The 119783-nt window shown below is 44.6% G+C and overlaps 3 protein-coding genes and 1 long non-coding RNA gene across 12 annotated transcripts; 2 read left to right on the top strand and 2 right to left on the bottom strand.

The window, feature by feature from the left end:
- Nucleotides 1–11820: 11820 nt before the first annotated feature.
- Nucleotides 11821–27434, top strand: POLR1E (RNA polymerase I subunit E). Its single transcript, XM_042913878.1, has 12 exons — nucleotides 11821–12004; nucleotides 12562–12665; nucleotides 13875–13951; nucleotides 15880–15965; nucleotides 18327–18385; nucleotides 19169–19313; nucleotides 21138–21245; nucleotides 21843–21939; nucleotides 23851–23984; nucleotides 24875–24956; nucleotides 25627–25758; nucleotides 27084–27434. The coding sequence occupies exons 1-12, from the start codon at nucleotides 11929–11931 to the stop codon at nucleotides 27241–27243; spliced, it is 1260 nt and encodes a 419-aa protein (XP_042769812.1). The 5' UTR covers nucleotides 11821–11928; the 3' UTR covers nucleotides 27244–27434.
- Nucleotides 27435–45183: 17749 nt separating this feature from the next.
- FBXO10 (F-box protein 10) lies at nucleotides 45184–98086 on the bottom strand. The gene is made up of 11 exons (XM_042913586.1): nucleotides 98056–98086; nucleotides 69894–70484; nucleotides 66050–66883; nucleotides 60819–60968; nucleotides 58384–58520; nucleotides 53986–54056; nucleotides 52094–52246; nucleotides 50927–51196; nucleotides 48986–49299; nucleotides 47673–47854; nucleotides 45184–45684 (listed from the first exon to the last, which is right to left on the bottom strand). Exons 2-11 carry the CDS (start codon nucleotides 70476–70478, stop codon nucleotides 45510–45512), a joined length of 2871 nt encoding a protein of 956 aa, XP_042769520.1. The 5' UTR covers nucleotides 70479–70484; nucleotides 98056–98086; the 3' UTR covers nucleotides 45184–45509.
- LOC122205312 lies at nucleotides 47779–52115 on the top strand. The gene is made up of 3 exons (XR_006195994.1): nucleotides 47779–47915; nucleotides 49104–49193; nucleotides 51850–52115. It is a non-coding gene; the product is annotated as an uncharacterized LOC122205312 (long non-coding RNA).
- A 6265-nt stretch (nucleotides 98087–104351) lies between the features above and the next one.
- On the bottom strand, nucleotides 104352–114469 carry TOMM5 (translocase of outer mitochondrial membrane 5). Of its 9 annotated transcripts, none has more exons than XM_042913801.1 (4): nucleotides 114271–114469; nucleotides 110327–110447; nucleotides 109864–109996; nucleotides 104352–104774 (listed from the first exon to the last, which is right to left on the bottom strand). In XM_042913801.1, the coding sequence occupies exons 1-2, from the start codon at nucleotides 114389–114391 to the stop codon at nucleotides 110413–110415; spliced, it is 156 nt and encodes a 51-aa protein (XP_042769735.1). In that variant the 5' UTR covers nucleotides 114392–114469; the 3' UTR covers nucleotides 104352–104774; nucleotides 109864–109996; nucleotides 110327–110412. The 9 variants fall into 9 exon arrangements, with proteins under 9 accessions (XP_042769735.1, XP_042769736.1, XP_042769732.1 ...); XM_042913802.1 differs by having other exon boundaries at nucleotides 109864–110009; XM_042913798.1 differs by having other exon boundaries at nucleotides 110269–110447.
- Between the last annotated feature and the right edge of the window lie 5314 nt (nucleotides 114470–119783).

Here is a 119783-nt window from a genome sequence, read left to right on the forward strand (position 1 = left end):
TGATAAGCTTTATTATTTTAATAGCACTTATGAAAACCAGGAGTTTTAGTTATGGTTTTTAAATCATTGACAACATTCTTCCTAAATTAAGATGTAAATTTCCCAATAAAAGTATCAATAAGATTCCTTTTGAAACTAGACATTTGATTCTAAGACTCGCAAGGGAAGATAATATTGCAGGATTAGCCAGGAAAACTCTGGAAAACAATTACAAGGCAGCCATAGCCCTAACAATTACTAATGTATTTAATAATGCTTTATTGTGTAAGAAAAAAATTTGGAGAGAGGATTTGGGGAAGATGGCAGAGAAGGGAGCACCAAGAATCTGTCTCCTCACCCAGACAATAATTGCACTGGCAGAATCTGACTGGTGCAACTGTTTTGGAACTAAGGTCTATTGAAGGCTTGCAACCTCTAGAGGAAGGCTTGGATCGTAAATTGCAGTAAATTTTGGTCAGTTTTAGGTCTTAGCACAGTAGAAGCTACCCATCCCTCACTCCTCAGCCACGTGGCAGGCAGCTGTGCACTGGTTCCTGGAGCCCCTTCTACCAGCTTATGGGGGCCAGGATGGGCAAAAATGGACTCTGTCCTCCAAATATATTTGGGATTGCTGACTGCTGCTTTTGATTACATAGGTGCAGATGAAGAGACAGGCACCTGTTGTTGCCCCATAACCACCCCCTTCCCCCATTGTTGCAAGTCTTTTCTCCTCCAGCAGAAGCAACTTACTGAGGATTTGAAGCAAAAACTGACAGAATTGGAGGGAGAAACAGTTTTACCATAGTAGTTGGAGACTACAATATCCCATTCTCAATAATGGAGAGAACAACCAGACAGAAGTCAAGAAATAGAGGAATTAACACAATGAACCAACCAGATCTAATAGACATGTCCAGAACACCGTACTCAACAAAAACAGCACACATTCTTCTCAAGTGCACTTGGGACATTTTCCAGTGTAGACTGTATGTTAGACCAGATAAGTCTCAGTAAATTTTAAAAGATACATATTATAGAAAGTATCTTCTCTGACCACAATGAGATGATGTTAGAAATCAATAACAAGTAAAACTGGAAAATTTTAAATTTTGTGGAAATTAAACAATGTACGCTTAAGTAACCAATGGATCAAATTAGAAATTGCAAAGGAAATTAGAAAATACTTAAACGTGAATGAAAATGAAAACAGATCAAAACCTTTGGGACACAGCAAAAACAGTGCTAAGAGGAAAATTTATAGCTAAAAATGTTTACATTAAAAAACAAGGGGCACCTGGGTGGCTCAGTCGGTTAAGCATCCGACTTCGGCTCAGGTCATGATCTCACAGTTTGTGGGTTCGAGCCCCATGTCAGGCTCTGTGCTGACAGCTCAGAGCTGTCTCCCCCTCTCTCTGCTCCTCCCCTGCTCATGCTCTGTCTCTCTGCCTCTCAAAAAATAAACGTTAAAAAAACCAAAGATTTCAAATTAACAAACTAATTTTAGAACTTAATAACTAGAAAGAATAAATTCAAAACTGCTGAAGGAAAAAACTAATAAAAGGGTAGAACAGAGATAAATGAAACGGAGAATAGAAAACAATAGGGAAATTAACAAAACCAAAAATTGGTTCTTTGAAAAGATCAACAAAATTGACAAACTTTCAGCTACGTGAATTAATAAAGAAGTTAAGACTAAAATTACTGAAATCAGAAATGAAAATGACATCACATTACTAATTCTGCAGAAATAATAAGGATTATAAGAGACTACTGTGAACAATTCTATGCCAACAAATTACGTAGCCTAGATGAAATAGACAAATTCCTGCAGATACAAAACCTACACTAAATCACAAAGAAACACTAAATCACAAAGAAATAGAAAAATCTGAAGAGACCTTTAACTAACAAGAAGATTAAATCAGTAATCAGAAATCTGCCAAATAAAATCCCGGACCTGATGACTTCACTGGTGAATTCTACCAAACATTTAAAGATTTAAATCTTTCTCAATCTTGTCCAAAAAATTGGAGAAGAGGAAATACTTCCTAACTTCCTAACAATTCCTACACTTCATTCTTCATTCTTTTCTTTCTGTATCATTTTGCTGATACCAAAGATAGACAAAGGAACTATAGGAAAAGAAAACTACAGATCCATATCCCTTATGAAGATTGATGAAAATATTCTTTTTTTAAAAATTTTTTTTTTTTTTCAACATTTTTTTATTTATTTTTGGGACAGAGAGAGACAGAGCATGAACGGGGGAGGGGCAGAGAGAGAGGGAGACACAGAATCGGAAACAGGCTCCAGGCTCCGAGCCATCAGCCCAGAGCCTGACGCGGGGCTCGAACTCACGGACCGCGAGATCGTGACCTGGCTGAAGTCGGACGCTTAACCGACTGCGCCACCCAGGCGCCCCTGATGAAAATATTCTTAACAAAATACTAGCAAGGGGCACCTGAGTGGCTTAGTCGGTTAAGTGTTCGACTTTGGCTCAGGTCATGATCTCACGGTTCATGACTTCAAGCTGGGCTCTGTGCTGACAGTGTAGAGCCTGCTTTGGATCCTTGTCTCTCTCTCTCTCTCTCTCTCTCTCTCTCTCTGCCCTTCCCTTGTGTGCCCATGCATTCTCTCTCTCTCTCTCTCTCTCTCTCTCTCTCTCTCTCTCAAAAATAAATAAACATTTAATAAGAAAAAGACTTAAAATACTAGCAAACTGCATTCAGCAGCATATCAAAAGGATTATATACCATGACAAGTAGGATTTATTCCTGGAAGCAAGTATAGTTCAATATACAAAAATTAATCTATATAATACACCACTTTGAAAGGAAGGGAAAAAACCCACCTGGTCATTTCAACTGATGCAGACAAAATATTTGACAAAATTCAACACCCTTTCAAAAACACCAAAAAAACTAGGAATAGAAGGAAACTACCTCAACATAATGAAAACCCACAGCAAACACACTCAATAGTGAAAGACTTACTCTTTCCTCTTAAGATCAGGAATAAGATAAGGATACCCACTTTCACAACTTCTATTCTTATTTTTGTTTAATTTTGAAAATTTTTAATTTTTGAGAGGGAGACAGAGCAGGAGGAGGGGGAGGGGCAGAGAGAAGGGAGACACAGAATCTGAAGCGGGCTCCAGGCTCTGAGCTGCAAGCATAAAGCTGGATGTGGGGCTCAAACCCACAAACTGCAGGATCATGACCTGAGCCAAAACTGGCTGCTCAATCAACTGAGCCACCAGGTGCCCCTCACAACTTCTTTCCAACATAATAGTAGAGTTTCCAGCTAGAGCAATTAGGAAAGAAAGAAAGAAAAGGCATCCAAATTGGAAAGGAAGAGGTATTATCTCTCCATTCCCACATGATAGGATCTTATATGCAAAAAATCCTAAGTATTCCACACAAACAAAAAAACCTGTTAGAGCTAATAAATGAATTCAGCAAAGTACCAGGTACAAAGTCAGCATGCAAAAATCAGTTGCATTTTTGTACATTAACAATGAACAATCTCCAAAGGAAATTATGAAAACAATTCCATTTACAATAACATCTAAAGATTAAATACTTTCAAATTAACCAAGGAATGGAACGACTTGTACAATGAAAATGACAAAACATTACTAAAAGAAATTAAAGAAGACATAAATAGAAACCCATTCCATGTTCATGGATTGGAAGACAATATTGATAAGATGTCAACACCACCCACAGCAATGCACAGATTCGATGAAATCACTATCAGAATTCCTAATGATATTGTTTTGCAGAAATAGAAAAACCCATCCTAAAAATAATATGGAATCTCAAGGGACCCCACACAGCCAAACTATCTTGTAAAAGAAGAACAAAGATGGAGAACTCATGTTTCCCGATTTTAAAACTTACTATAAAGCCACAGTAATCAAAACAGTGTGGTACTAGCATAAAGACAAATGTGTAGACCAACGGAATGGAATAGAAAGCCCAGAAAAACCCCATACATATATGGTCAAATGATTTCTAACAAGAATCTCAAGAGCATTCAATTGGGAAAGGACAGTCTTTTCAATAAATGGTGCTTGGAAAACTGAATATCCATATGCCAAATAATGATTTGGGCCCTTACTTAACACCATATACAAAAATTAACTCAAAATTGATCAAAGACCTAAATGTAACACCTAAAACTACAAAACTATTAATAGAAAACATAGGAATAGGACAAAATCTTCATGACATTGGATTTGGCAACAATAAAAGGAAAAATAGACAAACTGGACTTGGAGAAAATTAAGAAATGTTCATCAGACACAATATCAACAGAATAAACAGGCAGCCCACAGAATAGGAGAAAATATTTGCAAATCAGATATCTGATAAAGGACGAATATCCAGAATATAAAGAACTAAAACTCAACAACCAGGGTGCCTGGGTGGTTCAGTTGGTTAAGCATCCAGCTTCAGCTCAGGTAATGATCTCACAGTTCATGTGTTTGAGACCCATGTCTGGCTCTGTGCTGACAGCTCAGAGCCTGGAGCCTGCTTCAGATTCTGTGTCTCCCTCTCTCTCTGCCTCCCCCAGTTCATTCTCTCTCTCTCTCTCTCTCTCTCTCTCTCTCTCAAAAATAAATAAACACTAAAAACTTTTAGAAAATAATCTATAAAAGAAGAAAACATGGAACATGTCTATAAAAAAAAACCTGTTATAAAGACACAAATAGGTTAAGAATAAAAAGGATAGAAAAAACTAAATCCTGCAAACACCTCTCATAAGAAAGCTGGAGTGACTATGGGAATGCAAGCTGGTACAGTCACTCTGGAAAACAGTATGGAGGTTCCTCAAAAAACTAAAAATAGAACTACCCTACGACCCAGCAATTGCACTACTAGGCATCTACCCACGGGATACAGGTGTGCTGTTTTGAAGGGACACATGCACCCCCATGTTTATAGCAGCACTATCGACAATAGCCAAAGTATGGAAAGAGCCCAAATGTCCATCAATGGATGAATGGATAAAGAAGATGTGAGATATATATATATATATACACACACACACACACACACACACACACACACACACACACACAATGGAGTGTTACTCAGCAATCAAAAACAATGAAATCTTGCCATTTGCAACTACGTGGATGGAACTGGAGGCTATTATGCTAAGTGAAATTAGTCAGAGAAAGACAAAAATCATATGAGTTCACTCATATGAAGACTTTAAGAGACAAAACAGATGAACATAAGGGAAGGGAAGCAAAAATAATATAAAAACAGGGAGGGGGTCAAAACAGAAGAGACTCATAAATATGGAGAACAAACTGAGGGTTACAGGAGGGGTTGTGGGAGGGGGGATGGGCTAAATGGGTAAGGGGCACTAAGGAATCTACTCCTGAAATCGTTGCACTATATGCTAACTAATTTGGATGTAAATTTTAAAAAATAAAATTAAAAAAAAAAGAAAGGTGGAGTGACTATATTAATGTCAGCTGAAGTGGACTTCGGGACAAGATATCAAATAAAGAAGGACAATTTGAACGATAAAAGGGTTAACACATCAAGAAGTAACAAGACTGAATGAATATGATCCTAGTAACAAAGCTTCATAACGAAGGCAATATGACAGAACTAAAAAGAGAAGTTCCAAAGACTTTTAACAGTATCCACCCTTGAGTTGATTTTCTTTCCATTTTTGTGTTCCTCCTAGGAAGTTAAGTCCTAAGGGTAAGGATCATATATTTTCACTGTTCTCTCCCAAAGTGCCTTGGGAGTATTAGAAGACAGAATGAAGATTTTAAAAGATCTGAAAAATGTTTGGAGCAAAATTTGACCGTGTGTATTAAGAATCTTTTAGGGGGGAGTCTGAGTGGCTCAGTCAGTTCAGTTTCCAACTTCGGCTCAGGTCATGACCTCACAGTTTATGAAGTAGAGCCCCGCGTTGAGGCCTGTGCTGACAGCTCAGAGCCTGGAGCCTGCTTCGGATTCTGTGCCTCCCTAGCTCTCTTCTCCTCCCCTACTCATGCTCTGCCTCTCTCTCAAAAATAAATAAACATTAAAAAAAATTTTTAAGTTTTTTCCAGTGCTCATGCTTTTGGATCAATTAATTCAAATCCTATGACTCCATCCAAAGGAAGTCATCCAAAAAGCAGATAATTTTATGCTTTAAAGGTTCAACACCTGAAATTAACATAACATTTTATGTCAACTATACTTCAATTAAGACAATTTAAAAAGAAAAAAAATTTTTAAATAAAAATTTAAACCCCATGGGAATTGAAAATAATGTTTATTCTTTGTTCATTACATGCAAAGCCATAATAAAGCTTCTTTACCATAGTAAAAAAAAAAGTTCACTGAAATGAAATGGGAATTGTGTAAATGTTCAACTAGAGGTAAACTCTGTGACAGCGTTCAATGGATTATCATATGTTTTTGAGAAAATACATCCAAGATAATGTTATAAAAATTTTTAAAGGAGGATACAGAATTGAATACAATACCAATCATATATGTATACATATACACAGAGAAAAATCTAGAAAGAAATAAATCAGAATGTTAATAATGCTTGCCTTTATGTGGGGAAGGGATGGTGAGTTACTATAATTGCATTCTTCGTATTCCCACCCCCAATATTGTACATCACATATGTATTAGTTTAATAATTTAAAAAATATATGTTGAGAAAATTTGAAATAACTGAACAGACTGATTTTAACACGATTAAATTTAACAAGACTTCATACAAAGCTCTGAATTGCTGTTATTTAAAAATTGCAGGTTTGGGGGCGCCTGGGTAGTTCAGTCGGTTGAGCATCCAACTCTTGATTTTGGCTTAGGTCATGATCCCGGGATTCTGGGATCGAGCTCCGTGTCAGGCTCTGCACTGAGCGTGGAGCCTGCTTGAGATTCTCTCTCTTTCTTCCTCTACCTGTCTCCCCAACTTTCATGCATGCTCTCTCTCTCTCTCTCTCTAAAATAAAATAAAATACTAAATAATTGCAGGTATGATGGGACTTAGCAGAAGCAAAGTCAAGAATTTTTGGTTTATTTTTAACTCCAAATAAGCTTACTGAACAGTTTAAGATGCTTAGAGTTTTTTTCTTTTAATGCTTATTTATTTTCAAGACAGTGAGAGAGAGAGAGTGTGAGTGGGAGAGGGCAAAGAGAGAGGGAGACATAGAATCTGAAGCAGGCTCCAGGCTCTAAGCTGCCAGCACAGAGGCTAACGTGGGGCTCGAACTCATGGAGTGTGAGATCATGACCTGAGCTGAAGTCGGACACCTAACTGACTGAGCTACCCGGGCTCCCCGAAGATGCTTAGAATAAATGCACATATTGGTTTCATTAGGAGAGGCATGGCATGTATCCTAAGGGAAGTGATGGACCCTTTGTGTGCTACCCAGCCCAGAACTGGACTATTCATCCATGTGGAGTCCCACAGTGTATGAGGGATCCGGATGTATTGGCATGTGTCCAGCAGTGGCTACTGGAAGATTTCGTGTGTGACATAGCTGAGGGGCTGGAGGGAATTGCTGAGAAAAAAAAAGCAGATAAATGGAAAGCTTGGTCAGAGTATTCAAGCGTCTGAAGGAAGGGCTCAGGGCAGAGAAGTTTGTCGTGTTCTGTGTGGCCCGAGAGCAGAAATAGAATAACGGGGGGAGCTACAGAAGTTAGATTCAGCTTCATGTGAGGAAAAACCTGTCCTAGGTGAATTCTGCCTCGTAAGGAATGAGTGATCCACATCTACAGAATACAAAGTCTGCATCAGGGATATAATGGAAGGGAAAGGAAGTACAGAATGGTGAACAGGAGAGTGAGACTTACAGAAAAAGAGAGAAAGGAAGGAAAAAGAGAGGCAGAGGTGGAAGGAAGGAAGAGAAAAGGTGAGGCAGAAGAGACCATTTGGGGAGTAGGTGGTGAGTTGCCGCAAGCATTCTTTCAGGTCTTCATTAGCCATATCCCAGACCGCCAGCAGATGGAGATGTTACTCAAGGAAAAGAGGACTCTAACTCCCTCCAACACCACCCCCTAACCCTATCCTTTCCTTATTCTCTAAATATGCATTCCCTCTCCTGAAAAATGATGCGAAGAGAGAATTCCAGAAGTCTCTGAATTTCCAAACTAAGCTTGTAGACAAGCATTTTATGGTAAATGTAGCCTGGGATTCTAATTTAGAAGAGGTCTTTGTAGCTTTTTGCATTTTGGTCACTGCCTGAGTAGGGCTCCCTCCATCTTGCCTGATCCAAGTTATGTACATATATATTTGTACATATATGGTGCACACGTGTTTTGAATCATTGTTAAATAATTAAACAACATAGGGGTATACTACAGCCCCCTTCCAATCACCCTTCCATTGGCACTTTGTGTCCCAAAATAGAACTCTGTCGCTTTGAATTCTTAACTGTGGTAATTCTGGGAGTCTTTGCTCTCAAACCATGTGTGCTTTCTTCATTCTTCCAGCTAGAAAGCAGTCAATTCAGAGGACTTTCACAGACTTGGTCTCACTAGTAGAGATGTACCTAAAAGGGAAACAGTTTTTTTCAACAGCGCTTCCCAACTTTGAAGTGCACACTAATTACCCAGGGATCTTGTTAAAGTGCAGATTCTGATTCAGAAGATTTTTTTTAAAGAGATTTTTTTTAACATTTATTTATTATTGAGAGACAGAGAGACACAGAGCGCGAGCAGGGGAGGGGCAGAGAGAGGGGGAGACACAGACTCCGAAGCAGGCTCCAGGCTCTGAGCTGTCAGCACAGAGCCCGATGCGGGACTCGAACTCACGAACTGTGAGATCATGACCTGAGCCAAAGTCAGTCGTTCAACCAACTGAGCCACCCAGGTGCCCCTGATTCAGATCTGGTAGGGCTAGAGATTCTACACTGCTAATGAGGTCCCAGATAACATTGATGCTACTGGCCCAAGGACCACACTTTGAGTAGCAAGGCTATACATAGGTCCTTTTATCAGGAGGGGTCAGGACACCTCTCAAGAAATACAATTGATGATCCTGGGTGGCTCAATCGGTTAAGTCCGACTTCGGCACAGGTCATGATCTCACAGTTCGTGGGTTCAAACCCCACATTGGGCTCTGTGCTGACAGCTTGTAGCCTGGAGCCTGCTTCAGATTCTGTGTCTGCCTCTCTCTCTGCCCCCTCTCTGACTCATGCTCTGTTTTTGTCTCTCTCTCTCTCTCAAAAATAAACAAACATTTAAAAAATACAATTAACTCTTTGTAGCCATGCTGTCTTCTTTGTCACCCCTTAACTTTGACTTAACTGTTCATATTTTCATTCAACTGATCAACATTTACAGAGAATCTGTAAAAATCACCAGTTAATTTTAAGCAACATTAGCAATCATCGTTGAGCTCCAGTACCAAGGTCCCTAGGGTTAGTGATGGTTTGGATTCATTTCTTGCTATGTCACTCATTCATTCAACAGTTATTGAGGGTCTACTGTGCCAGGCACTGCTCCAGGAGCTGGAAACACAGTGGTAAACATAAATCTGTTTATTGTTTAACCCCCAACTTGTTTATTGTTAGCCTCAAATAAGTCTGTCTCCAGTAGGGGAGAGAGGCAAATAATTAGGCATTTAAGCTCCTTTCTCTTCCTTTTTCCTTTTCTTTTCCTAAATGACTCAATCCAAAAGCCAGTGGGGTCACGCAAGGTAGCTTTCCACCCAGAAGGAAGGGGAGCTTGCAGTGAGAAGGTTATCCATGTGAAAGTGTGGCCTGGTACAAACTGAGCCCAAGCAGGGCAAGAAGGGCATCTGGGCAGAGGGACAACCTGGTGAGGGTTGTCAGAGCCTGAGCAGAGAAAGGAGGGCGCCTATAATGGTTAATTTCATGTGTCAACTTGACTGGCTTCTAGGTGCCCAGATTAAACATTATTTCTGTGTGTGTTTATGAGGGTATTTCTGGATGAGATTAACACTTTAATTAGTGGATTCAGTAAAGTAGCTTGCACTCCCCAATATGCATGAGCATCATCTAATCCCTTGAGGGTCTGAATAGATCAAAAGGTGGAGGAAGGAGTTTGCCCATTTTTTTTTTCTTGCCTCCTCTGTAAGCAGGGACATCTCATCTTTGGCCATTGGACTTGGAGTTACAACATTGTCTTCCCTAGTCTCAGGCATTCAGACTTACACCATCAGCTTTCCTGCCAGCTTACAGATGGCAAATTGTGGAACTTCTCAGCTTTCATAATTGTGTGAGCCAATTACTCATAATAATAAACCTCTCTCTCTCTCTCTCTCTCTAAATATATAGATAGATACAGATCTCCTACTGATTCTGTTTTTCTGGAGAACCCTGAACTAATACAGTATCCACATAGGGACTAAGGCTTGGTTTAAGGTGTTGGAACCTGAATGGGGTAATAGGCCTCCATGTCAGGTGACGGTAGTGGTGGTAGTGATAGGAGATATACTACAGGAGGTGCTGATCAAATAATTAATATATTAAGGCTAGTGGGAACCAGGTTTCTCACTGCCAGGGAAGGAAGTTACAAATATGGGAGGAAGGAAAATCAGAATAAACCCTGAGGTGCTGAATTGGAATTAGAGGTCAGTATGATCTGATGGCTTTCAATATATATGGATTTGGAAATTCTAAATTTTAGAAATAAATCACTTTTAGTTGTAAAAGTGTGTTTATTTACATCTATTCCCTAATTCAGTTCATTGAGGCCTGGGAGCAGTGACATCCCCAAAGCAGTCCATACCTGCTACATAGATCTTGGTTTCTAAATACCATTCCCTACCAAAAGAAACCAGAACTCTTTGGAGAAATGAGTGATTCCAGGGCTGGGGCAGGGAAACTACAAGATAAGCTGAAATATTTTGTGCCAGAAAGTAAGGACATGTTAAAAAAAAAATGATGTGGACGTGTTACTAGAACACAGAAACTGGCCTAATGGGGTTCCCATTGGCCCAATCTGATATAATTTGAACCTGAAAATAAATGATAGTAGCAGATTCTAATCTAATGAATAAGATAGGAATCTACAAGTCCAGACTGATGCAAATAAATAAATGAATAAATTGGTAGTGTGATGCACAGGATTTTTACTTAGTTTCTAAATACCTGCCCACAAAATAAGGGGCAGGCACAAAGTGAAATAATAAAAGGAAAAGAATACCTTTATAGCAGAGAAACCTGTAAGCGGTTTAAGTGGTCAAAGTAACTATAACCAGTAATGAGACAAATCGAAATTGTGTGCCACTTAATAGAATACAGTGAGAAGAACAGCATCGTATCTGTAATATTCCTGCCAAAGATGCATAACCTGTAACTAATCACTTGGAAACATTAGACAAATCCAGATTGAGGGGCATTCCACAAAATAACTGGCCTGTAATCTTTAAAATTTAAAGTTTATAGTCAGAGTGAGGGACTGTTCTGGGTTGAAGGAAACTAAAGGGCTATGGCAACTAAATGCAACCTGTGTTTTCCGACAGGTTCTTTCTGCTGCAAAAACTATTGGGACGATTAGTGACCTCGTTTGTGGAATCTTGAAAGAAAGCAACTTGGATAACAGACGAGACGACCTGACTTCTTGCCCTTCAAAAATGCCCTTGTTTGGGTCCACGCTTACAGGAGCTTCTTTGGCCCTTCGGCTCTGGCAATTCCTAGTCCCACACAAGCCTCAACGCGCAGGCAGAGCGCTAGTTCAGCAAAGAGGACTGGTGCCTGTAGTGGGCAGAAGTCCCGCCTCTCCGGGGCGGGGCGAAGAGTGGGCGGGAACGGCGCCTCCGCATTCCGGGAAGAGCGAGTAGGGGGCGGTGCCGGGGGGGAGGAGCCACGCCGGCTCCGCACGCGCGGGGCGGGGCGGGTGAGGCCGCGCCTCTTCCGTCCTGTGGCCCTGCTGTCGCATGTGGAGTGGCAAACACGGCCCGGGGGTGTTCGTGTAAACGCCTAACCTTGGCGACCGGACTGGCGAGATGGCGGCGGAGGTGTTGTCGAGTGCGAGGTGGCTGTACTGTGGGGAGCCCGACGACAGCCATAGAGCAGTACTGGGTAAAGACTGCGGCGCCGGAGCGGAGTTCCCCGTAGCTCTCTCCCCTTCCGTCTGGGTGCCTGTACAGTCCTCCCGCCCCTGTCGGGCCCCTTTCCCCGCTGGACCGAGACCCCCTTTAGTCTCCTCCACTAATTGGGACTTGGCCTGGGCTCCTCTGCCATCCCACCATCTTTCTGTCACCACTTCCTCTGGATGAGGATATCCCAGCCACCCTCTTCTCCAAAGCTGTACCTGTCGTCTCCTCCCCACTCACCTGCCCCATCTCCTCTCTATTGGGCAGAAATTCCCCTTTCTCTCTAGCTCTGGCCCAGGTCTCCTCAGCTCTGTTCCCCTAGTTATTCCCTTCTACCACAGCCCTTCCCCAGCACTGCCCTCACTTCTCCATCTCTTCCCAACTGGACCAGGACCTCCTTCAGCCCCCCTTTAGGTCAGGACCTGGGCTTCCTTACCATCCCCGTTCCTTCAGTCGCTCCCTCCCAAGGACAGTCCAGGTCCTCCCCAGCATACACTGTGGGTCCTTCTACTTCCATCTCATTCTCGGGCTGCAATCTTACAGTCCAGTTCTCCAATGGGCAGCTGCAGAATCCAGGCAACATGCGCTTTACCTTGTACAAGAGCAATGACTCCACAAACCCCAGGAAGAGAGGTCAGCGGATCCTGGTAAGTGCTACAGTGGCCACTTGGCTCCACTCTGCAGGCCTCTGGAGGCGCTTGAGTGCGGGTGGATGTGGGTCAAAGCAGGAGGAGAAAGGGGTGGTGGTGGATAGCAAACGGGCCTTTGAAGAACTCCTGTGAGTCCCAGCAGGTCAGGGGTGTGGGGACAGGCTCCATTCAGTTATGTACTTTTGGTGAAGTGATGGCCTTTCATTGATTTATTCATTTGACAAGCATTGGTTGAACACCCACATGGCCCTATGCTGTAAGCTGCAAGGGAAACAGCTAGGTAGGACCTGGCCCCGCTCTGAGGGAGCTCATACTCTAGAGCACGGTTTTTCAACCTTGGCACCATTGACATTTGGATCCAGATAATTCTTTGTTGTTGGCCCATCCTGTGCATTGCAGGACATTCAACGGCTTCCCTGGTCTCTAACCACTAGATACCAGTAGCACCTTGTAGTTGTGACAGTCAGAATATCAAACATTCCCAGATATCCCCGGAAGAGGATTTCCCTCGGTTGAGAACCACTGATGTAGAGAGATGAGAACTGGTTTTGAGTTCAGTAACTTCTACAAGCAGACGAGCTCAGAGCCTGGCAGAGGGAGAGTGAGCTCAGTCAGAGAAGTCTCTGCTTGCCAGAAGGCCTTCCCCGGGAGAAAGTGCATTGGAGCTGAGCTCTGAAGGATAGAGGAGGGTTTGACAGCTGAGGTTTAGTATTCCAAGTGGAGAGGATGGCAAGGACAAACAGGGAAGCAGGAAAGCTTGACTGTGATTGAGGAATGAATCAGCTGTTTCCATAGTCCTGTGAATATATAAGGAATAGTCCTGGGAGAAATGGGCCAAGAAGCTCAGGAAGGGCTTGGACTTTGGGCCCAGAGGTTGCTGGCAGAACCACTTTGTAGCATGTTTCTAAGCGCTGGGACCCCAGGACCTCTCTCCCGAGTCCTATGGTGCAATTCCCCTGAGAACTTTTCAGACCACATAGAAGCCAGCACTGTCTGGGGCTTCCCTTTCAAAAGTCCTCTTGCCTTTCTCCTAGGGACACCCAGATTCACTTGGACGGTGGGACTAGATCATCTCCCAGAGGCTCTCTGCTTCTAATCCACTGGTTCTGGATTCTAAAGCTTTTACAAATGTGGGAAAGGGAGACAAGATGCTTAATACCTTTCAATATTGGTTGTAGTGATGGTTTTTTTCCCTTTACATTTTAGGCAGCTGAAACAGACAGACTTTCCTATGTGGGAAATAATTTTGGGACTGGAGCCCTCAAATGCAACACTCTGTGCAGGTAGGGATAGGGGAAGGGACAGCGGGAGGAGGAGGATAGTGGTGGTGAGCCTGGCACTACTATGTTTGCTCTTTATTTTAGGGACAGTGGGGGAAATCTGGAGAGGTTTACCATGTCCCTTGTTCCCAGATCCAGAGGTCCTCACAGCAGCATGTGGACATGCCTGAGAAGGGAAAACAAGTTACATTTGTTGGATTTCCTAACAAATCTCATTCATTTACAATTTTTTAGAGGTGCCTGGCTGGCTCAGTCAGTGGAGTGTGTGACTCTTGATCTCGGGGTTGTGATTTTGAGCCCCACATTGAATATAGAGATTACTTTAAAATAAAATCTTAGGGGTGCTTGGGTGGCTCACTTGGTTAAGTGTCCAACTCTTAATTTTGGCTCAGGTCATGATCTTGAGGTTCGGGGGATCGAGCCTCACATCGGGCTCTGGGCTGACAGTGCAGAACCTGCCTGGGATTCTCTCTCTCCCTCTCTCTGCCCCTCCCTAACCGCCCCCCCCCCAACCCTGGCCAGACTAAATAAATAAACATTTTTTAAAAATAAAATAAAATCTTAAAAATAATAATTAAAAAAATTGAGATATAATACAACATATTAGTTTTTTTTTTTTTTTTTTTTAATTTTTTTTTTAACGTTTATTTATTTTTGAGACAGAGAGAGACAGAGCATGAACAGGGGAGGGGCAGAGAGAGAGGGAGACACAGAATCTGAAACAGGCTCCAGGCTCTGAGCTGTCAGCACAGAGCCCGACGCGGGGCTCGAACTCACGGACCGCGAGATCGTGACCTGAGCCGAAGTCGGCCGCCTAACCGACTGAGCCACCCAGGCGCCCCCAACATATTAGTTTTGGTATATAGCATAATGATTAGATATTTGTATATATTGCACAGTGGTCACCACAGTAAGTATAGTCATTCATTACCACACATAGTTAGAATTTTTTTCTTATGATCAGAACTTTTAAGATTTATTCTCAACAACTTTTAAATATACAATATAGTATTATTAGCTACAGTCACCATGCTGTACATTACATTCCCAGGGCTTATTTATTTTGTAACTGAAAGTACCTTTTGACCACCTCATTAATTTGCAGTATCCTTTATAATTGTCTTGTTTCCAAAAGGCAGCCGTCTCCACTTATTTGGAATATGTGATCAATAGGCCAAAGCTTGCCAGAAATTTTTCCTGGAACTAACTCCAAGAAAAGCATTTGGTAGTGTCAAAGACTCCAGGGTTTCTATCCAGCTCTACTACTGATCAACTGACTTTGGACAGCTCTGTCCTTCACTGACCCCCGCTCTCTCCCCGGGTGCAATGAAGATTGTTCACCCGAACAGACTGTAACCGTCAGGCGCTGGCATAACACAGGCAGTGTTCCTCTGATAGTGTCCAACCGTGAAGCACAAAAAAGGCCTTTTCAAAGCCCCCATCAAACCACCCTGCTAGAGGTCAGATTAATGTGTATGTACTTAAAACCATTAACACCACATCATGCCCTTACAAAGATTCTCTAGTTCAGATTGGTCTTCTCCCCATAATTACCAAGGTTTTACTTGTCTTTGCCTCCATAAAATTTATGTGTGCAGCAAATTCTAGTGTAATTCTAGATTCTTATATCTCCAAATAGTTTCCCACTACAGCAATGAGCACAAGTGTGATTGGCTACCAGAATCACCTGGTAGCATTTTTTTTTTCTTCCAGAACCACCTCTTGAATTCCCTCCTTCCTTCGCTCCTTTCCCTCTCATGCTAAGAATTGCTGCTCTTGGGGATCATGGTTACTCAGCAACAAGTGATGTGTTCCTCAAGTGCACTGGGGCAGAAAGATCCTTGAGTACTTTTAAGCAGGAAAAAGGAAGTTGTATAAACAATACCTTTTGCATAATCCATTACCATTGGTATTACTCCTTCTTTATTCAGGCACTTTGTGGGAGTCCTGAACAAGACCTCCGGCCAGATGGAGGTGTATGATGCTGAATTGTTCAACATGCAGCCACTGTTTTCAGGTAGGTCCCAGTCATGAAGGCTCACAAAAACACTGTATATTTTAGGTTTGCTGGACGAGTTAGTTGTCGATTTGTAAAACGTAGTTTGTACTTATTTTTAAAAGGGTGCCTTTCTGCAAATATTTATTGATGACCTACTATGTTCCAGGCACAAGTTAGGGGCTGGGGGTGTAGCAAAACAGACACAGATCCTGTCCCTTCAGTGTTTACAGATTTGAGATCAGAAAATAATTTTAGTTAAAGTCAGTTGAGCAATGATCGGAGCAGAATATTGGAGGGCATGTCCAATATTTTTTTTCATTCAAAGGCCTTTTTTAAAACTCTTAACTGTTCTGGTTGGAGTAGAGCTTTTAGGGTCTCTAGCAGGTGATGGGAGTTACTTATGGGTTGGACAGTAACTTTTCTTGTTTGTTTGTTTATTTATTTATTTATTTATTTATTTATTTATTTATTTATTTATTTATTATTTTGAGAGAGAGAGAGAACAAGGGAGAGGTAGAGAGAGAATCCCAAGTGGGCTCTGTGACAAACTCTGATATCATGACCTGAGCTGAAATCAGGAGTCACATGCTTAACCGACTGAGCCACCCAGGTAGCCCCTCTATGCTTTCTAATTTAGGCGGAGATCTATTTTTACCCTAATCCAGAGGGAGAACTTGTACTGTTTCTCTGCTTTGGCATCTCAGAATGCTCCAGACTGGAGTGGGATCCTCCAGAAGGTTGGAGGGTCAGACTCAAGGGGTTCCTGTTCTCTAAATCTTAAATACTGCAAACCATGGTGAGGAGGGTAGAGATGAGGAAGGATTGCTAGGGTCTTGGTGGATCTGCCAGATACTTTCAGAGACAGTGGTTCCAACTTCATTCCCGCAGAGCAGCGATGCCAGTCCTTTTGAGAATCTGAGGGACCTGGACCTACCTCCTGGAAACATACACAGTATACAAGAATATGTATGAGATTTTGCATACAGTTGTAAAGGGCATTTGAGTCCTGAAACCCATCTGTGAATTTCAGGGATCCATAGTCTATAGGTTAAGAATTCCTTGCTTTGGGGGCACCTAGGTGGCTCAGTAGGTTAAGTGTCCAACTTTGGCTCAGGTCATGATCTCACAGTTCATGAGATTGAGCCCTGTATCGGGCTCTGTGCTGACAGTGCAGAACCTGCTTGAGATTCTCTTTCTCTCTCTCAAAAATAAACAAACAAACTTAAAAAAAAAAAAAAAAAAGAATTCCTTGCTTTGCAAACATATGTAACTGCATTTAGATTATCCTCCAAATGCTCTACCGACTTCCCAAGAGGCAAAGGAAATTGTTCATTAATTTGCTGATTAAACAAATTTTTGTTTTTACATGTAAAAAAATGTGTAAATAATGGTTTATTTGGGACAGTGCATATATGTATGTATGTATGTATATATATATATATACACATACATATATATACGTATATATATATATACATATATATGTATATATATATATACGTATATATATGTATATATACGACAGTATATACACGACAGTGTATATATATATATATATATACACACATAATATATATTATATATACAAATATATACACATACACACACACGTATGTATGTGTATACACATACATGCACACACATGCAACATTTATTAAGTGCCTGTGTGCTAGGCACTGTTCTAAGCACTTTCAGTGCACTACATCATTTACTTCACACAACCCTCTGGTTGTTTTATCAATGACAAAACTGGCACAGAAGTGAACCAACTTGGCAGGGACACAATGCTGCTATCTATGTCTATATAAAGTACCATATCATGTCGTGTATGTATATATGATCTGGGATTGAGACTCGGGCAAGGTCACTCTAGAGCTTATGCTCCTGTGTCCACTAGATTATACTGCCCCTTATATATAAATACTTTATGGGAGATTTGAGAGCTTTATGTAAGTAATACATACCTCACATTTATGCTTACCTACTTTTAGGTCTTTTATAAGGAGGGCAAAACTATTTACTGGAAAGAACCAAGGACTTAGTTTCTAATCCCATCTTGGCCACTGCCTGGTCAACAGACTTGGGGCAAATTATTTCATCTGGAGGCTTCATTTTTCCTTATTTGTAAAATGAACAGTTGGACCAGATGACCCCCTCATTTGACTTCTTAATTTATCCTCCAAATCCTCTGACTGTACTAAAGCCACAGACTAATTGTTTTCAGGATCCATTATATTAAACTCTGGGAAATCCTGAAGTAAAGAAATCTGTTTTTCTGAGATTGGCTGTTAAAATAAATATTAAACACTATTATAATCTGTGGGCCTTACAGCTCACTTTTTTTTCCTCTCTGTTTTTGTTTGTTTTGTGTTTTGATAGATGAATCAGTCGAGAGTGGCTCGACACGAGATAATGAGGCCAAAACTTTTAGAGAAAAGGTAAGTGTGACAGAACTGAGATGTGGGACCCGAAATGCGTTCCTTTTAGGCCTTGCGTTTTCCCATCAGTATAATGAGCTGGCCCAACATAGGGCTGCTCCCAGCTCATTCAGTCTGTGGTTCTCTGGCAAGGCCACCTGCAGAGGCCTCCATGGCCTCACAGAGCCATCCTTCCATGTGGGACAGGTATACGCTGCTCTGTGCCAGTGTGCGGAACTGGTTCTCTGGGCTGATATAGGTGTAGCATAATACTTGGTTTTGGATTTAATCCAAGTTTCAGAAAATACTGGTTGTAGCCTGGAAACTTTCTCATTAAAACAAAAGTAAACTTCAAGATTTTCAAGGTAGGCGGTTTCTGCAAAGCTCATCTCACCCCAGGATGGCAATTGATTGAATCTTCAGTACTGCCTGGAGCAGTGTTGAGAGCGGGTATGAGGCTGTCTTCAGACTCAGAGGGAAAGAATGAGTGATTAGCAACATCTGCTATGGGTACAGGGCTGGAAAACAGTAAGCTGTATGCCACAGATTTACCAATCCTAATTCTGGTCTTTTTACTTTACAAATGGAGACACTGTTGATTTGTAAATACCCCCTGACAGTTTATAAAGCAAGTACTTCAGATGTGTTAATACAAGAAGCCTGGGAGATAGATACATATGGTTCAGCCCAATTTGCAAGTGAGGTAATAATCATGGCTCAGAAAGGCCGAGGGTTTCCCCATAGTCACACAGGAATAGTAGTGCCCAACCTGTCCCTAGACAGACCACATTTGTCCCTGCACAGATGGATTCTTGCATTGAAGCCTTTGGAACCACCAAACAGAAGCGGGCTTTGAATTCCAGAAGAATGAACAGAGTTGGCAATGAATCTCTGAATTGTGCAGTAGCTAAAGCCGCAGAGAATATTATTGATGCAAAGGGTGTGACTGGTAAGCAGCTGGGACCTGGGTAAGAGTCTGCTCATAGAGACCACTTTCTCTTCTCTTGAGATCTTTTACCTGCCCCACAGATGGAAATAATGGGCATTCAGGCTGGATTCCTTCTTCTCACTGAGTGCTTTCCTGGGAACAGACTCTGGAAGTAGTAAGAAACATCTGCCCTTGGGGAGTTCCCAGTCAAGTAGAGGAGACAGGCACGGGAATGGATGTGTGTATGCGTGTCCTTGGTGCCAGGGTTCCAGCTGGCAGGGTGCTCTGGGCACAGGGAGGTCTTGGGGAAAAAGACCAAGGTGATGTTGGTGCTGATTAACCCTCTGGAGACAGGGCTTCACTTTGGTGCCAGTGGACCTTTTTCTGTTCCTAAATTCGTCAGCAGCTTGAGTATTTAATTGTATTATTTAAAAATGTATTTATTGCTCAAATGCATTATAAGAACGTAAGAGAAGGTTTACATAAGAGCGGTTTTTCTATTAGAGTGGGATTTTAGTAATTTTGAGAAAATCTTCCCAAACCCTCTGATCATATAAATATTTTCCTATGTTTTCTTGCAGTACTTTCATAATTTTACTTTTTACATTTAAAGCTTAAGACTTATTTTGGCATATGGTAGAGACCTAATTTTATATTTTCTAAATGATTAACCAGCTGTCCCCAACTCCATCCTTTTCTTGTAGAAGATGATTTAGAAAGTCCTCCTTCTCACTTTAGCACATTCTGTCTGTGTTCTGTTCCATTGTCCATTCTGTTCCCGTGGCAGCATGAGGCTGTTTTGATTTCAGTAGCCTCATCATCCGGTTTATTTTCTGATAGGGCAAGTTCCTCCTACTCCTTCCTTTTATTTTTTGCAAACATTAGAGTAACATGCTTTCTCCCCAGGTGATCTTAATTATTTTGTCAAATTCCCTCAAAACGCAATTGAGATTAATATGGAGAGAATCATCATCTTTATAATATTATGTTTTCTTATCCAGGAACATAAAAATATGTCTCTCCATTTATTTGAAAGCATTAGCAAATTAAAAAAATATTTTTTTAATGTTTATTTTTGAGAGAGAGAAAAAGAGGCAGAGAGAAAGAGACACAAAATCTGAAGCACGCTCCAGGCTTTGAGCTGTCAGCACAGAGCCTGACGCAGGGCTCGAACTCACGAACCGTGACATCATGAGCTGAGCCGAAGTCGGACACTTAACCGACTGAGCACTCAGGTGCCCCACATGAGGACATTTTTTAATGTTTTTGTTGCATTTACATGAATAAATTTTTTAATGTTTTTGTTGAGTCTACTGTCAGCTATCAAAGGACGTCTAAAAAGAAAAATAATTCACCCGTTTCTCATCATTTTTCCAGACCAACTATTATAATTTTCCCATATTCCTATCTGTCCACATCTATATGCATACTTAATTCTTAATGGTTATCCTTGTAGGCTAGTTCACAGTTTTATATTCTGGTTTTTTGTTTTTACTCACAATATGTGGGGAAGTTTTCTGGAGCCATTAAAGACTCTTTTGAATATCCCTCACTTTTAGCTTCTCTTGTATTGTAAATATTTATCGGTACACCTGCCTTTCCCAGCTATATTACAAGTCGCTTGAGGGGGACCACACCGTGTGCACCTTCTCCAGTGCCTGGTTAGGTTTGTGTCATGATAGCTGGAGCTGTCAGCCTGATGGGGAGGTCAGGCCACATTGGCAGAAGCATTCCAATGAGGAGTTTTCCGGACCAGTTACGATCTTGAGGACATAAATTATAGTGTATTGGGGAACCTGCAGCCAAATGGATGATACCGACACCATCTCTTCCTTTATTAAAAAGCTCTGGTCAGTGATGCCATCCGTGATGAACTGCAAGATGACTCCCTGTACCTTCCTCCCTGCCACGCTGATGCAGCCAAGCCTGAAGACGTGTATAAATTTGAAGACCGTATCCTTGTTGCAGTAGAAACGCTGCTTTATTTCCCAGGTTGGGATGTGTATACATGAGTGGGCAGACAGGCTCTCTGGTGTGTTGGTGGTCCCGTGATGCTCACGGAAGCTACATCCAGACCTTTGCGCTCGCTCCAGCGCTGTCGCTGGGTAGTCAGCTAGGCTTCCTCACTAGCTGTGGGACTGGCCCTCCGCCTCTGAGATTCAAACCCATTCCTCAGCAAAGTGCTGAGGTCACTCTCTGTCAGTAGTCAGGATAAGACTTCTAAGTCAACTAGTGCCTTAAGTCTAAGACAGACTGATTTGTAAAAGGTAGGGTTGGAGCATAGAATTTCCCTACTTGTGCGTCTAGTCAGAGGGAAAATGCCTGCAGTAGTTTTGTGATAAGCCGGGGAGGCAGAAAAGCCCAGGCAGGGAATGGGCTCTGGGCTGGGAGTCTGAAGGACCGAGACCCTGCGCTCAGCCCCAGTGTATTATGTGATCTATCCCCATCTGGGCCTCAGCTGTCCCATCTCTAAAACGAGGCCCCTCTGAGATGAGCTAGCCAGTTGGATGTTGCCATTTTGGTCAGATTGTGTTCTTGACCTGTGACTAGTTCTCTCCCCTGCTGAGTATGAAGCTCTTCAAAGCCCATCTGAAGCTTTCAGGAATGTCTCATCAGAGGAGATCCTGAAGATGATCGAAGAGAACAGGTACCCCTCAACCCCCTGGGTGGATGGAGTGTCTGGGGCAGTGATGTCAGAACATGACAGTAGTCAGGTGAAGCGGACTTTTAGGGATGTCAGTCAGTGAGGGTGTATGTCTTTTCAGCATTTCAACGTGAACGAGCCAGTGTTTTCTTGAAAATGTTTGGGTCTTCAGGCTTCTTGTCCCAAGGCTGTGGGTGGCATTCAAGGGAGAGAGAGGTGGCCTCTGAGTACCTGGAGCCTGTGGCTGGGCAGAGGGTGGTGGGGCCTTGTGGTCTGGGGCTTGGAACTAGAGCTGGCCCATGTCCCCAGTGTTATGCTGATAGTGATTGTCACCAGTGGGGTGGGGCCCAAGTGCGAGCCTGCGAGTAGGTGCCAGTGGAAGTGATGGTGTGCTGAGTGAGCATTTTAACTTAAATTTATGTATTTAAATACTGTATATTTTAAAGGGTGCCTGGATGGCTCAGTCGGTTAAGTGGCCAACACTTAATCTCGGCTCAAGTCATGATCTCACAGTTCGTGAGTTCAAGCCCCAAATCAGGAGTGCAGAGCCTGCTTCGGATTCTCTCTCTCTCTCTCTGCCCCTCCCCAACTCATGCCACATATGCTCGCCCGCTCTCTCTCTCTCTCTCTCAAAATAAATAAACTTAAAAAAAAAAAAGTACTGTATATTTTAAATAATTCAGATTATCTCTCCACCCTCCTTGGGCCTTTAAAAGCAGCTTTTTTTTTTTTGATGATAGTGGAATTTTTTTGCTCTTGAGTTTTTCCTTTTAATAATTTTATCTTGAGAAAATAAAAAATTACAAACCCTAGGTTGGTTCTCCGATTTTTTTAAGGGGAGGGAAGGGCAGAGAGAGAGAATGAGACTCCCAAGCAGGCTCTACACTTTCAGTGCAGAGCCTGATGCAGGGTTTGAACTCATGAACCATGAGATATGACCTGAGCTGAAATCAAGAGTCAGAGGCTTAAACGATTGAGCCACCCAGTGCCCCAAGTTCCTTGAGTTTTGAAAGTGCTTTTTTTCTTTTTTTCCCCTCCAAAGATTCATTTCCAGAAAAGTTTATTACTGGTTCTTGGTTGTCTTAATGTAGTTGTGGTTCAGCAGCAGGTGCAGGAATGAGCTCTGGGCTGAGTTTGAAGAAATAAGTCCCTGAGCTCTGCCCAAGGTATGGTGTGATCTGTGTGATCTTCCCTCCGCTGAGCCTCAGTTTTCCTATCTGTAAAACGAGGCCACTTTCTTAAAGAGCTTCGTTATCTGAGTCCAGGATCCTCATAGTGGTAGAATAGTACATAAAAATAATAGCTAACATAGATGGAGCTCTTACATGTGCCAAGTACTGTTCTAGACACTTTACTTGCATTGTCTCATTTAATGCACAGAAAGCCCCTACCCTGAGGCTACTATCATTGCCTTAAATTTTTAGGTGGAGATGATGTACAGAGATGTATAGAAGATGTACAGAAACTTTCCCAGGCCACTGAATGGCAGACAGGGGGTTCAAAACCAGGCATTTTAACTCAAGAGCCTGTGCTCCAGACCACTACATCAGGATGGGGCAGACCACGGCCTGTGTGCCAAGTCTGGCCTGCTGTCTGTGAATAAAGTTTTATTGGAACACAGCCATGGTCATTCATTTATGTATTATTAATGCCTGCTTTTGCAGTGGCAGCTTTGAGTAGATGGAACAGAGACCATATGGCCCACAAACCACAAATATTTACTGTCTAGTCCTTTACTGCCTTGGCACTAAACCATGCTCACTGTGTTATAAGGAACGTTGATAGGACGGCCCTTCCTTGACTGTTGAGTGTGTATCAGCTGTGAAGGATGCCTGCTGTTTTCATTGACAGCATGAATGGCTCCTGACAGAGCCGGTCTCATGCATCCCTCCATTGTCTCCTCCCCCGTTTTAGCCACTGCTCCTTTGTCATAGAAGCGTTGAAGTCTTTGCCATCAGATGAGGAGAGCCGAGACCGCCAGGCCCGATGCATATGGTTTCTGGACACGCTCATCAAATTTCGAGCACAAAAAGTGATTAAGCGGAAAAGTAAGTCCATGATAGACATTTTATTCTAGTTATTTCTAGCCTGTTACTTGTCTGTTAGACTAGCTGTAATGAGAGAAGAAAATGGATATGATTGTCTCGATCTTTATTTGTGACAGTGTAAAAGTGAGGTTCCTGTAGTCATGCCGGCAGACTGAAAGGACCGGCCCAGCTCTCTCCTCTTCTGAAAATGGGGATAGGCTGGCTTGTACCTTTGTTCAGAGCTGGCATCCACTACTTCTCGTCTGCATGGGGCAAAGTATAGTATCCAGTCAAATTATGAAAATTTTAAGGGACTGTTGGGCAAACGTGAGCTCTCTGGGGAGAAAAACTGGCTTTGTTCATATGACGGCTTATGGCAGGTTTATGTGTGTCTGCGTATTTCTGACTGACAAGGAAGAGAGCCCATTCCCGCTGGTAACACGTGTCACATGTCTAGGGCCATGCTGGATGCCCCACATCCACCCAGCGCTGGAAACCCACCTGTGGCTTTAGGCACAAGGTGATGCCGTCTTGTTACTGTGATTGAGCTCCCAAGAGTCTGTAACTGTTTTCAGGATTTGCCTGCTTCTTATTTTCACATTTCAGTCTCTCCTCCTTTCCCTCTCCTTGGGCTTTCTCCACTATCTATTTTGCTTTGTAACATCTTATGAATTCTAGATCTTTAGGCCTCATTGGAGTCTGGTTTTCCTCCCTGTCTCTGCCCCATCACAAACGTCTCTCGGGCGTGTGCAGTTTTCATTGGGAAGTGGCTTTTCTGTTTCATGGGCCCTGCTTCTGTTACCACATGGCTCCATTCATTGCAGTGGCCCAACTGCTGGCCAGCATCTCCTCATGGAGATGCTGTGGTGTGCAGGTTTGGAAACATGCTCAAACTCAGCTTTGTGTTGTAGGTGCCCTGGGACCTGGGGTCCCCCACATCATCAGTGCCAAACTGCTGAAGCACTTCACCTGCTTGACCTACAACAACGGCAGGTCAGGGGGATTGGCTTCTGGGGCTCCTGCCTTGGAGAAAGCGGGCTGGGGAGGGCAGTGAGAGTGGGGACGAGCGCATGGGTTGGATCCCATGTCCACGGACACTGCTGAGGAGAGCACTCACTGCCCTTTGCAAGGGTCTTCCTCAAATTGGTTGAGGAAACACTATGTATTACATGCTCTGTCCCCCTTGGAGAAGTTCACATTAGAGGCTCTGGGAAGTCCTGCAGCTGGAGACTTCTTTCACTTCATACACTTCTCCAAGGAGCCTTTCCTAATATCTCATAGAACCAATGTTCTATGGAAAGGCAGTGTTGCAGAAAAGGGCAGGCCAGTGCCCTTTGCGTTTGGGATGACTGTTTTCCCAGCCTCCCGGCTGAGCAGTGGGGACACGCTCAGAGGGTCCGTGTCCTTGAGAAGCCCTAACTGTGCCTGGGGAAAGTGTAGCTGTGGCCCACTCGGAGGGAACACTGGGATTGCCTCATTGCCCCACTGTGCGTGAAGGCATGGATACCTTGACTGGACAAGGAATGTTGCTCAGATTTCTTCTCCCCAAGGTGGGAAGACAATGAGTGTGCATGAGAACAGGCTTGGATGTTTTTATTCCACTTCTAGAATAATCATCTTAGAGTTTAACGCTGTCTCTCCTTCACTGCCACTGATTTTGTAGCCTACGGAACTTAATTTCGGATTCGATGAAGGCGAAGGTCACCGCGTATGTAATCATACTGGCTTTGCACATAAGCGACTTCCAGATTGACCTGACACTGTTACAGAGGGACTTGAAGCTCAGCGAGAGAAGGTGAGCGCAACAGAGTAATAAGCTCCCTGTAGGGTGCTTAGTATTTCTGGTACTACTGGAAAGCAGGAAGCACCATCAAGGGACCTGGGGACATTTGATACGGGCCAGAGGACAGTTGTCAGCGAATGAGTGATTAAATGGATGCACAACCAAGACATTACCAAGTGCCTTGTCTATTCTACGCACAGTATTAAATCTGTCACGATCTCAGTGATTTTCCTAAAAACCAATGGGAGAATCTTCAGTTCAAAGAAGTCAGTGACTCCCAGCGTCACACGACCAAGACGGGGGGAATAGTTGGGCTTTGAGCCTGAGCCTTCCCATAGCATTCTGTCCCTGTATAACCCAGCAGTCTCTGAATTGCTGTCACTGGGGAGAGGGGGTCTGTATGGTCCTGAGGGGTGGAGCCCAGGGGTGGAAGTTGTAAGAGAACCCAATTTCAGCCTAGCAAAAAGAACGTCCTCAGAGTTGGATGGAAGGGGCTGCCAGACATGGTGGGGCCACCGTTTGTCAGGGATATCACACTGGGGCTTCTATGACCCCACAGCCTTACTGAGGAACAGGGACAGGCTCGGAGGGTCCTGGGAGAGTTGGCAGAGTTGTGATCTTGGGCCTTTTCCAGCCTTGCTAGGAAGGATTCGGACAAAGCAGGCAGAACTTTCCAGGATCCTGAACTGTGGGATATGCTGGCCTTTGGGTGATTTAAGAGCGTCTGGTATCCAAGGCCCCCGATGGTGTTCCAAGAGAGCCAGCGAGAATACCCTTGTCTGGGCTCTTCTAGCAGTCCCTGGAGGGATTATCCTGAGGGCCGTCCACAAAAGGCATTCTAATAGGCATTGAGGTGGAAAATAAAAGAGAAACAAGATGCTCGGAGCCTGTAAAGTTCTAGCAAAATTCTAGCAAGTGCTCAATCCTGGTTATCAGAAGTAAACAAAGTTATTAATTGTGTCTAGATAACCTGGTTTTCCATCACCTATATGGATACTTGCTAATAGCAACACATTAAAATGAAATTGTCTTGGGGCGCCTGGCTGGCTCAGTGGAGTGTGCAGCTCTTGATCTCAGAGTTGTAAGTTTGAGCCCCACGTTGGGTGTAGGGGTTACTTAAAAATAAAAATCTTTTACAAATAAATAAGATACATTACATTACATTACCTTGTCTTTTTGATGGCTCTGGAGCAGATCTTGTCTGCTTCTCTGCTCTGCTCCTGGTGGCCGTTGGGGATTCTGTCTTCACGGGCCGGAGTGTGAATGCTGCTCCCCCTGCCAAGGGCAGACCTGCTGAGGACACTCCCTCCCTTTTGTTCTGTGTGTTTGCTCCTTAGGATGATGGAGATAGCGAGGGCCATGAGGCTGAAGATCTCTAAAAGAAGGGTGTCTCTGGCAGCTGGCGGGGAGGAGGATCACAAGCTGGGCACTCTGTCCATCCCGCTGCCTCCAGCCCAGACCTCGGACCACCAGTCAAAGCGGAGGAGGATCACCTAGAGAGTGCTTTCCAGATGGAGCATTTTGGCCACACGGAGCCACTACTTGTGTTCATTTCCATTTTTATTTTTAAAATGAGAAGGAAAAAGAAGCCTTGCTTTGGCGTGGTACGAAGCCAGAAGCAGCATCTCAAGTCATGCTTGTGTTTGGTGGAAAGATAAAGTAATTGCCATGTTGGACTTCACCTCTCACCTCTGGTGTCGCTGTGATTATAAATGGCAGGCGGTTCCTGTGGGAGGGTGGGGCCTGGGGAAGTCCGAGCCAACAGATCTCACAGGCTGAACCCTAGGCCAGATCTAATGGATCAGTATTAATAAAGAGGGCTGTGAAGAGAGCTGTGATGCCTAGTCTGGAAGGGCCACGCAGCCCAGCTGGGCTGGAAGAGGAGGCCTCCGGCTTTCCCAGTAGCTGTGGGTCACCTGTGTCGTGGGGTTGCCGAAGGGGGCCAGTTTAGTTTGAGGCTGCCATAACAGAGGAGCCGGTCAGAGGAAGAGATTGACAAAGCTGGTTACTCTGCCTGGCTCGGGCCCACAGAGGGCAGGGGTCAGCTCTGAAAGCACGTTTTTGAGAGAGATGAATCAAAGTGAAGTACGGAAAACAAATGGTTCTAGACCTCTTTACATTTTTTTTTTTTTTAACGTTTATTTATTTTTGAGACAGAGAGAGACAGAGCATGAACGGGGGAGGGGCAGAGAGAGAGGGAGACACAGAATCCGAAGCAGGCTCCAGGCTCTGAGCCATCAGCCCAGAGCCCGACGCGGGGCTCGAACTCACGGACCACGAGATCGTGACCTGAGCTGAAGTCGGACGCTTAACTGACTGAGCCACCCAGGCGCCCCTAGACCTCTTTAAAAAGAGGATTTGATGCGTGGATAGAATGCTATAAAATTGTGAAAGGGCTCCACAGGTGGGAATCGGGAGATTGCCCCTGGCTCTGCTGAGTTTAAGAACACATGGCTGGGGGGCACCTGAGTGGCTCAGTAGGCCATCTGACTCTTGATCTGGGCTCAGATCAAGACGGTTTGTGGGATCGAGGCCCGCAATGGTATGGAGCCTGTTTGGGATTCTCTCTCACAAAGTAAATAAATAAACATTTAAAAAAAGTGCACCGCTGGGGTTGCCAGCTGGGCATCAAGATGCCACGTCCGCCCCAGACTGCTTCTTGGATTGCGGAGGCTGGTGACGACACTGCGATGCTGAGTCCAGCCACCAGTGCTTTCAGTCCCCCCATTTCCACCCTTTTACTTGTCAGCACTAACAGCCAAAAGATCAAGAAGCTGGCCTCCATTTTGCTTCCTTTTTCTGTGAGCATTTGACCCTTGAATAATCCAGGGTTAGGGGGCATCAACCCCTCACACAGTCAAAAATCCATGTGTAATTTTTTTTAAGTTTATTTTTGAGAGAGAGCGTGTGCACGAGCAGGGGAGGGGCAGAGAGGGAAGCAGAGAGAGAATCCCAAGCAGGCTCTACACTGTCGACGCAGAGCCCGTTGCGGGGCTTAGACCCACAAACTGAGATATGGCCTGAGCCGAAATCAAGAGGCAGATGCTTAACCAGCTGAACCACCCAAGTGCCTCCCGTGTGTAATTTTTGACACCCCCAAAATTTGACTAATGGCCTACTCTTGACCGTAAGCCTTAATGATAAGCAACACGTATTTTGTACATTATATGTATTACATACTGTATTCTTTAAGATAGAGAAAAGAAAATGTTAGGAACACACAGTACTTCATTGGGAAAAAATTTACGTGTAAGTGGATCCACGAAGTTCAAATCCACGTTGTTCAAGAGTCGACTGGAATTTCATAGTTTTCTGCCAGATACCTGTATTACTGTTACAATCCTCGGGGATAAGTGAGTGTTACTTGAGAGAGAAGCTACTGGAGAGCATTGTTTGAGCTTTGGTGCTTTGAAAGCAACATGGGCACGTCGTTTATCTTGCAAATTCCAGGCAGGTAGTGTTTTCATAAGAATGGTTTTCACTCCATTTGGATGAATGTATTTATAGAAGTGAAAGCTTTGGGGGAAGGAAATAGATTGATTTTTTTTTTCTTCTTGAACTTTTGAAATTCTTCTTTCCACTCCAATTGTAGTTGAGCCCAGGGTGCTATTCTTTCCTTTTTAATGTTTTATTTTTGAGAGCACAGGTGGGGGAAGGGCAGGGGTGGGGTGGGACAGAGGATCCAAAGCAGGCTCTATGCTGACAGCAGCAAGCCCAATGTGGGGCTCGAACTTAGGACCGGTAAGATCATGACCTGGGCCGAAGGTTGGACACTCAACCAACTGAGCCACTGAGGTGCCTCTTATTTTGTATTAGTTTTTATTTTAGAGAGCTCACAAGTGGGGGAGAGGGGCAGAAAAAGAAGAGAGAGAATCTCAAGCAGGCTCCATGCTCAGTGCAGAGTCCATCTTTGGGATCATGACCTGAGCCGATATCAAGAGTTGGATGCCAACTGACTGAGCCATCCCAGCACCCCAGCAAATACTTTAGATCATTAAACTAAATTTAGAAGTTGTGCTGATCAGGGGCACCTGGGTGGCTCAGTCGGTTGAGCATCTGACTTCAGCTCAGGTTATGAGCTCCCGGTTTGTGAGTTCAATACCGGCGTCAGGATCCGTGCTGACAGCTTGCAGCCTGGAGCCTGCTTCTGATTCTATGTCTCCCTCCCTCTCTGCCCATCACACTTGTGCTCTTTTTCTCTCAAAAATAAACTTAAAAAAGAAGTCCTGGCCAGATATCACCTCCTAAAAAGAATCAAGGCAATTTTTGTGGAATATTCTTTTACAGTTGTCGTACATTTGCCATGAATGAAATTCCCTTCCAGCGTTTGCTCCTTAATGGTAATGAGTGCCAACTGTGAGCAAAGCGCCGTGCTGAGCACTGTGGCCAGGAGGGAAGTTTAATCTCCTTAGTCCCACACTTAAGGCCTTTGGTGATAGGGTTTCCACCTGCCATTCCTACCCTGAGTCCTGAACCCTACTTGACATGCCCTTGGTCCCTCACACCCCTCAGCCAGGTCTTCAGGGCAGGCCAGAGTCATCTCCCTGCACTTTCTATACCCTTCTCCTCACCCCTGCAGGTGTCACTGTCCCACCCTACATAGCCTGGTCACCTGCCCCTGTATCCCCAACTGTAGCCACAGCTGGACGTGAGCTCCCATCATCAACCACTACCAGCCCCCCTGCTGTGCCTGTACTAATCTCCACTTGTATTTACGTGATTTACGTACACTGGATGACATCTCTTGACTGGAGGATGGTCCAGTTCATCCTGTGTGTCAGTGACTTGCCCCCATTAGATATGTAAGTACTCATCGAAGGAAGGAGTCTTCTCTGTACCCGCACTCACACTCCGGCCCCTCTCATGCTTGTGGTTGAAAAGCATCCTCTTACACGGTGTTCTGGGGACACACGGGAAAAGAGGGACACTTGGGAGTGGCTTTCAGCAGGGGCACTCTGCTTCTTTCTTTCTTGGCTCTGCGGTGCAAGTCCTCCCCATCGCCGGGAGGGCTTTATCCGGAGCATTCTGGACCCCTGAGCCGGCTCGAGAGCTGGGATCACCTCGTGCTCCACCTGCGGCAGGTTGTGTGAGGCCGGGTGGGTTATTTAATCTTCCTGTGGCGTCATTTCCCCATCTGTTGAGGGGGGATAATGTGTTTGAGGATGACCTACCTCCCCGGCAGGCTTAGCGACTTAATGCTATGCGGTTCACTTTAACCCGGGTCAGCTGGGCACAAGGGGGCGGGCGAGCAGGCGCCCAGTCAGCCCCGCAGCCACAGAATGGGTGCCCCGTGAGACCTGGGGCCTCGTGTTCTCGGTCGCCCTGGGCCCAGTGGCAGGCGGGCTGCCATCGAGGGCCTGTGGGGTCTCCTCTCTCGGCTGGTTCAAGTGGCTGAGGCGGGGAGGATGAGATGGCATCTGGATGACTTCTGGGCCTGTGGTGCTGAAAGGGGAGAGGCCAGACTCCCGCGGAGGGCATGGTTGCAACTGCCCCGGAGCGGCAGGAGAGTGGGTGCCGGGCCCCGGGGGGACCCTGCGACTGGGCCCACATGGCCCGGCGATCAGCTTTCCCTGTGCTTGTTGACGAGCTAGGGGAAGGTCATTTGATCCTCACATTCTTATGGCCATGATCTTGGGAAGGTGGCCCTTTCTCTTTAAGAAGAACTGTGCTGGGCACCTGGGTGGCTCAGTCGGTTAAGTGTCTGACTTTGGCTCAGGTCATGATCTCACAGCTCGTGATTTCGAGCCCTGCATCAGGCTCTCTGCTGTCAGCACAGAATCCACTTTGGATCCTCTGTCCCCCTCTGTCTCTCTGTCCCTCCCCCACTTGTGCTCTCTCTCTCTTAAAAATAAACATTAAAAAAAAAAAAAAAAAAAAAGCTGTGAGCTGCGAGGTCCAGAGGCAGTGTCCCGCGACGGAGGGGAGGCCCCAGTGTGGGGAAGAGGGGCTGATTACTCCTTGGACGACATCCCTCAGCCCTGCTTCACTGGTGAGTTTTTTCATTCTGTAACACGTCCTGCTTTTTCTAGACGGTTCGCAGAAAGAGAGCTGGTTGTTTTAATTGTAGTATTTTTGCTCTATCTTTTAAAATCTATTTCCGTGGTATATTGTTAAGCACTTATTATTTGTGAAACCTGTTTAGTCTTCATAATTTCAGTCTTCATAATTGCAACTATTATGGGCTCTTCTCCAATTTAACTGTTAATTATTCCTCATGTTTTCAATTTGCAGCATCTTTAAGCATTTTATATAGAGATGGGATAATTAGATTTGGAACTAAATTGCTAACAGGTTTTTAAAATTGTGAGATTATGGAATGTAAGACCTGACCCTGGAGATTTATCAGGTTGAGTTCTAATTGTGGTTCTAATGTGTGCAGTGATGTCCTGAGAGGGTATCGAAGGGTCTTTGGTTACCTAGCTAACTAGTGACAGAGTCAGGACTTGAACCCAGGTCTCCTGACTCCCTTGTCCATAACTCTTCAGTCTACCCTATAGAATTTGGTTTCTGAATTACAAGTGAGAAGGAAAAACCACAAGATGATAGTGTTTCTCTGTGTGCCTTAATCTGATTAAAGACGAATTTTCTAGTTTTAGAAATGCTTGTATCATGTGCCACAGCTGATCCTCCTGCCCTGAACCCCTTGATTCATTTGTCCATCTACACGGAGGATCCTTAAAGCACGGTCCCTATCCGCGTATCCTGGAGCCTGTCAGAAAAATCTGAGCCCCACCCCAACCTACAGGCACAGAAACTCTGGGCGTGGGGCCCACCTGGGTTTTCACAAGCTCTGCGGTCCTCAGTAAAGTGGGAACCACTGCCCGGCAGGACTTCAATCTCCCCCTCCCTGTGTTTGACAGCCAGTAGAGGACACACTTGATGCTTCTGTGGATTTTGAGCTGTCTTCACTGAAGGAGCTTCTCTGTTGCTGCTGCTTGTTGTTGTTGTTGTTTTAATGTTTATTTATTTTGAGGGTGGTGAGGGGTAGACAGAGAGAGAATTCCAAGCAGGCTCCACACCGTCAGCACAAAGCCCAATGCGGGACACAAACTCACAAACCTGAGCCGAAACTAAGAGCTGGACGTGTAACCAACTGAGTCAGGTGCCCCTGCTGCTGCCAGTTTTTGATGATAATCTTTCTCCTCCACTCTGCTTCCTCCCCTCTGCACAGGCACGTACACCCTCAGGCACGCTCACACACACACACACACACACACACACATATCCAGCAGGACCGAAAGATCAATGGGTAAATAATGATAGTAAATTGGGGATTTGGATAGAAACAGACAATATGTAGACAAAATGTTCCAACCACTGGGATAGAGTTCTCACATTTCCAGACTTGCTACCTCTCTAAGTGCAGTGATAAATTCAGTTGCTGCCAGCCATATTGTACTGTTTTCTGCCGCTTGTTACTTGATTCATTCAAAATTTTAGTACCTTCTATTTGCATGACATATGTTAAATGTGAGGGGAAAATGTATTGGGGTTTATAGTTTATCAGGAAGTAGAGAATATGTGCAGAAATAACAATACAAGCCAGCCAGTGATAAATACATGAGAATCATCTCTAGTAAAAGGTTATGGAAGCCTGAAGATGGTGGGCAGCATGTATTAGGGAGGAGGACATCACAGAAGACTTCATGGAGGAGGTAGCATTTGAGTGAGTCTTACAAGGAGGCAGGGTTTTGACGTGGGGGGTAGAGGGGAGTAAAGAACATTCTAGGCAGAAGTGGGGAAAAGATAAAGATGTGGCAGGGACTCTCAGTGCATTTTGTTTGGGCCAGGGGTTATCTGAAGGTGATTAGAAGGAAATGAGGCTACACAAGTAGGTCAGGGCCAAAAGGAGAAAGATCTTCAAACACCCGCTAGGAGTTTGTTCTTTATCCTGAAGGCAATGGGGAGCCACTGAAGGGTTTTGAATGAGGGCAAGGCTTGAGCAGAGCTGTGCTTTTAGTAAAATTAATCTGCCATCAGAGTAGGAAGCAGATTGAAGGGGAGGTGAGGAGGCTTTGTTTTTATTTTGTAACTATTTTGCAGTGGTATGTTGATACATTGACCAATCATCTTAATGTTTAATTAGGAAGGAATTGCTTTTCTTATGGTGGTCATTGGGTTTTGAAATAAGCTTCCAGGGCATAGATTATTGTCCAGGGGAACACAGTTCTAATTTTATAACGAGGAATCTGCAAGAAAATGGAAATTGCTTAACAGAAGGGCTTTATAGGAAACTTCCAGAACTCCTCCCTTCTTTGTTTTTCTTTTCTAACATTGTCTTTTAAACAAAATGGATCTGTATTCATTTTACTCAGGAATGACCTGGTAATGTCAGGTCACATAAAATCTGCATATCAAGAACCTGAAATGTGGATCTTCCATGCTGCTTTTTTCTCCTCCAGGCTGTTTTCCCTCTCAGTCACTGACTTACTTTGTTAGAACACCTGAATCTAAGTCAAATTTCTGCCTTCTTCCAGTGGTGGCTCTTGTGGGAATAGTTGTAGCAAATTGGAATGTCATGAACTTGTAGATGTGCTGTGACATCTAGTATTTGTAGCAGGAGATTGGTAGGAGTCAAGGCGAAAGTAGGGAGAGCAGGTGCTGTGTGGCCACATAAGAGATCATGCACATAAGAGCCTGAATGTAGGGGTACCTGGGTGGCTCAGTCGGTTAAGTGTCCGACTTCGGCTCAGGTCATGATTTCATAGTTCGTGGGTTCTAGCCCTGCGTTGGGCTCTGTGCTGACAGCTCAGAGCCCGGAGCCTGCTTCAGATTCTGTGTCTCTCTCTGTCCCTCCCCCATTTGTGCTCTCTCTCAAAAATAAACACATACACACAAAGAGAGCCTGAGCATGTGTGATGGCAGCAGAGATGGAAGAGGAAACACGGGAGATGTTTGGGGGTCACAGTAGCAGGGGCTGAGAGTGGTTGGGTTCGGAGGGAGGGTACAGAGACTCTCCAATGCCCGGGTTCCGGGCCTGGGAAGATGGGGGATGGGGGCAGTGGGGCGTTCATGGTGCTCCTGATGTCCATGCCACAGACGCCCCAAGGTGAGCTGCTTCGTGTCTGTCCCAGGAGAGCCGACAAGACCTCTGAGCCCTCTGCCAGCTGCAGACACGGAGTCCGAGGTCAGACCTTTGAGCCCTTCCAGGTGTGCAGGGGGGAGTGGGGGTGGTGGGGGGACAAGGGGCAGGGCTGCTGGTGGCCGAGGGCTCACCACCGTGCCATCCCCCTGGGAGCCCGTGCTCCATCCCTCAGAGCTTAGATTCTCTTCTCAGAGCCTGTCGCTCTGATCCTAACACAGGTGTCGTTGTGCACAGACAGAAATAATGGGGACTTAAAAAGAAATGAATTCAATTAACTCCCTAAACCCGGTATCCGGCGGATCAGACCTGTTGTTTTGAGTCTCCTGCCTGTCTGTGCCCAGCGGCCCTTTACACTTGTGCCCAGAGCGCAGAGATGGCTTTATCGCCTATGGTTTACGCCTTACATTAAACCAACTGCTTTTCCTGGAATGTTCGATGGTTTCTTAGCATATTCCGAGGGTTCCAGAAAGAGGATGAGCTGTAACTTACCCATTCTCTGGGTCTGTTGTTTGTTCCCCGACCTCAGAGATGGTGCCCCACCGAGTGTCTGCGGCCTCTGCTTCTCCTCCTCTCCTCAGGCAAAGCTCTGGCCAGGGTGGTTTCTGTGTCCTTTCAGAGCGGGGTGACCCCAGCCGGCCCTTCTCTGTGAGGTCAGGGACAGGAGGCAGAATGCTTCCTGAGGGCGGAATGTCTGGTTTCTGGGCCCTGCGGTTTTCAGTGACCTACGTCTGAGCCGAGGTGGCAGTCGTTGACCGTTGTCGACACCACTGCCCGCAGCTGCCATCCCCCAACAGCTGACCCGGTTCCCTGCATGTCGTGCTGTGAGCTGGGCTATTCTACAGGAGGGAGGAGAGGTTTCCGGGCACAATGCTTAACTGGGGCTTCATTAAGCCAGCCAGGAGGTCCGTCGGTTTGAACCCTCACACGGGGGCCCGACTGGCTGGCAGGAGCGGTTTCGTAGACTCTCTGGAGCATTTCAGATGTCCCTTTCCTGTGGGCCCCACACTCTGCCTTGGACTGGCCGGCAGTCATTTATCCACGCACCTTGCCATCTCTCTCACACTGTGTGAACTGTCCCAGGGCGGGGACCGTGTCTGATTAACCTCTGTCTCCTCTACCGCGGCCAGCACAAGGCCCAGCTGACAGAGGTGCTTGACTTGAATGAAGGGCACTGATTTGGGACCAAATCTCCTGACTTGAGACGGTTGCAGACCCTTGAAGATCCGGGGACAAGACTTGAAAAATGCAGAGACCGGGGCCAGCAGTCCATGGCCAGTGCTGAGTCTGTGGGAGGACGAGGACTTTCAGGGAAGACTCAAGATCTCTGTGGCCAGGAAAGAGCCTGACGTCCCAGGTCACTGAGGCTGGAGCCCTGTGAAGTGTGTTGTGCCCAGCTCTGGAAGCCGTTCTGTTTCTGTGCTGCAGTGGCGGTGGCCGCTGTTTTCCAGCATGATGGATTGGGGGTCCCGCCTTCCTTCCCCAGCACAGACCATGGAGTCCAATCCAGCTGCTTCCTGTGAGCAGCTGCGGGAGTCCTTGGACTGAATTTCCCAAGCACTGCTCTTGCTGTGGGTTTTGTTGTTGGTGCCTGTGGTCTCAGACATGCCCAGAAGCTACTGAAAATTAGTTGGCGTGTTAACGACATTTGATGCATCAGTTGATAGTAAAGTAAAAACTAAGTCTCGGCTTTGAGTTTATGTTCTGCAGTTTTGTTGAATTATGTCCAGATGGTTGTCGAGATAATTTTTCTTAACAGATGAGGGCATTTGCAAAAACCAACAAGTCTATGGGGAGACAAATAACTTTACGCTAAGGACTGTGGGACCTGATGGCATCTGAGCTGGAAAGGCCCTCAGTGGCTTCGAGGCCAGCCCTGGATCCTTCTGTGGCTGTGCAGGAGCAGGGGGTATGTATTATCATGAAAGTGCCAGCCGCCAAGTCTGTGATCCCTTTCAGGGTGGATCCTTTGGCTGTCTTTGTCATGGGTTGGCCACATATTCCTTTGGTAAAATGTAGACACATAAATTTTACCTTTTAAAAGCCATTTAAGGGGCACCTGGGTGGCTCAGTCGATTAAGCATCTGACTCTTGGTTTCGGCTCAGGTCATGATCTCACCGTTCATGAATCTGAGCCTCGCGTTGGGCCCTGCACTGTCAGCCTCCCTCCCTCTCTCTCCGCCTCTTCCTGCTTGCACCCTCTCTCAAGATAAATAAAGAAAAACCCCCAAAAAACTAAAAAACAAAAACCATTTAAAAATGCACAAGTCAGTGGCATTAAGTACATTCACAATGTTGTGCAACCCTGTCCTCCATCCAGTTCCTGAACTTTTTCATCACCCCTGGAGGAAACCCTGTGCCCATTAAGAAGAAATACCCTACTCCATCCTCCCCTGAGTCAGTGGCAACCACTAATTTGTCTTCTGTTCCTATGGATTTACCTTGATATTAATGTAAATGAAATTGCATATCATGTTTTCCTCTGTGTTTGGCTTCTTTCACTTGGCACAAGTTTCTGAGGTTTATCCATGCATGTGACAGTACGCCTGACCGTGTGTAACTTTTGACACCCCCAAAACTTAACTACTAATAGTTTACTGTTGACTGGAAGCCTTACTTCGAACATAAGCAGGCAATGAGCATATTTTATATATGTATTATACAGAGTATTCTCACAATAAAGTAAGCTAGAGAAAAAATGTTTTTAAGAATATTATATGAAAGTACAGTTACAACAATGCACTATATTTGTTGGAAATAAGCATGCATGAGTGGAGCAGTGCAGCTCAAATCCATGTTGTTCGTGGCTCAACTGTCCACACATAGGAACCTAATTTGCATCTAGAACCCTAGCAGCAAGGGAGTCTGGAAATCGGTGTCTGCTCTCCAGCCTCTAGTTATTGGAAAGCACTCAGGAGACGGGAGTGGAGGCTGGCCGTTGCCCAGCCTTACCTGCCACTGGGGTGGTGGAGTCGGCATCTGGAGGGGCGATATGTGGAACAGGAATGAGACTCAGAGAGACTTAGGTCCGTGCCTAGTGCTCACAGTTAGATCTGGGGAGCCAGGACAAGTGACGGAGGGGAGATGAAATCCAGTTCTCCCTGGAAATGCGACAGGAGGAAGTTCACACGGCAGCTGGGTCATCCATGAGGGAAGACACGGTGGAAAGGAGTGTCGGGTGATTCATTTGGGACAGGCCATCCTTGTATTTCTTTGGGTTCTGGGATGCGGTTATCAGGCTGCTTCTGAGGTGAGGCCATGCCTGCAGTGCATGTTTCCAGGTGGCTGTGGTTTGTCTCGTTTGTTTCCAGTCCTCGGTAGTGGGCGTCAGTACATCCTTGTCTCCCTCCAGCAGAGGGGTGAGCAGGAAATCTAAACACCTCGTTTTTCTTTAAGCTGTTGTGAAAATCAAGCGTGTGACTCTGCACCAGGAAAAAGAAGATCCTTACGGATCTCTGGGAAGCGAACTAGTGGCTCATAGGGTAGACTGTGTTTTCATGAATACATTTAGGTTCTGATGGATTGGACACTGTGAAACTTAATTTCCAGGAATGGTCGGCTCCTAGCATGTGAGCAGGATTCTGAACCACCTCTGTGCGAGTAAGAGAGCAGCCCGTCTTCAGTCACTCACACGGAGGCATGATACTGACAAGGAGAAGTCTGGGATGACAAATAAATACTTGGCTTGGCTGACCACAGGTGTATCTCGCTAAATGTAGGGGGTGCGTTCTCAGGGGCGGGCTAAAAAGCACATTTCTGTACATCAAAGGGTCTGTGGATCAAAAGGCTCAAAAGGGGGGCCCTTGTTCCACCTGAACAAGTCTTGTGAGAGAGAACCTAGCCCAGTACCTGACGTACAGCAATCAGTGTCTGTTAAATGAGTCATGATACGTGAACTGCGCCTTCTCTTCATGGCAGGGATTTTAGGCAGTAACACTTGTGAAATAATAGAATCGTACTAGGTTTTTTCCTTCTAGCTCTAAAAACCCATTTATTTACTAATACATTCACAGAGGATACCTTAATCCCACAAAGTTTTTTTTGCCAAAATGTTTCCTGATGTCTTTTGTTTTTTTTTCTAAACGTTTATTTTGAGAGAGAGAAAGACAGAGTGCAAGCCAGAGAGGGGCAGAGAGGGGGTGGGGGATCAGAGAGTGACTGAGGATCTGAAGCGGGCTCTGCGCTGACAGCAGAGAGCCCGATGTGGGGCTCGAATTCATGAACCATGAGATCATGATCTGAGCCCAAACCCTTAACTGACTGAGCCACCCAGGTGCCCCAGATGTCCTTTTTGAAGAAAGGAAGACCGTGGGCTGGATGCTTGTACCGTTAGGGGGATTTTCAGTTTGTGGAATAATCTCAACTTTTGGGTGTTGGCTAGCGAAGTGAAGTCTTTTCCCGGGAGGGGAGTCTCTGCCTGTGGCATGGACCCACTGGACATTGGAACAGTGATGAGGCCAAAGAAGTTATGTGTAACACACTTATAGGGGATCCCAACCTGGAAAAAGCTAATCAGATAAAATTCTTTAAAGTGTCCTCTTTAAAAAACTTTTGTTTTTACATAATATCCTTGTTAGAAAACAGTTGTGAGAATAGTGCAAAGAACTGTATATCCTTTACCCAGATTCTCGTGCTGTTGATGTGTTGTATTTATTATTTGTTTATACATTTATAGATTTCTTTTTGTGCCATTTGAGAAAATTTGAGAAAAGCATCCCACCCTTTTACCTGTAAGAACTGTAGTGTGTATGTCTTTTTTAAAAAGTTTGTTTATATATATATGATATATATATATCTCATATATATAACATATAAAATGTTATAACATGTTTATAACATACATATAAATATTTATAAACATATTTATATGTTATAAATATAACATATAAATATGTTTATAACAAAATATATGTAACATAAAAATACATATTACTGTTTAATGTTTATTAATTTATGTTTAATATCTAATTTATTTTACTTAATTTAATGTTTATTTTTGAGAGACAGAGACAGAGAGTGAGCGGGGGAGGGGCAGAGAGACAGGGAGATACAGAATCTGAAGCAGGCTCCAGGCTCAGAGCTATCAGCACAGAGCCCGATGCAGGGCTCAAACCTACAAACCATGTGATCGTGACCTGAGCCAAAGCCAGACGCTCAGCTGACTGAGCCACATAGGCACCCCATTTATTTAAAATTTTTAATGTTTACTTTTGAGAGAGAGAGTGAGCGAGCAAGCATGTGCGGGGGAGGGGCAGAGAGAGAGAGAGAGAGAGAGAGAGAGAAGGAGATACAGAATCTGAAACAGGCTCCAGGCTCTGAGGTGTCAGCACAGAGCCTGATGTGGGGCTCGAACTCGGGAACAGCAAGATCATGACCTGAGCTGAAGTCAGACGCTCAACCTACTGAGCCACCCAGGTGCCCCAAGTTTATTTACTTATTTTGAGAGAGAGAGAGCGAGCGAGCACACAACCATGAGCGGGGGAGGGGCAGAGTGAGAGAGGGAGAGAGAATCTCAAGCAGACTCTCTGCTGTCAGCACAGAGCCTGATGTGGGGCTCAATCTCCCAAACCGTGAAATCATGACCTGAGCCAGAAATCAAGGGCGGGGCACTGAACCGATTGAACCACCCAGGCGCCCCCTGCACTGTGCATGTCTTAGGAACAAGGCCTTTCTCTTATAGCTACAGCCCATTCATCAATAGTGGGGAGACAGAAACAATACTAGCAACTAGTCCTCAGTTCATATTCAAATTTTGCCCACCACACTTCTTTGGTTTTGTTTAATCTATCTGAATCAAGAGTAAGGTCATTTATTGTGTGGGGTGTCCCTCAAGTTGGGTTTGTCTAGTGTTTCCTTGGGTTTAGATTCTGGATATACATTTTTGGCAGGAAAATCAGACATGGTGCTGGGTTCTAAGTGCATCACAGTAGAGGCACATGTTTGTCCTGTACTTGTGATGTTAACTTTCATTATTTGATTAGGTTGTGTTCTCTCCATCCTGAAGGCACCATGAGTTTTAGCCCTAGTTGATTCTTGTTGAATCAGTTACCAAGATGGTTGCAGTATGGTGATTTTCTAACGCTATCATTCATTTCTTACACAGAGGAAGCCCTCTTTTCCCTCCTGTTAAAATGTTTTTGTTCACTTAATCAGGATAGACACGCCGATTCTTATTCGATGAACGTTGTTACTATCCTTTATTTTGAGGCTCAGATTGTACCACATTTGGCTAATTCGGGTTTCTTCAAACTAGCTCCTGTATCCCCATCATTTTAAGGATGGTTCCTTCCTTTCTGGACCAAGATAGTCCAGCCATCTTGTACTTTCCCTGCTCTAGCCCTGGAATCAGCTTTTAACCCAAGGAGTCCAAACAGAGGGCATGAATAATGGGCCAAAACCAAGAAGTGAGACACCATCCTGACAAGTAGGATCTTTAGCTGCACTCAGGCAAGAACAATGTTTCAAGAAGATGTTGACAGTTGTGAGTTTCTCTGTACTAGCAGGGCCATAGCTAGGCTTGACTTCATTGAAAAAGAATGCTAATCACGGTGGAGGGGTTCTGGAGCCCCATGGTCATAAATGCACTGTACAAAGCTCAGGACAGGAAGGGAGAAAGAGCTAATGGGATGAGCATGTTCAAATAGGAAGAAACTGCTTAGGGTTGGAACAAGCCCATCAGGCCTCATGGGAGAGAAGACTTTGGAGAGGAGACTTTCTTTGTGCTGCCGGAAGGAAGGAGTGGCAAGGTGGGCCCAGGACTGCTGAGGACCGTGTAGGGTTATTGCTGTTCTAAGACACAACTGGCTCTTGTCTGGTCTGGCCGTACTATGTCTACCATTCCCTGTACTCAGGATCTCCTTTGGACACCAAGGCAGTGGCCTCAACAGGATTTGGAGACCTGGGTGAAGCTGTGTTAATCTTTGTTGTGTTTGCACACTCCTATCAGAAGGCATCAATGTTTGGGCCTGGCTGGCCAGCAGGAAAGCCCAGGGAGGCCACAGTATAAGCTGTTGACCTGATGGGGGCAGCTGACCTGTTGCACTCCATACCAGGGTTAAGCCTTCACCAGTGACAACTCAGTGAAGGGGGCCCTTAGCTACTGCAGGCTGAAAGCAAATGATCCAGGGAAACACAGTGACCTTAGAGAATCCTATCTTCAGATCTAATTGCTATGCACAGAGCTGGGACATACCTCCTGAGATGCAGGACAGGATTCTTACATGCTGCCTTTGGGCTCTCCCAGACACACCCAGACTACTGGAGTGGGTCTCGAGAAATGACCAGGATGGGGAGAACAGTCTGCAAAGTGGCATGTATGAGAGGTGGCCAAGAGCAGGGCAGACCCCAGAGGCATAAGGATGTTGTCTGTAAATCTCTGGAGAGTTGTCAGGGAAGAGATGCCCTTTGGGGGCTCTACAAGGTAGAGATACTAGGAGTGGTGCTGGGTTTATTTCTTCATCCATCTGTCCATTTACCCATCCATCTACCCCTGCATCCAACACTGAGTGTTGGTCTACGTTGGGCATAGAGGATCAATTGGGCATGACTTCACAGCACATGGGGTAGGGGATCAGACAAATCAACAGAGTTTTTCAATACGGAAGATTCAGTGACACCATGAGAATAACCTGGGGTGGGGTGGGGGGGGGGACATGGGCATGAGAGCAAGGGTTGGGGAAGGACTTAAGGGAGATTGAAGGGATCGGTGTTCTATGAAGTGATAATGAAGTAGGATCCTGAAGTATGGGTAGGATTTAGCCAGGGAGATAAGATTTTGGCTCACTTAAGGACAAATAATCAGAACAGGTTCTCTTGGGAGGGTCTGGCCAGCTGTGTAGGACAGCAAGCCCTGCCCACTCAACCATGGTGTGCAGGCCCTGCAGGGCAGCGCCCTCCTCACTCTACTCCAGCCACAGGAGGGCACGGATGGGTGTCTCACCTCCAAGTGACTTGGCAGAGATGGGCACTGTGTGCATGTCTCCACTGTTCCTTTTTCTGCCAAAGCTTTATGCAACAGCCCTATCTACCCCTCTCCTGCCTACAAGCTCTTAACATTTGACAGTGAACTTTCACCTGCTGGACCTTTACAGGCATTACTATTCAGAGCCTCAATTCCTTCTGTAAAAAATAGGGCAATGACCTCACCAAGTGAGTATTCAGCATACTATGGATGGAACACAATTTTAGCGTATCAAAATACATGAGGTTCTGCTGGTCAGGATAAAGTGCAGTAACAATTCTCCCCAAATGTATCATTTCAACAAAGGTTTATTTGCTTGTGGTATCACAAATATTTTTATTTTAATAGTTTCGATGTGTATTAGAAAACCCTAACTTTGGATTTATAGTAGTGATGTAAATATGTCTTTTTAGTTCAGCAAAGTTAAATGTCCTGGATAGGGTCCTGGAATGGTAAAAGAATACTGGATAACAACTACAGACTTTAGTTACGAACAGTGAGGCAGTATTGGTTGATTGTGACAAATGTACCACCCTACTGTAAGACGTTAGTAAGGGGGAGACTCAGGGTAGGGGTGGGGGATATGGGAACACTGTACTATGTATGTGCTTATTGTGCTGCAAATCTAACATTCTTCTATAAAATAAAGAATTTAAGGAAAAATATTAAGTACTAACTTTCTCCTTAGATGGCATGCAGATACGGCAAAAACGAAGATGCTGAAGCTGGGAAAATGTGGTTCCTGATCTCAAAACCGTTTGCAAACTGTCCAGTCCGCTACACCGGGTACTGTTATTGCTGATCTCCACAGCCCACGGGGTGGGGAGGGCCGCAGTATAACCCCCGACACATGGGAACCCAGACCCTGGAGCCCGGAATCGGAACCTGCTGAATGGACAGGACATTCAGGGCATCTGTCTCTTTCAGCGGAAGAAGCAGCAGTGCCTCAGGAAGGTGAAGCAGGGAACTGCATCCAGCTGCCCAGGAACGCTAGCATGTACCCAGACCGAGGCAAGTCCCCCGAAAGGGCTTCTTTTAAAATATAAAACTTTATTTTGGTTGCAGAGATTTTCATAAGCATTTGGTTCACATAAAAGTCATTACAAAATAATAAAGGCAGCATTTTGTACAGCGACTCACATTGGGCCACCAGAGAAGTGCAAAGGACAGTGCTGGGGACAGGAGGGGCCCGTGTCTTGTGCCCAAAGTCCTCGGGGAGAAGCCAGCTACTACCATCTCCAGCTACCCCTCCACCCCACCCAGGTGAGCAGCACCGAGGGCCCGGTGGAACCAGCCTGGGAAGCGAGTGGCAAAGTGTACCACAGCACCCCCTATAGGCTGGCGAAGGCCCCACATGAAAGGCCGAGTGGGAGGGGGTTGTCCAGGCTGAGCTGCTCAGTGCTACATTCAGCCCCCCGTCCTCAAGCAGGTGGGATCTGAGCCCACCTGGCTCTGGGACCTTGACACGTTCACAGTACAGTTCAGTAAAGCCCTTTAGGAGGCCCTTCCTCCCCTCCCTCAGGCTACTGCCCCCACGGCAACCCTGGGTTGGGAACTGGGAACAGACTGAGGCCAGGTCCTGCCCTCAGGGAGCTCACAGGCGGGGGCCTAGAAAACTCCAAAGCAAGGCAGAAAGTGCTCCATACCTGAGAGGGGGCAGAGAAAGGGCGGTGGAGCCTCAGAGCGGGAAGGGCGGAAGGCGCTGTCACTGCAGGGAGGGGAGCTCTGCGGAGAAGGCAGTGTCTCAGCTAAACCCCCGAAGACTAGGTGGGGTGTGGACAAGTGCAGATGGTGAGAAGGGCATGCCAAGAAGAGGACAGAGCATGAGCCAAGGCACAGAGTGGGGAACTGTGGTAGGGTCAGTAAAGGCAGGCAGTCATCCATGAGAGAACATGGACACAGACAAGGGGCCCTGGGCACCTCCATCTCCACCAGTCCAGTGCCCAGGAGGGCGGCTGGTGCGGGTACACGCAGGGCCTCGAGCCAGTATCCTCCTGAGTTTGGGAGCTCCCTGAGGGCAGAGTGGGGTCTCGTGCATCCTTGCCCCACCCAGCCGGGCACCTGGGCCGCTGAAAGGAGGACTTCTCCACACGGCTTTCCTCTTTTCAGCAAGTCCCTTGTCATCGTAGGGCAGCCTTTCCAGAGGGCTCCCTGTCCCCCTCACAGTTCAAGTTTAAGTTGAAGGGAACCAAGTTCAACTCCTCCAGCCTCTGCAGAGAGCCAGGAGCGTGTGGCCATGTGCTTGTAGGGATCGAGAGAGGTCCAGGAAAGGGGAAAATTCTGGGGCAGCTATCTCTTTCCACCTTACTAGAATCACCTCCTCCCTCAGGAGTAAATCTGCTCTTCCCTGACAAGAGTCTGGGTTTGGTGTGTGTAAAACAACACTTCCCTGTCATTCAGAGAGACCTGACCAAAGCTTTAGTATCGTTTTTCCCCAACTCTTCATAACTTCTATAAGAGCTTGAGTGACAGGAAACCCACCAATCTGTTTCTTTTCTTAGTCCCCAGGAAGCCCGGAAGCCTGTTTTCTCCGGGGTGCAGTGAGTAGGAGGACTGAGAGAGGGCCGGAGCCCCTCAGCTGCTGCTTTCATCCCGATGCTGCCTTGACCTCCTAGCTCGGCTGAACACCCATCAGAGCCCGAGCCTGAGCTTGGGTATGGGGTTGTTGCTCCTGGAGTCTTTGCACCGCCCTTAGCCGCCCCACGCCGCGGCTCCCCTTCCTTACAGAATGGTGCAGAAGACGCTACGATTGCTGTGGTAACCACCTTCCACGCGGGCAGTGATCCTCGTCGCCATGGCCGTCACCTTCTGTCCACTGTGGGCTGTAGAGGGGCCTCGGAGAGAACTTTCAAGGTGAGGCCTTGCTGGTGGGTTCACCAGGCGCCACGTATCAGACCTAGAGGTGCAAAACGACAGTCCATGAACTGTGAGAGTCTGGAGCATTTGCCGAATGCCCCACACCATCTCACCTTAGGCTCGAGATACAGGTGTTCAAAATCTGGGTGTCGGTTCTGCCTCCAAATCAGTGATAGCTCAAGGAGGTGGGATGTGTGGGAAGCTAGGGGGCAAAAGTCCTGCACTCTAGTTCCAGCTCTGCATGTAACCTTGGACAAGTAAGCCTCAACTTCCCCATCTCTATAAGGCTCTGGAGAAGGTCGGTGACTTTTTCTCTTTCATTTCCCTCCTAGGTGTATGACCTGCGTGTATACAGAAGCTTTAGTCATAATCACCTAAAATTAGGAACTACATACCCTTCAGCTGACAAACGGATAAACAGTGTGGTCCATCCATTCAATGGAACGCCACTTGGCAACAAACAGAATGAACAACATGTGACACCACGGACAAATCTCAGGTGCATTAGGCTACGTGAGAGCAGCCAGGCTCCAAAGACTACATACTGTGCGATTTCCTTAAATGACATTTTGGAAACTGCTATAGGGGACAGGAATTGGTAGGTTTCCAGTCCCTCAGGATCTTACAGAGATTTTGAAGGGTCAGGGAAAGCTTTGGTCGGGGCTTTCTGTCATTTGAGTTACAAGGGACCACCTCTTACCCCAAATCCTAAGTTGCTTAAGCCAGTAACCATATATTCTGTGCATTTTTATGATGATTCTGTAACAACGAGTAGGACTGTAAAGGTGTGGATGGTGAGGAGCTAGCTACTGTGTCCAAAGAATTGCCAGCATTTGAGTCTGGCAGCAGACAGCAAGCTTGGACAGGAAAATCAGGACTCAACAGTGCATGGTGGATAATGCAGGCTGCCAGGTCTGTGCTATCTGTATCCTGGGGTCTCCAAAGGGACAGGAGGAAGCAGACCCCAGGGAGTCCACGATATGATCTGCTGGGATCATATCTGCTTTTCTGTCCAGAAAAGATTAGAATTCCTTTTTTTTTTTTTTTATAAGTTATGACTGTATAAAACATATATGAGGTTTCCTCAATATTTTTGCTGAGCGTGTGTAGAATTAAAAAAGGAATAGAGATCATTACTACAGGAAAAGGGGACCCATCAAAGGTTTCTGACCAGGGCTGTGACATGAGCAGAGCCGATTTAGACGGATACATCTGGCAGCCAGGGCTGTCACCAGTGCGAGAGGAATGTGGCAGCAGTGGTATAACAGTTATTACCTGTATAACCAGTGTAGCAAAGCACCAACCAAGCAGAACAGAGTCCATCCATTCACCAGCAGAACAGCACCTTGGCAACAGGGGCCAGAGGTCAGGGTGAAGGGTGCTGAGATGTGAGCAGGGGTGATGGCAGTTGGGGAGAAAAGGTGCCTGATATAGGCACATTTCAGAAGTGGAATCAAGAGGACCTAGTAATGACTGACTGAACTCTGATGTTAGGGAGAAATCGGTCACAGAGGTTTTGCTGCCAGAATAGATCAGATGGTGAGGTCACTGAAATGGGGAGCAGGGAGGGACAGGGAGGTTCAGGGAAGATAAGTGTGAAGCAGTTGTACACGGAGGCAGAGGTATCATAAATAAGTGACAGCAGCAGCAATGAACGTCTTTGTAATACCTCAGATCTTGTGCTAGGTCGCACGATTTGACTGTATCTTAAATTGGTGCTACAAAGCAGACGTTGTTAACTGGATTTTACTAAGACTCAAGGTGTTGAGTGCCTTGCGCAAGAAACTGGCAGAGCTGAGATTTAAAATCACACCCCCCTGACTCTTAAAGCCTGTTCTCTCCCAAGGAGGCAGACGCAGGTCCTCAGCACCGGCCTGACTAAAGTCCGAGCACGGGCCTTTAAGTGACCAGAGCCAGAAGCTGGCAGGACTGCAGGGAGCAAAGACAGCCAGCATCATTGGGCCTGGCTTCTCTAGTTGCCTCCCTGTGGTTCTAGAAGATTGGTTTAGGCAGATCCCAGACACTTACTTTTTCTTGAACACCAAGAACTTGTTGTTTTGCATGATACATTCTCGGTTGTTTGAGATCTGCTGAAAGATCGTCTTGCTGGTCTTGCCCTGGAAGATGATGTTCTCCTGCACCAGGGCCTTGGCGCGGCCCCGCACTGCAATGCCGTAGGCCCGGAATGAATGGATCCGGTTCTTTATCACCTGGGAGAGACAGCCAGAGCTTGTCACACCCTGGGGACTCCCAGACTGGTTGGGGAGCCAGGTAAGTGAAATACCAGTTATAAACCTGAGGGGTAAGACATTGCTAAGGTAGGTCAGCATTGAGCCATGGGAGCTCAGGGAAGGGATATTGAGATCAGGTAGGAGAACCAGGGAAGGCTTCCCGAAGGAGGTGATGGGTAAGTGGTAGAAGTTTACCAGGTGCAGAGCAGGGAATGGCTGCTCCAGGAAGAAGGAACAACGTACAAAGGCCTGGCAGAAAGGAGAGACTGTACCAGTGGCAAGGACCACTGGCACCTCGACTGAGGCAGGAGCGTGTCCCTGCTCCTTTCCTCTGCTTCCACAGTGCCCAGATGCAGAGCCCAGGAAATTCTTTACTCCTTGCCGGAGTCACTACTCATGAAGCTGCAGAGCCAAAAAGAGGCCTCGGGATGGTAATTTCTCAAGTGTGGGGACTGGGTCGGTTTGGCACCCAGTGTAGTGCTTTGCATAAAAATGGAGCTCAGAGCTCATCTCTGGGGGCGTGGACAAAGAGGCAGAGGAGCATATAGGAAGTGCTGTGTGAGGTGGGGCGGGGGCGGGGGCGGGGGGGGGGGGCGGGGAGAGGTGGGAAACAATAGCACCTCTGGTGTCCAGACAAGGGGTACCTCAGACAGGCTGGGGGGTCAGGGAAGGCTTTGACAGCCCAGCTGTGGGGCTGAGGCAGACAAGGGGGAGGGTACCGCAGGGACGCAGAGAATAGTGTGCACGCAGGCCCCCTCATGAAGCACCCAGTGCATACTAGGTCCTGTGGGAGATTGTTCTGTTAGGGGGAGGGGCTGAAATAGCCCTGAGCTGGACCTGGAGACCACAACGATACCCCTGGACACACCCCCATCCTAGTTCTCTGCTGGTTATCTCCTGTCCATCCTTCAGGGCTTAGTTCACATTGTCCCTCTTCCTGTGTGAAGCCCCACCTGTGTCTACCAGGCTGGGTTTGCACAGGAGGAATGATGTCCCTTGCAGTGCCAGGTGCCTCGGGCTTCTCAGTAGAGAGGGTGCAAGGGCTGTCCTAGGGCTGGGCCCTGTGCTGGCACATGCAGCGCGCGCGCACGCACACACGCACACACACACCTTCGTGTCGGACCTGGGCAACAGCTGCAGCCCACTGCCCCGGTTGCCAATGATGTCATTTTCGATGACCACGGTGCTGTCGCCCTTGGTGATGATCCCATGGCCTCTGTTGTCATAGATACCATTGCCCCGGAGCTCCACCTTGCACTGGGCCTCGACCTTGACCCCACTCTGCCGGTTGCAGGAGATGCTGTTGCTGGCCACGCGGGTGAGCTGGCTGCTCTGGGCTACAGTGATGCCTCTGTCTCCGTTAGCATGGATCACGTTGGTGAGGACGTGCAGCGCCTCGCTGCTCTGGACGTACAGTCCTGAGGCTGCGGGTGGAGGGGTTAGGGAGCAGGGTCAGTCCTGACAACGGCAGTCAGGAAAAACCCTGGTGGAATTGTGCATCCCGGGAGAGAGGTGGGGAAGAGGCAGCAACACTCGGAACCAGCCCTTGGGAGTCACATCTTTCAGGATGGATGACAAACCGAGCAGGAAGAAACCCTGGAGCATCAGGGAAATTCTGTTCCTTCTGAACTAAGTCCTCAGTAAACAGGAAAAGGTGATGAAGGCTGCTTTGGCTCAGCTGCCCATGTGGCTCTCCTGTGCTGGCCTGCTCCTACGATATTGTCATCTGTGATGGGGCGCTCACTCCCTGCTTAAGTCTGCCTGTTCCCCCTCCAGACAGGTCCACCTGCTGGACAGCTGTTCTGCATGTTTCTCTTCTTGTACTGGATGGCATCTGCCTCCCTATTGTTTTGGGAAATTTTCTTTACAAGGGAAATTCTGTAATTTTATTAAGTATCTAAAATGTTCGAAATTTGGGAAAGAAAATGATGTTTGGGGTTGTATATGCTTAGAGACACTACATGGTTATAGAAAAAAAACCCCACAAAATCAGCAGGCTTAGAGCCGCATGGCTTGGTCAAAAAGAGACAGCATGGCAGGGGGACCTGGAGGTGAAGAGGAGGAGGACTCCCCAGTGGTGATATCCACCCACAAGAGCAAGAGGCATTGGCAGGAGGTTGTGGGGAGGACGACACCAGGGGTCACATGGGAGTCTGAAAATTCCAACCTCTCATGCCACCTGCCTGTTGCTTCTGTCTGGTGGAGAATAAATCAAGTATCTGTGAATTTATGTGGCTTTGCCTGTCCTACTGGACAGCATGGCCATGTGGAGAAAGCCTGAACTAGGAGTGGACAGAACTCATCTTCTGCTGGCTCCCACTTTCCCTGCCCTCTGCCTTCCCCAGGACAAGAGCTCGCTAGTGTCCAAGAGCCTTCTTTTAACAAGACTTCCTTCATCAGCCCTCTACAGTGGCTCTAATCATCCTTCAGGTTTGGGAGCCCTGGAGTTAGATCAACTCTGTAAGTTGTTGTTTTTTTTTTTTTTCTTTCCAAATTTAAGATAACCTGTGGATTTAAAACCCACTCTTATCTCTGTACAAGAAAGAAAAATTGCCAATTAAACCACGATATGCCATCAATTGGAAATGCACATTATTAGATGTTAAAATGTGGGGAACGTGTCTCAGATTGGAAATGTATATGCCGGGTGTGGGATGTGGGATCTGCTGGGGCAGGGGTGCCGACAGACTGGGATTCAGCTCCGTGCCTCAAGTTCACAGCCTGTCAGAGTTGACAAAACAGCCACAGAAACATATCCAGTCCCAGGCCCCCAGGAAGTGCCAGTGGGGTGAGAGGGTAAGGGTGCATTCACAGTGGGCCTTGAACTTCAAGTTGTTTGGGATGTGTGGATGGGGGAAAGGAGATTTCAGGGAAGAGAAACAGCATGAGCAAGGTGACATAGGGGGGCAGGAAAGGTGGATTTAAGTTCAGGGAAGGTGATGGCCAGAGGTCCAGGGTACTGGGTAAGTGGCCAAAAGCAGTAGCCAACCAAGCGGGAAGGGTCCTTAAGACAGTGTGAGGACGGAAGGCTCTGGAGCAGGGGATACTCACCTCCGTTGTGATTAATACTGTTGGACTCCACGAGAGCTATGGCGATAGGCCGGCGCAGTGGGTCATCGTCCTTCTCCAGCTCTGTCTCCCAAAGGATGGCGTCCCCATCCTCGCTGAAGTTCTCCTGGGCCCCGTGACCTCCAGGGAACTCACCAGAACCCTCCTTCTGACTAAACACTGCCACTCCATATAGGCCATTGTAGCTGACGTGGTTGCTGGTGACGTGGGGCAGGCTGGACGACATCATCCACACACCACAGCCCTTATTAGCTGGGATGGTGAAAGGGGCTGGTCATGGACACTGAGCAGCGGGTGAGGCAGCACCCAGTGTCTCCCCAAGAGGTGAAGCAAAGATGGCACTGGCCTGGGAGACAAGAGTCCCTGGCGTGCTAATGGCCTTGGACAAATCACTTTATGGCTGGAGGCTTCACCTTCATATAAGAGGGTAACAACCAGGTCAGTCTCACAACCAGGATACTTCCATAGGGTGTAAAAGTGCTCTGAGAACTGTCAAGGCCACAGTTCCAGAGCACAGAAGCCCAGAGTGACACTGCCAGAGGGTCCTCAGAGTTCACCCAGCCCAACCCCTTCCTGCATAGAGATGGAGGTGGCCTCAGTTTGAATGCCAGCCCTATCACTTCCTAGCTGTGTGACCTTCAGCAGGTTATTGAGCCTCTCTGTGTCTCAGTTTCCTTATCTTTAAAATGGGGTAAATAACAATAATTAGAGATATGGTCCAGAGAGTAAGGCTCTGCTCAAAGTCACAGCATGAGCGAGAACAGTTTCTTTTTTAGGACTATCCTATTTCTCCCATTCTATTTCTAGTTCTCTAGATCAAAAGAAAGGGGTAAGAGGAGTCAGATGCCCACATCAGTGCCTAAATGGCTCCGTCCTTACACAACTCCTGACTTTTGTGATTTTAGATGGGGATGAAGCTCTCTGTTTCACCGATCCCGTGGGTTACAAGGTGATTGATGAGAGGCTCTTGTACTCTGAGAGGGACTGTGTCGCTGTGGCCTGAGATCAACCTGTTCTTCAGGAGGTCTCTGAGGCCCAGGGAAGACTGTGACTTTCTCAGGACCCACAAGCTAAAGATGGAATTTGGGCTTCCTGCCTCCCTGGCTGGGCTAGACCCAAGACCCGTTCCCCCAGGAACATGCGCCTCACCATAGATGGTGTTTCCTTCTATCAGTCCTTTGCCTTCGTCTCCCACGACCACACCATCTGAGTAGCCGAAGCAGATGAGGTTGCTCCTGAGGACGGGGACTCCTCCTCGACGGATGTCTACACCTCCCCACTGATTCTCACGGATGACATTTTCTATGGAGAGGCAGAAGAGAGGGTCAAGACCCAAGGACCACCCACACTGGCCATGAGGACTTAGACAGCTGAGAGAAAGGACCTTCTGGACCAGGACACCAGGCCTTGCCTTGTCAACAATCAGCATCCCGAATCTTGCTTGGTATTTGGCTTTTCAGGGACTTGAGTGCTGTCTTCTTTCCTCAAGGGCAAGGTTTGTATCTTTCTTGTGCTCTCTTATATTCCTAATACCCGCTGTACCTAGTGGCCTTAAGGACCAACAACTAAGAATAAACTGGCTTTAGAGTCTCTGGACCAAGGCCAGGCAGGGCTGTTCGGGGCTGTTTCTAGGAGGGCTGAGGCAGAATGCAGCCATTCCCCCACCAGCCTGGGGAGGCACAAGCTGGTCCTTCTCAGGCTCAGCTCTGGACTGACCACAGCCTTCCTCTCCTCATCCACCACCTCTCTGGGAGTGGGCCGAAGAGTCACAAGTCAGGGGGTTGGTGCTGGGATACTGATATTCCCAATACTACGGCTGGGTAGACTCTCAGTCTCCTGAGACTGGAGTGCAATGGCCCAGGAGACTCTATGTGACTGGCCCCTTCCCGCCTCTGTGACCCTGTCTGACTTGTGACTCCCTGCTCCTCCTTCACCACACCCAGTCACACCAGTAACCTCTGCTCCCCAGGCATGCCAACTGTATTTCACAGGTGGCCCTGCTTATAATTCCGGTTCTTTTCTCAGGCTTTGTCCTGTCACCCAGGTCTGGCCTTCTCAGAAATGCCTGCCCTGACCACACAATCCTAAATACCCACATAGTCCCTCTATCACTATATTTTAATTAATTTCAATAAATTATTTCAATTATTGCATATAAACATAACATTTTACATATTATATATTTACATATAATATACATTTATGTAAATATATCAAAGTTTATAATTATCTCTAGAGCACTTATCACTCACAGATACGCCTCTTGTGTGTGTGTGTGTACATGTTTATTTTCCCCTAAAATGTCAGGAACCCAAGGGTTGCTGTTCACAGAACTGTTCTGTTCACTGATGTATCCCCGTCTCCTGCATACCTTGTGTGTTCAATAAACATCTGATAAATGAAGGCAGGATTCAGTCAGAGGGATTTACTGGACCAACCTCTTTTTATGTCCCAGGTATGGCTATGCTCCGTGCTGAGGCTACAGTGATGTACCACACCGACTTGATCCTTGTCTTAGCGAACTTACCGCCTTATATTAAAGGAGACTGACCTTACACAGATCCCTAAGAAATTAAGTAAGACGTCCCACAGAGCATGCCTTCTGGGTACAGCGAGTGTTTATGTGTACAGTGGGAGGTCTGGGCAGGCTTCCCTGAGGAAGTGACATTTAGGCTGAGACCCAAAGGATCTGCTCGGCAGGTGTTGGCCAGGTGGAGGGGAAATGGGGATGGGTTTCCTGAGCAGGCATAAGCCCATACAAAAGCCAAGAGGAAGGATTCAGTGTGTGTGCCATAAATGTTTCTGACAGTGTTATGTGAGCCTTCCAGTGAGATCCTGTAAGCAGCGGGCCTGGCAAAGAGCAGACACTCCCTCCCTGTTAGCCCTCCTTGAGGCTGGCATGGCCAGTGTACAGAACAGCAACGAAGACAGAAGGTGGCCAGGCTGTTGAGGTAAAGAACTGGGCAGGGGCAAGGCCGGGGATGTTGGCTCAGCTGCTGGTTGCCTGGTTGGCCACGGCTCTAGGCATTTCCCACCCTTACCTGTGATGAGGCCTTTGCCATTCTCGTTCACTGCTATGCCAGCTGCACGGCCCTTAAAAATGTGGTTCCCGCTAAAATGCAAGGAAAAAGAATAAGATGAGACCATTATCATATGTCAAAGCCAATGCCTGCTCAGGTGACTACCTTCTTTTGTGGCCTTCCCCAAACAACACAAGTCCACAGGGGCATAAAGCATTTCTGCAGTCCTAGAAGCCATTTATAAATCTTTAGTGAACTTGCAGACAACTTGATCCAGAACTAAATCAATAACTATGCCATACAATCACAATGCTACTCGAGTTTCTGTGGCCTCTTGACTGTCGCTCACACGCAAGCTGTTTGAAACGCATGCCATCGTGGTGCACAGGTGACAAGTCCACAACTGGTCATGTCAAGGATTCCTAGGAAGCTGTGTTAAGCTTCTTTGGGCGTGATTTGTGCCCAAAGCTGAGTCAGAGTCTCTGCCTGTAATGAGCCTACAATCCCTGTTCATATCCAACAGCTACTCTTTATCTTATTTTCTGTTAATCACCTATCCCCTGAAAGACAACATAAAATGATGACATGCCTTAAAAAAAGAAAACCAGATTTTTTAAAAGGGGGTTTTGAGAGTATCAGAGGATGTGTATGTGAGACCTCATGGGCTGGCTGAACCACATGTGGAGGATACAGGAAAACATGCTCCTGCTCAGAGAAACACGCAGCCCTCACTGCCATGGAAAGGCCTTGCGAATGAAACACCAGACACCTGAGCATGTTAAGGACATGCATTGTCTCTGCACCTCAGTTTCCTGCCTGTTAAAACAAAGCCAGTCACACCTGGACATTAGCACAATTGGGTTATCCCTGGAAGACACACATTTGCTGTTTGTTATTTTTACTAACAGGAATGCTGTGACCTCCTTTCTTCCTAGAAGGGCACCTGCCTCCTCTCTTAGGAGACAACCCTCCTACTTCCTACCATGTGGCTGAGGGATTTAGGTCCAGTATTCACCTGGCTCTTTAGAGCCTAACTCAGGGCCTGGCATCCAACAAAACATTACTGAGTAAGAGTTGGCTAAGTTTTCCCATCTCCTAGGGCAGGGTCCAAATGGTTTACATCTTTGGGGAAAAAACCCGGCAAAGTATGTTGATGCTGGGGAAGCCAAATGTCAACTGCACCTACCTATGCATCTGAGTGGAACAAGAGAAATCATTTGTTAAAGACATCTCCATTTTTGCCCTCAGATCTAAAGAATCTGTTTTGATCTGGTTACAATTCAGTCAGCAGATGGTTACTGTGGGTTTCTAGAATTCACGGTCAGACATAGTCCCTGGGCTAGGGCATCCATATTTCTGAGAGCTGTGCCATAGCAGCAAATGCATGGCTGGTATAGTTTAATACAAATCTCACCTCCAGAAGAGACCTGTGGGCACTTGGAGAGTGTATGTATGCAGGAAGAGCAAAACAAAGATAAAAGAGGGATCAGAAAACATTTAGGAAAAGGGGACAAATCATTGTTCCAAGAACCAATGGTAGGATGTTTATGGCAGATGAGAAAGTTTGAACCCTGTGCTTCCTTGAAGCCAAGGCAAAAAGAGAAACACAAAGGGTTATAAAACTCTCACTGGCAAAAAAGACTGCCATGGCCTTATCCAGGCTACTTCGGGGATTTCAAAATTCATTCTGTACCCTCCCCCAGATCCCTACCTTCCATCACAAAGAAACATAAAGGGAAAAAAACACAACCTATTCTCTCAAAGAGGTTCTGGTTTTTTGTTTTTAAAGATTTTAAGTAATCTCTACACCCAACAAGGGGCTTAAACTCACAACCCCGAGATCAAGAGTCGCACATTCCACTGACTGAGCCAGCCAGGAGGAGCCCCTCAAAGAGATTCTGTTTTAAAAACCAAGACACTGATCTGACTGTAACAGTCCTTGCTCAGAACTCTTCAACAGTTCCCTAGCACCCACAGGGTAAAGTCCAAACTTCCCAGATTTGGTGTGTGACTGCTATGACAAATTACCATACACACAGTGCCTTAACACAACACAAATTTACTACCTTCTTGTTTAGGAGGTCAGAAGTCCAAAATGGGTCCTACAGGACCAAATCAAGGTGGCAGCAGATTTATGTTCCTTCTGGAAGGTCTATGGGGAATCTATTTCTTGTCCTTTCCAGCTTCTACAGGTCGCCCATACTTCTTGGCCTACAGTCTCATCACTCTGACCTCTGCTTACTACTGTCACATTTCCTCCTCCCGACTGATTCTCTTGCTTCCCTCTAAGGATCTTTATGATTTACAGAAGAGCCTACCTGGATAATCCATGATGGTCTCCCCATTTTAAGGTTATTAATTTAATCACATCTTCAACATCTCTTTTGCCATGAAAGATAACATATTTGCACGTTCCAAGGGTTAGGAAGTGGATTGATCTGGAGAGTCATTATTTTGCAGATCATACTCGGTATCAGAGGTTCTGTGTTCCAGCATCAACCTGCCTTCATAGGCTGCTCTTCTACTCAATCTTCTGGGCCTCTTGTGGCAGACGCACCACATTTCATACCATTTTTCCAAGACACATCCTGGAATTTCACTGCCCCTGAGCCCAGAATGCCATCTCCCTGGCCACAAAATCCTACCTATCCTTTACACACAACTCGTGCCTTCTTCCCCTGACTCGCTCAGCTGAAACTATGGCTGGCTCCTCTGTCATTCTGTCACTTACACAAAGACCTATTAAAGCACTTGTTTTGATGAGTCTCCCTCATGGTTGTGGTCCATCTCCGGCATGAGACCGTAAACACCATGGAGCAGAGACTGTTCTTACACACTTTTTATATCACTGTCCCCTTACATAGACAGTAAACACTTACATGTGTGTTAAATCTATAGCAAGCATATGTATAAACACATACTCTTAAGGTAATAATGCAAAAGATGGAGAAAGAACTCTGTGACCACTAACTGTTTTCAGTAAGATGTCTGTAACAGTCAAAAATAGATGCCTAACTAGGGCGCCTGGGTGGCTCAGTCGGTTGAGCCTCTGACTTCGGCTCAGGTCATGATCTTATGGTTCATGAGAGCCGCGTTGGGCTCTGTGCTGACAGCTCAGAGCCTGGAGCCTGCTTCAGATTCTTGGAAGAATGTCTCCCTCTCCGAAGAGGGATGTCTCCCTCTCTCTGCCCTTTCCCCGTTCATGCTCTCTCTCTGTCTCTCAAAGATGAATAAACGTTAAAAAAAAAAAAAAAAAAAATAGATGCCTAACAGTAATAGGACTGGTTCAAAAATTATGGAATATCAAAAAGATGGAATGTTCTGAAACTTTCCAAAACTGATAAACGCCATGCAACAATATGGAAAAGCACATCTGGAATAATCAAGGGGAAAAAACACTTCAGAATATATTTGCTGCGCATTTGTTCCAGTTATTTTCCTAAAGCAAGACATAACTGTGTGAGTCTTCTGTTTCAAAATTTTTAAATGCCACCTTCCTCAGCTGGGTCCACATAAGGCTTCCTCCTCCAGCCCTGAGCTTTCTTCTCATCACCTCTTCCACTCTGCCACGGAGATACAGATCATGCTGCAGCAGCCACAGGACCCACAATTTTCTGGGATAGTCCCAATTTAAAACATTTTATACCAAGATCACAACTTGCGTCAGACAGGTTCTCAAGCCACAGTGGACTATTAGCCAACCCCTGAATCTGCCGTGTTCTGCTGCCTTTGTTCATGCTGTTTCTTTTACTAGGAATGCCCACTCCCATATCCATGACAGTCCATGTTCTACCTACAGTTCAAAGTCCAACTCTAACGCCCCTTTGTAAGGAGGCCTTCCCACATCCCCCCAGTAGAATGGTTGTCTCCCTTGGGAGCACTTCAGTAGCATTTATCAGCCTGCCCCATTCGAGAGCTGGGATGGCAGCCCCATGCTCCCGGCAATGCCACTGCCCCTTCTCGCCTAACAACTCGCATGGCTGATCCATCACAGCACGCTTTTGTGCTGAGGCCAGATGCAGCCCCTGGATCTTAACACAGCATCTTAAGTAGCTGCTTTCAACCGAACAGAGTTGTCAGGTAAGTGGAAATCTTTACGCCGTCTCTGTCTTAGAGTTATTTCTGGTCACGTATGTCTTCCATGCTAGAGTGAGCTCTGGGGGAGCAGAGTGCTCCTCTGTTATCATTATTAGAGGTGCTCAGTAACGTCTGCTGAGTAGAACTGGTAGGAAATGCAAACAAAAGTGCCTGTGTTACTACAGTGGGATCGGGGTGGAGTCTCCTTTGCTTGCTTTGCTATACTGTTGTTTCAGTCAACAAAAATGTTTTCAAATGGAGGAAAGTCACAGTGTAGGAAGCAGAGATCAGGGAGGAAAGAAGGGACCGTGGCTGAGGATGGTCTGGGTACAGCACACATACCTCACGACTGGATTTCCGTGGTACAGGATATAAATACCAGCCTCCTTATTTGAAAAGATTTGATTGTTCCGGATGACGCCTTTCCCATTGCCAAGGACAACAATGCCAGAACGAAGGCCGTGGTGGATCTGGTTACACTGCAAGGGAACAGGAGACACCAAAGAAGACAGATCAGACCTGCCAGCAAGAAACCGAGTGCTCAACTGCCAGCCCACAGCAGGGCCGGGGTGAACACAGTGGAGAAAGCGCCCCTGAAGCCCCCTGCCTAGCACATGACAAAGTGAATGGGCCACGCTGCTGCCCTGGTGCACACATGCAAAGCTGTAAGTGAGAATCCAGAGAGAGGAGTCTTCACTGCCCCGCCTCTTGCTCTCCATCCGCAAGGCATGCTACTGAACGCTGCTGAGCCTCCAGAGTCCTCCAAACACAATACTCCAGCCAGGCCACACGGTCCAGGGTCCAGGGAGCTCAGCACCCCACTACATGACAATATTGGCCACGTGCAGTCCCAAGCGGGCCACCTCCAGGGAAGAGTGAGAGCCATTTGGCTCCTACTCCCCACTTCCCATTCAGGGAAGGCCTGTGGAAAGGTGTGGCTCTGGTGAGCCTGATTGTTCCATGGGGCATGAGATCACAGAAGCTGTATGTGCTACAAACAAAGACCCTTAGATTTATTTCGAATATCTCTTTGTACGCATGGGGATGCTGGCCGAAGGCCATACAGTATGCAGCAGAGCCAGATCTGAAACCTAGTTCTCCTGCTTCCCAGTTAGCTGCTTTTGCGCAGCGACATTTTCAGGTCATAATAAATGATAACAAAATTGTTTCACTCTGTTAATTTAGAGCCTAAATACATTCCTATACTTAAACCAGGAAGTTAGCTGTTTCTCTTCCAAAACGATTTCACAGAAGCAAAGTTCTAGTTTGCTTTAAAACGTTCCACGCTGTAAGCAATCCTATTCTTACTCACTTTCCAGATTTTCTCCTGAAGGATTTGGCAGACTCACCAGGGCAACCACTGCCTAACACAAGTCCCTCACACGGTTGTGAAAAGCGAAAAGCTTGGAGAGAGAAGCGTAAGCAGTGGCATTTCCATCCCCACACCCTTTCACGAAGCCAGGACAGAAACATAACGCCCCCTTCCCCTCCACCTGCTAAACTGGCCTGTCCCCTCTGTCCCTGGGAAGGCAAACTCCTCTCATCTCTCTGGCAACAGTGGCATTCATTTCCTCAGGCAAGGCCGTGCATCAGACGCCAGCTGCATGGCAGAAATACAGTGAGAGGAAGGGGCTGAAAGAGGACGCTGGCTAGGCATGTCTTTTTAAATATAGTTAGGAACTTTCCTTCATCTGCATAGTTAGGAACTTTCCTTCATCTGCATTGGCGAGGGTGGATTTTTTTTTTTTTAATGTTTATTTAGTTTTGAGAGAGAGATAAGGAGCACATGGGGGGTGGTGGGGTAGAAAGAGAAGGCGACAGAGGATCCGAAGCAGGCTCTGTGCTGACAGTAGTGAGCCCAACGTGGGTTTAGAACTTACAAACTGTGAGATCGTGACCTGAGCCGAAGCTGGATGCTCAACCGACTGAGCCACCCAGGCACCCCAAGGGCAGTCTAATATAATGGGTTAAGAACATTGACCCTGAGTCAGGACGGCCTGGATTCAAATCCCAGCTCTGTCACTAGTTGTATGATTTGGGGAGGCATCTTTAGTGTCTCTTTATGCCTCAATGTCTTTATCCATAAAATGGAATATTAATTCTACCACACAGGGTTGTGTAAAGATTAAACCACAAATAAATACATACATACAAAGTGATAAGCACTATGCATAAAGGCAGATATTATTTTTTCAAGGCCATAAGAAGTCTGGGCCATTCCTTAGTTCCTGGAATATGTGTCTCTAAGGGAAGGCCTGAGCAGAAAAAGGCCTCTCATGTCACTGGTCCTATCTTCTACCATTTCAAGTGGCTTTCACATTGGTGTAAAATCAAATCCACATGGCTTCGCAACATTCATGAGACAAATAATCTTCAGAACTAAACATCATAAATGTCCTTTTTATAGTGAAGAATGATCTAACGTTTTAGTTAGATCCAGGTATCTTGCAGGGCAGATACAGTATCTTTATTCTTCTCAAACTCAAAGCCAACCAGAACCTATCAGAGCTGAGGAAGTGCTCTGTGACATTTCCCTGTCTATCTGGTCCTCTTTTTTCCTGACAAGGAGACTGTAGGGAGGTGACTTATTCAAAGCCATTCCTATTACGTGAAGAAAGAAGACAGAGAGTCACAAGGACACACAGAGAAAAGGCCAGGAACCACTTGCAAACAGGAAGCAATATAAATTCAAGGTGGCAACACTTATTTAAATAATCTCAGAAAAGGCTTCTGAAAAGAAGCTACTCTGAAAAGAGCATGAAGACAGAGAAAAGTACCAGTATGAGTGGGTTGGACTTTTTCCGGATGTCTACTCCTGCCTCCGCATTGTGGTAAATGTTGTTGCCAGCGATCAAGCCTCCGCCCTCCAAGCGAAGAAAGATGCCTGACGCTCTGCAGCGGTGAATGTCATTCCTGAGCATGACGATCTAGGGAGAAAAGAGAAAGCCATTTGTTTTCTTGTCACAGGTTTTTTAAAAAAACCTTTTTTTAAAAGAACACCTGAGTCCTTTCTTTACCATCTGCTCCCTCCCTGCTATTCCACCAGCAGACAAGGATGGCCTCTTCCCACCTGGTGTGCTCCCAGGAGCTGAGGAGCTCTGTGCCCTGCCTGCCTCTGCCCTGTAGGCTCCTTACCAGCCACAGTGGTTCGTTAATAAAACCTGGACCTAAGCTCAGCCCCGTGCCCCGTGTTCACAACTTGTGAACAGAACAACTGGCTCAGGGAATGGAAAGGACCCTCAGAGAAGATGGGATTTAGTGGTCTTCAAACTCTACGTGCACTGGGGTTACATGGAGGTCTCCCCAGGTTCCAAGGGCACAGCTAACAACGAATGGAACCAAGGTCCACATGTGCCTTTGCTAAAGTCACTTGTCTGAGGGGTGTCTAGGTGGCTCAGTTAAGTGTCTGACTCTTGATTTCTGCTCAGGTCATGATCTCACGGTTCATGAGATCGAGCCCTGTGTCTGGCTCTGGGGCTGTCAACGCTGTTAGAATTCTCTCTCTCTGCCCATGCCCCACTCACGCTTGCTCTCTCTCAAAATAAAGTTTAATAACATAACATAAAAAATAAATAAATAACAATAAAATAAAATTCACCTGCTTGAGAAAGCACCTGAGGATAACCTCCCCACTTTCCCTTTCACTTTATAAGACAAAGGCCTATTCTTATCCATTCTGAATCTTTCTTGAGTGTATTATCCTGGGGTGCTCCTTAGTTTGGAGTTCTAAGGGAAACATAAGAAGCATTGGTACAAGGAAGCATTTAAACAAGGTACTACAACCCAGCACAGAGCTTATTTAAGGGGATGATTGCCATTTACATTTTCTTTTTATACTTAATAGGTTATTACCTATAGGTTATACTTAACAGGTTATACTTAAAAGATTCAGAATATATTTGTATTGTTCTAAGCAATTGCGTATTAATAGTAAAAACATATTATATCAGGATAAACTGTGCACTACTAGTAAATAATAGACTACATTAAAATAAAAGTCTAGGGGTGCCTGGGTGGCTCAGTTGGTTAAGCGTCTGACTTTGGCTCAGGTCGTGATCTCACAGTTTGTGAGTTCAAGCCCTATGTCGGGCTCAGTGCTGGTGGCTCAGAGCCTGGAGCCTGCTTCAGATCTGTGTCTCCTTCTTTCTCTGCCCCTGCCCTGCTTGCACTCTGTCTCTGTCTCTCTCAAAAATAAACATACAATACAATACAATACAATACAATACAATACAATAAAATAAAAAAAATAAAATAAAATAAAATAAAATAAAAAAAAATAATAAAATAAAATAAAATAAAATAAAATAAATAAAATAAAATAAAATAAAATAAAATAAAATAAAAAGTCTAGGAGGGTAAGGTACAATGGAAGTCCAGTTTCAAAGGGAAGCTGTTTAGGACAGAGAATGCTGACCAGAGCAGTCACTGCTCCCCGCCCCCCCCACCCCCCACAAGAACAGAATCAGATAATGCACAAAAATATAGCCTTTCTTGAACGTGTCAGAAAACTGAGGTTGCAGGGTGGCCAACAAGCCTGAAATCCAAGGAAAACAGGCACCTCCCAAGAGACAAGATGGGAGCACTTGCCTGCACAGCTGCATATGGAGCCACATGAACCGGTAAGGATTCAGCTACAGGGTTCAGTGCATTGCTGAAGGCCAAGTGTGAACCAGTGTGACAGTGCAGAAGCCCTGGGAGTAGGTATGTCCACTTCTCCAGAGACCTCGTGAGAGGCTCACAAGGAAAGACCGGGGGACAGGACAAGAGACTGAGGACAGACATGGGGGAAAAGGAGAGCAGCTACTACTGTAGGGAAAGTACTAAGCCCCTCTTTGAATTTTCTCCCCAACTTCCCTGTAGAACAAGTCTTCAGCAGTAGGGGGAAGGGCAGCAAACCCTGTCACGGAAGGGAAAGAGAAAACCCCATCTTGGGCTCAGATATTTAGAACCTCCCTAATGCTGGGGATGAGGCAGGACCATTGGAAAGTGCCTACTTCCAAGACCCATAGACACAGCACCTGCCTAAGACTAAGGACAAACTGGGACACAGGAGAAAACCTCCCACCAGCCCAGAGCCACAAGTGACCACAATCTGCTGGGAAGGGTGAGACCATGGAAACAGCACCCCCCCCCAACCCCCCAAGAAACAAAGAGAAGACCCTAAAAGCAGAGGAAAAAACCAGCACAAGGTAAAGAAGAACATGAAGAATGCTGAGGATAATCATAACAACAAAACCTGAACTAGCTTAATCCTGACTAGACTGACCCCAAACCTGGCCCTCTAAAGGCCTAGCATGAGAAGAAGTGTGCCCATTTCCACACATAAATGTGATTGACCTCAATCTCTACTTTCCCAGATACTTGACTTTCAACTAAAAATGGTAAGATACACAAAACAGCAAGAAAAACATCACAGTTTTCTTTGTGGAGTCCCAAGCAACTGGGCTTTCTGCCAGCCTTACTCTCCTGGAGATGTTCTAGGAGGCAGGGAAGGGTGGCTGCCCTCTGGCCACGGGATCAAGGCTTTGCTTCTAGGCATGGGACTAGCTCAGCAGGTCCTGCACTCCCTGCACGCCCACAGCTCCTGCTTGTATGAATGCCACTTAGCATATAATTGTACCTGATGCTGGGTACTCATGAGAAACCATGGATTTTTTTTTTTTTTTTTTTAAGTCAAAAATCAGGAATATCAGTTTCTCAGGTTCCTTGCTAGAGACTCACAAGGAACTACAGGCTGCACAATTTCTTCCCAAAGCCTCTGGAAGCAACAGTTCAAAAGAGCTCCAAGTAAGGCTGTGTAACTTTTCATTTCTCCTTTTCGATGACTCCCAGCTACCACCTGCTCCCAAGTCTGCATGGCAGGGTGCATCTCTCTCCAAAGCCCCAGACCCAGGAAACCAGACAGCACCTCTGCTAGATGTCAGAAATGCTCCAAACTCAGCATGCCCGGAACTGAACTCAGCATCTCTCTTCATGTCCTAATCTCCCATGTTCCTGCTATTGTCTCAGCCACTCAGGCCAGAAATCTAGGCCTCAGGGCTTTGACTACTCCCTCCTAAAGCCCTCCTTCCTACCTCTTCAGACTGTCCTGTCCCCTCCTGTTTCTGAATCACAATTCTCCACTGCCCCTCATTGATCTTGCCTCTTGCCTAGTTCCCCTCCATTCCATTCTCCAGAAAGCTGACAGCATGAGCTCTTCACATACAGATCTGACCATAGTTTTCTGCTTAAAATCTGTCGGCGAGTTCCCATTGCCTCATGGCAAACTCCAATCTCTGTGGCAAGACCTCTGTGCCTCAGCTAGCTGACTCCCTTATCTCACAGCCTCCCCTCAACCTCTGGCCGTCTGAGTTACTTGCAACTCCCTAAATGCGTGCTGTCCTTTCTCACATCTGGGCCTTCACACACACACCTCCACGGTCTCATAGCCTCCCCTTGCCAACTCCTACTCCTCCTGGGAAGCTCAGCCTGGGCACTGCTTCTCCAAGAGACCTTTCCCTGAGGCTGGGCTCCTATGCCACCCATGGTACCTCCATCATAGCATCTCTCACACCGGACTTTAAAAAAATAAACAAAAAACATTTGTTGAGCACTTGCTATGTGCCAGACATACTACTAAGCACTTTATATATATGACCTTAGTTCATCCTTACTGCACCTTGGAGACAGGTAGTATCATTAGTCCAAAGGACACATAGCTAATAAGGGGCAGAGCCAGAATTTGACTCAGAAGCCATATCCCTGGTAAGTATACTAGGTGGGAGGGTGGGGGGAGACCCTCCTGGAGGGCTCAGACCAGATCCTATCATCGCGGTACCTGAGAGCAAAACTATCACCTATCCTTTTTATCTGACCATTATCTCTTATTTTCTATAGGCTGATATTATGCTTTCCTGGTAACATCATCTAAAATCCTCTTTGGAAGTGGACTGGGCAAAATGCAATTAAATGCAATTGCTGCTAACTGTTCTAGAAGGCTGCAGAGATCTGCAAGACTCCCATGTGACACACGTGCAGTGCCCCTCAGCTTACTAGGTGCTTTGGCAATATTAAGGTACCGGATCCTCACAAACCCCAGTGAGAGAGGCAAGTCAGGGAAGCTTGTTTCCATTTTACAGAAGAGGACGGTAATGCTCATGGTGGATCAGAGGAGAGGCAAGATTCAAACTCAGGAGCTAGGCCATGCTTTCTTCCAAAAGGCCATGTCTTTCCTCTGAGAGGCTGTTCCTGTGCTCAGTGGCTTGCAGGATCTGTAGACTGTCCTGCGGCACCCTGAAGAGCCTGCAGGGTGATGACAGTATCAGGGGCAGGATGGACTTAGCATAAAGTCCAAATATCTCAAAGGGGCTTTTCAGGCCCTGGGCAAGGTGGCTTCTGCTCGTCTCCCCTGCCTCATTTCCAACCACTCTTCCCTCCCCAGAACACTGTTGAATTCAGCCCCACACCCAGGCCCCAGTGCAGAATGTTCTGGCTGCCTAGAATGCCCTCACTCTGTACCCCCTTTTCACCACATGCACACTATTTTCCTTGGCTGTCCACTACTCACCCTACAGCTTAGACACCTCTTCTGGGGAGCCTTCTCTGGTTTGGATCAAAGCCAGTAATCATATGTCCCTCAATTTTCTCTCATCCAGCTAAAGAGCCCTTGTTCCTTCTTCTAGGACTAGGGGGACATGGTTGAAAGCAGCATGACATAGCAAAAGGAGTTGGAAGACCTGGGTTCTAGTCTCAGTTCTGCCACTAACTTGCTGTGTGACCCTGAGTAAGTCACATTCCCCCTCTGGGCCCTGTTTCCTCTTCTGTAAAATGGGAACAATAGTTTCTGCTCTATCCAAACCAGATGATGGAACATAAGATAAGGGTGTGTTAGAAGCTTGTATAAAGATGCTTTAAAAAAAAAATAGCCTTCCTATGTATAGCCACAGGAGCCTATCTCATCAATCAAAATCATGTTCCTAGTGACCCAGGAAGGCCTCATGAATTTGCAGAGTGAGCCTTATGACAGCACCTTGCTGTTATGTATACACCGCACTGCATAAGTCAGGTTCCGGAAGATGTTTCCTTCCATCTTGGCTCGGCCATAGGAGCAAACGAAGACGCCTCCCTTTCCGTCCCGGAAGAGGCACTTGCGGATGAGGCAGCCCTGCACGGAGCTGGCCAGTGCCATGGCCTCCTTGTCCTTCTGCAGCTCCTGCTGCAGAGAGTTCAGCACTAGGCAACTGGGCAGCTGAATGGATGCTCCTGGAAGTGGTGGGCCTAGAAAGGAGCCCCCCAGTACAGGGCGTGGGCCTTGCACTTGGTAGGACAGTCTGTATGTGAGCTGGTCCTCGTCCTCATCCTCACCACTAGGACTCAGGCCTCCATCGCTGCTGTCTGGGGTCTGGGCCACCCTTTCCCCATCACTGCCCACCTCTGCCTCCTGTGAGCCAGCCTTGGAGCCTGGCTTTGGGGAGGTAGAAGCTGGGCTGGTAGGGCTTTGACTGCCTTCAATGACAATGTCACAGGTCCTTGGGCTCCAAGCCTGGTCCCTGCTCTCCAGGTCCAGGGACATTAAAGAGTCAGAATCCTCTGTGGGTAGCACACTGGGGGAGGACTTGATAAGCCCTAGTAGATACTTGTAGGCCCAGTTCTTGTCTGCAGATGGGTGGCCCTCCACAGTCACAGAGTTGTTTTCACTGCCCACAAATTCACAGTTTTCCAGGACACACAGGGGCACATTGTGCAGGAAAACATGGGTGTTTTTGAAGGTGCAAAACTTCACTTGGCAGGTGCCTGGGCCATGGACCTGGATATGCCCATTCTCAAAGTTGCAGTTGTCAAATTGGACATGACCCGATGTTGTCTGAGGAATAAAAAAGAGAGAGTGGATAAAACAGGGATGAGAATTACTTTGTTAGGCAGTACTCTAACTGCTCTTTAAGGAGGGTGGAGCACGGAGAGGTCATTTGTCCTGCTGATCCTATCCTCCGCCCCCAACCCCCCGCCCAGGGCATGTGTCAGGCCCCCGGACAGGAAGCTGCACTGCATCAGAGCAGTGAAAATTTGGAGTTGCCTGCCTTTCCCTCCTTCTAATCCCAAAGGGAGGGGGATGAAAGTAGAAATGGATAATGGCAGGAAAAAGTTCACGCTGTGCAGCAGGGCTCTTCCTAAAGACCTCAAATATGAAGTAAATTCTCCCAATACTCAAGAAATGCTTAGTGAGAACATAAACTTTGAGGGGTAAGGATGGGGAAGAGGGAAGAAGCTGAATGCTCAGAAGGATGCTGTGTGAAATGGATCAATGGTAACCAGGAGAAGGAATGTCACTATAGAGATGATACGGAATAACAGGGACAGCTTTGAACTGAGAGAAACACAAGAACTGGTTGGGATTTGAGCATGAGTTTACTGTGACCCCTGAAGGGCGAGGAATCCTAAAGTGGTATCTCGGTTATGTGAAGGAAGTGTGAGGTCACGAGGTGTTGTGCTAGGTCTCAACCCTTCAGCCCACTTTCCATTCACCATCTTCTCTCAGCCCTGCAGCACCCCACAGAGCATCAGCTTGGTGTCTGAACTTAGGACAGAACCGGGCAGAACCCTGAGGGCTAACAGAAGGACAGGCCAGGAGGGGCTAAGTCCTGCCTGGGCTGGGGCAGGCAGTACGGGATGCCCAGCCACAGGTACTGGGAAAGAATCCAGCCTGTCTGGCAACTGGAACATAGCAGGGAGTACAGCAAAGGACAGCAGGCTACGTCCCTAAAGAGGAGGATGAGGTATGCTGCCACAGCTGGGCAGCACTGAGCAGTGGTTAAGATGGGCTCTGGAGTCTGACTGCATGGGGCACTCCCATCTCTGCCTCTTTGTTACCTTGGATAGGACTTCACCTCTCTGAGGCTCAGTTTCTTTGTCTGCAATAGGGGGCTTACCAGCTAATGAAGCAAAAGGCGGAGAGCCAGATACAAAGTTGGCACCTAATAAAAATTAGCTATCATTACCTGGGGTCAGGGACACAAAGGACAGAGACTCTTCTCGGGGAGGGAAGTGCTGAACCCCACAGCACCACTCCCCTGAGCCCCTCAGCTCCCAGGCCTGACTGAGAAGCCCAGCCACTCTGTATTCCTGAAAAGTAACTGTTTCTGGATTTCATGCTAAATGCCACCAGATGGATTTGAACTGTAAAATGAGGGAATGTTCCATGATTCCACTAAGTGATCCAGACACATCCACCCCATGAACAGTTTCTACATTCTCTAGCAGTGACCACCCTTGAGAGCCTGGCCTGGACCTTACTTGCCTTAACCTCTGTAAATTCTTCCTTATGGCTAAGTTAATTTTTTCTAGCTGCAATTTAAGTCTATTTTCTTTTACTTGGTCCTCTCTGTAGATGAACACCAGCTCTCTGGAGATGCACAGCTGTTGTTAGGGTTCTCCTCAGAAGTCACTGAAAACTGCTGTGAAATCACTCTGGCCTTTGCATTTTTCAGGCAAGGTCATCCTAGCCCCTGTCCTGTTTTCAGTTAAAAGACAATCACCAGTGGAGCACTGATACATGCCAAGCATTAAGCCAGATGGTGGGCTGGGCTACAGAGAAGTGTTAAGGCCAGGCCCCCACCCTATGAGGGTCTGCAGCTGCACTTCTAAGGGGGAAGGAGAGGCTGAAACCAACATTTTACCCTCAGAGTAAATGGAAACATCGAAGGTCTGGAATCAAACTTTCTTCTGGGTCTACAGACCCACATAGGAATCGTTCATCAGTCCTTCTGAAACAATCTAGGCCTAAAAAGTAGGCTTTTAGGTTTCCAAGGAATCCAACACAATGTAACTTCAAAGGGGCTTACAATTTGAGTTCTGGATTTGAGTTCTAACTTCACTAATTATGCATTTGAGAAAGTCACTTAGCAGCATCTCTGAGCTTTTTAGTGCCCCTCATCTGCAAAATGGGGATCCCACGTGTACTACCTACCACGAATGTTTGTTGTGGGGATCAAATGAAGTCACCGATGCAAAGTCACCTAGATTATCAATATAGGCTTTGGATCCTAGCTCTGTCTCTTACTATGTCACTTAATCTTGCTGAGCCTCAGTTTGCTCATCTATAAAACCGGATGACACTACACATCTTACTAATGGCTGTAAAGCATATGCCAGGCACACAGTCAGGGCACCATAAACGACTGGTAGTATAGCGATCATTACAAACTTGAGGGACAATTTGTTGTTACTGGTAGAATAGTGGCAACATAATTATTATTGATTAGGTACAAAGTTTACATATTACAATGTTTCTATGCAAGGTAAAGCTGTAAACCGCTCTGCCAGGACCTACCAACGTGTCAATACATACTTTGCTTTGAATACAGCCTGTGTGCTCTGTGTTACCAGAGGATATGTGTTGGGCTGGTATTTCCTGAGCCTCTCTCAAGTCACTCTTGGTGAAAGCCTGACCTTCCTTGATCCTCCTTCACAGGGTGGGGCTGACATGCTAAAGGTCATTGGTCTTGCATAGCCTCCCCTGGCTTTGCCTATCTCTGAGCATGAAGTGTTGTTCTCTGCTTCCTGAGACCATGTGGCATACTCCCAGACCTGGCTTTCCCACCTAGCTACTCCCCTGTGGTTCAAGTGCATCCAGTGGGGAAGAGGAGTACAAAGCAGTTCGGGTTCTGAGTCCTTGGCTTATTTTTTAATACAGTTTTGCCAGGAATAAAGCAGAATGTTGATTGTTACTGTGCCCATTTCTTAACTGGTGCAGAGGAGCGTGTTACAGGAATAACGACAAAACTCTTAATTCCAACAAAAAGGGGTTGCAAACCCACTAAAAAGAGGCCAAAGCCCAGGGTCAGGACTGGAGAGGCCACCTGGATATGGACACCCACCTTAAACATGAAAGGGGAGAACCAGGCCGGCATGAAGACAAGGTTGCACAGGCGTGTGGTGGAGCAGTGCTGATCAATGCTGGCTAGCAGGGCCACTTCACCCAACTTCCCGTGGCCTACGATCTCCACGGGTACCTTCAGGATGATTTCACCTTGCTCTTCATACACACCTGGGAATAGCACAATTCGGTCATACAGGCTAGCCATGGCCAAGGCACTGCCCAGGCTGTCAAACTCATGGCCTGGCCCAACACTCAGGGTACGGCGTTCCCTCCTCCGGCGAAATAGAGAAAAGCAGACAGAGGACTCCAAGTCCAGGGCATTCTTGGTCCATGTCTTAGAGGCAAGGTAATGTTGCTTGAAGGCCTCCCTCCAAGACTCAGGCTCCACATCGGGCTGGTTGGGCCAGTTTGGGTGGCGGCATTCGGTGCATCCCAGACACAGCTGCCGCCAGCGGGTGCTGTCGAGACTGAGGATCAGGTCATACCAGGCTCTGCACACCAGGCTGCAACGGCCCAGGTCGGGAAGGTGCAGATAGGCTAAGATCATGCGCCACAGCTCCAAGGGGAGACCGCCGGCCTCCATGGTCACCTGGGAGCAAACACAAAACCAAAGAGGTTTTTGTTGACCCCTCTTACAGTTCTTCTTCTTAAAATATTCCCTGCCTTCTCGTGACCCCAAGGGTGTGCAAGAGAACAGGGCCCAGCCAATCATAGAGCTCCATCCCCTCAATCAGAATCCTCCTCTGCGATTGTTCCACCTGGAATCAACAGGCAAGACTCTCTTTTCTCTTGGTCAGAAACTGTAAGGATATAACCCCCAAACTGCTGTTCAGCCATATTCCCCACTTGTGGAAAGAACCTTGTGGGTACCAGAGCCAGGCAGAGATGAGGAGATGAAAGATGAAAATTGAGAAAGAAAGAAAAAAAGCGATCACACGTATATGTGTCCTGGAGGTACTGACTCCAGACTCCTGAAGCTGCTCTGGCATATGCAGTTCTTTCCTCACTTCCAGGAGGTACCTCAATGGCCTTCTAATAAATTCCCTTTTTTGCTCAAGTTAGCTTGATTTGGGTTTCTATGACTTGTAGCAAGGTTTTGGACTAATACAGAGGGAACCCACCTTTCACTGTTCCAGTCCTAGAGCTCTGGACTTCCCAGACTCCCAGGGAAGGGACCTCTATTTCTTCACAGCAAGAGGAATGAGAACTGAGGCAGTGAGTGTCTGTCTGTCTGCCTCTCTTCATTACCAGATCACATAATTACACTGTACTCCCATGTGAGGCAGCCTCAGGAAAGACTGATGCTGGGTCAGGCTGTGAGTTTTGGTCCTGGCTCTGTGGCTGGTTACTGATGCAACCCTGTGTCCTAAACACCTACCATGCTGGCTGCCCAGCCATCTGCGCCCTTGCTTTCTGCCCCAACAACAATTTACCCCACATGTTTAGAGATGCAGAGCTCCCTGGTAGCTCTGTCTGTGGAACACTACTCCCCAGGCCCTTAGCAGCATATAGTTGGGATGCTGGATGGCTCCAACTGGACCACTGAAGTCTCCACTGGAATAGGATTTGCAATTCTAGAATCAGGTTGACTTCTTTCCTGAATGGAGAAGAATGAAAGGCTTCTTTCCTGAGCCATAAACTCAGGAAGAGTTGCTAACGACCATTTTCTTTGCGGGGGGGGGGGGGGGGGGAGGAAGGGCAGAAGAAGCTAGTCTATATTGAGAGAAGAACGAATTGGAGACAAAGAAATGAGCAGAGAAAAGGGCAGAAACCATGCCAGTTCCTCTATGGCACTCCAGGTCAGGGCTCCAGCCTATGCTTAAGGCTCAGCTTTATCCTTGCCTTTTGAATTCCATCAGCTAGCTCTGTGCTCTTGTGATAAATTCTCCTTTTTGGTTAAGTTGGCTTCATTGAATTTCTGTCATTTATACCTAGCTAAAGCCCTCTCATTTATGAGTGTCAATTTCCCCACCTAAAAAACAAGAGGACTGTGTTAGATGACCTAGAGCAACTTCCAAGTCTGAAACCCTATAAAGGCTCTAGACAACTAGAAACTCAAACTGGAAATAGGGCAGACTTCACAGCCAACTGTAATCCAGTTGTTAACCTCTTCAGGGCCTTGGTTTTCCTCCCCATTTTATGAAAACGATGATCATACCTGTCACCTATCTAGGCCCAGGAAGGCTAGAAGCACAAATGTGTGATTATGTCTGCAAGATCTCTGAGCGTCATCATGACAGGTGTGACTTTACCTTTACAGATTGGAATGAGGGTCTGGGTAGGTAGGTTTTTCTATAATGATCACCCAGTGACACTTTACTAAGTCCTCAGCAGCAATGGAGAAAAGCTGGGCTCTGGACTGGTAAGCATTACAGAGCAAAGACTGGGCTCTTGATAGCTGTCACTCTCAAATGAACACTGCTTTATTCACAGTGTGAATGGGTCTCTGTGACACCCATGTCCTGTTCCTCACTTCCTTCTTTAGCCATACCTCTTAGGCTTTTTAAGAGAAAAGTGTTTTGTTTTGTTTTTTTTTTTTTTATTCATCTCAAGAGAGCAAGAGTGAGAGAGAGAGAGAGAACTAGAGGGGGAGGGGTAGAGAGAGAAAGGACAGAGGATCTGAAGCAGGCTCCAAGCTGACAGCAGAGAGCCCAATGTGGGGCTTGACTCATGAACCATGAGCTCATGACCTGAGCCGAAGCCAAATGCTTTAAGCTAAGACTGAGCCACCCAGGCACCCCCAGAAAATTGTTCTTCCCTCCTTCTCTAACTATTGTAAGAAAGTAAGTATAGCTAGGTGATCATATCCCTTGGCTTCAACTACAAAATCTGAATCTCTAGCCCCAATAGTCTCTCTCAGGCCTTCCATACATGGGTACCCAATTGCCTGTTGAGCATTTCTATCTGTATGTTCCACAGATACTAAAAATTCAGCATTGTATCCAAACCAGAACCTCAACTTCCATTCTGGCCATGACAAAATAACTGGAACTAGATTCTCCCTCCTGCCATGAAAAACTATAAAGTTGCTCTGGGGGCACCTGGGTGGCTCAGTTGATTAAACACCTGACTCTTGAATTTGGCTCAGGTCATGATCTCAAAGTCATGAGATCAAGCCCTGTGTCAGGCTCCATGCTGAGTGTGGAGACTGCTTGGGATTCTCTCTCTCCTTCTCCCCCTCCCCCCAACTCTCTCTCCCAAAATAAACAAACTTAAAAAAAAAAAACCTATAAAGTTGCTCTGAATATATGGTTTCAGGCACTGAACAGCAAGCTGTGCAGGGCTGTATTCTTGGAGAGAAGGGAAACACAGGAGGGGAGCGTGTGACTGTTCTAGCTTTCACTCAGGGCATCTTCTCATAGTGGGGTAGAGAGACGATACCCAAGCAGAGTGGCAGTCTCACTGAGCAGGAAGATCTGAGTTCTGTGATGCTTGAGTGCCTGGAATCTGTGAGGCAGGGTGAGGTGGGTGGGCAGTTTCTTGGCTCAAGGCTGGACTGCACGAGCACAGGGCAAGTCTTCATGGGACCTAGTAGAGATCACCTACTACAGGGTAAATGGGGGTACTAGAGATCATACAGAGCTGGGAGCCAATGGAAGTCCAGTCCAGAATATGGAGTCTCACACCGAGACTCAGAAAGTATATACCACAGGGACATATTCAAATTGGAAGAATAAAAGCAAGCCTGATAGGATCAAAGCGTTCTGCCAGTAACTGAACTGTTAGAATACAATTTAACACTCAACAAAAACAAAAAGACAACATAATCTAGACTCCCTCAACACGTCAGCCACAAGACAGTGTGGTATGGGCATGAGGAAAATAGAGTTCAGAACAAATATGTGTACTGAGCAACTAACTTTTGACAAAATATCAATGCAATTCAATGGATAAACAAAAGTCTTCATCAAATGGTGTTGGGAAACTTGACCTGCATATGAAAAATAGAACTTTTGACCCATACCATATACAAAAATTTAAGATTGATTTTAGACCTCAGCACAAAAAACAAATCTATAAAGCTTCGAGAAGAACACATAAGAAAATATGCAACCTTGGGATAGGCAAAGATTTCTGAGAGCACAAAAGGTACTAATCATAAAAAGACAAAAATCAATAAATTAAAATTTATCTCAAAATTAAAATTTTCTGCTCATCAAAAGGCATTATTAAGAAAATGAAAAGACTGAGGCACCAGGGTGGCCTTAGTTGAGTGTCCAACTAAGGTTGTGATCTCTCAGTTCATGGGATCAAGCCCAGTGTCAGGCTCTGCACTGTCAGTGCAGAGAATCCCAGTGCTTGGGATTCTCTCTCTCTGCACTGCCCTCCCCCATCCGTGAACATGCACACATTCTCTCTCTCTCTCAAAAAAAAAAAAAAAAAAAAATTAAGAAATGAAAAAAAATGAAAAGATAAATGAAAGAACAGGAGAGAATATTTGCAGTGCATGTATAGGACAAAGGGCTTGTATCCAGAAAAGCTCAAGAAATCCTACAGCTCAACAACAACACCAACAACAATCCAACAAAAAACAGGCAAAGATTTGAACAGAAACTTCACAAAAGAAAAACTAATGGCCAAAAAGTTCAAGAAGAGCTGTTCAACATCATTAGTATTCATTACTTGATTTATATTAAAACTATAATGACAGAGATGTGTGTGTTACACTCACTACAATGGCTGAAACTGAAAACCCTAAAGGCATCAAAGCACCAAGATGTGAAGCAACTAGAACTCTCACACATTGTGGTAGGAGCATAAAATACTATAATCACTTTAGAAAGCTAGTAGTCTCTTCTGTCATTAAACATACACCTATGCTATGACCTAGATATTTACTGGAGATAAATGAAACTGTACACCTATGAAAAGACTTATATCAGAATGTTTACAGAGGCTTTATTCATAATAGTAAAATAACCAAACAAAAAACTGGAAAACAACCCAAATGACCATCACCAGAAGAGTAGATAAACAAATTGTGGTGTATTCATGCAACGCAATACTATTCAGCAGGTAAGGAGATGAATTACTGACATATACAATAGACAGGTGAGCCACAAAAATATGTTAAGCAAAAGAAACCAGTCACAAAAGACAACGTATTGTATGATTCCACACAGGTAAAGTTCAAAAACAGCCAAAATAATCTATAGTGATAAAAATCAGAACAGTGCTTGGGGTGCCTGGGTGGCTCAGTTGGTTGACCGGCTGCCTCTTGATCGCCTCAGGTCATAATCTCACGGTTCATGAGACTGAGCACTGCCTCAGGCTCTGCATTGACAGAGTGGAGCCTGCTTGGGATTCTCTCCCTCCCCACCCCCCCCCCCTACAAAATAAAAATAAACTTTAAAAAAAAATCAGAACAGTGCTTGAAGGGGTCACAAAGAAACTTCAGGAGTGAAGGAAATATTTACATCTTCACTGGTACGTGAGTCACATGGGTGCAGACATCTGAAAAAACTCACTGCATTGTATGCTTCTGTTTTGTGCATTTTATTGTATGCAAACTATCTCAATTTAAAAAATAGTATAGATTATCATCTCTCCACCCCTGTTCTACCACCTTTATTCCATGTCCCAATTAATGGCACCATCATCTTCCACTGCTCCTGTTGGTAACTGATTTCTTTTCTCTACTTCTGTCCCAGATAGTCTCTCGAGTCTGGTATTTCCACCTCCTTTAGCACTCTCAAATCAGTCCTTTCCTCTCTCCACTTTCTGTCACCATGCTGTTTCTGGCTTCACCATCTTTAGTTTGGATTACTACAGGTGATTCTCAACTGGTCTCCCTGGAACCAGCCCTGCCTCCTCCATTCAATCCACTTCACATTCAGCCACCAATGGAATCTTTTTAAAATATAAACCTGGTCATGCCACTTGTCAGCTTAGAATTCCTCAATGGCTCCCCATGGCTTCCAGGATAAAACCTAGTACAGATGACAGGTCATGAGCTTATCTATTTCTCAAGCCTCACCACTGACATTTGTCCCATCTATGCTACTCTCCCAACACCACCTTGTTCAGAGGGCCTTTCTTCATCCTCTCTCCTCAAACATTTAGTGGCTCCTCTGGCACCCCACAGCCATCTGAGAACTGTTCTATCACAGCCTTTTTAAAGTGTAAATCAAGGGGTGCCTGCATGGTTCACTTGGTTAAGCTTCTGACTCTTGGTTTCCTCTCAGGTCATGATCTCATGGTTTGTGAGTATGGTCCCTGCATTGACAGCATGGAGCTGCTTAGGAATCAATCAATCTCTCTCTCTCTCTCTCTCTCTCTCTCTCTCTCTCTCTCTCTCCCTCTCTCCCCTTCCCTCCCTCCCTCCCCTTTACTTCTTGTGCAAGTGTGCTCTCTCTCAAAATAAATAAACTTAAAAAAAAAGTGTAAATCAAAATGGATTACACAGAGCAAATGTAGAGTTTAGTGAATTGTTTTACAAGGCAAACATCCTACTAACCTATATCAAAAAACAGAATTTTGGGGAGCCTGGCCCACTCAGTAAGTGGAGCATGTGACTCTTGCTCTCAGGGCTGTGAATTCAAGATTACTTAAAAAAAATGTTAAAAACAAACCAGAATTTTGTCAGCCACTCTAGAAGCCTCCCCATGTGCCCCATTGCGATCCTCCCCACAAAGATACACATATTCTTGATTCTGTAGTAATCACTTCCTTAGGTCTTTGTGCTTTTACCACCTAAGTATGTCTCCTTAGATACTAGAATCTGTTTTGTCCTCAGGTTTTTAGGTTGATGTGTGTTTGATTCTCGTTCCACCCACAGGTTCTCCATCCATCCTCCTGCCCCCCCCCCCCTTTTTTTTTTACAAGTTGCCTGTCGAAGAACCTCAACCATCTGACCAGTTTCTCGGTCTGAATTTTGCTGACTATATGCTTTCTCAAGAGTTCAATTTGTTACCCTGTCGTTTGGATTTCCTGCATATTGGCAGCTGGATCCAGAGGCTTCAGCAGGCTCAGGTTTGATCTCTTTAGCAAGGCTACCAGTGGCATTGTGTCTTTTTATCATAAAGTATCCACAATCCTGGCTGTCTCTTTTTTGATGTTCATATTCACCAATGCCCAATGCTTAGATACATAAATTTATTGGAGGTAACAAAATGGTGATGCTCTACTAACTGTATCACTGGGTTCATTTCTTTGCTGAAGTAATTGCATTAGGAGATGCTGCTCCTCATCTAACATTTGGTTATCCAATTTTACTGTACACTTAGGAAAGGCCTCTTTCCTTTTATTTTCCAGGTTGCAAGACAAAGAACTAGTTCCCTGTTATTCTTTGAAGGTAACTAGCGTGTGTGTGTGTGTGTGTGTGTGTGTGTGTGTGTGTGTGTGTGCGCGTGTGTGTGTGCGTGTGTGTAAACCATTAGTACGAACTCATGGCTTTAAACCTATTTTAAAGGGTTCAAGTCTGAAATTACTATTCTTACTGAAGCTCAAATTGAGCCATCTTTGGCCTCAATTTGGTTCCTCAGTCATTTTTGATACAACTTCAGTCATCTTTGATAGCTTCCTTGCTATGTGGTGTCAAGATGTCCCTGACTCATTTTTTACATTTACTGCCCAGACATGGTATCAGACATTTCTCTAAGAATTTGTGCTTTTTTTTTTAATGTTTATTTATTTTGAGGGAGAGAGAGCACAGGTGGGGCAGGGGTAGAGAGAGAGAGAGAGAGAATCCCTCTATGCTCTCAGCGCAGAGCCTGCCATGGGGTTCGATCCCATGAACCTGAGCCGAAATCAAGAGTTGGACGCTTAACCGACCGAGCCACCCAGGGTGCCCCGAATTTTTTTTTGAAGTTTTATTGAGATAATTGTAGATAATTGTAGGTCCACATGCACTTGTAAGAAATAAGAGACAGCTCTTGCATACATTCCTAGTTTCCCTCAGTGGTAACATTGTGCAAGACTATGATCACAGCCAGCATAGTGACACTGGCACAATCTACCACCTTAATCAGATCTCCCGTTTCACTTGTACTCATTTTTGTGTGTCTGTATTACGTTCTATGCAATCTTACCACCTGTGTACGTTCCTGTATCCACTCCCACAGTCAAGACACCGAAAAATTCTGACACAAGATCCCTCGTGTTACTCTTTTATGATCACACCTACCACCCTGCTGACTCCTCTTCCCTGTTCTTAATCCCTGACAACCATTCATCTGTCTTCCATTTCTAAAACTGTGTCACTTCAAAGATATGTGTAAATGGAATTATACAATACCTAATCTCTTGGGATTGGCTTTTTTGCACTCTGCATAATTCCCTGGAGATTCATTCAAGTTGTGTGCATCAGTACTTTGTTCCTCTGTAAAGCTGAGGAACATTTCACGGTGTGGATGTGCCACAGTGCACATCTGCAGAATCCTGACAAGTGCATTCATGCATATAATCTCAAACCGTATCAAAAATAGAATATTCCCTCACGACTCTTCTGTCAATTCCTACCCCAAATCCCAAGAGGCAACCATTGTTGTGACTTTTCTACTATAGATTAGTTTTGTCTGTTCTAGAATTTCATATAAATGGAAACACGCCATATGTATTCTTTTGTGTTAAGACTTCTTTTGCTTAGTATAACATTTTTGATACTTATTCATTTTGTTGCATGTATTAGTAGCTCGTCCCTTTTTATTGCTCAGTAGTTATTTCATTGTACATTAATATATCACAGTTTTAAAAAATCAGTTCTCCTATAGATGGAAAACTGAACTGTTTCCAATTTGGGGCGATTATGAATAATGCTGTTAGTATTCTTAGGCAAGTGCTTTGTGGACATGTTTTAATTTCTCTTGAGTAAATACCTACAAATGGAATTGCTGGGTCTTTTTTCCAAAGAAGTTGCACATTTTACACTCTCACCGAGAATGTGTAAGAAATACTGTTGCTTTACAACTTCACTACCATTTATGGTTGTTGGTCTAATTCTATCATTCCGGGAGGATGTAATGGCATCTCATTTTGGTTTTAATTCTCACTTCCCTCATGACTAATGATGTTGAGCACATTGTCATGTACTTACTGCCATTCATAAATCTCCTTTTAGAAGTGTGTTAACATTTATTTTTTTCTAGTTGGCATTTTTTTTTTTTATTATTCAATTATAGGACTTTTTAATATAATCTTTGGCAGACAGATTTCTGTGAATATTTTCTCCAGGTCTGTAGCTTATCTTTTCATTTTCTTAATGGTGTCATTTGATGAGAAGTTTTAAATTTTGATGAAGTCTAATTCACCTTTTTAATTTTATTTTTTAATTATTTGAGAGAGAGAAAGACAGAATGTGAGCATGAGTTGGGGAGGGGGCAGAGGGAGAGAGAGACAATCCTAAGCAGGCTCCACCCCCAGTGCAGAGCTTGATGTGGGGCTCAATCCCACGACCCTGGGATCATGACCTGAGCTGAAACCAAGAGTTGGATGCTCAACCAACTGAGCCACCCAGGCACTCCTCACCTTTTTAAAATGATTCCTTTTAACTGAGAAGCCTTTGCTAACTCCCATGTCATGAAGATATTTCCCCATATTCTAAAAGTTTTGTGGTTTTAATTTTTACATTTTGATCTATGATCCAGCATGAATTAATTTTTGCTATGGTACAAGGTAGTGATTGAAATTAATTTTTTATGTGAGTATTCAGTTATTCCAACACCATTTGCTGAAAAGAACCTCCTCTCCCCAGTTGGTTTGTCTTGGTGCCTTTGTCAAAAATCAAATGACAACAGTGTGGGTCTATTTCTGGGTGATTTATTGTTTCATGGATCTATTTGTTAACCCTTATGACAGCACCACACTAGCACTATGCTTCTGACACTTTTCCTTTTATGAAATGTGCTTCTGGTGTCAAGTCTAAGAACACTTCACCTAGCTCTGAATCCTGAAGACTTTCTCCTGTGCTTTTCCTAAATGTTTTATAATATTAGTTTTTACATTTAGGTCTGTGATCCATTTTGATTTAATTTTCGATTAAAGTGTAAGGCTTAGGTTGAAGGTTTGGGTTTTTTGTTTGTTTTTTTTTGTTGTTGTTTTTTGGCCTATGGTTGTCCAACTGTTCCAGCACTGTTTGCGGAAAAGACTATCCTTTCTCCATTGAATTGCTTTTGCACTTTTGACAAAAATCAGTTGAGTTTATTTCTGTCCTGGTATCTTTATTTTTTTAATATTTTTAAAATGTTTATTTATTTTTGAGAGAGAGTGAGACAGAGAGACAGAGAGGAGGGGCAGTGAGAGGGAGACACAGAATCTGAAGCAGGCTTCAGGCTGTGAGCTGTCAGCACAGAGCCTGACACGGGCTCAAACCCATGAACTGCGATGCGAGATCATGATCAGATGCTTAACCAACTGAGTCACCCAGGTACCCGTATCCTGGTATCTTTAAATGGAAGCACTATTTCAAGACCACAACCAGGGTATTAATGATGTTTACTTCCACCCTGTTTCTAAGACCTCTCAGTAGACTTCTATTTCCTCTATTAGATTGAGGGGTTCTTTGGGGGATAGGGACTGGATACTTTGACCTCAGAAGGCTCAATACCTGGTCTGACCCCCTTTTCTACTCCAACTATTCAGGGCAACAGAACAGACAAGAAAATCATTCTAAGCAACAGGATACCTAGTTTAGGATACTAGACAGGATATTAGACAGGATACTCTAAAACCAGGTCCACTCTCCCCAGATACGACGAGACTGAGACTGGTTTTTCCCAGGTTCTGGGTTCTTACAGGAAATGATGACAATAAGTAAACCAGAGGAGATAACTACATGATTTATTATTACCCATAACTGACTTGACCAGAGTCAATGGGAAAAGAAACAGGTCAGCAGAACTTTTGGTAAGATTAAGTTAACCCTTCTATATATATTTAACTCTCACAGAACTCCTTTCCCTCACGACTTCCTATCTTTGCACTCCACATCCCTCTCAAACTTCTTCCCAGACCTTAGGTGGCTCTGCCTCTAATTACTCATTTCCCAATTTGAATGTTGCTCTTCTCATTATGATGTCATTTGCCTGAAGAAGGAGCTCTGATGCCAGGGCCACTCTGAGTGGGTTAGATGTAGTTCAGTCTCAATTAGCCCCTCTCTTCCAACTGTTTTTGGCTCACTTCACTCATAAGATAACAACAATAGAGGTGTCTGGGTGGTTTAGTTGGTTAAACGTCCCATTTTGGCTCAGGCATGATCTCATGGTTCATGGGTTCAAGCCCTGTGTCGGGCTCTGTGCTGACAGCTGAGAGCCTGGAGCCTGCTTCCCATTCTGTGTCTCCCTCTCTCTCGGCCCCTCCTCCATTCATGCTCTCTGTCTCAGAAATAAATAAACATTAAAAAAAAAAAAAAAGATAACAACAACAAAATTACTTTGCTGTTTTTCCATTAGGTCTTGCTGACCTGTACAGGGTTCTCTGAATTCAGTGACTTCATCTATCACATTGCTTCTAGCTGGTCTTCACCCTTCACACAGTCCCTTTCTTGTGACTAGCTCAGATACAGCCTCCTTCTCTCAAATACTAGATGCCCCTCTAATCGTCTGTGTCCCATATGGTTTACATTTATCTTTTTCAATTTTTTAGCTCCCTATTAAAAGGAGCTCATTTATAATACTTTTTAAGCTGTCTTTGCTTCGCCTGTTTTTTATTATTTTGCACTTCGATGTAAAATCATCAGAAGAACACTATTATCCTCATTTTAACAAGTTCCTATATGAAAGCATGTAAATTATCAACCACCCAAGCATTTCTTCCCAAAGGGTTATCTTCTTTTTTTAAAGTTTATCTATTTTGAGAGGAGGGGGGGTGCAGAGAGACGGAGAGAGAGAATCCCAAGCAGGTTCCGCACTGTCGGAGCAGAGTCCAATACAGGGCTCGAACTCACAAACCATGAGATCATGACCTGAGCAGAAAACCAAGAGTTTTGCCTTGTGGTGCACAGGAGAGAGGGGCACGAAAGAGAAAGAGAATCCTGCACCATCAGCGTGGAGCCCAGTGTAGGCTAGATCTCACGAACCATGATATCATGACCTGAGTTGAAATGAAGAGTCCAACACTCAACCAACTGAGCCACCCAGGCGCCCCTTGAAGGAGTATCTTTTGATCATTAAGAGCTTTGACTTATCTCTTATGCCCCTTGTTCTTTGTCTCTACCTCCCACTTCCCAAGTTATTAGCTTCTCTGATTAGAACTGTATGGCGTTCTTCCTGGAAGCACCATACACTGTGTACTTTCTGACATGCCTTATCCATGATGTTCTTTCCTTCCACTAGGGACAACTCTGATAGCTGTTTGAGAGTGGATCAGCTAACCTTAAGGGACCTAACCTGTATAGCCTTCCAGGTGAGAGACTCCCATATGGCCTTTTGTACCTAACCTGTATAGCCTTCCAGGTGAGAGACTCCCATATGGCCTTTTGTAGGTCTGCCCGGTCGGGCCTCCTCTGGGACCTATTGCTAATGGTCACTATACCCAAATTACAACTACTCACCCTGATAACCACATCTTACCTCACTGCTGACTTGAACCTTGTTCATTATATAACAGCCAACCTACCGTATGTATGCCCCATGTGACATCTCACAGCACCCAGCACTGTCAACTTCTATCCCAGATGAGTTTTCCCAGTTACCATAGCAGTCCATCAATAAGCAATACACTGGGTCACCACAACTGCATTATAGAGACTACAGCAAGAACCAAACATACTATCGAATACCTGCACAAACTACATGCTTAATAATAGTGTTTTTAAGTAAACGAATAAGCAGAGGTCAATTTCCATCATGCCCCCACCCCAATTTTTAGTTAATTTATTTTTGTAAACTTATGTAAATTTACTATGTAAACCCAGTTTCAAGGACCTTCCCTCTCCATTCAAGTTTCCTGTATCCATACAGAAACTCCTGTATAGAAATTCTTAAAGTTCCACGGTGAATAAAAAAAATTAAATAATAAAAATCCCTTTTATTCCTTGGTTCCTTTGTTTTGTCAATATAGCCCTTATGGAGTGTGGGGGATACTGGGATGAGAAAAAAGTGATAGAAAATGGACAACCTAGGATAGAAAGAATTGGAGTACTGCAGCTTACAGAGCTCAAAAGGAAAGAACATCTTTTATTTTTTTGAGAGACAGAGAGAGAGCATGAGCCAGGAGAGGGGCAGAGGGAGAGAGAGAATCTTAAGCAGAACATTAATATTAAGAAAGAACATTTTTAAACCAGACTTGGAGAGACTTCCCATGACAGTGGTTCTTAAAATGTGACTCTTGACCACCTACCTCAAAATCACCTGGGGCCTGTTCCTAGCTCCACTTCGCATCTTCAGAATGAGAATCTTTGGAGTGGAACCAATTATCTGCATGCTTATCAGGTTTCCTGGTGAATGCATAAAAAGGGCCCCTATTCCAAACTTTGGTGCAGCATCCTCAATGAATGGTTCTCCTCAACTTTCAACCCTCTGGGTGATACGGCCCTCCCTGTATCATCTTGAAGTCAGAAGACCTGGACCGTGTTGTATGAAACCTTGAGCAAGTCACTTAATACCCTGGGCTACAGTTTCCTCATATATAAATTGGAGACCTTGATACTACCCCCAAAGGACAGCTGTAACAATGAATAAGATCCAATGCACCTTGTGCTGGTAATCAGTGCTTTTCACCAACTATTCCCAGTTTCCCCTCCTGGCCACTTGATAGGATTGCACCGGTCCTTCCTATGGTTGGGTGGGGCCACATAGCTAGTATTAATCAATGAGTTTTTTTGTTTTTTAGAGAGACAGAGACAGAGACAGACAGAGAGAGAGAGAATATATTAGTTGGGGAGTGGGGCAGAGAGAGGAGAGAGAATCCCAAGTAGGCTCCACACTCAGCACAGACCCCCATGTGGGGCTCGATTCCACAACCCTGGGATCATGATCTTAGCTGAAATCAAGAGTTGGATGCTCAACCGACTGATCCACCCATGTGTCCCATTCAATGAATTATGAGTAGAAGAGGTATGTGCTACTTCTCGACTATGCAAGATCATCCAGAGCTCTGTTTTTCTCTGGCATAGCAACTGGCAACATTTGCGATGATGGCTACTCTGGTAGGATAAGCAGAATCCCCATGCTGACCCAAAATAGACGCATACCATTTATAAAATATAATCCTTTGTTTTGGGTTAAGGCACTAAGAATCTGGGGACTGTTACTACAGTATAACCTAGCCCTTCTCGACTGACAGAGCATGTGAAACTCTAAAGGGCACTAGTATGAAGCCCTTGGACACCATGAGATTGCCCATTCCATGGCTTGTCTGCAGCAACTTCAGTGTATTTCCTACAACTGAGCCAAAATCTAGCTCTTAGTTACTTCCTCAGTTAGTCTCAGTTCTGTTACCCCGGGACCACTGGAATTCTGGTCTCTTTTACATGTTGCATGTTTGGCATAGGCCTTGGATGCCAAACTTGGAAGCTTGTACTCTGTCTAGTGTAGGTTGCTCAGGAGGGGAGTGGCCTGATCAGAGCTACATTTCAAGGAGATTCATCCAGCAGAGGTATGTCAGGTAGAACGGTGAGGGCAGAAATTCACAACTTTGCAAATATAAAATGACAGTTTCTTTCCCTTAGGATGATGTGAGGGTCTCCAGGGGATTTGGGGCAAAGGTGCCTGCCAGAGAAACTATTGAACTTCAGTTTGCTCAGGATTCCAAGAAGCTAAGGGTCTCGTAGCAGGCCTGTCAAGGGAAGGAAGACATGCCAGCAGGGGATTTTCTACCCTTCAGCACTTGCCTTCCTCCAAACTTGGCCATGTCCTCAATGCTAGCAATACCCCACGGGCTGAATCTAGAATGAGGCTGACAATTCTACCCTCAGAACCCCTCTGAACTCAAAGAGTATTTCCTTTTATTCAACCGTCCCATTCCCTGTTGTTCCATTTGGCTTTATTTACTGTATCTTTACACTAATCCATGGGGATTCATGCAGCAATAGGGATTTCCATAACCAGGTAACACTTAAAAAAAAAAGGTATTCAAGTTTTGCCCTTCCTTTTTGCCACTGGGGCCTCTGAGCTATGGAATTAAAAGTAACAAGTGTCCCCCAGGGCTCATGCACCTGGAGTGTGAGCCTGTAAGGAACTGGAGAAACGACAGTGGGCACTTGTTTGGGATAGGAGGGAGCAGGTCCTGTGGTAGGGCTCAAGCTGTTTCCCTTTGTTTGTGTGTTCCCAAGAGTGTGAGAACTTAGGGCTTCTGTGTGGCACTCTCCTAACCCTCTGGGCCACCTGGTGTCCCCAGCCTCAGTGGGTGGGCAGAGGCCGCCCTCCTGGGAGGTGAGTCCCTTAAGACTTGGTTCTCAACAAGCAAGCTCTACTGCTTCCCAGCCCTGTGATTTTGAGACAAATACTTTAACTTCTCTGAGCCTATTTCCTCATCTGTAAACAGGCTAATGATGGCTATCCTGCAACACCTCATGAGGATTTTGAGAATTTCCAAAGACAAATAACCGTTTATTCAACAAATAGTCATAGATTGTTTACTGTTGTGCTAGACATTGTTTTAAGTACTAACAAGCAGTAAACAAGACAGAGTCCCCACCTTTAGAGACAGACAATACATTTTAAAAATAATAACACTGGGGAGTCTGGGTGGCTCTGCTCTCAGCACAGAGCCTGCTTTGGATCCTCTGTCCTCTCTCTCTCTGCCCTTCCCTGGCTTGCGCTCTCTCTCTCTCTGTCCCTCTCAAAATAAATAAACTTAACAAATAACAAAAGCATAAATGCTATGAGGAGAAATAAAGCAGGTTAAGGGGTATGCGTGCACATGTGCCATTTTAGATAGCGTCGTCAAGGAAGGTCTCTGAAGAAGTGACATTTGAACAGAGACCTGAATGACATTTAAAGTCACGGGATGGGATGAGATCACTAGAGAGAAAGAGAGAGAAGTCTGATGACCAAGTCCTCGCCAGCCTAACACCTAAAGGGCATGAAATGGAATAGGAGTCAGCAAAAGAGAAATCGGGGTGAATACTGGCCAGTTTGCTGTGCGTCATGATGGGCAGGCAAGGTGGGGTCAGGACTAAAACCTTTAGTAACATCTATATATTTCACCTAGGCTTCTGTGAGGGGATTTGTGGGGTGAGTGGGAGGGACACGAGGGAGTGCTGCGTTACACCACAAGGACTACCCGTGTGAAACGCCAGAGGGTGTATGCAGATGTAGACTGGCCAGGTGACTCAGTGTCTGAATACCTACCATGAGGAAATTCATTGTGATGAATTAGACACACTCTCTGCTCTCAAGGAGCTTATCTTTTTCTAAATAATATGCTTTTCTTTATTGTGTACCTCTCCTGAGCAAGTCTCATAAGGGCAGAAACTTTATATCATTGCTTTGTATTATGCCTGGAACTCTGTCTTGCCCGTCATAGGCGCTCCATAAACATTTACCAAATAAATGAGTAATCACCATCATCATTATCTGGTATATTAGAATAGCTGAGACTAATCGCCACAGAATTCCTTCTGTGACATAGATCCCTATGGAATAAAAAAATAAGTAAATAAAACCCAAGTACGTAGTCCACACTTACAATGTATAAGACTGTGTGGTGAACACTGTGAGCAAATCGGGAATAAGATAAAGATCCTATCCTCAAGTCTGGTAGGAGACAAAGGTATTTCTACCCAAAAAAACAACCCCCTAAAAAAACACAAAACCACAGTATATGTGAAAAATTACTCAGCTGCCATAAGAGGGAAAGCCTTTGTTTAAAGACTATAAATGTGACCTCCAGCTAGGGAAATCAGCCAATAGTAATAGAAGGTAACAAAAACAGCACCAGCTACCATTTACTAAGCACAAATATTTGAAGGACACCACATTAAGCATTTTTCATGCATTATTTCATTTTATTCTCTCAACATTCCTTCAAAGCCCTACAACTCAGAATGCTGTTCCTAGGACCTAGAAGCTGGTTAGAAATGCCAACTCTTGGGAGTCGGTAGAATGTCCGACTCTTGGTTTTGGCTCAGGCCATGGGCTCACGGTTTCATGAGTTCGAGTCCCATGTCAGCCTCCGTGCTGGGATTCTCTGTCTCCCTCTCTTTCCTCCCCTCCCCGACTTGTGCTGTTTCTGGCTCTCTCAAAATAAATAAAAAAGACTTAAAAAAAAAAAAAAAAGAAATGCCGAATCTTGGGCACTGTCCCATTACCAATGGATCAGAATTGCCATTTTAACAAGGATCACCAGGGCACTGATGGGCACACTTATGATTGAGAAGCACTGACCTAAAGTATTACTGTCTTCATTTTACAAATGAAGAAACTAAGTCTGGGAGAAACTAATGTGACAAATGACTTACCCCAAATCACTTTGCTAGAGTGCAGCAGAATCCCCTTGTGAACCAGGTCTGACCCCAAAGACTAGGTTTTTAACAAGAGCGGGCATCTGAGCTGCACTCTGAGATATGGGTAGGGCTGGGGCATCCAGAGAATGCAGAAAAGGGGACCACAGGCAGAGGAAAAGAGTGTCCACAAAGCTGCAGGGTAAGAAACCTCTAGCCAGGCTGAGTACATGGGAAGAAGCTCAGTCTGGCTGCAGCTCCAGAAGCCTGAAAGAGTCAGGAAGAAAGACCAACTGATCGGATCACAGAGCTTTCGTTAACTTGGAAGTCAGTGGGGAACTGTGCTGAGTTCCAGCACAAAAGAACCTACCCCATAACAAGAGGACTCAAAAGGGACTCAAAAGGCTTCTAGTTTGGGTTCTGCGACTCCCTCACTGGGTAATCTTGAACACAGGGGACTCCACAACTCAGCTTTGTACATTATGCAAACAGCTTTCATGTTCTTCATTGTTTACTGAAGAAAATGCACTTACTTCCTACCCAGAGAAGACCATATCAGTGTCAAAGTGGCAAGAATTTTACTTTTAATAAAGAAAAAAATGCGGGGGGGGGGGGAGGATCTAGAACAGCTCAGAACTCTAGTATGCACAAAGGGGGGAAAAAGATATATCTTCTCACATTACGAAGCATACTAAACACCAGTGTAAGTAACTACACAATGTATTAAGCAGTTGTAACAGGTTCATGATTTTAGATCTTTCTTCAAATAAAAGTAAACTTTTCTAGAGTTCTGTGGATTTTAGTCTGAAAGCACACAGAGTAAAATACTGTAAACCAAGAAAGAGCCCTGCATATATACCTACACATGTACTATTGGAAATGAGACAAAACCTAAAACTTTGAAGATGACAAACATCTCAGCTGGGCTTTTCATTTCTTCAAACCTCAGCTCTCTTCAGCAGCCTGAAAAATAACCAGCTGTTTCTTATTTCAGCTTTGAAATTTGATGGCACAGACCAGAACGCTGTGTTCTGATGTGCGTTTGGTGCTGAGAGTGGCTGGGAGCCCTGAGGGCCCTCTCTCCCTCCTTCAATGCACTGCCCATCCATTGCCGTTCACCTACAGAGTGCACTGGGGTGGGAATCCCAAAACCTGGGTTTTAGTCCTGATTCTAATAAACTAAGTGACCTTGAGGGGGCAGGAAAAGGTGTGTTGAGGACTAAGTACCAGGTGCTTTTTATGTTATCTCAAGGAGCAATTAACACAACTTAAGAGGCAGTGGCTTCTTATCCACAGTTCCAGGAATAAAGTGCCTCTGCTCTTCAGTTAGTAAGCAAGACAGCTGTGGTTCCTAACCTGGACTGAGTCCAAAGTCTCTGTTCTTTCCACTACAACAGCCTGCCTCCTAGTTCCCTTCCTGAGATTCGGGGGTTCTTAACTTGTGAAATCATGGTAGAGGACTTTCTAACCTCACTTTGCAGACACATAAACTCACAGATCATGAAATATGAATGAATTTAATCCTGCAATTATTATGCAGTGTTAGAGCACTGGGACTCTTGGCAGGCACGGTGTGTAGAGAGAACACCTGACCAGCTCCTTCTCACCACCTCCTGCCCCCCACTCGACCACACACCCGTTCCCAGCCATTTCTCCTTAATCAATCTCAGCTTGAGGCAATTCCACACCAAGTGACTGTTGCTTTACACCAGAAATTACACATTCAATGGAGTCAGACCATCCTATGTCTCAGCTTCCTTATCTATAAAAGTGGGGATAATAATACCTTAGGGAGTTGTTGTGAGGATGAAATGAGGGAATGGATGGAAATCACTTAACATCGTGCCAGACACATAGCAAACACACAATAAATGGTGATGAATTCCTTCTCTCCTAGGACCCTTTTCTTTCCCTAAATGCCTTTCTTTCATTGTAATGCATTTGAACCAACCTTCCGACATCTTAGAAACAAAAATTAATTATAGGCAATAAGTTAGGGTTTTCTGTAGTGAGGTCAGGAACAAGGAGACCATGGAGGGAGGGGAGCTCCCTGGCCAACAATGCAGACACTGACACCAGGCCAAAGAGTGGGTGTGTTCTTTATTGTAACAGAGCCAACAAGTTTTGTAGCTGCTGACCATCCAATGACAAAGAGAGTGAGTTTTCTTTTCAGAACAAGTCATCAGCAGCAATGGAAATTCAACCACATGGGCATGGCTCCCAAGTTCTGAATATCTGTTCTAGTGAGTCTTCTGATCACAGCAAGTGCAAATAAGGGGTGGGGGGTGATTTATCATAAGGGTTTGTGTGGACTATTAAGGATAAAGGATTTTATAGAATAGGACCACAGTAGGGCTGGGTCTCCCAGAGTCTAGAATGAAAGGGCTGGATCAGTAGCTAGCCTGTGGGTCTTCGCTCACCACATGGCTCAGCCGCTCCCCAAGGGCTGGCTCCAATCTCCTTTCACCTGGAGTCTCTACACACTTTTCTCTACCTCAGTGCTTCTGCTTCCTCATGGTACCAGCTAGCCAGGACTCCTCAAAGGCCTGACTCTACCTCATGGCTTCTCTCTACATACCATGTCAGCTTCCATTTCTGTAGCTAAGTGCTCTTCTATAATCCCCAGTTCAAATTTCTAAGAACATGCATCTCTTTTCCACTAGGTCATGTCATATCACAGGTCCTTGGTGAGCATAGGAATTGGCTGTTTTTAGGTCTGACATCCAGCTCTGGCCCAGTAAGTTCTGTCTAGGGAGCAGGGACAGAGCAAGGTCTTATGGTAGAAAACATGGTTATGTGGGGATGACGTGAAAAGAAGTTGTGGATGTAGAAGTTTCTCTTAGAAAGGCCACGGGAATGGCAAGCACCACGGCTGACCTGTTGATTACACCTCCGCATATCAGACAGGTTCACGCTAGCTCTCCCTCGTTTCTGCTGCTGTGGACTACCAAGCTGTCCTCAGCCAACAATGCCAAAACACCCGCTGGCATTGGTTGGTGGTGAAGGAATGGTCTGACCAGACTCCTCCTTCCCTGTCAGTGGGCTCATGAGGAGGTGACGTCCTCCCACTTTTCCTTGTAGAGTTTAATTGAGTTAATTCCGATCACAACCTCTTTTTTCTGCATGTCACTCTTCCAGGCCACTACTTGGCACAGTGGACTGTGGTGGCTGTCACTTTTGTCTCCCAGCACACCTTTCCTCTTCTGGTTCCTTAGAGGAACTCCACACACTCCCGCTCCATTTAGTCCAGTTGGAGGTGGGGCTGTCATTCATAGTGCCTCCGCCCTCCACCTCATCCTTGACCCAAAGTAGAATCAAAAAGATCCCATCCCTCCCGCCAGGGATGGGGACAACTCAGAAGAGTTCATCTGGGGAATGAAGCCGGATTAAGACAAGCAAGGCTGACTGACTGAGAGAGATGGAGAGGAGATAGTCCTAAAAAGATTTTTTTGAACTCTTGGATCCAGCTATGCAGTTTTATAAGCAAACAGATTTTCTTTTTAGAGTTCAGGGAGTTCAGAGTCCTGACAAAATCATATCATTTTCTCAAGTAAATTCTTTGCTCTCTCACTTTTTCCTCCCTCATTACATTTGTTCCATCTGTGGGTCCATATATGTGTCTAATCAAAGCTGGCACACTGTGTTACAACTAGTCTACCACTAAGCAGGATGGGGATAAATAAGAGATCAAGTGGTCTAAGGTCCCCATACCATCCAAAAAAAGCATAGGGATATTTTATCACTCCATAATTTATCAACTTTGGTTAAATTAAAGTTTCAAGGGCAACCATTGAAGAAGAGCAAGTGCAAAATGTCCAAACTAGAAAAAGAGCAAGTGACTAAAACTATCCCAAAAGAAGGGAAGAAAGAGCTAAAACAAAATGAAGTACTTGCAGGACAAATACATTAAAAGCATAAAATACGAAGACAGACGTAAACCTAAATACATCAGTGGTTATATTAAACAAATATAGACTAAATTTTCCAAAGAGACAAAAACAGGTGATAAAAAAACAAAACCCACATGCTGCTTATAAAAGACAAATCTAAAACAAACAGCACAGAAAGGATGAAATGAAACGGATGGAAAAAGATATACCTGGCATAGACTAACTAAAAACAGTTGGTGTAGCTACACTGGTATCAGATAAAATAGAATTTAAGGCCTCCCCTCCTCCAAACAAACAGACAAACAGACAAACAAAAACCCACCATTCTTTTACTAGAGATAAAAAAGGCAACCTCATAATGATAAAAGGTTAATTCACCAGGAAGATATAACTTCATATTTGTGTACACTTGATAATAGGGCTCAAAGATATAATGCAAAAAATTAAAAGGTGAAATAGGCAAATTCATAACCATAGTTGGATATTTTAACACATTTCTCTCTGTAATAGCTAGAATAGATAAAAATAAACTAGTAACAACAAAGAAGATTGGAATATAATTAATAAATTTGAATTCAATAACTGCCGAAGTCACATTACTTTCAAGCACACATGTAACATTTATAAAAATAGACCACAAAAAGAGCCCTAACAAAAATCTCAAAGGATTAAAATTATACAGAACAAACTCACTGACCATAATCACTTAAAAAAGATAACTAGAAAATACTTGTATGTTTGAAAATTAAGAAACACATTTCTAAGATACCTATGAGTCAAAGGGGAAATCACAATGGAAATTGGAAAACATCTGGAAATAAATGACTAAAATACTACGTATCAAAACTCTGAGCACATACTAAGTACCATCTGGAGGACAATGTGCAGCCTAAAATGGAAAGAATAAAAAGGAAAAAAATGAATGAACTTTTCAAGAAGTTTGGGGGAAAAAAAACCCAAAATATTTCCAAGGAAAGAATGAAAAAAGAGCAAAACTTAATGAAATAAAGAGAAAACCAACTTACTATGGAGAATATCAGTGAAGACAAAGCTAGTTCTTTGAAAGTAACTTCTACTGAAACTAAAGAATTAAAGGGATAAAATATAAAATGAACTGTAATGAGAAGGGGGACATCTCTGCAGACACTGGAAACATTAAAATAACAAGGAAATATTATGAAAAATTTTATATAAGTTTGAAACCTTAAAAGGAACCAATTCCTGGAAAAATACCACTTGATAAAACTAAAGAAGAAAAATTTTTAATTGTGTTGGAATCATGAAAAACATTGAATCTGGGGGCTCCTGGGTGGCTCAGTTGGTTAAGCTTCAGACTTTGGCTCAGGTCATGATCTCACGGTTTGTGAGTTTGAGCCCCGTGTTGGGTTCTGCGCTGACAGCTCAGAGCCTGGAGCCTGCTTCAGATTCTGTATCTCCCTCTCTGTCTCCCACCCCCACCCCACACTCTGTCTGTCCTTCTCTCAAAAATAAACATTTAAAAGAAAAAAACAAAGGGATGTCTGAGTGACTCAGTCGGTTCAGCATCTGATTTTTGCTCAGGTCACGGTCTCACGGTTCGTGCGTTCAGGCCCCACGCTGGGCTCTGCGCTGACAGCTCAAAGCCTGGAGTCTGCTTCAGATTCTGTGTCTCCCTCTCTCTCTGTCCCTCACCTGCTCACTCTCGCTCTCTCTCTCTCTTTCAAAAATAAATAAAAATTAAAAAACAAACATTGAATCTGTAGTCGAAAATAACACAACAGAAGAAAATACAGTTCCAGACCCTGATGGCTTCATCACCGAGTTCTCCCAAAAACTCAGGGGACCATGGAAAGGAAACTAGAATGGATGGTGGAGGAGGAAGATAACGGCTTTAGTTACACTTTTGCACTAGCTACAGCAGCAGAGATTGTAATTTGTCCCACTAACTTTCCTCTAGTAAGTCTTCCCAGAAATTGTGACCAACCAGAATCGGGGAGCTGTATCTGGATGGAGTAAATTTAACAAAGGAAAAGAATGTATTTCAATGGAGTGTAGAGAATACTATTAGTAACCTAATCAGTGTCTCTTTACTAGCTAGCATCCTCCAGATGGAGTGTCACATAGGGACTCACAGATGTCCCTTCAGAAAACTGCCACTTCACCTGGTTATACTTCTCCCCCACTCCTGCCCCCCATACTGCTTCCCTCATTCTCCTTTTCCTGAGCACTTTTCCCAATATACCACTTGAACAAGAATCCCCATTTCAGGCCCTGCTTCTAGAAAACAGGATCTAAGATATCACCATTTAAGAGGGTAAAAAGAGAGTCACAGAATAGGAAAAGATACTTTAAAAACACATAACTCAGTGCGCCTGGGTGGCTCAGTCGGTTAAGCACCTGTCTTCGGCTCAGGTCATGATCACATGGTTTGTGAGTTCAAGCCCCATGTCGGGCTCTGTGCTGACAGCTTGGAGCCTGGAGCCTGCTTCGGATTCTGTGTCTTCCTCTCTCTCTGGCCCTCCCCCACTTGTGCTCTATCAAAAATAAATAAATGTAAAAAAAAAAAAAATTAAAAAAAAAACACACACACATAACTCAGGGCGTCTGGGTGCCTCAGTCTGTTAAGCAGCCAACTCTTGATTTCGGCTCAGGTCATGAGCTCACGGTTTGTGAGTCTGGGCCCGGCATCAGGCTCCACGCTGTCAAGTGCTGGAGCTTGCTTGGGATCCTCTGTCTCCCTCTCCTCTGCCCCTTCCCTGCTTGCCAGTTCTCTCTCAAATACACTTTAAAATTTTTTGGAAAAAAAAAAAAAAAAAAACTTTAAAAAACCCCATATAACTGACAAGGGACCACTAACCAAAAAAAAAAAAAAAACAAAAAAAACCAAAAAAAACCTCCAAAAATTAATAAGAAAAACTGAAAAGCAAGCAAAAGGCTTGAATTAGGCAGTTCACAAAAGAGGCCACCCAATTAATCAATAAAAAGTGCTCAACATTAGTTATAACCAAGGAAAATAAAATTAAAACCACATAGGATATCACTCTAGGCCGACGAGAATAGTTTAAAAATTTTAAATAGACAATACTGAGTATCTGCAAGGATACAAAGCAGCTGGAGCTCTGACATGCTGCTGGTAAGAAAGTAAACTGCTACAATCACTTAGAAAACTGGAATTATCTAGCAAAGCAATTCCACTTTGACATATATAACCTAAAGAAGCTTCACAAACACAATAGCAAATGTCTAAGGATATGCTTGGCTGCACTGTTCTTGGTATTCAGAAGCTATAAGCAACACAAGTATCTAAACCATATGACACAAATTCAATGTGACATATATCATGAAACACTGTTAGCAATGAAAATAAGTGTGGTAACCTCATGGATGCAACACACAAGTATGGCAAAAGCAGCAAACACAAAACACACACTACGGTAGGCAACTATACTGTTTTAGGGATGCAGATATAGGTGACAAAACTACAAAGAAAAACAAATGGTTATCACGTAAGTCAAAATAGTGGTTTCTTCTGGGAAGGAGGTTATGATTTGGAAGGGAGACTACTGAGTATTGGCAATGTTCCACTTCTTGACATGGGCGGTGGTTCCCTGTATGTTTCCCTTATGCACATTTGAGGGGTTTCCTTGCATGCATTCTTGTTACAGCTAATATTTTTAAAGTTTAAAATAAAGACAATGAAACAAATATATCAATTATTGTTTGATTCTTAGAAAACTTGAGGGAATTTCATTTTTAAATTAAAACCTTGTCCCCAAATCTTTAACAGGGTATATACCACTTAAATTTTGCAATAATGCCTACGTTTCTCCACTACAGATGGAGAAACGGTCTCCTGGGAACAGATCGTTTTTGCCAAGAGTTACCAGAGGACCCCTCTTATACATGAAAAGTTGAATAGGCACACAAAGTTCTGGGGTAGCTAACTGCCATTCCTGAGAATCCTTGGTAGGCAGAATCCTGGAGGGAAAGTAGAACCAATTTGCCAAAAAGCCCTGGGTTAGGGTAAGGAAGGGACTGAATCTCCAAACCTTGACAAAAGGTTTGAAAAATAGGGAAATCTAGGTGGTCTGGGATGACCCTGACAAAGGCTGCTAGCACAAAAGGGTCCCATATGCCCCCAAAGGGAACTCATGGGAGGACTGGGGGAACCCATCCTGGTGACATGCTCAACACACTGCCCAGAGTGAGGTGCTTTGGGGAGAATGGCTAAGCATGTGAGCACAAACTAAAAAAAGCTCTAACCTTGGAATCCAAGCATGGGATCAAGCTGGCGGGAACCTGGTCCAATAAGGGCGTTGAGCAGCAGTGACCACACATCCTTGGACTGTGCAGGACAGCTCTTCAATAGTGATACCATAAAGCTGTGTCAGAAATAACAAGGTGGATGGACTGCTCAGACTCTGCAGTTCTCTCTCCTCTGGAGAGTGGAAGACTGACTTCTTTGGATCGTCTAAGTTCCCAGGAAGTTTGAAAGTAGGAGATATTGGAATTCTCACTAATGAGGGCATTAAAGGACTTAGGAGATGACTTGGAAAGATAAATTTTTGACTGCATTAGAACCCAACAGGTGAAACAAGACACACAGGTTAAACATCTGAAACAAACTCTTAATCAAATGGCTCTATTATCTACCTTTATACATGCAATACCATATGTATGAGTAGGAAACTAATATGTCACTCACTAAGCTAACACAAAGAGGGAAATGAAAGAAATTAGCAGGCATTTCAAACAAAGCCCATGACAGGTGACTTAAGAGAGGGTTCATTCACTAAGACAAATGGAAAGAACAAGGGCTTCTTGTACCCTGTATTATTACTATGTGGCTGAGGCACATAAAAGGAACTGGTTTCTTTTACATCTTCCTTGAAGAGCATCATTACTATGTGATGTCTTCTTGGTTGCCGAGGACACTTCCTCTCACCTGAGAGCTCTTGCTGGCTTCTAATCCACACCTTTATCAGAGCCCCACAGATCTGCCTGCCTCTTGCATGTGGGAATGTCCACAGATTATTCCCCCAAAGATTCCGAGTTCCCCGAACCAGGGTCTATCTTCGTTTTTATCTGTTTCTGCTTATTCCCACTCTTCTTGGGCCTGGAACCAATACATATTTGTTAAAGGAAAGAATAAAGGAGGAAGGAATAGTATGAACGCACTGCAACTGAAAAAAAAATTGAGGGCCACCACCAGAGTACAGACACCCACAGCGAACTGGGGACTGCTTGACCACATTTTACTTAACAGCTACTTGTGCTATCATAAAAACAATTCTTCTGATAACCATGGAAACCAAAACGAAGGCACTGTGGCGAGGGTGGCTCTTTTCAGAAATAATACACAATAAGAGGCCTGAAACCAGAAAGACAAAGAAATCCAAGTGCTCCAGGCCAGAAGGAAATCCTTTCCTAAAAGCCCTGACAAAGCAGCATTTTCTTCAGTTTCCAGAGGCTTCAAGAAAGGCTCAGGGACTGCCTTGACAGATCATGAAATAATTCAGACCTCTCTATGTGCTTCTGTCTCTTGGGGTCAGCTGCTAAGGCAAAAGCTCGCTGGGAGACAGAACTTATTGTTATCATAAAATGTATTGAGAACAAGCAGAGGGAGGGAAATATATTTCATCTCTAGCTCCTAGTAGGTGTACAAGCACACAGTAGGTGCTCCATAAATACCTGGTGAATAATGAAGAATCAGGTTAGGACTAAGGGGAAGCACAGCATCTGGTTAACAGTGTGTGTTCTTTCTACCACCTAGGGCCAACAACCTGTTGGGTGCTGAGGCCTGAAGTCCTGTCCTCATTCTGGGTCCAGTTTCTCCATGTGCAAGAGGAGACAGCTGGATTAGACAGTTTCCCAGGCATCTTCCTACTCTAACAGTCAATCACTGTACTGTGCTTTTTTTGGTGGCAGCACATGCCTGGCACTTTTCTTTCCCCTCGGAGGGAATCTGATACCCATCTGCTCCAGTACATTAATGTTCCCATCCTGCCTGACTCATTTGGTAGGAACAACAGGTTCACATGCCAGTGGTAAATGAGAAGGCAAAGGGGGCCCAGAAAGAGAAACAGGGAAAGGATCCCACTTGGCCTCTTTCTTAGGAAACCAAAGCAGCACTCTTTTTAGGACTATTGGGAAACTGAAGTGCGATTATTCTAAACACCTCTCACGCGAAGCACTCTCTAGCTTACTAAATTAATTGAATAATATTTATATGAAAAGGACTATCCATTGAACATTTCTGTGCCGGACACTGTGCTAAGCTCTTTATACTGAACCTCACAGCAACCTCATGAGCTAAGTATTATTATTATCGTCTTTTAACAGATGAGGGTCTGTCTGGCTCAAGGTCAACAGCTGGTAACTGGTAGAACTAGGACTTGAACCCACGTCTAACTTACTCCAGAGTTCCGGCTCTTCCCATGGCTTTCCCACCCGTGCTCCGCCGTAGTCCTATGAGGGAGGCAGGGCAGGTGTTACCACCTTTACTTTAAAGATGGAGAAACAGACTCTCCGAGAGGCTTGCGATTTGCACAAAACACAGGGGACACTTAATAGTAGCTGCCCGGTCCCAGACCAGTGCCCCAGCATTCCTGGGAGGGGGGCTCTTCCCACCCCAAGAGTCGGCTTCTTCCTCTTGGACTTCGCTTACACACTCGCAAAACCTCAAGGCTGAAGGCAACCGAGGAGATCCACCTTTCCAGCCGGGTCGTTTTACAGGAGGGGAAAACGAAGCACTAGGCGCGGCTGAGCCTCCAGGTGCCAGCAGAGCGCGGGGCCGCGGGCGGCCTGAGGGCACCCTCTCCCGGTCCCGCCAGGGCCAGGTGCTCAGCTTCTGCCAGGACCGAGCGGCGCCGCCAGGCGCCCGGGCCGCCCCCTGCTCCGGGCCCCGGGCATCCCGGGGACGCGCGCGGAATAACTTCGCCCTCAGCCTCCGCGGGCCGGCCTTCTCTTACCTCGCCAGGAGCTCCCCGGAGCGCTCGCCCACAGCAGTCCGGGCCGCGGGAGCCGAGCCGGAGCCAGAGCCAGAGCCAGAGCCGGAGCCGGAGCCGGAGTCGGAGCCGGAGCCGGAGCCGAGCCGCAGCCGAGCCGTGAGGACTGCGGCGCTCGGCCAGGGGCGGGCGGACGCGGCGCGAGAGCCCCGCCCGGAGGCGGACAGCTGCGGGGCTCGTGCGGGCGGGCGCCGTCACGTGACGCGCGAGGCGGGGGATGCCGGGAGCCGGGCGGGCTGGCGGCCGGAGCTGGGCTCCCCGACCACCGCAGCGGACGAGCCTGGAGTCTCTGCAGGGAGGGGAGCGGGAGGGAGACGCCGGGGGCGGGTGGGTCCTCGGATGCTGCCAAGTCGAGCTTGTGGAAGGACGATTATGGCTTGTACTGCGTGGCCCCAGAGGGGCAGAAATAGAATCAGTGGGAGGAAACTGCAGGGAGGTATGCTGGGGTCAATATAAAGATTCTTCCAATCATCAGAATTATCTGTCAAGATAATGGGCTGTTCCAGGAGGTGGTGAACAACTCGGTGTGCACGCAGGAGCGGAGTTCATCCATTCAACAAACTAACCACTGGCTATGGGCCAGGCGATATATTGGGAGTATGTATTAAATTCTTATATGCATAGCGTTTAACACATGCCTGGCACATAATAAATGTTGCATAGGTGTTGTTGCTGCTGGCATTATCATGGGCACAGAAATTAACGAAGCTGATATGGCTTCTCGCCTCCTGAAGCTAAATTCTTGAGCGGTAAGGTAGACAATCACATACCATTTAAATAAACATGTATTTAAAATTATAGTTCACCGAAGGAACCCTGATTTTAAATTATGGGGCAAGGGAGGGTGGTCAGGGAAGACTTCTCAGAGGAAGGTAAGGAGATAGCCAGATCGATGAGAGGCAAGGAAAACCTCAAGGAAGGTGGGGTGGGGGAGGCAGAGGAGAGGACTGCTCTTTGGGTAAATGTAAGATGTCCAGTTCATCTGAAGCTTATTGTGTTAAAAGATAACAGTGTAAGTGAACTTAGGTAGGTTGGTGCCAGATCATGCATCACTTAGTAGGCCATGATAAAGGATTTTAAAATTTTATGTAAAAGGAAGCCACTGAAGTGGTGGAGGGTGTGGGTGGTTTGGTATCTTTTTAAAATAGGATGCTGGCTACTATGTGGATAATAGACAAAAGTAAGAGTGAAAGCAGGGAGCTTGGTTAGGACTTGGACTGCAGTAATGATAGTGAAGACAAAGAGGAATAGATTTGATGGTTTTTGGGTTTTTTTGTTTTTTTTGTTTTTTTTTGTTTTTTTTTTTTTAGGTAATCAAACCGGTTTGATGTGGGGTCATTAAGGGGATTCCTAGTCTAGCTTAATCCACTGACTGGGGCCCATGGAGGTGCTATTTATTGAAATGGTTAACTACTGTAAGGGGAACATATTTAGAGGTGGGGGGAGATTAAGAAATCAATTTTGGACTTGTTAAATTTAAGATGCTGTGTCACCAAATGAAGTGATCAAAAAGGCAGTTGGATATAGACCTCTGAATTTTATTTTATTAAAAAAAATTTTTTAAACGTTTATTCATTTTTGAGAGACAGAGACAGAGTATGAGCGGGGAAGGGGCAGAGAGAGAGGAAGACACAGAATCTGAAGCAGGCTCCAGGCTCTGAGCGGTCAGCACAGAGCCTGATGCGGGGCTCGAACTCATGAACTGTGAGATCATGACCTGAGCCGAAGTCGGACGCTCAACCAATGAGCCACCCAGACGCCCCTAGACCTCTGAATTTTAAAAAAGAATGTCAGCTACAGAAATCTAACTTGAGAATACTGTGAAAAAGAAATTATTGCACCGTATTGAGGTAATAGCTGACCCCTGTGGTCCCATTGACCTCTTTTAGTCCCTGGTTCTATAGAATGTAGTGTATAAAAAATGTATTCCATCTGTTACCACCACATGATGAATTTGGTATTACAGATTCTGGATGAGGCCCAAGTTACCATGCAGCTGCTTTCTTTTACAAATTGAAACAAAACAAAACAAAAAACACCCTTAGCCCAAAGCCAACAATTTCTTTTGAGCAAAGGCACAAAGCTGTACACACAGTAGCCAGATATAGTAGAAAGACCACTCTGATTTAGGTCAGATCAGAATAGGGGTGGTTCACAATACAATGAGCTTGATGATTTATCTAATTGATGACTGGCAAAGGTGTGACATGTTTAATACTTTGAAAAGTGTCCCATTGTATGAAACTGGCAGTCTAGATATGTGTCAATAAGCAATCAAAAGCCTGACTTTCTGGATTTGTGCCAGCCAACATTGTTTTGGTGTTTCTATAGAACAGCTAAGCCCTTCAAAAGAGTGCAACAGCAACTCCCTACAAGAGCGTGCCGTCTGCCTTTCCCAATAATGATGCAAGCCTCAGTTGCTCCGCGGAAAATGTGACTTTAGGTACTTAAATATAAGAACATTTGCAAACTGCAACTGAGTTCTCCTTTCTGATCACATCTCCTTCATGTATGCCTCTATTCTAGCACTTGCTGTCTACTGACTTCTCTCCTCTATTAGACTAGAGAGGACTTGCTCGTCTTTGCTCAACTAGCACAGTTGGTATTCATTGCAAAATGAGTAAGTAAACATGCACGATCTCTTCAGCCATGTGAGCTTTATTTACCCTGCTTTATAGAAAGTGGGGCTGACTGTGATTTGTTCAGGGTCCACATAATAGACGTGTCATCCCATTGGCTGCCCAGTTATCTGAACTCCCTACATTTGGGAATTCCCCATCTTTGAGATCTTTCACTGTAAAAGCCAAAAATCCAGTTATTTCCTCTGCTTCTCCACATGACCCAGACACTACAAATTAGATATTCCTGAACCATCAGTTGGAAGCCAGAGACAACAAAGTGGAGACTTGGCATAATTCTTTGGTGGCCATGGCAAACAGCAAGATGAAGTTCTTAGAACACTGGCTGTCAGGATAGTGCAGGGCTCTGGGTCTGTGGCTTTGGCAAGTGGTGGCATCTAATCCTCAGCAGAGGTATCTTCACTGCACTGGGTTGTACGCGGTGACCAAGTAACAAGGAGTGATGTTCCAGTTGCCTAGTCTCCAAGCCTGGTTCTCCAGGCCTCCTGGTGTTGCTAAATTACCTATAATCCTTTCAATGAATTACTTTTCTCTTTAAATCTACCCAAACTGGATTTGGGTGTTTCAAGTAAAAAAAATATGACTCATATAGTCACATAATTAAGAGCAGAACTGATGCTATAACTGAGGACTTTTAACTAATTCTAGTGTTCCTTCCAAACCAATAGACCTCTACCTCCAACAACGCATTTTTTACACTACATATTGGTGCCTCGAAACCACTCTGTTCACCATTTATCCTTTTAGTGCCAGTTGGTTAACGAATATTTCAAACGACTGCATGGTGAGGCAATTGCCAGTACAACAGTGTGAAATGTAGCTGTATCAGTCAGTACAGCTGCTTAGGTAATGTTTGTTTGTTTTGCAATTTTGTCCTTTATAGACAGAAGTGGAAAATGAAGGTACTATGACTAATATGGCTGAGAAAAAGATGAAAATTATCGGGTGTGCTTAAAGCACATCTTTAGCCTCAGTAGAATGCTTACTGGATTAAAGTCCGCTGTGTTTTATTTGTGAAGGAAACCGTTTAAGAGCGTTTCATGCAACGCTTCCAATACTGTGTTTAAAAGGCAAAGTGGTTTTGTAATGTTTTTACATCTCAGTAACAAATCTATTCAACTTTTCAAAATGTGATTTCTACGTTTTTGTGAACTTGTATAAACGTAGGCAAGTGGCACCACATAAGCATACCTGTAATACAGCACGCGTTTGGCCGTGCGTGAAGTCCATAAGACAGGGCAGGGAAAAGACCTGGTGCTTTATTTGTAATTTCCTACTGAAGCCAAGAAAACAGGTTACTGAGCGTTGTTCTTGTGTAATTTGGAACTGCAGTATATACAGTAGCCAGCAGATGTCAGGATGGGATCTCTTTCGAGAAAACAATAAACAGGAGTTTCCAAAAGAACTGAAGGTTTTCTTGTTCTTCTGTGCTCCCCACTCTTCAGTCACACTGGCCTTTTTCTTTAAACACACATGCTTTAACACTTTTTCCAAGGCTCCTCATTCTTTTATCTGGCCAATTGCTATTGATCCAGTCTTCATATGAGTAAGGCTTCCTCAGGGAGCCCTCCCCAACCCAATGGGTCAGGATTCCCCTATTTCAAGTTCTCACAGCTGCCTGCACTCCCCCCCCCACCCACCACAGCAGCTTATATAATAGGATGTGTAACTATTGATGAATTAGGTAATGTTTGCCTCCTCTGCTAGAATATAAGCCTCTTAAGGATAGGTACCATGACTGAATTCCTTTCTGTATCCCTCAGCTACCAGTGCCTGCTACTCTGTAGTTACTGAATAAATACCTGTGAATGTGAACCTCCACCAACCAAAATGGGAATATTTCTCTGAGGCCTGGACAGTGGGAATTGTCTGAAAAGTCACTAATCTTTCCACCTTCAATTCAGTAGTCATTTATTCAGCCCCTTCTTTGTAAAGATATTATGTGGGACAGAAAAATATGTGAGATAGCACTTGTATTCAGAGTCTTTTGGGGCGCCTGGGTGGCTCAGTCGGTTGAGCATCCGACTTCGGCTCAGGTCATGATCTCGCGGTCCGTGAGTTCGAGCCCCGCGTCGGGCTCTGTGCTGACCGCTCAGAGCCTGGAGCCTGTTTCAGATTCTGTGTCTCCCTCTCTCTCTGACCCTCCCCCGTCTCTCTCTGTCTCAAAAATAAATAAACGTTTAAAAAAAAAAATTTAAAAAAAAAACAAAGAGTCTTTCAGTAACCGAAAAAGACGAGAGAAAACTTTGTCCCATAGTGGCAATCCCTACTATACAGTATCCATGTTCAGATTCTTACTCATTTCCATTAAAGAGCCCTGTCTGCAACCCACCCCACCTTGGTCACAGCAGTTGAGTTCAAGAAGGAAATCTTTCTTAGCTTCCAAACCTTTATCCTAACCTGCTGGGATAGTTCCTTGACAATATGCTTTTAGCTTTTATGAACAGCGCTTAGACTCCCATTGTAGGTTTTCTCAAGGCTAAATACTTCTTTCAATCATTTCTCTTGTACCATGATTTCCGGATACCTCCAGTGCTCTCTACTCTGGCAGGTTGGCTGCTCTTGAAGTATTTGTCAGATCTGGAGACCTTAATGTTGTAATTTTACAAATGCAACCTAAAATTGCTTTCAGTTTTAGTTTTGACTCTTATTCCTAAACCAGTCCAGAATCTCAGAATTGTAAGAGGCCTTAAGGTAAACTCACTCACTGCTACCCAAAGCAGATCCTGGACCAATTAAATCACCTGGATGCTTTTAAAAAAAGTGATTTCTGACTCCATCCATAGTAATTCTGATTCAGTAGATTTTTTTGTTTAAAAGCTTCCCATGTGATTTGGTGTGTAGCCTGTTTTGGAAAGCACCTGTGCACACGATGCCTGACACTGCCTTATATAACACAGTCATTACCAGTGTTCTTTTCCACTGTACTTGAACCTCTCCTGTGGCAGGGGCCCACCACCAAGAGGTACCTGTGTATGAAAATCCTTCCAACCATTCTTAGTATGCATTCTTTGATTCCCAGGTATCTGACACACAGGGCCCATTTACTCCTAAAATTGTTACGTGAACAGAACATCAGTTCCCCATAAACATGAAGACACATTTATCCTTTTCTACCAAGAAACAAGTATTGGGGCTCCTGGGTGGCTCAGCTGGTTGGGCAACTGACTTTGGCTCAGGTCATGATCTCACAGTTGTGGGTTCGAGCCCCACGTCAGGCTGTGCTGACAGCTCAGAGCCTGGAGCCTTCTTCAGATTCTATGTCTCCCTCTCTCTCTGCCCCTTCCCTGCTTGCACACTGTCTCTAGCTCTCAAAAATAAACATTTTATATGTATATATATATACATATATGAAATATACTATTTTACCATTTTTAGACATGGATCAGGAAAAAGGAAATAAATGATATTTTGAGTCTGTATTATCTAGGGCAAAGTTTACTACAGTGCTTGCTAGCAAAAGTGAAGGTTAGCTTAAAATGGGAAAAGTAGATGTTAAACTAAATGCCTTTCCCTTCAACCCTTTACCAGCAATCATTATTTCACTAAGCTAGTAATATTTTATTAAGGGTATTTTTTTTATCTTTTGTTTCATTTCCTTGAGACCAATGAAAACAACAGTTATGAAAATTGAGCATTTATAAAACTTTAGTTGACATAAAGACTCAATAGTAAGCCTATTAAATTTTACTCAAAAGTACACTAAAATCAAATAAAAGCTGAGTTTTTACTAATGATATTAAGATGAGCAATTCATTTGTCCATTTCCTATATTTCCTTGTTTTAATTCTTTTCTATCACATTTCTAAAAACTTTTTTGTAATATTTGTTATTTTAAATTATCTATATATTGCTTCTCTGTCATCAGTTCAAATAATCAGAGGCAATGCAATCTGAATTTTGGGAAGAAAAGCATCTTATAAACTCCCATTGCTGTATGACATCCAGCAGTAGTCTCCATGATGTTTCCGCATGTCCCATAAAAATTAATCTTCAGTCTCTTGGTATCATGAACATATTTTCAATTAGCGATTTTCTTTCCTCCTAAATGAACATACAAATTGGGGGAGAATAAGTCGTGGGAGTAGGTCAAATGTGGTCCTTATCAGACCACACCATACATACTTAGCTGTGAAACCAACAAACTCTTAACATACCATCTCTTGTGCTAACAGCACATTGATGGTATTTCTCTCTTCAGAGACAAAACGAATGAAGCCTATTTTGCAGAACAGGAACTTTTATCTCCATGGAAACTGAAGGAAGGATATTTTGGGCACACAAAGAGGTGTTCAGGGCTACTGCTCCACTGTGTTCACTCCTACAGTTGCCCTTGGCAGGACTGACCCCTCTATGTTCTTCCTGTCCACCAGCTACTTCCTGCCTTTCCCTTCTTACCCAGCTTACATGCCTTGTGCATTATTTCAATCACTCCCGACCCTGTCATTTCACCTCAGCCATGTGACAAGCCCCAGCCCTAGGTGAATCCAACTCTCCACCTTCTCCGAGCCTGCCTCTGGACAGCAGAGCAGTGCTAGAGAAAAAGCCCACAGCCAGGCACTGCAAATTCATAATCCAGGATCTTAACTGGGGTACCAATTTCATCTGACAAGCTTAGCCTTTTGGCCTTTTCTAGTTAGCTTACTCTCACACTTCCTGTAACTAGTTAAAAACTTCTCCACTCTAGAGTGTGATGCTAAGTGAAATAAGCCATACAGAGAAAGACAGATACCATATGGTTTCACTCTTATATGGATCCTGAGAAACTTAACAGAAACCCATGGGGGAGGGGAAGGAAAAAAAAAAGAGGTTAGAGTGGGAGAGAGCCAAAGCATAAGAGACTGTTAAAAACTGAGAACAAACTGAGGGTTGATGGGGGGTGGGAGGGAGGGGAGGGTGGGGGATGGGTATTGAGGAGGGCACCTTTTGGGATGAGCACTGGGTGTTGTATGGAAACCAATTTGACAATAAATTTCATATATTGGAAAAAAAAAAACATTAAAAAAAAAAAAACAAAAACAAAACTTCTCCACTCTATTATTCAATGAATAATGAGTGCCTGTGAGGTACCAGGCAGTCTTCTAGATACTAAGATACTACAGTGAACGTAATAGATGAAATCCCTACTCTCATCAAGCACACACTTAATGGACACAGACAATTAACAACATAAATAAGGAAAAATATCTTAAATGCCATTAAGGAAAATAAAGAAGGGGGTTATAGAGTGCTGGAGAGGTTGTAGTTAGAAAAATGTTTTTGAAATACAATTTAACTATGGAAAAAAAGTCAATAAGTGTACAACTTGCTGGATTTTCACAAGTTGAAACATCCTATAACTTATAAAAGAGCTGGGAAAGGCCCCACTGAAAAAAATGCCATTTAAGCAGAGACCTGAGAGAAAGGGAGTGAGGCAGTTGAAAATCTAAGGGAAGAGCATTCCAGACAGGGGAAATGGCCAGTGCAAAGGCCCTGAGGTAGCAGCTTGTGAGTTTGGGGAAGCAAGGAGACCAGTGTAGCTGGAATGCAGTGAAGGATGGAAGAGTCATAAAAGACAAGATCAGAGATGTAATGAGGACCAGATTGTATAGAACCTTGTGGGCAACCAGAAGGACTGTGGTTTTTACTGAGTGACATAGAAAACCACTGGAGAATTTTAAGCAGGAGAGTCAGCAGTATCTATGCTGTAAATAGAGGAGGTCTGAGGACTGAAGCCTGAGGTATTGCAAGTTTCAGGTCAGAAATGAAGGGAAACCTACTAAAGCATTTAAAGAGTGGATGAGTGAACTAGAAAGGGTGGCAAGAAGGAAAATCAGGAAATTCGTATTATGGAAGGCCCACAAGGTGGTTATAATAATGAAATAGTGTTGAGTGCTGCAGACCGGGTGAGACAGGTCAGTGTTAACCTTGACAAGAGCAGTTTCAGAGGATCACTGGGGATGCATGCCTAACCGGAATGGGTTCAGGAGATCAACCAGAGAAAGGATATGAAAATATAGAGCACTTTACTGAGGTGTTTAACTGTGAAAGGGAACAGAGAAATGGCACAGTACATGGGGAGAGTAAGGATTCAAAAGGACTATGGTGGATGTTGTGGTGAACGACTTAGATCTCAACGTTAGGACCAAGGTACTCATTCCCCCAGCACCTTTGAGTGCTGGCTGCTGATGGCTCACAGCTGCAGTGGTGCACACATTGCCTCTGGCTGTTTTACACTACTACAGAAGAGCCGACAGCACAGAGCTCACAAAGTCTGAAGTATTTACCATTTGACCTTTAACAGAAAAAGTCTGCCAACTCCTGCTTTAGTGGCTTCTTTGATGACCGAAGCTACATGTAGAATTTATCAAGTCATCAAGTGATAGCAAAATAAAGTAAAATGTCTAGCTCACTTCCTTTCTATACTATCCACAACATTCTCTGGTACCTGATGTCATAGCTAAAGAGAGATGCTTAGCTCAAGCAAAGGAGGGGAAAAAGAAAAAAGCTCAGATTCCTATACTTGTTCTTCCTTCCAAATCTAGGCCCAATTTTGCCCATCTGTAAACTACGAACACACCGTAACTGAAATGCTAACTTCACAGAAGAATTTCAAAGAGCAGTGATAAAACAGTTTAAAAAGAAAACTTATTGGTATCAGGAAGAACACTAACCTAATTTAGGAGCAAAATTCTCAGTTCATATCCCTTATGAAACTTGTTTGTGGATTAACATTTTCTCTCAATTATCTGCATTTCTTTCTATGCTCCATTTTAAGAGTTTACAAAACTCAAATCTGCTATGGTTCTTTACTATTTCTTATCACATGTTCAAGTCAAATATATACACATGGCCAACTGTTGTCTGCTCTACTGTTTCTGAACTGTTTGTTGTAAGTATTAGTCTGCCCTCCCAAAACCAGGGAGTTTATGGCCTGAATTTTAAAAAGTCAGTCATAAAAAACTGCACCATCACTTTTCCTTTATTCTAGTCTGAACATATGCTGGAATTCAGGGTAACAATCAACATATTCCAAGAAAAGCACTTAAGGATAGAGTATGATCAACACCCATTAAAAGCCCCTAAACCTACTTATTAGCCATCAAATCTTCCAGAGTCTCAAACTCCATCTGTAAAATGGCATTAACACTGACTGTTGAAGTTTATATACAATTAGAATATAAGCATGCTATCTCACAGCATCTGAAAATATGAATGAAGCCTGCTAATGCAGTGAATGCCAGCACAAATCACTTCTAACCACCTTGTACCAAACACTAACCATTAACAATAAATAGCACTTCCCAATGGCAGGCATGGTGCTAACTGCTCCTTTTGCATTCTCTTACCTTACACTTATACACTTTGAAGTGGACAAATGTTCCTACTATGCTAATCTTACAGGTAAAGAAAATGAGGTATAGCGGTTTACTTGCTAAAAGGCATTCATCTCCTGACTGTTGGAATCAGGACTCAAAATCAGGTCTGCATGTCTTTAGAGTCAGTGATTGTGACCATGGTGCTAAATACTGCACCTCTTTAGGTCAGGAATGGACATAAATTACTAACATGAAACACAGCATCACAGGGTAAAAATACATGCTGTTCAGGTAAAGATAGTAGATTGAGCACATGCACCTACTTCCATTCCCTCCCAAAATTCCATTAAATGACAGCAAAGATTTTTGTTTTAAGCCATGAACCTAAATGAATGGAAAAAGAGAAGAGGAGATAACAGCAAAAAGAAGTTGGAAAGCGGATGGACAAGTAGTAATTAACATGGCAGACCCAAGAAAACTGAATCCTGAGTCAGCAGTAGACAAGCAAAACAAACAACTCAATTTACATCACAGAATCCTTAAAAGGTTCAGAAACTGGTATCTTCATAGACCTTTGGAAGTAGGAATGAAGGGGTAGGCACTAAAGTAAGAACTGGTTGAAGGTTTAAGTATTCAGAATGCTCTCTGCAACTTACAGTTAAGCAGCCTCTTTTCCCTAGCTCCCTCCCCAAATCAGAAGTTTACTTTCTAAAAAGGGTAAAATAGAGGGTTCTTTGGATTGTGGGATGCCAGGCAGTTATGGGCACAGGTACTGTACTCAATACAGAGACTCAGTGAGCAAATGCATACTGGACAGGAGATAAACAAGATACAAGATACAGAAACAAAAGATCCAACATGGAAAACAAGGAAAAGGAATTCCCAGGATTGTGGTAAAGGGAGATCCCAGAATGGAGCCATCCACCAGGCACAGGCGACTATAGTCCAGACTGAGACAGGTCAGAAAGCTCCAGGAAAGACTTAATCGGGAAGACGAAACAGCACACTTGATGAAACTGAACACTGTGAACAATGTAGATATATGGCAAAGAGTCTAGCTGATTCAGTTTTTAAGTTCATAGAAAATGAAGCCTCGGAAAACCCGAAAGATGTACAGGAAGGAAAACAAACATGGGCGCCTGGCTCAGTCAGTTAAGCATCTAACTCCTTCCTGGTTTTGGCTAAGGTCATCTCAGGGTCAGTGGGTTTGAGCCCTGAGTCAGGCTCCGTGCTCATGACACAAAGCCTGCTTGGAATTCTGTCTTCCTCTCTATCTGCCCTTCTCCTGCATGTGCACGCTCTCTCTCTCAAAAATAAACATTAAAAAAAGAAAACTGGCATTTAGAGTCCTCATGAAATTAATTCAAACGAAAGCACACAAATAAGTACATTGGAAGGAAGAAGAAATGAGAAAAGAGTGCTGGAGGTAAGGATAGGAAAGAGAAGTCAGTAGGCAATGTCTACAACAGAAAAATCACAAAGTACCAATGCTAACATGCTATTCAGAGACAAAAGTAAATATAGTTACCTAAATATACCAATATGGCTACCTAATTTAGTTACCTAAAAAGAGGTGAACGTAAGTTGCCTCTACAAAGAAAGTTAAGGACTGTCCTCTTCCCCTAAGAAACTTAGAGAACTATTTGACTTAAATTATAGCAATTTTTTCCTTTGGTGGAACTGTATATTCCCAGCATCAAGCAGTAATGTTGTCTTTCACAAAGACTGCTTAATAAAATAATTTCACTCTATCAGCATTAGCAAATCCTCCAGTCCAAAACAAGAGTAACTCAAATTAACGTAGTTTATAATAAACAATATTAGAGAGGTCTCACCAGTGATTGTTGGTCTGCAGCAAAAAGCAGGTTAAGAGAAATAAAATCCAATTTTTTTCTTAGTTGGTATTTTAATTAAAAATATAGACTAATGGTCCTTGGCTTAAATGTTGTTGTGGCTGTGTGCTGGCTTCTGTAAAATATAACTAATCAAAAGGAACTCTTCAACAAATATACTCCAGACAGAAGTAAAAAGGTAAACAGAAATGACTAACAAGACAGTGCTATTGCAGACATAATTCCCTTATAATTTATACTTGCTAAAAAATGGAGTTTAACATTACTTACAATTAATTATATCAACATTCACAGAGGCTGAACATCACAAGCATATGGGTGTACCATCACCACAAAATGTCTTTACTTCTCAAGCAGTTTTAAATTTTAGCTATGAAGGTCAGTTACCAGAGGCCAAACTTGTTCTTAATGAGTAGAATTTTTATGTCCATTCAGAGTCTCTTACATCTTTCGGGGCCTATTCATTTGCAGGTAGGAGTAGAAGTTGTAACCGGGTTCCTCTTATCATGCATTCACATGTGATGTTCATCTTCATATGCTATCCAGTTTCTTTAGGATAAAAGGTGCTGAAAGAAAAATAAACATCCAGAATTTCAGATCTATTAGCCCATAAGTTATATTATGGAATTTGTAAGACTGGGGGGAAAATCTTACAGATTTAGATTTAGTTCAATACATTTTTTAAGTGACTCCAGACGATGGCCTGCACAACTCAGTAAGAGACCCCCTGTCTTTCCAGTGTCATGAAGCTCTGTCTATTCTAAGTTTTTCTTACACTGTATAAAATCTTTTCTCTAGGAAGTTCTCCCTCATAGGGCCATAAAGAGTAAATTCAATCCTCTTTCAAAGGACATTTTTTCATTCTGGGTAATTTAACTATCAAAGGAACAAAACACTTGAAGAAACAAATTGGCATTTTCCACCTTTTAAAACCTATTTGAAAAAAGGCAGAAAGTGGGAGAAAACACTTAACTAGGTAATGAGGAGAGCCAGACACACATTTAGGTTCTCCCAATGATTAGCTATATATCACTTATGCAATCCAGATCACCTATGATATAGGTGAACTACTTCAGTTCAGAGAGAGAGAATGTGTGTGCACCCATGGAGTAGGAGCAGAGAGAGACTCTTAAGGAGGCTCCACGCCCAGAATGGAGCCAGAAACCTGAGCTGAAATCAAGAGCCAGATGCTTAACCGACTGAGCCAACCAGGTGCCCCAGTCCTACTTCAGTGCTTATGGGGGTCTGGTAGGATGGTACACACAGAAATGTCTAGAAAAAAAATGCTGTCATAGGGAGCTAAAGAAGTGATATTATTGTCCTGTGTAAAAGTGCTGTGGCCAAAATAAGCACACGAAAAGAAGTTTAACATTACTAGTCACTAGGAAAATGCAAATTAAAACTACAGTGACCTACCACCTCACACCTATTAGGATGGCTACAATCAAACTGTCGGCAAGGATGTGGAAAACTTGGAACCCTTGTGCACTGTTTGTGGGAATGGAAAATGGTACAACTGCTTTGGATCAGAGTATGGTGGGTCCTAGGAAATTAAAAATAGGGCTATCTGTAGACCCATGTTAGAGCAGCATTATTCACAGTAGCTAAAATGTAGAAGCAACCCGAATCCAAAAACAGATGACTGGAGAAGCAAAAATGGTATACGACGGAATATTACTCAGTCTTAAAAAGAGATTCTGACATACGCTATGACATGGAGGAACCTTAGGGACCTTACGTGAAGTGAAATAAGCCATTTACAAAAAGACAAATACTGTATGATTCCACTTATGAGATCCTTAAAGAGATGTCAAAATCATAGAGACAAAGCTTCAGTTTTACAAGATAAAGAGTTCTAGAGATGGATGGTGATGGTTGTACAACATTATGCATGTATTCAATACCACTAAACTACACACTTAAAAATATTTAAGATGATAAATTTTACCACAATAAATTAAATTTTTTAAAAAAGGGGAGGAGGCTGTGTGGCCAAAAGAGCTGCCAGAAGTATCTTCTCAATACCCGTAACGAAAGTAATAAAACATATTGTTAATATTAAACTGAAGATATTGAGATCTGTTGAAGGCTGACAAAGTTGGCAATATTCCCGGGTATCTCTACTAATTCTTATCAGACAAAACTGAAACATCCATCAGGTGAATGGATAAAAATGTGGCATATCCACACAATGGAATGTTATTTGGCAATAAAAAGGAAGGAAATACTAATACACGCTACAATATGGATGAACTTTGAAAACATCATGGAAAATGAAATAAGCTAGACACAAAAAGTCACGTATTCTACAATTCCATTGGTATGAAATGTCCAGAATAGGCAAATCCATAAACATGGAAAGTAGATTAGTGGCTGCTAAGGGAAAGGGAAAGGGGAAAATAGTGAACAGTTAATGGGCATGGAGTTCACTTTAGAGTTAAAATGTTCTAAAATGGATCGTAGTGATGATTGCAAACTCTGACCATGCTAAGAACCATTCATTATACACTTTATTTTTTAAATTGCTTTTATTTTAAAGTATAATTGACATACAGTATCCCTATTAGTTTCAGGTGTACATCAAAGTGATTCACAATAACTCTGGTTACCACAAGAAATTATTATAGTATTATTCTCTATGCTGTACATTGCACCCCTGTGACTTCTTTTATAACTGGAAGTTTGTACCTTTTAATCCCCTCCCCCTATTTTGTCTATTCCCCACCCTATTCCCCACTGGCAACCACCAGTTTGTCTATTTATGAGTCTGTTTCTGTTTTGTTTGTTCATTTGGTTTTTTAAATGCTTAGTTGTTTTTGAGAGAGTGAGCACAAGCAGGGGAAGGGCAGAGAGAGAGGGGGACAGAGGATTCAAAGCAGGCTCTGTGGACAGCAGAGAGCCTGATGTGGGTTTGAACTCACAAACTGCGAGACCACGACCTGAGCCAAAGTCAGATGCTTAACTGACTGAGCCGCCCAGGTGCCCTGTTCATTTGTTTTCAAAGATTCCATATATAAGTGGAATCATGGCATTCATCCTTCTCTGATTTCACTTAGCATAATAACCTATAGGTTGGTTGCAAATGGCAAGGTTTCATTTTTATGGCTAAGTAATATTCCACTGTATATACACATCTTCTTTATCCATTTATTGGTAGACACTTAGGTTGAACTGTACACTTTAAATGGGTGAACCATATATTATGAAGTACATCTCAATTTTAAAAGTGGCAATGTGGAACAGTATTCTGTAAGTTTTTTAAAAGAAAACCAATTCATATCAGATACAAAGGTGACTGAAAAGAAGCAAGTATTTTACTGGCAGCTAAGTCAACAAAAAAAAGGTAAGAGGAGAAAGTTGGGAGTTGCAAAAAGCTGTTGGAGGAGGACGACTTGGGAGTTTCTATTCAGCAGGGCTCCCTCTCCTGGGGAAGCAGAGTAGTAGCATAGTCAGTAAAGGGTTACCAGGCTTCAGGAGCTCTGGCCTAGGCCAACGTGAGCCTTCTACAGGGTGACATTGGAATGCCTTCATCCCTGCCAGCAATACACAGCAAGGTGCAATGAAGAGTACTGAACTGAGAACGGGGTATGTGTGTGTGAGCAAATAACTTTTGAGAGGCGTATCAATAAAACTACAGAAGTGACCTACAAAGCCCAGATCTAATATTCAGCGTGCCTTTAACGCTGATGTTTTGCGTTAAGACCCCCTTTGAAGGGTGAGTTCTCACTTGCAAAAGGGATATATAGAATCTTTGGCCCGGCCTCCTTCACAGCGCTGTCAAACAAGTTTCTGCCAAACATAAATTCAGATAAGCCTTCAGGTATTATTATTAATGCTATAAACTCCTATCCTTTTATTCTCATTCCTTAAAAAACAAAACAAAACACCGCAATTATTTATTTCACCCTGTGTATTAACAAGCAAAACTTCTTGTATTTCAGAGATCAGCACTGAAGGGAGGAAACCTGGTAGTAGGAGCTCTGGATTCTAGACCAAGATCATTCACTGAATCGCTGAGTGACCTTGAGCCAGCCATTTCTCTGCTCTGGATCTCCGTTTCTGTCGACAAAACGTGGGAGCAGCTAAGGAATGGGGGGGGGGGTATAATCCCTTGAGACTCTTTCAATTCAAGCTCTCCTAAGGCAGGGCGAAGCTGGACGATAACCCTCGCAGTCCGGACCACCGCGTGCACTTCTGTACCCAGACCCCGACCCGCAGACCCTAAGCCACGCATGCGCCCGCCACTCTCGACGCGCAAGTCCCACGCTCCCTGCGACCGCCCAGCTCACTCCGCTCAAGAGCCCCCAAGGACTATAGGACCACAGTTAGGTGGGTGGTGTCCGCGAGCTTCCCGCTAGTCTCACGGCCGCAGCCTGGAAGGACACTCACTGACTCGCAGCAGGGCCACGTAGATGAGGAAGTTCCGTATGGAGGAGATCACATCCTCGCGCATCTTCCGTTTCATCTCCTCGGGGTCCAGCTTCGGCGCGAGGCCCTCGATTCGGAACATGCCGGCTTTCCTTTTTGCACTACCAGCTACCACGTTCTGCTTCTCTCAGCGACTGCCCGGCACCCGGAACTCTGTCCTATCCCATTTCCTGTTCCCGCCCCTTCGTTTTCGCGCGCGGCGACGGGAGGTTGCGAGGGACAATCCTCGTTCGGACAGCGAGGTTCTGCAGGGGGCTGTCTGAAGGGGGCGGTCGCAGTCTTAGGGAGAAGTCCCCCTGGCTGTTTACACCTTCGTCTTGAGCTGGGCGCGCCACACCGCAAAGTGCCTTTACACCTCAGAGGGGCCAAGCACGTAGATACCACTATAAATAATAATAATTACCGTTCTACGCCGTGAACTGGATATTAAAACCTTCATTTCCTAGATGAGAAAACTAAAGCACAGAAAGCTTTAAAAACAACTTGCCTCCAAATACTTTAAAATACCTTAGAGGCGAAAAAAGTGTTGAGGAGGGAAAATGAAACGGTATTAGCAAAACGTTGTAAATTGCTTAAGCTTGTGATTAACATATTGTTTTAATTTAGTCCATTTTGAGTATGTTTGAAATTTTTCATAAGTTAAAACAAAAAGATGAAGATGATGACACTTGCTTGAGATTACACAACTAGTGAATGCAGTAGGTTTTTTTTTTTTTTTAATATTTATTTATTTTGGGGAGACAGAGAGATAGAGTGCAAGCAGGCAAGGGGTAGAGGGAGAGAGACACAGAATCTGAAGCAGGCTCGGAGCTCCAAGCTGTCAGCACATAGCCCTACGCGGGGCTGGAACCCACCAAGCACGGGATCATGACCTGGGCCGAAGACGGTCGCCTGACCAACTGAGCCACCCAAGCACCCCAATGCAGTAGGTTTTTTAAATAAATGTTATTGTCATCCCCATTTTATTATTCACACATTTATTTTTAAAAATGAGCTCTAGGTCCAACCTGGGGCTTAAACTCTGGACCCTAAGATCAAGAGTCACATGCTGTACTGACAGAGCCAGCCAGGTGCCCCTGCAGTAGGGTTTTATATTTAGACTTGTGGGACCCAAGCATAAAAGTTTTCAACTCCATATTATTGCCGTATTCTCATTTCTGGTTTTAAGTGATCCTTACAAATTATAATATCGGTCCAGTAATATAGTATATATAAAACAAATTCAGCTCCCTTCAACATTTTACAAATGAGGAGAGGGAGGCTGAGAAACCAAGTGCACTGCTTAAAGTCATTCCGCTAGTGATAGGCAGGGTCAGGGTTCTAATGCAGGTAATCATAATGCCAAGTTGAATTCTCTTTCCCTTGCACCTCTGTTAGTCTTTAACGGTTAGTGCCTTCCTGGATGGGAATCACTGGACTCAGGAGGTAGAGGTTTAGTGCAATCAGATTTCCTGCCACAGATTCATCAAAACAGCACTGCCCCAAATTTGCATGCCAACTACCCGTATATCATTTTTAGACACAAATTAGATAACTGAATTGCTCACATATTTCAAAACCAGAATGTACCTTCTAGATTGCCCACTGCATAGCAACAATGGATTTTGGATAAATTAGAACAGTAATTTACTGTGATAACTGATCGCTAAAGCATTGCTGCCCACCTTCCTGGTTGACAGAATATAAAACATTGGGGCAAGAAAGAGAACTCATCTGTGCATTCAGGCTTTAGTAACCCCTTCTATCTATAATTCATGCAGTGGAATAGCAGAGGCAATTCTGGAATGGGAGGGGCTGACTCCCAAGGAATAGCCTCCATCCAACACTTTGAGAGTGTTGAAAGCCTGCACTGATGCTGGAAAGCAGCAGGGGCTGTGGAAAGAACCTGAACAGGAAGACTGGAGACATGGCCTCTAGATTTGGCACTGACACTATCAAGCCATGTGACGAAGGACAAGTCTCTCTTTCACTGCAACTCCATTTCTTTAGAAGAAGAGAGAAGGGAGAAGATATGATTAAGTGCTCTTGAGAGTCCATTTCAGTTCTAACAGTCTAAGCATTTTGAATTCTAATTGTGTCGTTTAGGGCATTCTGGTCTGAAGTATATGGATATCAAAATATTATCAAATGTGGTCAGACGTCAGAACAGCCAGTGTGTATTTTCTGGGGTAGGGAGACTGTAACAATAAGGTACATCTCATCCATCTGAATAGTGAGGCAAAATGAGTTGGCAAGGAATGAGTTCTTACGTGTGCCAGTAACTTAGATCCCTAATGCTGAGTTTAGAAAAACAGCCCTCCTATGGAACTACCAGTTTTTCTTTACTGAGATGCTTTTGAGTAACTTGCCTGGATTCACAGGGAACCAAAGAAGGAAGAAATTAGCAGAAAATCGTGTATCTTGGTAAAAAGACCCAATTTTTAGCATTTGAATTTTATTCATCCAATGCTGTATAAAGCAGCACTTGACCTGACAGGTGATGTGGAGGCAACTAGCTGACCTGATAAAAGGCAACATTACTCTTCTAACAATTCTCTTAGAGAGGCTTTGTGCTTGCCAGCCTACCAGTAGAGAGACAGGAAGGTAGTGGATAGAAATAAGGAACAGTTGGTCTTGAGGTGAGGAACTGGTTCTGGATACAATCTAGGAGGGCGAACTGCTCCTGAACTATTTCAGAAATGTTCATCCTGGGGGCAGCCAGGTGATTCGGTCGGTCGAGTGTCTGACTCTCGATTTCAGCTCAGGTTCCAGCACTGTGAGAGTGAGCCCCTGCGTTGGACTCCACACTGGGTATGGAGCCTGCTTGGGATTCTCTCTCTCTCTCTCTCTCTCTCTCTCTCTCTCTCTCTCTTTCTTTCTCTCTGCCACTCCCCCACTCTCACTCTCTCTGTGTCTCTCAAAATAAATAGGTAAATATTAAGAAAAAACAAAAAGAAATGTTCATCCTGATGAAGTCTGTCTTCCCCTTGCCTGGCTCTTCTAACTTGTAATGGAGGAAACTCATTAAAAGAGGTTAGGCTCCTTTCTTTGTCTTTCTTTAGTGCCCCTCCTTTTTTGGGGGTGGCATGTAGGTGGTGGTTCGTTTAAGTGAGGCAAACGGAGAGAATGTACTTGAGAAAGTTAACACTGGAGTGAGCTGTGGCACAGCTTGGACTATTCATTTTCTTCCTCATTGCAATGATCAGGGGTTTGGGACTGATCTTTAAAATCACTTGCAGCTCAAAAATGCTGAAATTATATGTTCATCTTTTCCTGTTCTTCCTTCATAACCTTGCATTAAAGGCTAAAAGCAAAGGATTCCCTATGATTTTGCCATGAAAAGCAAAAATAAAAACTATACACACATAATTTAATATTGATATTTGTGTTAGTCTGATCATAGAGGAAATGGTAGCTGATGTCATAGCCTGTCTTGTTTTCCATTTTGATCCCAGGAGGACTTTAGGAGCTATTTCCTTTGCCTCAACTTCCCAGACACTACAGCACACAAACATACAGTGGGCACAATTTATCCATGAGAAAATTAAATGCTTTAATTTCCATCATTGGGGAGGAATTTGTATTTATGAGATCAGAGATTGACAGATGATTCATGATTGGGGAATAATTCCAACATGTAATCACAGGAACCTTGTGGTTTCTAATGTATAGGGAGCTATAGGCCTTGGGAATTGAATAGTTGAACCCCTTCATCTGACAGATAAGGATACTGAGGTCCAGAAGGAACCTAGTTAGAAGTAGAGCTAGTTGGAACTGAGGTAGGTTTCCGGGCTCCCAGTTTAGCACTTTTCACCATTACCTTGCAGCTTTAATACTTTGTGGATATTCTCATTGATGATCTTCCTCTCAGAGGTAGGGACTGGAAGAATGGGGTGTTGTTCAACCTCAGCTTGGGAGGGACAGGATAAAGCCTTGCTGCTCTTCATCAAGAGGCTGATGGCAGTCCTTCTTTCCATGTTTCCACCCCTATCACCGGTAGCTAATCTGGACTGTTCTGTTATCCAGCTGCACACCTCTCCTTCCTCATTCCTTCAGGAGATGAACATAGGCTGGTGTTCCCAAAATAAACTTTGTTTTGAAGTCCACTTAGGACCCGACATGAACGAAACAAAGATTGGGACAAGCAAAGGATTACTCTGTGATAGATGTTAACTGGAGTCCTCACCCAGCAGATGGGATAACTTACTTCTAGAAAGTACTGCTCAGCAAGAGTCATCTTCAGGAAGAGGGACTTTTGGACTTTAACAGATGAGTAGAATTTTGATAACCTTCACCTCCCTGGTATTGGCTTTCCATAATACCCTATTCTCTGTTCTAATTTGGGGGGCTTTGTTGTCTGGATGATTCATGAGTATTTGATCTTTCAAAGTAGACTGTAAGCACCTCAAGTACAAGGAACATGCACTTTAATCCTCCAAACACCTGAGGACAGGTATTTATACATAGTAAAAACTCAGAAAGTACCCCCTGAGTGGATGAATGAATGAACGAATGAACTTCGTATCTGCTAACTTTTCAAATTAAAAAATCAGTTGCATATTACATTGAGAGGAAATTATCCCCCAAAGAAACTTACCCAAAATTCTACATAATATTTTAATTTAGTGATTTGTTTTTCACTGTTTTTGTACAGTGTGTTTTTGTTTGCCTAAATAAAAATCAGGTAAATAATTGGGGTGCCTGGGTGGCTCAGTTGGTTGAGAGACTGACTTTGGCTCAGGTCATGATCTCATGGTTTGTGAGTTCGAGCCCCGCGTCGGGCTCTGTGCTGACAGCTCAGAGCCTGGAGCCTGCTTCTGATTCTGTGTCTCCCTCTCTCTCTGCCCCTCCCTCACTCATGCTCTGTCTCTCTCTCTGTCTCAGAAATAAATAAACATTAAAAAAATTTTTTTTAAATAAAAAAAAATCATGTAAATAATCTTATCATAGGCAAAAAGAATGAACCTTAACATTTACTTGCTTTATTTATAGCCATACAATTATATGAAACCCATTTTATGCTTTTAATAACTTCTTTTTCCACAAAATTACTTGTTTACTTTTATGAAATTTAGAAAATACATAATTAAGGGAAAAAGAAGAAAAGAACAGTCCCCTATAATCCCACAACCACTATTGACACATTGATGATCATTCTTTCAGCCTTTCTATTTCTATTGTACACATATGTAGTTCTTTCTCTTTCTCTGTGTGTGTTTGTGTGTGTGTGTGTGTGTGTGTGTGTGTATACACCATGTATGTATGTATGGACCATATAGTATATGATATTTTAACTTGTATTTTTCATTTTAAGTTATATTGACTATCATCCTATATCTTTAAATATTCTTTACACATTCTTCCAAACATCTCTAGACCTTTGAGAACTACAAACAGAGGATGGGAAATTTTGTTTGTTTTTAGAAGAGGTTTGCTTCCATGTGCTATAAATTCTAATTATTTTGTAGCAGGAAAAGTAAAACATACACAAAGCT

This window comes from Panthera leo, chromosome D4 (assembly GCF_018350215.1).
Source record: "Panthera leo isolate Ple1 chromosome D4, P.leo_Ple1_pat1.1, whole genome shotgun sequence".
Taxonomy (NCBI): Eukaryota; Metazoa; Chordata; class Mammalia; order Carnivora; family Felidae; genus Panthera; species Panthera leo.

Bases quoted from the DNA above. Each gene is read 5' to 3' on its own strand.
- POLR1E (XM_042913878.1), top strand. From the start codon at position 11,929: ATGGCGGCGGAGGTGTTGTCGAGTGCGAGGTGGCTGTACTGTGGGGAG. The intron at 21,940-23,850 runs GTACCCCTCAAC...CCCCCGTTTTAG, and splicing joins AAGATGATCGAAGAGAACAG to CCACTGCTCCTTTGTCATAG. The intron at 23,985-24,874 runs GTAAGTCCATGA...TTTGTGTTGTAG, and splicing joins AAAAGTGATTAAGCGGAAAA to GTGCCCTGGGACCTGGGGTC.
- FBXO10 (XM_042913586.1), bottom strand. From the start codon at position 70,478: ATGGAGGCCGGCGGTCTCCCCTTGGAGCTGTGGCGCATGATCTTAGCC. The intron at 52,247-53,985 runs GTAAGGGTGGGA...GCCTCTCCATAG, and splicing joins TGGCAAAGGCCTCATCACAG to AAAATGTCATCCGTGAGAAT. The intron at 49,300-50,926 runs GTGAGTATCCCC...CTCCACCCGCAG, and splicing joins CAGTATTAATCACAACGGAG to CCTCAGGACTGTACGTCCAG.
- TOMM5 (XM_042913799.1), bottom strand. From the start codon at position 114,391: ATGTTCCGAATCGAGGGCCTCGCGCCGAAGCTGGACCCCGAGGAGATG. The intron at 110,448-114,270 runs GTGAGTGTCCTT...TTTTTCTTTCAG, and splicing joins CGTGGCCCTGCTGCGAGTCA to CACCTTTTATCCTAAAGAAA.